Here is a 143,260-nt window from a genome sequence, read left to right as displayed (position 1 = left end):
CCCCTCATGTTGCCTTTCCACAGCCACTTCCATCATTCCTTCCCTTACTCCTGACCACTATTAATCCATTTGCATTTCTATAATTTTGTCATTTCAAGAACATTATGTGAATCGAATCCTACAGTGCCGTTACCTTTTAGTATTGGCTCAGCTCGAGATTCGTCCAGTTACTGTGTCTATCAATCCGTCACTCCTCTTTCTGGCTGAGTAGTATTACATGGTACGGCTGTACAACATCAAGGCTCCTTAGGGAATTCCTGGTGGTCCAGTGGTTAGGCCTCTGTGCTTTCACTGCTGAGGGCGCAGGTTCAATCCCTGGTCAGGGAACTAAGATTTTGCAAGCCACACAATGTGCCTCCCACCCCCACCCCTGCGAAGAAAGGGTCTTTAAAAGCATCATCTGCCAAACTTACTTGCCTCTTCCCGTCCTCCTCCCTCTCCTCTCTTCACAGCAATGCCAAGTGACCACAGCCGCGTGAAGCTGAGAAGCGATTGCTCACGGCCCTCCCTGCAATGGTACACCAGAGCTCAGAACAAGATGCGAAGACCCAACTTGTTGCTAAAGGACATCCTCAAGTAAGCCTGGGCCCTTGGGCCACAAGATGCCTCTGATTTGGGCAGAACTGTAAGAAAAATTCAGTGAGAGCCCCTTGGTCACACTTGGTCACAGTTGTTTAAAGGCACGTCTGAGTCAGAGTTCAGAGCACCTGTGCCCCAGGTGCCTGCATCAGCTTGTGCTTGGTGGCAGTGCAGTGTCGGCCTAGGGGGCCTCTAGGCCCTGCAACTTCCAGGTCACAACCCTTCCCACTGCTGTACAACGAAAGAGGGTTTCCCCTTCGCTATTTCCAGTGAGTCTAAAAATGCAGTTAATTAAAATTCCCTACAGGCATTTGAATAACATTTAACATCAAACACTAAAAAGCATGAGAAGTATTCCAGCCAGATCACCCTTCCATCCTAATAAGAGGTGTGAGTGTGAGCACATGCGTTCAGTCGTGTGTCTGACTCTCTGCAAACCCATGGACTGTAGCCCTCCAGGCTCCTCTGTCCTTGGGATTTTCTTGGCAAGAGCACTGGTGTGGGTTGCCATTCCCTTTTCCAGGGGATCTTCCCAACCCAGGAATTGAACCCGGGGCTCCTGCCTGCAGGCAGATTCTTTACCACTGAGCCACCTGGGAAGTCATTAACAAGAGAAAGAATTGTTAAAGGGGAGATCTTGTTGGTTTTATTTGGTACCAGCGAAACCAGGTGGTAAATTACCCGTTTTTTTCATGTCTCTGGGTAGAAATCCAACCCTGAAATCTAGTCTCTCACCTCATTTTACTAATTTGGGAAGGAGATGGGTAGAAAAGAAAGTGTATATTAATAAACATCTCCTTTTATCATCAACCAGTAATCATCAAGGCTTCCACATGCCTGTGCTGGGTGCTGGCCAAGTGGGAGATAGACCTAGGACCTGAACTCCATACAATGTGGATGGGACAGACTCACAGCCAGGAATTACAGTGTAGCAAAATCAGTGCTGTAGACACTGAACCTGCTATTAACCTTTTCTTCCTTCCTTTTTTTTTTTTGTCCATGCTGCACGACTTATGGGATCTTAGTTCCCCTGACCCCCTGCATTGGAAGCTTGAAGTCCTAACCACTGGACTGCCAGGAAATTCCCCCCTTTTTTTCTTTTCTAATCAAAATAAGGGAATTATTAATGCACTGAATATACTACCTTTACTGAGGGCTGAAGAAAAGAATAGGTAATAACTGCCTTCACAAGATTCAAAACAGATTAAAGGTACTTATCATCTCTGTTCCCCACACTTCTTCTTTCCACTTAAAAATGACCAGTATTACCAGTCTTGCGTATGTAACAAATACTCTGTGTGTGTATTTCCCTCCCCACACTTTCAGTTTTTTACACAAATGGTTGCATCGCACTCACTTACCCATTTTTACACAAATGAGTGCATCCCACTCACTTACCCATTTTTACACAAATGAGTGCATCCCACTCACTTACCCATTTTTACACAAATGAGTGCATCCCACTCACTTACCCATTTTTACACAAATGAGTGCATCCCACTCACTTTTACACAAATGGTTGCATCCCACTCACTTCCGTATTTGATTCCCACAGAAGAATTAAGTTACTTGTTCAGGTTTCATGGTGGACTCTATTGAAATGAGAATCAAGAAGTCTTTTTTTTAATTTGTTTTTAAATTGGAGGAAAATTGCTTTACAATGTCATGTTGGTTTCTGCCATACAATAGTGCAAATCAGCCATAATTATACATATATCACCTTCCACTTCCTAGTGATACTTTCTTGCGTCATAATCCTCAGATACCAGGAAATATTTAGCATCTATTATGTACAGTATACTATGCTAGATGCTATATTTTTTAAACTGTCCCTTTCTTTAAAAAATAGATTATTTTCCCCTTAAGGTTATTCCTTCACTTTGTTTTTTCAATAACACAAGTTATTTAAAGGAGTGCTTCTTAAACTTGATTTAAATTTTTTTAACCTTTACTTTGTCAGTAACCCTTGGGGAGCTTAGTAAAACAAGATTTCTTAGGAATTCCCTGGCAGTCCAGCAGTTAGGACTCGGCATTTCACTGCCTGGCCCCAAGTTCAGTCCCTGGCTGGGGAACTAAGATCTCAAAAGCCTCTGGCCTGGCCAAAAAGAATGAGATTTCCAGAACGGGGGCTAAACTCAGTTCTTTTCTCCCTGTGTGTGTGTATTTTACACTGTAGAATAGTTTGAATTTATCAGGCTTTTTAAAAAAATTTATCAGAGTTTTAAAAATTGTTTTCACAGGTGGTCTTCAAGGTGACTAGTGGTACTGTCTTAGTTCATTCTGTCTCGTTTCTGGGTATAATTTTTTAGAAGAATAATAAGCAGATTGTTTATTTTGTTTTCTTTTTTTATGGAAGAGCTCACAGTATTTTCTCCCAGTTTGTTTTATTATGGTAAAATATCTTAAATTTACTGTCCTAACCATTTCTAAGTGTACAGTTTCATTGGCATTAAGTACATTCACACTGTTATACAACATCACACCATCCACCTCCAGAACTCTTTTCATCTTGAAAAGCTTGATCCTTTGTACCCATTAAACACTACCACCTCCTCTGCTTCCTCTAGCCTCTGGCAACCAACATTTTAGGATCTGTCTCTGTAATTTTGACTAGGCGCATCTCATGTAAGTGGAATCTTAACAGAATTTGAAGGGCTATTTTAAAGTAGCAAACAATTAAAGCTAAGATTCTGTAGCTCAAAATTAGTTTGTTTTTTTTTAAGTCCAGTAATCTTTATTGTGATTCAGATTTTACTGTGGTGCCTTTGCAGAAGAAAATTTTTTCTTTACTTGTTTATAACAAAGACAGTCATAAGTGACTCATTTATCTTGTTAGGGAAGTAAGAAATGCCGCCCTACGAGGTCATCTTAAAGGCTGTCCTTTCTTGCCACGCATCAGACAAACTCAATTTGGATTAGTTATTTAGATCAGTTATTTCACATGTTCTCTCTTGATTATTCCATGACAGTGTCATTGTGCCTCATTAATTTTTTTTTTCTAGGTGTACACTGCTTGTATTTGGAGTGTGGATCCTTTTTTATATCCTCAAGTTAAATCATACTACTGAAGAATGTGACATGAAAAGAATGCCTTACATGGATCCTGATCGCATAAAGGTTAGCTATTCCATCAGTGTGGTTTAAATTAGAATATTTCCAAGTGTATACTTACATAGTAATATCATCTCTAAAGTGTTATAAGTAAATGTTCATGAAAGTTATAAGCAGAAGGGAAATCATTTAACCTTTGCACTTCAGAGCACCCACCTCATCCTCATTGTTCTTCCTTCATTCACTGAAGTCATGGGGTGAGGTTTTGAGCACCAGGGATGGGTTTTGTGGAAGACAGTTTTTCCATGGACTGGAGTGGGAATGGGGATAGTTTTGGGATGATTCAAGCATATTACATTTATAATATCACTGCTGATCTGATAGAGGCGGAGCTCAAGCAGTAAGGCTAGCAGTGGGAAGCGTCTTTAAATAAAAATGAAGCTTTGTTTGCTTGCCAGCTGCTCACCTCTGTCTGTGTGGCTCAGTTCTAACAGATCATGGACTGGTATTGGCCAATGGCCTGGAGGTTCATGAAGTTAATATGCTGTGATGCTATCAATGTACACGTTCTTAAAGTGAATCAGAAAGAAATTCTTTTCCTATTGTTTGTCATTTCTGTGTTTAATTTTTTTGTTTTAATGATTTCACACTGTATTTCAGGATTTTTCCTTCAATGTGTATTTATTTTTTTAAATCAATTGTCATATTAAATGCTAATTCTGCTGATTGAGTTGCAAATTATCTGATAATGTTCAGCCCTGGACAAAAAATGAGATGATTTTAAGTAAAGTAGGAGAAGGCAATGGCACCCCACTCCAGTATTCTTGCCTGGAAAATCCCATGGACGGAGGAGCCTGGTAGGCTGCAGTCCATGGGGTCTCTAAGAGTTGGACACGACTGAGCGACTTCACTTTCACTTTTCACTTTCATGCATTGGAGAAGGAAATGGCAACCCACTCCAGTGTTCTTGCCTCGAGAATCCCAGGGACGGCGGAGCCTGGTGGGCTGCTGTCTTTGGGGTCGCACAGAGTCGGATACGACTGAAGTGACTTAGCAGCATCAGCAACATGGTATTAATGATGACTGACACATATGGGTGCTTTACACATATTATCTTTATAAATTAAATTATATTTAATTGTCATGCAGTGTTCTCTGCATCTCACATGAAGCCCTGAGAGGTTAAGCTGCTGGCCCAAGTTCACACTTAGTTTCAGTTCAGTTGCTTAGCTGTGTCCATCTCTTTGAGACCCCAAGGTCTGCAGCACGCCAGGCTTCCCTGTCCATCACCAACTCCCAGAGCTTGCTCAAACTCATGTCCATCAAGTCAGTGATGCCATCGAACCATCTCATCCTCTGTCATCCCCTTCTCCTCTTGCCTTCAATCTTTCCCACCATCAGGGTCTTTTCCATTGAGTCAGTTCTTCTCATCAGGTGGCCAAAGTATTGGAGCATCAGCTTCAGCATCAGTCCTTTCAATGAATATTCAGGACTGATTTCCTTTAGGATTGACTGGTTGTATCTCCTTGCTGTCCAAGGAACTCTTCAAGAGTCTTCTCCAACACCACAGTTCAAAAGCATCAATTCTTTGGCACTCAGCTTTCTTTATGGCCCACCTTTCACATCCATACATGACTACTGGAAAGACCATAACTGACTCTGCCAACCTTTATTGGCAAAGTAACGTCTCTGGTTTTTTAATATGCTGTCTAGGTTGGTCATAGCTTTTCTTCCAAGGACAAGTGTCTTTTAATTTCTGCAGTCACCATCTGCAGTGATTTTAGGGCCCAAGAAAATAAAGTCTGTCACTGTTTCCATTGTTTCCTATCTATTTGCCGTGAAATGATGGGACTGCATCCATGATCTTCGTTTTTGTGAATGTTGAGTTTTAAGCCAACATTTTCACTCTCTTTTCACTTTCATCAAGAGGCCCTTTAGTTCCTCTTCACTTTCTGCCAAAAGGGTGCTGTCATCTGCATACCTGAGGTTACTGATATTTCTCCTGGCAATCTTGATTTCAGCTTGTGCTTCATCCAGCCCAGCATTTCGCATGATGTTTAGTTATCTAGTTTAGTTAATCTAGTATATTGTGTGTGTGTCTGTGTGTGTGTGTGCACGCTAAGTCATGTCTGTGACTCTTTGTGACCCGATGGATTGTAGCTCACCAGGCTCCTCTGTCCATGGAATTTTCCAAGTGAGAATGCTGGAGTGGGTTGCCATTTCCTTTTCCAGGGGATCCTCCTAACCCAGAGATTGAACTCACGTCTCTTGTGTATCCTGCTTTGGCAGGTGGATTCTTTACCACTGCATCACCTGGGAAGTGCATATACTGTGAAGCTGTTCTAAAAATGATTTCACAATAGAAGTTCGTTTGACCCTCATTATAGTCCTAGAGATAAAGCTATTATTATTACCCTTACCTGATAGCTGAGGATATGTAGGAACAGCAAGGTTAAGTAACCTGTCTAAGGTCACCTGAGTGCTCAAGTCAGGGCTTGGACCCAGCAGTGTGGTTTCAGAGTACAGGCTCCTGATGACTCTGCTCCTTGCCTGGGTAGAGAGTGTCCACAGGAAGAAGCCAGCAGTTATAGGTAGTGTGATGGCAGAGAGCAGAGAGCTTCAACTTTGTCCTGGTTTCAAATCTAAATGCCACTCATAGTGAGACCTTGGGCAAGTGACTTAACTGTTTGATGTGCGTGCCTGCTAAGTTGCTTCAGTCGTGTCCGACTCTTTGTGACCCTTTGGACCATTGCAGGCCACCAGGCTCCTCTGTCCATGGGATTCTCCAGGCAAGAATACTGGAATGGGTTGTCATGCCCTCCTCCAGGGTATCTTCCCGACCCAGAGATTAAACCCCAGAGTCCCCATTTTCTCAGCTGTAGGGTGCAGATAACATCATCTATGCAATGGAGTGGTCATCAGAGTCCAGTAAGATAACAGGCATAGAGCCCCTTTTCTAGTTCTTGTTTTTACTCATGTGTTTCTAATCTGTATATGCTTAGAACTGCCTCAGATTTTTTTGTGGGGTAAACAGGTATAAACACGTACATGAAAAGAGCATAGTTAATAAATGCACACAGGGCTTGTGCAGAACCCTTGTGTCTCAGGAGTCTTGGTGATCACGGGGCCTTTCTTTCCTGCTGTTTCTGTCCTCAGATGTTTGCCTGCTCAGTTCATCCCAGCAGCATGACTTGGTTGCTGCCAGTCTCTTCAGCCCCTGTGTCACCCCACCATCTCAGCCCTGCCTGTATCAGGCACAAGAAAAACTCTTAATCTAAAATTAAGTTGTAGATCTTCTAAGGAGAAATGTCTATTCAAATTCTCCACCCAATTTTTAACTGGATTATTTGTCTTTTTATTACTGAGCTGTATCAAACTCCAGAGGAAGGAGAGAGATTACATGAACCACAGCGCGATGTCTCCTCTTTGGACTCCAGGTTGTACAGAAAATCCATGGTTAAGCTTTAACAGGCAATTCTTTGAGGACTTAACAGTAATATGTGTGTGTGCGTGCCAAGTCTCTTCAGTAGTGTCCGACTCTATGACCCCATGGACTGTAGCCTGCCAGGTTCCTCTGTCCATGGGACTACCCAGGCAAGGGTACTGGAGTGGATTGCCGTATTCTCTTCCAGGGGATCTTCCCAACCCAGGAATTGAACCCGCATCTTTAACGTCTCATGCATTGGCAGGCGGGTCCTTTACCACTACCTGGGAAGCCTCTACAGTCATATACATTATATTTAATATTCCTTTGAGGAATAAGACAGATACCTCCTCTTTGACTCTTCCTAATTCCCAGTAGACAGAAAAAAAGCTCTCCCTCTTCTTCCCACTAAGCCATGCAGCATGAATTCCCCCTTTAGGCTGGTGGGGCCAGTTTTAAAGTTAAGTTCACTGTTGAACCGGTAACAGCCTCTCATGGTTGCTAGTGCCCTGTCCCAGTTGGCTTGAGTAAGGATTCCTGACTAGTCCTTGAGCAGGGGTGGAGGGGGCGGGGTACCTAATGGGCAGAGTCAGCCTCCCAAGCCCCACTGCCTGCTGGAGAAGGGATGATGACACCGGGGTTCCCGAAGAGGAAGGGACAGGAAATGGAGATCCAGGAGGCAGCCCAAGGGGCCAGCCACATCAACCCAGTTCTGAAAGACTTCTAAAAGATCATTATCTTTTCCAATTAGAAAGTGCCCCATAATTGTGTGGAAAGGAAGAAGAATGGGGGTGTGGTTGTGTAAGTCAAACGGGTTTGTTCAAGTCTCCATTTAATAAAGTAGAAAGTGAAAACCTGCTCTAATCATGGTGAGATGAGGGGCATCTTTTATTCTATTACTTGAGACTTTTGTAAATGTTAGCGCTGTTGACTCTATTAAAATGCCCTACTTCTCACAGTGGTCATGACTGTGCCAAAAAGCACGTGTCTCAGCGAGCATGGCCAAGGAGAGAAACAGTAAGAGTTAGATGCTGCCAAGGATGTCAGGTGGGGAATAGAAGAATATGAGACTGAAAGGAGACAGGACCAGAGCATGAAAAACCTTGAATTCCACTCTGTTGTTGTTCAGTCACTCAGTCCTGTCCGACTCTTTGCGACCCCATGGACTTCAGTGTGCCAGGCTCCCTTGACCTTCACTATTTCCCGATGTTTGCTCAAACTCATGTCCGTTGCGTTGATGATGCCATCCAATTATCTCACCCTCTGTTGCCCCCTTCTTCTCCTGCCTTCAATCTTTCCCAACATCAGGGTCTTTTCCAGTGAGCTGGCTCTTCACCTCAGGTGGCCAAAGTATTAGAGCTTCAGCTTCAGCCATCAGTCTTTCCAATGAATATTCAGGGTTGATTTCCTTTAGGATTGACTGGTTTGATCTCCTTGCTGTCTGAGGAACTCTCAAAAGTCTTTTCCAGCACCACAGTTCAAAAACATCCATTCTTTAACCCTCAACCTTCTTTATGGTCCAACTCTCGCATCCATACATGACTATAGGAAAAACCATAGCTTTGACTAGACTCTGAGCAGCTCCTAAATTTGATATCTGGTTGCACATCACTAAACAGGAAGAGAAACCCTCTAAGTCCCCATTATGGAGGAAGTGGACAGGAAACTGGCTGGTGTGAATGGCTGGGAGGTGGTGTTCAGTATGAGCTCCCTACAGAGAAATCTCTGTGTCCAGGCTTTGGTGGAGACTGACCCGTCCTACCAAGAGCGCTTGGATGAATCTGATGATTATGGTTGTATATCAGCAGAAGATCTCAAGAGTCATGTGGGTGGGGCCCTGTTAGCTTTGTTGACTACATTCAGCAGCTTGCAAGGCCAACAACCCCGTTGGACTCTGAACATCTGGTTACATTCTGCCAGTAAGAGTACAACGGAAGTGTGAGTGTGGCCAAGTGTTTGCTGTGGGTTTTGTATTTTCTATTTAAACATGTCTTTTAATATGCAACTTGCAAAAAGACTGACGGTGGTCTGCATGGTTGCTAGGACAGTTTGAGTGTGGTGCAGGTACCAAGTTGCACTTAAGAGATATTTGAAGAGAGACAAGGTCATAGTCACATCAGTTTAGGTTGGGGCCGCATGGTAGCACCATTTTGAACTTGGCCTTCTCTTGGGAACTAAAGACCACACATCATCACCCTGGGGACTGCATTCTGGGCTGTTCATCAAGGCCAAGTTTATGTCTTTGCTCTGACTCCATAGACCCACACTCACATATCTAAAGTAAGCAGAGTATTCCCTGGTGGTCCAGTAGTTAGGACTCCCATGATTCCACTGCAGAGGGCCTGGGTTCGATCCCTGGTCAGGAAACGAAGATCCTAAATGCCACACAATGCAGCCAAAAAATAATAAATAAAAAATGAAGTAAGCAGAGTAACCCTGGGCTGAGTTTTAAATCAGTCCAGGCATTCACACTTCCAAACTGATCCTTCTCTCCCTGGTGTCCTTACTTTTCCCCTGACCATCCTTCAGCGGTCTCATAGAGGTGAGGAAACTGAAGCCTAGACCTTAGGTTCTTGCTTTAACCAAGTTTACACTATGATAGCAGGGAGATCCAACCAGTCAATCCTAAAGGAAATCAGTCCTGAATATTCACTGGAAGGACTGATGCTGAAGCTGATGCTCCAATTCTTTGGCCACCTGATGGGAAGAGCTAACTCACTGGAAAAGACCCTGATGCTGGGGAAGATTGAGATCAAGAGGAGAAGGGGGCAATAGAGGATGAGATGGTTGGATGGCATCACTGACATGAGTTTGAGCAAATTCAAGGAGATGGTGAAGGACAGGGGAGCCTGGCATGCTGCAAAGAGTCGGACACAACTCAGTGACTGAACACCAACACTATGATAAAGAGATCTGGAACTGGGTCTAGATCCAGATCGTCTGGTTGTTTTCTTCTTCACAGTGTCTTTCGATAAAATATACATGCCATAAGACTTACTCCTTCTCCTTTTAAGCACCCAGTTGGAGGAGTGTTATTGATGTTGGATATTTCTCCTGGCAATCTTGATTCCAGCTTGTGCTTCATCCAGCCCAGCATTTCTCATGATGTACTCTGCATATAAGTTATATAAGCAGGGTGACAATATACAGCCTTCACGTACTCCTTTCACAATTTGGAACCAATCCATTGTTCCATGTCTGGTTCTAATTGTTGCTTCTTGACCTGCGTACAGATTTCTCAGGAGACAGGTAAGGTTGTCTGGTATTCTCATCTCTTGAATTTTCCACAGTTTGTTGTGATCCACACAAAGGCTTTGGCATAGTCAATAAAGCAGAAGTAGATGTTTTTCTGGAATTCTCTTGCTTTTTTTGATGATCCAGTGGATGTTGGCAATTTGATCTCTGGTTCCTCTGCCTTTTCTAAATCCAGCTTGAACATCTGGAAGTTCACGATTCATGTGCTGTCTAAGCCTGGCTTGGAGAATTTTGAGCATTACTTTGCTAGCGTGTGAAATGAGTGCACTTGTGTGGTAGTTTGAATGTTCTTTGGCATTGGAATGAAAACTGACCTTTTCCAGTCCTGTGGCCACTGCTGAGTTTTCCATATTTGCTGGCATATTGAGTGCAGCACTTTCACAGCATCATCTCTTAGGATTTGAAATAGCTCAAATGGAATTCCACCACCTCCACTAGCTTTGTTCGTAGTGATGCTTCCTAAGGCCCACTAGACTTGACATTCCGGGATATCTGGCTCTAGGTAAGTGATCACACCATCGTGGTTATCTGGGTCATTAAGGTCTTTTTTGTATAGTTCTTCTATGTATTCTTGCCACCTCTTCTTAATATCTTCTGCTTCTGTTAGGTCCGTACCATTTCTGTCCTTTATTGTGCCCATCTTTGCATGAAATGTTCCCTTGGTGTCACTGATTTTCTTGAAGAGATCTCTAGTCTTTCCCATTCTGTTGTTTTCCTCTATTTCTTTGCATTGATCACTGAGGAATGCTTTCTTATCTCTCCTTGTTATTCTTTGGAACTCTGCATTCAAATGGGTCTGTCTTTTCTTTTCTCTTTTGCCTTTCACTTCTTTTCTTTTCTCAGCTATTTGTAAGGCCTTCTCAGACAACCATTTTGCCTTTTTGCATTTCTTTTTCTTGGGAATGGTCCTGTACAATGTCACAAACCTCTGTCCATAGTTCTTCAGGCACTCTGTCTATCAGATCTAATCCCTTCTGTCTATTTGTCACTGTTACTGTATGATCATAAGGGATTTGATTAGGTCATACCTGAATGGTCTAGTGGTTTTCCCTATTTTCTTCAATTTAAGTCTGAATTTTGCAATAAGGAATTCATGATCTGAGCCACAGTCAGCTCCCAGTCTTGTTTTTGCTGACTGTGTAGAGCTTCTCCATCTTTGGCTACAAAGAATGTAATCTGATTTCAGTATTGACTGTCTGGTGATGTCCATGTGTAGAGTCTTCTCTTGTTTTGTTGGAAGAGGGTGTTTGCTGTGACCAGTGCGTTCTCTTGGCAAAACTCTGTTAGCCTTTGCCCTGCTTCATTTTGTACTCTAATGCCAAATTTGCCTGTTACTCCAGGTATCTCTTGACTTCCTACTTTTGCATTCCAGTCCCCTATGATGAAAAGGGCATCTTTTCTGAGTGTTAGTTTTAGAAGGAGCATCTAGTAAGTTTATAGTTACACCTCCATCACCACAATCCCATTGAGAACATTTCATCACACGTTGATTAACTCTCACCCCTTATATGGCCAGTCTCTACCCTCAACTACCAGCCCCAGGCAACCACCGGCTGGTTGAGATTTTATCATGCTATTCTCTCTGTGACTTGGTTATTCAGATTTTTCTGCCTTTAACCAAGTAAAAGCTATAGACAGCTAACCCATGGGAGTTAAGCCAGAGTCTACAAACATGGAAGTGAAAGTTTCATAACGTAACCCATACCTTTGGTTCATGTGGTCTGTGGCTGAGTTGGGTTCCTACACGTGTCTGGTCAGCTCCAGACCTCAGACCTCCCTCCACCCCAAATGCTGTGCCCTGTTCTGGGTTTAAATCGATAAATAAAACATTGCCTTTTACTCAGAATTATGCCACTTACCTATATTTCTGAGAAGGACTGTCCTAAAATTCATGGGGTAGAACTGAACATGGAGATTCTACTGAAGAAAATTCATTTTTTAATACCCCTCTGTGGATTCTCACTTTGCGATTTTCCATGGCAAATGGCTATGTCATTGACAACTGAAGCTGCCTGATGTCTATTTATTCTCAGTCACGGGCAGTCCGCAAACTCAGCCTGGAAGTCTTTCAGAAACTGAATCTCCTGTGTCCCTGTGTCGATTTGGGAGCAAAGGGGCTTCCTGTGTCTTTGAGAGTCCACAGTCCTCTGCCTGGCGGAGGTCCTCACTCAGGATGGATGTCAGCCAGACTCACTGTGTCCTTCCTCACCAGCCTGCTCCGACCCCCAGCTTTGGCGCTGTCTGCAGCAGAGAAGAGGAAGGTTGTGATGCTTCCGGTCTTGACTACAGCTCTGCAAGGCGAGCTGTCCCTCCCCGGGGCATTTTTCTTCTGAGCTTTGAAGTGGGGGAGAGGAAGGAGGGAGGCTGAGACTTTTGTGGGGCGTGTTACAACATGTTTCAACAAATTGAAACAAAAGAGGAAAAGGAATTGCTGGGGTTTTGGCCATTTCCAGTGGCACTGAGAACATTGTCACTGGGATGGATTTATTGCACCTGCTATGAATGAGGGACAGGAGGGGTCACCATCAGAAGATGTTCTGCTCATGGTCTAGAAAATTCACTTTGAAGCCTGAGATGGGACTCTGCCAGAATGGAAATTTCACTCCTTTCAAATTAAAGAGAAAATTTGGCGGCCAGAAGAGTCATGCTCAGGTCTCCGACTCCATCACTTAACCTCTCTTTCTAGTCCTGAGTCAGTCATGAGGCTTCTGTCTCCTGGTACTTTTCCGATGTTCTTTTTTATCCCAGGAGATCTGTAAGACAAGATGCTTGGGATATGCTTCCGTAGTGCAGAATTAGACCTTTTGTTCTCTAAAAACTGTTGTTAATAACCCTCAGGCCTGGGGTCTAGAGACAGGTGTGTACAGTACATGTTGTCCTTCTGCTTGCCCTGCCCGCACAGTCTGGTGTTAAGTGCCAGTGGTTGCAGAGTGTCACTGAACTTGGAGGCCTGGTCATGGTGAGGCCTCCATTCAGGGTCTTCTTGGGTCACAGCTGGCTTCTTGCTTGGCTTTCTCCCTGATTCCTTGCAAAGATGCCAGTTCAAACTCTTGCTGTCAGTGGTGATTGTCAGCTGCTCTCTGTGGGCAGAAGCTAAGATCATAGGAGCCTGGGAGGCAATCAGACTAGGTGACCTGCCAGCTCAGCTGTGTCCTTCTGAGTGAACCACCCTGAGCCCACAAAGTGAAGACAGGACCCTCTTGCGAGGTGTCCTAGGTGTCATGCTGGTGACCTGAGACAGTGACCATGTCTGCAGCATTGTCTGAGGCTCCAAGAGCATCACTTCCCTTCTCCGGGCACGGGGCCAGATCCTCAAGATATAAAAGATCTAAACAGTGTGCTCTTTCCAGTACTAATAACTTTTTGAAGCTGTGATTTTAAAAATAGGGAGGAGGTTCTGCTATATTCAGAGAATTATTGTTTCTACAAAAGTTTTATCATGCAAAAATCAGGCAGGACCTTGAGAAAAAAACATAGTTGAGGCAAACATTTAGACCTGTATACAGCAATAATAATCCTCATAATAGTACTGACACGGTTCAAAAGACATGTTCAATACTAAAAATAAATATCCCAGCAAACAGAGGACGGCACACCCCCCCACACACATACACGCACACATGCGCACGCGCATGCAGTTTGATGGAAGGAAGGATAAAGCAAGGCCAAGGCTGCGGCATGTGGTGATGAGGACATAGAGCGCAGCGATGAAGGAGAACTTCCTGCCAGACGGTCCCAAGGCAGCATTTGGCCAGACTGAGCCAAAGGGCAGACTGTCGGGTGAGTGGCCATTTATTCCATGTTTGTCCGTGTCCAGCTGCCTTCAGCCAGGCTAGTGTACTTGGCCTTCAGCAGTCATTTCTTGTTGATGCAAAACGTTAACGTTGCAGGGAAAATAGTATACAAAACCAAGGCAACATTTTTGTTGACAGGACAAAGTTGCAGGTTACACCTAGTTTCCATTCCAGGCTGTGAAGCTTGTTACCCTAACTGATAAATAATCCTGTTTTTCATCCCACTAGATAGGAACCTGAAACAGGAAATCTTTTTTTTTTCTCTTTTGGCTACGCTATGTGGCATGTGGGATCTTAGTTCCCCAACCAGGGATTAAACCTGGGCCCCCTGCCCTGGGAGTGTGGAGTCTTAACCACTGGACCACTAGAGAAGTCCCTGGGAATCTTTTTTCTTTTAAACTATGGTTTAAAAAAACACCATAAAATTTAAATTTAATTTAAAATTTACCATATTTATTAAGTGTAGTTTAGTCTTGTTAAATATATTCACACTGGAACATTTCCTTCTTGCTAAACTGAAACTATCCCCTCCCCCCAACCCCGGTGATTACTATCACCGGTCTATTCTAGAATAGAAACCACCATTCTTTTTATTTCTGTTACATTGCTGCTGCTGCTGCTGCTGCTGCTGCTGCTGCTGCTGCTGCTGCTGCTGCTAAGTCACTTCAGTCGTGCCCGACTCTGTGTGACCCCATAGACGGCAGCCCACCAGGCTCCCCCGTCCCTGGGATTCTCCAGGCAAGAACACTGAAGTGGGTTGCCATTTCTTTCTCCAATGCATGAAAGTGAAAAGTGAAAGTGAAGTCGCCCAGTCGTGTCCGACTCTTAGTGACCCGATGGACTGTAGCCTATCAGGCTCCTCTGTCTATGGGATTTTCCAGGCAAGAGTACTGGAGTGGGTTGACTACATTAGATACTCTCTATAAATGGAGTTCTACAGTACTTGTCTTTTTGTGATTGGCTTATTTCGATGAGCATATCTTTGAGGTTCATCTGTGTTATAGCACGTGGTGGGATTTTATGAACCATGAAATCTTCTGAGAAGATTTTTAAAAAATGAAATCTTAAACACCTTTTTGAACCCCAGATTTATTTGAATGAGCTAGGCTGGAAGGGTGGGAGGTGGGGGCCTTCCTATTTCACTCATGCAATGAAACATCTTAATTGAGTTTATCTCCTTTTCATGTGGTTCTCCTAGGTTTTCCTCTCAAATGTCTAACATAAATTGACTCTTTTTAAAGTATTTCTAAAAATTTATTTATTTTTGGCTGTACTGGATCTTTGTTGCTGTACATGGGCTTTCTCTAGCCGCAGAGAGTGGGGACTTCTCTCTAGTTGCCATGCGAGAGTTTCTCCTTCTGGTGGTTTCTCTTGTTACAGAGCACAGGCTCCAGGCACACGGGCTTCAGTAGGTATAGCGTTTCAGTTCCGTAGTTGTGGCTCCTGGGCTCTAGAGCATGGGCTCAGTAGTCGTGGCTCACGTGCTTCATTGCCCCTTGACAAGTGAAATCTTCCTGGACCAGGGATCGAACCCTCATCCCCTGCATTGGTGGGAGGATTCTTAACCACTGGGCCACCAGGAAAGTCCCATAAATTAACTCTTAAATGCAGTCGTTTTGTGTTACAAGTCAGTCATCATCAGGTCTGTGTGCTTCATTCCAGAGAGCCCAGCAGTACGCCCAGCAAGTCCTGCAGAAGGAGTGCCGGCCCCATTTTGCCAAGAGGTCGATGGCACAGCTCTTTGGGAGCAGGTACAGCTTGGACCTGCCACCGTTCGTGACGAAGATCCCGGTGGAGAGCGAGCCTGAGTACAAGTACGACCCTCCTTTTGGATTCCGCAAGTTCTCTGGGAAAGTCCAGACCCTCTTGGAACTCTTGCCAGAGCATGACTTTCCTGAACACTTGAGAGCCAAGAGCTGCAAGCGTTGTGTGGTCATCGGAAGCGGCGGGATCCTCCACGGACTGGAGCTGGGCCATGCCCTGAACCAGTTTGATGTCGTGATACGGTACGGTGGGTTGAAGACCAGCCTCTGTCCTCTAGGCTGTAGCTTACTGCCGTGGATCAGGGAAGCACCCAGAACAACCCCACATGTCCTTGCCTTCCGGGGACTCACGTACTGAGAAGTTGAAACAAAGACATGAAATGATTGGATGCTCCACACTGTGCAGTACTGACCCTCATTTTGGTAAAAACCTTTTCAGTGGAGTTGAGGGTTGGAATGATGGGTAGATTTAGATAAGCCAGTGAAGAAGGAAGGCTGTGCTAGGCAGGGCCTGGAGGAGGATGTGGGGAAGGGGGGCATACTTGAGTCAGTGGGACACCTGGCTTCTAGGAGTGGGACTTTGGGTGGGTGAGCCTGGAAGGTGGCCCTGGCTAGGACCAGAAAACACACAGAAGCATTTAAACACCAGATCCCCTGGAGGAGGGCATGGCAACCCAGTCCGTTATTCTTACCTGGAGAATCCCATGGACAGAGGAGCCTAGTGGACAACAGTCCATAGAGTTGCAAAGAGTCAGACATGGCAGAAGCAACTAATTCACGCTAACTGCAGGCAAAAGGCAGTCATCCTGAATTACAGGATTTGCTGATAGTTTGACAGTCATGTTAGGAAACACCGTGATTTCCAGTCTGAGGTCTAAGATGTTAGTGGAACCACTGGGATAGTTGAGGAAAATCTCTGGCTAGTGATGAAGGATGACAAGATCCATCTCAGACATTTTGAGCCTGAAAGTGGTGATACGTCCCCATAATGCCTTTGTCACCAGTTGCTGTGATCTTGGGCAAGTTTCCTCACTGTCCTGTGCCTTGATTTTCTCATCTGTAAATGGAGGCCATGATGGCACAGAGGTCATTGGGTTACTGTGAAGACAAAATGAGTTAACAGGTGTAAAGCATGTGGAACAGTGTCAGACTTATGGTAGATGCTCAGTGAACAGTGAAAGTGTTAGTTACACAGTCGTGTCCAACTCTTTGTGACCGCATGGACGGTAGCCTACCAGGCTACTCTGTCCATGGAATTCTCCAAGCAAGAACACTAGCGTGGCTGTTAGGAGCTATGTTTGGAAGATGTATAGGAAGGAAGAGGAGCTATGGAAGAAAGGGGAGGGGGTGTAAGAGGTTTGTAGGAAAGAACCAGACTTTTTTGTAAGGGCCAAGAGAGAGAAGAAACAAGGAACAAGTTTTAAGGCAAAATGTGTGAAGTATGGGAGTGGGGTCAGGGCTTCAGGGGTGTGGAAGTTGTTGAGGTGCAGGAGGATGTAACTGCTTCCTTCCTGTGGGGGCTTCCTGTGTGCCAGATGCTGTCACGGGCTCTGGTGGGTCTCATGCCTTGGTGAAGCCATCCTGTTAGCCAGTGTCAGAGATGAGGACATGGAGGCACCACAGGGCGTGGAGTTCCGACCAGACCCTGACACTCCACACGCAGAGTGTTGAGGCTTCCAGAACCTCAGCCCCAGCTCTGTGTGAGCAGCTGAGCGAGGTTGTGCACAGGCAGCTCTGGAAGAGGTAGACGGGGCCCTGTGTCCATGTTAACGGTACGCAAGTGAGTTAGGAGAGGAGACAAAATGAGAACCTGGGGTGCACACTCTGGCCAGAGGAGAGATACAGTGGAAGAGAAGGGCGGCCTCGAGCTGACTTTGAGGAAAGGTGGGATGTGGCTAATGAGATGACTTCAGCAAAGAATGGGACTCTTCAGGGACTTCCCTGGTGGTCCAGTGGCTGAGACTCTGCACTTCCAATCCAGGTGTCCCAGGGAACTAGATCCTGCATGCCACAGCTAAGACCTGGCACAGCCCAATAAATAAGTAAAAATGAATTAATTAAAAATTTTAAAAAAAGAAACAAAAAATGAGAATACTCAGAGCATGTGACAGTGTCTGGCTCACAGGAAGCACGCAGAAACAGGAAGTGGTTTCATCTTCTCTCACCCCAATATTGTTCACAACCCCTAAAAGAAAAGTGAGACTTGACCTTGAAGAAAGGGGCAGGGAAATCTGGGTGAGGAGCCCTGCCTGGCAGGAGGAGAGTGAGAGAGGGAACAGGGGCTGGCTCGATGCCCAGTGATGGTGGGGCCAGACTGAGAGGCATGAATGTCGTGCATAGACACTGAGAACCATGGAGCACTGGGGACTGAGGAGGGAGGCTTAGCCGGATTGCAGTTGAAAAACTTTTGGTGGGTAACTTTTAGGTTTAAAGCAATCCTACAATTAACAGAAAAGTTGCCAGAGTCAAAGAGCTCCCCTTTTCCCAGATTCCCCAGCTGATAACACTTGATGACACTGGTTTTATAATTTTCTCTCTTTATATTTTATTATTCTTTTCTGAACCCTTTGAGAGTTAGTTGCAGATTTCAAGCTCCTTGTTTATGCCTAAATACTTCAGTGTGCATTTCCTAAGAACAAGGACATTCTGTTATAGAACTACAAGATGATATTCAGAATAAGGAAATTAACACTGATGCAGTAGAGACGTATTTACAATCCTTATTCAGATTTCACCAGTTATTCCAGTAGTGTCCATTATTTAAAAAGAAAGGCGGGGCTTCCCTGGCAGTCCAGTGGTTAAGACTCTACACTTCCACTGCAGGGAACATGGGTTCCATCCCAGGTTGGGGAACTAGGATCCCACATGCCTCACAGTACAGCCAAAAAAGTTTAAAAAATAAATAAAGGAAAAGAAAGAGAATATAACTGGTCCAGGATCATACTCTGCATTTAGTTGTCATGTCTAATAATATCTTTTAATAATCCAGGACTTAGGTATCTGAGATCTAGAAGAGGAAGTGGCAGTAGAATGGAAGAGAAAGGTTTATACAGATGTGATAATACAGGGAAAAGACCAAACAGACTTTTCTTGAGATTTCAAAACTGTGTACCTGGGTGAGTGATACTGCTTTAGGAAGAATTCTTAGTTTATCCCCCAGACCATCCACACTGGCAAAGCCTCCATCGATATAACAGTGGTCAGTGCTCCAAATTCTTGCTTTAATTTAAGACCAGGTTGCACCCTGGTAGCTTAGCCGGTAAAGCATCTGCCTGTCATGTAGGAGACCCTAGTTCAATCCCTCAGTCAGGAAGATCCCCTAGAGAAGGGAATGGTGACCCACTCCAGTATTCTTGCCTGGAGAATACCCTGGACAGAGGAGTCTGGTGGGCTACAGTCCATGGGGTTGCAAAGAGTTGGACACGACTGAACGACCTTCACTTCGCACGTGGGCCCAGTGCCCTCCTCGGGCCCAACCCTGTAACTATGGTTTGTGTCTGCTTTGCTGCGGTTTCTAGGTTTTCTTTTCTGATTATCTTTTTGAAATTCTGGCAAGAACCACTAATATCTGAGCACAGTGGAAAGCTTTCAAGGAAACAGTACTAGTGCCCAGAGAACACACACGGTGTAATGTGTTTAGGTTGGCTTAACATGGCAGGACTAGATGGAATTGCTTGTCATTCATAGGTTGGACCCGGGCAGACGTTGCTAGTTTGCAGACTGAAGACTTTGCTCATCAGCACCTGGAAAGGGCAGAGCTGAGGGATGATGGGGCTGCTGGAGGGGAGGCACCCTGTCCCCAGCCATACCCTCATTCCCAGTCCTTAAAAAATGTGGAAAACACGCTGTAGGAATTTTGCACATGATTAAGTGGTTAATGTCAGTTTATCTTTGTCCTTTTAATAGGTTAAACAACGCACCAGTTGAAGGATATTCAGAGCATGTTGGCAATAAAACTACCATAAGGATGACTTATCCAGAAGGTGCACCTCTGTCTGACCTTGAATATTATTCCAGTGACTTGTTTGTTGCTGTTTTATTTAAGAGTGTTGACTTCAACTGGCTTCAGGCAATGGTCAAAAATGAAACCCTGGTAAGTACTAGAAATTCACCCATCGGATGTGCCTTTGTAAAAAGCGAAGGACTCTCTGATTGGAACTTAGGGTGTTTTTTTTTTTTCATTTTTAAGTTAACATTCATGCTTTTGTGTTGTCTTTCAAATAGCCACTCCTTTTGTCGAAGCCCCTCAGAACTCCCCTTGGGAAATTGCTTTCAGAACCCAAGTCACACATGGAAACCGGTATCATTACTTAGTGGAAATAAAAAGCATAGGACCAAAATTGCTATGATTGTGGTTGACCACCCAGCTGATTTACCAGACTTGAATTTACATGGCTTCTGGCTGTTTTCAGAAATTAGACTTATGTGCATGAGTATAAATTATTATCAAGGCTGCTCAGAAGAATATCCATAAATTCTCTGAGGGGTCCTTTCAAAGAGAGTCTCCAAAAATGCTTTGATTGGTGGTGCCCTTGTTGGAGTCAGTTCACAGCATTACAGAAGGGCAGATATGGATGAGATGGCCCTGACTCGGTATTCCTTCTGTTTGTCTTTACAGTAACTGATCACCCTACTTTATGAGGCCCCCTCCCTTATGTTGAAATAAATTTTAGAAGTCAACTTTTAAGGAGTGTGTGTGCATTTATACACACTTGCACAAACTGGCTGACTGTAAAATTAATAGGGCATATCAGACTCTTTAGAGAAGCTTCACATGATGGAGAATTTGTGTCTCCAGAACTTATTGGGGTCCTCTGGATTTCCTCTGGGTAGTTTTTCTAGTTGAAAGATGAAGCACATACGAAATGATTTACAGTCAGACAAGAGACAGGAAGTGGAGTAAGTTGGGGGCAGGGGTGTGGTGGGGCCTGAGCAGAAGTGGACCTCAAACTGAATCTATTTCTTGATCTTCCCTGGACAAAATGATGGTTTTGGATCCTGAAAAGACCTACCATCTGAGGCCATTACCATAAGAATTTCTTTCCCCAAACCGACACGAGTTGCTTCTGCAGTTCCTTTCCTTGTCCAGTGCCACCTTCCTGAATCAGATCCTTACAGTTGCATGGCTCTGTGACTTCGCCCCAAAATGCAGAACACAAACCCATGTGGGGCCACACCCACAGCTTTGCCCTCATTAGCAGGGGCCACATTCTCCCCCTCCTCCGATAACTTGATTAACTCCCCCTAATGATTGCTTGCTCTCTTTCCTTAGCCATTTTGGGTGCGGCTCTTCTTTTGGAAGCAGGTGGCGGAAAAAATCCCACTACAGCCGAAACAGTTCAGAATTTTGAATCCAGTTATTATCAAAGAGACTGCCTTTGATATCCTTCAATACTCAGAGCCTCAGTCAAGGTTCTGGGGCCGAGATAAGGTATTTTTGTCACTGCTGATACGTAACTGTTCCTCTCTGTGTTGGAAAGGAGCCATCTATATGCCTTTCGGTTAGGCTCAGCTGTAGACCCAGGAGCATCTTCCAGAGATGACACCTCATCATTGATTAGATGTTCTGTGTGTGTTTACCTCTCGACATCTTGACCTTAGGGGCTCCCCATTGTTTAATCCTTTCACCCCCAGTGGCTCGTCTCTTTAGTATAGTTAGCACTTCGATCACTGAGATATTATTTAAGGTATTCTTACTCCAGGAATCCATAAAAAGTTACTCCAAGACTCCAGAAAAGTTGTCTACATTTTAGCACTACAGGCCACTTAAGAGAAAATTGACATTTATCATCACTCCCAAGGACCCTCATGGGCTGCAGTCTGTAGAGTCGTAAAGAGTTGGACACGACTGAGCAGGCACACGCTTGCATACATAGGTGATGGTAGATAGGCAATTTCTGTAGATCAGAGGTCCAAAACCTCCAGGATCTAATGCCTGATGATCTGAGGTAGAGCTAATGTAATAATAATAGAAATAAAGTGCACAGTAAATGTAACGTGCTTGAATCATCCCGAAACCATCCCCAGCCCCCAGGTTCATAGAAAAATTGTCTTCCACAAAACCGGTCCCTGGTGCCAAAAAGCTTGGGGAACCCTGCTCTCAAGCAGTGCTTTTCAGTTGATGCCTGAGTCCCACACCCCAAACATTTCCGATTTCATCTGTCTGTGCTGTGGTCTGTACACTGGGATTTTCAAAGTTCCCTGGGGAGTTTTATTTTGCAGCCTACTCTGAGAACCTTTGTGCTATAGATGGTTCACTGCAGTAGATTCTTTACCTGCAGTCAGCTTGTGTGGCTCTGGTCAGAGATGCCTTTATCACCCATTTCTTCATGATCTAAAGAACTGTCTGTCCTAAGTCGCCTCAGTCATGTCCCACTCTTTGCGACCCCAGGGACCGTAGCCCACCAGGCTCCTCTGTCCTTGGAATTCTCTAGGCAAGAATACTGGAGTGGGTAGCCATTTCCTTGTCCAGGGGATCTTCCCAACCCAGGAATCTAACCTGCATCTCTTAGGTTTCCTATACTGGCAGGTGGGTTCTTTACCACTAGGGCCACCTCCTGTGTCTCTACATAAAACTTTTGTAAAAGCAATGGAAATCATTTTTAAACAGAATTTTAAGCAAAGCATTTATATATAAGGGAAAGCAAGGAATTTTTAAATGTGAGGTTCTGCTACCCACATGAGGGGCCTGAGATACCTCCTAGGAGGTGGGACTGATCCAGGAGGGAATTTGCAACACTGAACTGGACTCAGGGGTCCTCATCCAATAGACAGATGAGCAGCTTCTTCTGTTTGCCCTTTGAACCAAATTCTAAATAAAAAGATGATTTAACACAACTGTGTAAATTTTAAATTAAGAATTCTGTGGTTGTTAAGGAAAGTAAGTATCTGAATGTTCTGTTGTGTTTGACTATTTGTGACCTCATGGACTGTAGCCCGCCAGCCTCCCTCTGTCCATGGGATTTCCCGGGAGAGAATACTGGAGTGGGGAGCCATTTCCTTCTCTGGGGTATCTTCAGGAAGAGCCGACTCTAACTCTGGCTCCAGCCTCGGGCTTGGGTACCCAGCTCAGGTGAAACAGTTCACGTGGTAGAAGTGGCTCCTTTCACAGGCCATCATTTTCCTCGGAGGCTCTGCCCTCTGCATCCATGGGGAGCCCAGGAGGGCCATGTGATTCCTGCCATTGCAGGAACATGTTCAGGATCTGTGGTGCCTTTTCCCTCTCAGAGGAAAGCAGCCCTATCCCCTGCCAGTGACTGTCAGGTCTCTGACTGACTCTAGCTGGCCTCCCCTACACGGAGCACGTACGGTCCCCCAGAATGTGGGCTTACAGTTTTTAACCTGTTGGCATCACTTTTAACAAAACAGTTTTTCTAAAAAAAGATAACATTGCAGCAAGACTCTTAAACTAAGTTATAAAGAGATTTCACTATAAATATACCTAGATTTCTATATCTTTTAAATGGCCTGGTTTCTTTATTAGATAGTATTAATAGAGTATTTTTACTTTATTTTACTCCATAGTATTTTTTTAAGCACAGGCAAATGCTCATTTGTTGGTTTGCAGGTCGATTTTATTTTAAAAATAACCTTTAAAAATTGAATTACATAAAATATGAAATTGCTAAATAGAAAAGGATATCAGAAACAAAGTTGGGGGGGGAAATTTATCATAGAAACAACGGAATAAATACTCTCAAAACATTAAGTGAAAGTGAAGTCGCTCAGTCATGTCTGACTCTTTTCGACCCCATGGGCTGTAGCCTACCAGGCTCCTCCGTCCATGGAATTTTCCAGGCAAGAGTACTGGAGTGGGTTGCCATTTCCTTCTCCAGGGGATCTACCTGACCCAGCGATCGAACCCGGGTCTCTCACATTACAGGCAGACGCTTTACCGTCTTAGCCACAAGGGGAGGTCTTATTAAATCAAAAAGAAAACAATGAGCCAAAAAAAGAAATGGGAAAAGAATTTGAACAGACATTCACAAAAGAAATTAATTCAACCAAGGAATAGATGATAAAATGTTCAACTTCACCAGTAATCAAATAAAAGGGAATTAAAGCTACAATGACATTTTTTGCATGTTTTCTTAGCAGAGATTTAAAAGCTTGATAATGTCCTTGTTTGGCAGGAATGTAGGTAGAATTTAAGTTGGCACTTTTTTTGGAGGGTAGTTTGACAATATATGTATCAGTTTAAAATATGAATAGGGAAACTGGGAAGGACTCTAAAATTTTTATTATAAGGAAATTAGAGATAATCTGCAAGGCTATTCTAGGTGGTTCATCATAGCCAAGGTCAGATAGCCAAGTATTAAAATAGCCTATTGAAATGGATGCTTTTGAATTGTGGTGCTAGAGAGGACTCTTGAGAGTCCCTTGGACTGCAAGGAGATCAAACCAGTCAATCCTAAAGGAAATCAACACTGAATATTCTTTGGAAGGACTAATGCTGCAGTTCCAATACTTTGGCCACCTGATGGCAAAGAGCTGACTCATTGGAAAAGACACTGATGCTGGGAAAGACTGAAGGCAGGAGGAGAAGGGGACAGCAGAGAATGAGATAGTTAGATAGCATCACTGACTCAATGGACATGAATTTGACAAACTCCAGGAGATAGTGGAGAACAGAGGAGCCTGGTGTGCTGCAGTCCATGGGGTCGCAAAGAGTTGGACACAACTTTAGCGACTGTGACTGAACAACAACAAATTCTTGACCTGCTGGGTGCCGAGCTGGCTGCAGTTGGAGAAGACAGGACACCACCTGAGAGTCCTAAGCCCAAGCCAGAGGCAGGCTTTCTATGGATCAATTTCCCTTGGTTTCTATTTGCAGACCTGCAAAATGACTGTTGAGTTCCTTCATAGTAAGGGAGGCTGACTTGAGAGGTAGACACGGCACACTGGGGATCAGGAAGCAGTTTTTACCGAATCGTGGGCTCCCTGGATGTTTCCGAATCCCACCTTCATCTATGAACTCTGAAGGGTTCCCTGTTGTCCTAGTTGACAGAAAAGGACAGTTGCTTGTTGAAGCCACAGACTCAGCTCAGATGAAAATGTTAGTAGATGCAAAAGAGTATCTAGTAGTAGATGGGGAGTAGCCTCCAGGAGGGCGCTCTGTATTCCTGTCTGCCACCCTGGGTGTTATCTTTATCTATAAACTGCATTGGAAATTCAGAGAGCACACTTCCAGGTGTACTAGTGGCAAGATGTCTGACATGAAGAGGGAACTGCGATACTGGCAGAATTCAGAATTGGACATTTGGCATTCTAGCCCAAAGTCAGTAAGGGTACATTTGAGGGGAAAAAAACCCAAATGTGAAAGCCCATAATTTGAGGTTAAAAATGTACTTGCTTGATCAGAGAGGAAGCAGAAATTGACTGAGCAACAGGACATGTGAAAATGACCTAGGGACGTTATTTGCCAGGAAAACAGATGGGGCCTTAACCTGCAGGTAAGGGGTGAACACAATCTTCACAGGGCAGGTTCTGAGTCCCCTCTGTTCTCAGGCAGAGGCTATATGGAGCCAGGAGCCAGTCAGGACAGGGTGGGCTCCAAAATCCATGTCCCATGAAGGGCTATGGCCACTTATCCCAGAGCAGCCCTTGTGGACTTTTGTCATTGAGAGAGGACATGAGTTTGATTCGCCATTATGGTCATCCTTTGTAGGGCTGGTGGGTGAAGGTTTTAGAAAGAATACCTTTTAGCTTGGTGCTTAAAGGACCCGCCAGGCTGCCTTTCACTGATATGTTCAAAGAATTCACATTGGGACTCCCTTGGGGGTCCAGTGGTTAAGACTCCACGCTCCTAATGCAAGGGACCCAGGTTCAATCCCTGGTCAGGGAACTAGATCCTACGTGCAGCAACTAAGACCTCCTGCAGCCAAATAAATAAACAAATACTTTAGAAAAGAAAAAAGAATTCACATCACAGACCATGTTTTAGAGTCCAGATTCCTGACTTGGATGGCAGGTCAGACTTTAGAATTGGGTGATATGTAAAATGGTGTGATATATAAAGTTGCAGTCCCGAGTACATATTTGCATTACTTTGCATAGCATGTAGCTAACCTGGAAAGCAGTGACTTGTGCTAAGACCTTTTTCTTTGTCTCTTCTCCTTTGCAGAATGTCCCCACGATTGGTGTCATTGCCATCATCTTAGCCACGCATCTGTGTGATGAAGTCAGTTTGGCGGGCTTTAGCTACGCCCTCAACCAACCCAGAACCCCTTTGCACTACTTCGACAATCTCTGCATGGCTGCCATGAACTTTCAGACCATGCACAATGTGACGACAGAGACCAGTTTCCTCCTGAAGCTGGTCCGAGAGGGCGTGGTGAGGGATCTCAGCGGAGGCATCCATAGTGAATTTTGAACCCAGAAAACCTCACTAGAAAATGCAGCTCTGGGGGACTTCCCTGGCCATCCAGTGGTTAAGACTCTGTGCTTCCAATGCTGGGGGCCCAGGTTCAATCCCCATTCTGGGAACTAAGATCCTGCATACTGTGAGGCACAGCCAAACAAGAAAAAAATGCAGCTCTGACCCAGAGGGCTGTTTTTCACAGCCTTCTTGATGAATCTCATCCTGCAAGTACTTTGAAGTGCAGCCAGTGTTTTTTAACTTTTAATTTAAAAAACAAAAGCAACCACAAATGTTCTGCTTTTCCCACTTTCTCCCCCTATTTATTTGAGGCCAGTGTTTTTGCACAAAATTTTGTAAGTTAATTTTGAGAATGGGGAAGACTTTCCAAAGAGAATTGTATGTCATGATGTTTTATTGTATGGTAAGGAAGTTATTTAATTTGTAAAAGCTCTGTTCCTGTCTACTGCACACAGAATCCCAGGTCATTAAGTGGAAGAAGGGAGGTGACTCCTTTGATGACAGTCCCGAATGCCTGATTCTGGTTCTGTTCGTCTGTTTGGTGGGACGAATGTCGGACGCACTTTCACGTTGACTTGCTCGGTAGTTAAACCACTGGTTGGGCCAAGCTAGTGCGTGAGGCCTGGGCCACTTGGAGAATTCACAGTCCCTCTCTCTTGATCTGCCTTCCACCAGAAGTCTTAGAGGAAGCAAGCGGGAGAAATATCCTGGAGGCCCCTGGTCAGGGAGGGACACTGAGACACTTTCTGTGTCCTCTGAGTACTGCAAAGCTGCCCTGGGTGGCAGAAGCCACGATCTTTCCCGCGATTAGGACAACTCTTAGATTTCTGGGAGTTTTTAACTTGCCCTTCCAAACACTTAAGTGTTCATCCAAATTATTCCACTGTCTTCTCTGAGATGGCTTATAAAAATTAGGACAAAACCTCTGTTCTCTGGAGTCATAGGGGAGTAAACTCTTTCTAGGAATGTTTTCGGAAACACTGAAATGAAGTCTTCCCAGTGTTATAAATTGCCTATTTAAAAAAAAAATTTTTTTTTTTGAATGCCTACTTGGCAGTGTGTACCAGGCAGTGTGCCGGTCAAAAAAAAGAATAAAAGCTTTTGAGGAGCTCTTACGAGCTAGTTAATTTGAGTGTTTTTTTTTTTTAAGAAAAGTTTATAAGTGTAGTAAAATGTCCTTCTCGGATTCTGCTGCCAGGCAGGACCTTACTGTAGGGACAGTACAGAGGGGATGAAGGGGCCTCCCCCTACCCCTGTGTCTCTCACTTCTCCAGCTCCCTAGGTACTGCTGCCCCCTCCCCCTGCAATTCTTATGTCACCCACAGCCCTGGTGCAGCTCTAACCCCCAGCCAAGGCCAGTGGCTCCTACATCTGCCAGCTCCTCGGCCTGGGCAGGGCAAAGAGCTGGATCTTAGCTCGGAACAAATCCCTTGGCTATCCAGAGTCCTGGGCCCAAGCTCAGAAGGGCCCAAGTAGCAAAATAGTATTTCTCTGATTTTATGTCTTTTCTTAAAATTTTTCTGTAGATTTTGCTTTCTACTCTTTAAGACACGTCTCACCCGTTAAATGGTGAGACTTAGGGCTTCCCTGGTGGCTCCGTGGTTAAGAATGCACCTGCCAGTGAAGGAGACATAGGTTTGATCCCGGGTCTGTGAAGATCCCACATGCCTTGGAGCAACTAAGCCCGGGTGCCACAACTGTTGAGTCTGCACTCTAGAGCCCAGAGCACTGCAGCTACTGAAACCCACACGCCTAGAGCCCATAAGCGAAGCTACCGCAATGAGAAGCCTGAGCACTGCAACTATGGAGTAGCCCCCGCTCGTCTCAGCTAGAGAGAAGCCTGCGATATTGCAAAGACCCAGCAACAGCCAAAAATATATATATATATATATTTATTTAATGGTGGGACTTAGCTTTGAATATTGAGACTCAGGAAGATGGTCAACATCTGTCCTGTGATTCAGGTCAGTCCAGGCCTGCACCACGCATCTCCACCCCCTCATCCTTCAGGCGCTACTTAGAGAAGACCCCATGGACTGTAGCCACCAGGACCCTCTATCCATGGAATTCTCCAGGCAAGAATACTGGAGTGGGTTGCCATTTCTCCAGGGAATCTTCCCAAACCAGGGATTGAACCCACATCTCCTGTGTCTCCTGCAATGGCAAGTGGATTCTTTACCTCTGAGCCACCTGGGAAACTAGAGAAACCCAGATGTTTATTCAAGAAGACAAGAAGCAGCTAGGGTCTAACACTTGGACAGTTTTCCCAGTGTTGAGTGCACCACCTCCTGGGTGTGTGTGGTCTCCTGTGCCCTTGCCTTGCACAAGCGTTGAGAAGCAGTCAGTCCAGCACTTTCCAGCTTTCATTTCAGTGAATGTCAGCCCTGGGCCGATGCCTCTCAACTTTTCATTTCTAACAGACAGTACATGCTCTAAATCAGTGGTCCCCAACCTTTTAGGCACCAGGGGCTGATTTCGTGGAAGGCAATTTTTCTACGGATCAGCGGGATGCAAGTGATGGGGAGCAGCCATAAATATAGATGAAGCTTTGCTCAATCGCCCACCACTCACCTCCTGTGTGCAGCCCAGTTCCTGACAAGCCACGGACTTCTTAAGAGTCCCTTGGACTGCTAGGAGATCAAACCAGTCAATCCTAAAGGAAATCAACCCCAAATATTCATTGGAAGGACTAATGCTGAAGCTGAAGCTCCAATACTTTGACCATCTGATGAAAAGAGCCGACTCATTGGAAAAGACCCTGGTGCTGGGAAAGATTGAAGACAGGAGGAGAAGGGGGCGACAGAGAAAGATTTTTGGATGGCATCACCGACTTAATGGACATGAGTTTGAGCAAAGTCCGGGTGATGGTAAAGGACAGAGAAGCCTGGCAAGCTGCAGTATGTGGGATCGCAAAGAGTCAGACACGACTGAGTGACCAAACAACAACAAATGAAGGTCCCTGGGTAGCTGCCTGTGGGACCGACACCCGCTTCTCAGATGCTGACCACATGCTCAGCTCTTGAACTAAAGTACAGACCACCAGGGGAAGGGACTGAGGACACAGTGCACTACCTGCCCTTTCCTGGAGGGCCAGACACCCTGGCCCAAATTTCTCAGTCTATTTCTCTTCTTTCCTACATCCCAAGGCCATGCTAGCCTGTTTTTGTGTTCACAGAACAGGGAATTTATCTGTATTTACCTACAACCAATACACACACACACATACATATATATAATTTATAGGTATATATCATTAGCAAAGAAAATCAGTTTCAAGAAAATCAGTTTTAAAGAAAAAGAGGAAATCCCTGGCAGTCCAGTGGTTAGGACTCTGAACTTTCACTGCCAAGGGTGATGGTTCAATCCTTGGTCGGAAACTAAGATCCTGCAAGCCTTAAGTCATGGCCAAAACAAACAAGAGAATGAGTTCATTTAAAATATTGGTTTGTTGTTGTTGTTTAGTCTGCTAAGTCCTGTCTGACTCTTTTTGCGACCCCATGGACTGTAGCCTGCCAGGTTCCTCTGTCCATGGAATTTCCCAGGCAAGAATACTGGAATGGGTTGCCATTTCCTTCTCCAGGGGATCTTCCCAACCCAGGGATGGAACCCGAGTCTCCTTCATTGGCAGGCAGATTCTTTTTACCACTGAGCCATCTGGGAAGCCCATAAAATATTGGTTAGTTCCTTGATGTGAAATACCTCTCTAAATTACCAGATGTTAATAAATTAGCAGAGACAGAATGTGCAGATAAGAGAAATTAATGACTAAAGTCAAACTCAAAAGTAGTTTCATTTTGTTACATATAACAATCCAGCTATCCTCTCAGGATGACTCATTTGGGGTGGGAAGAAATTGACCATCAGTCCTAACGCAATGAGAATTTGAGAGTACATCTGGAACTAAGTTATAAACTCTCTAGTGACAGAATTTTATACTTTATTCCATCTATAGCACCCACATAGCTCAATGGGCTTCCCTCATAGCTCAGTCAGTAAAGAATCTGCCTGCAATGCAAGAGACCTGGGTTCAGTTCCTGGGTTGGGAAGATTCCCTGGAGAAGGAAATGGCAACCACTTCAGTATTCTTGCCTGGAGAATCCCATGGGCAGAAGAGCCTGGCAGGTTACAGTCCACAGGGGTCGAAAGAGTTGGACATGACTTAGCGACTAAACCATAGCACCCACAAGAAGACCTTGCCTATTGTAGGCATTAAATAAGTATGTTTGATGTTTTAAGATTTTTCTTTCTTATGGCTGCACTGGATCTTCACTGCTGCACACGGGCTTTCTCAAGCTACAGCTAGTGAGGGCTTCTCTTTGTTGTGATACTCAGGCTTTTCATTGCTGTGGCTTCTCTTGTGGAGTTCTAGGCAAATGGGCTTCAGCAGTTGCAACATGAGGGCTCTCGAGCACAGGCCCAGTAGTTGTTGGGCACGGGCTTAGTTGTTCTGAGGCATGTGGAATCTTCCCAGATCAGGAATTGAAGCCGTGCCCCCTGCATTGGTAAGCGGATTCTTATCCACTGGACCACCAGGGAAATCCTCATATACTGATTTTTGAGCCTCGAACAGCTGGATATGAGTTCTGTAATAGCACTTTTTCTTTATACAATTATCCTAACAATGTAAATGATATTTTAAAGAACGTGTAAAAGCTTATTAGGTCTGTTTAATGGCTGTATCATGTCCATTTGTTTTTGAAAACCAATTTATTGCAGAAGTTTCTAAAATAGAAGTTTAATCTGTGTACCTTATCTTTTCAAAGACCTGCTGAGAGGTATGTATCGCAGTGTGGGTTGGGGTTTCTGACTCTTAACAGGAATTCCTGAATCAAAGGTTCTATGTTTTGCATTCAAGGCAGTCTTAGTGAGTTTATTATATGGAAATTGGAAACCAAGATAACACATCTCTATTTTACCTATACATTTCTCTTTAAAAAAAAAACTATACATGATTTACTCGATAAAAATTATTATTAAAAATTATTATTAAAAGATGATAGGGACTTCCGGTGGTCCAGTGGTTAAGAATCTGCCCTGGAAGGCAGGGGACTTGGGTTCGATTCCTGGTTGAGGAACTAAGATGCCACATGCCACGGGGCAACTAAACCAGCAAGCAATAATTACTGAGCCCACACACCACAACTAGAGAGTCCCTGCACTGCAGTGAAAGATTCTTCCTGACATCATGATGATCCAGCATGTCACAAGTAAGAGTGGAGGCAGACAAATGAATAAATGTATACAAAAAAGAAAATTGCGAAAGATACGACGCATTTTGAACTGGGCAGTCTTTAAAATAATGGTGGACACAGGAATTCCCTGTTTGTCCAGTGGTTAGGACTCAGTGCTTTTACTGCTGGGGCCTAGGCTCAATCCCTGATCAGGGAACTAAAATCCCATAAGTCACGAGGGGTGGCCAAAGAAAAAAAACCCTGCCTTCTGACTCAGGTCTTGTTCTGGAGCTGCTTCCTCTTCCAGTATAAAAAGTGAGTGAGATTCAGATTATACATGCATACACATACTCCAAACAAGCAAAACTGTAGATTCCAGTGTAAACCAAAAGTCTTGTCCTGAAACACAAGATTCAGAGGAATGTCCCAGCAGTGGTCTTGTCCTCCCTGTCTTGCCTATGGCTCATTTATGTCACTTTTCTTAGCAAATTTGACCCAAATTTAGGGACACAGCATGCACTGTGGTCCTGAGGGGTGAGCTGAGGAGAAGTCAGAAGGACAGACCCTCTGTCCTCTTACTAATCTCTCCTGCTCTCTCAACACCACCACCATGCATGATCTGGAAGCCTAATCAGGAACAGGAAACCATCTGGTCGACCTTTTGCTCTACAGCTGAGCATTTCCAGTTCATGCATGCCAGCCTGGAGCCCCTCATCTGAAGGGGTGGTCAGTCTCAGTTACAATTACACTGTCCAATTAGCAGGTCAAATATTCTGATTTTGACTTTGAACAGTATAATCACCACACTCATTGTTTTATATACTTATTCCTAGTGACCTATTTTTGTTTTTTTAAAAGTATTTATGGGGCTTCCCAGGTGGTGCAGTGGTTAAGAATCTGCCTGCCAGTGTAGGAGATGCAAGAGATTTGGGTTCGATCCCTGGGTTGGGAAGATCCCCTGGAACAGGAAACGGCAACTGGCTCCAGTAGCTTACCTGGAAAATTCCATGGACAGAGGAGAGGGCAAGAGTCCATGGGGTCGCAAAGAGTTGGATACAACTGAGTGACCAAGCATACACACACACACACAAAGTATTGATGCCAAGACATTTGGAATAACTTTCAGAAAGGGTTCTCCTGACCCTTGCATCTCAGCCTGCAGCTGCTTCAAAGTCTTTCCAGAATTTTCCCCAAACCTCTCTCTATAAAGAGCTAGTCCTGATTTTCTTCCTGTCTGCCCTTTCCTCTGCCCACCCTACCCCCTGTTCACATCCTGTACTGAACATTGATTTAGTGTCTCTCCAACTAGAAAGAATCCTTCCTCTTCAGGAAGTTGGCAGAATTGAGCTGACAACTGAGGAGTTTCTGGCCTGGAGCGGGGAGCCAGATTTAAAAACCACAGACTTGTTTGTTTGTCAAATGTCAAAACTTCCTGTAGAAACAAAGGACTATCTGATTTCTGTTGTCTAATTTTGGATACTTCTGGAAAATTAAAAAACAATGTTAAATATCATTTAGCATTGAGATATGAAATAGAAGAAAAGCTAATTTAGATCATTTTTCATTTCCTTAGCCTTTTTGAAGTCTGTATGACCTCCTTTGCATAACAAACTTGTGTTGCAGTAACCCTGCAGCTGTCTTATGCACTTAGGAAATCTAAAACCTCTATTAACACCCATTGATACAGCTCTTTTATTTTTTTGGTGGCAGGGGGAGGGGCGATGCTGCTCCCAGCCTTGTTGTATGAGAGAAAGGAGAGGGAAATATTTTGAAGTGTTGATCCTATGGGCCAACAGACCAAAGTCGGTATGTCCACAAACAATGGCATGCTTTCACATTATTGTCATTGTCTGGCTTAAGGGTCTGTTGTCTCCATCTCTGGGAGAGGGTCTGACCAAGTCAGAACAAAGGCCATGTTGACTCCTACCTGCTCCAGATGCAGCCCTACATTTTCCAAAACTTGGAATTGAAACCAAGTTTCAGTTTTTTGTGTTTTGTGTTTTTTTTTTTTTTACACACACACTGAAATATACCAGCTCCTAGAACACAAAAGTGAGACCAACAGTGAGGGGTCCATCTGCCGACTTGATTCTGTGGCTCTGGCTAACCATTCTGGCAGACTGTTCTGTACTGAACACCATTTGTTCAAATGCTGAAAACAGCTGATGCTCTGCTCATGGTTCCAAACAGATGCTCTTGGCTGTATCTTAGTACTCAGTGGGCTGGCCCCCAACGATCCTGTCCTGTGACACCTGGTGCCGGCCATCTCTGCTCTGCCGGCACAGTCACCCTTAGTGCCACAGCCTTCCTAGAACCATGACTGGACCCTGATGGACAGGCTGCGGACAGAATGGACCCTGGCCTCCCGCCCCACTGTTGAGTCTAGAGGGGAAGGAAACGCTGAAGACCTGAACACCACGACACAGGCAGCAGAGCAGAGGGGAGGGCGTTGTGGAGAATGTAGGGGATGCCCAGGGAGTCAGCCTGAGACCAAAGGGGTCGGTGGGGGAGAGGGGAAGAGCTGGGAAACAGAGCAAACAGACTGATGGAGGTGGCACCGCACGACCAGCTTTATCGGAGCAAATGCAAAAGGCAAGCATAGATAGACCCAGGGTCAAGCTTCCAGATGCAAGAAGCCGTGTAGGCCAGGGTAAGATGAATATCAGGGTAAGATGGAACCACCAGAGGGTGTTCATGCTGTGTTCAACCTGATTCAGTTTATACTGAAACATATCTTAAAGGCTGGCTGAAGGTGGAAGGATAATAGAAGTGGGGTGGGTGGGGAACTCTGAAACAGAAAGGATGGGAAAAACCAAGAAAGGTGATTTCACTGCTGGCAAGACTGAAAAGTGGGTGGTGCTGGAGAGCTGGGCCTGATGAGTAACTCGGCCCTACTTCGGCCATGACACCCCTGTATGCTTTGGGACAAACTACATCCCTTTCTGGGTTTCTCATCTGTTAAAGATGTTCAGGCTGGATTTAGAAAGGGCAGAGGAGCCAGAGATCAAATTGCCAACATCCATTGGATCATAGAAAAAGCAAGAGAACTCCAGAAAAACATCTACTTCTCCTTCATTGACTATGCTAAAGACTTTGGGTGGATCACAACACACTGTGGAAAATTCTTAAACAGATGGGAATACCAGACCACTTTACTTGCCTCCTGAGAAACCTGTATGCAGGTCAAGAACCAACAGTTAGAACCAGACATGGAACAATGGAGTGGTTCCAAATTGGGAAAGGAGTACGTCAAGGCTGCATATTGTCACCCTGCTTATTCAACTTATATGCAGAGTACATCATGAGAAACGCTGGGCTGGAAGAAACACAAGCTGGAATCAAGATTGACAGGAGAAATATCAATAACCTCAGATATGCAGATGACGCCACCTTTAGGCAGAAAGCAAAGAGGAACTGAAGAGCCTCTTGATGAGAGTGAAAGAGGAGAATCAAAAATCTGCCTTAAAACTCAACATTCAAAAAACTAAAATCATAGCATCTGGTCCCATCATTTCATAGCAAATAGATGGGGAAACAACGGAAACAGTGACAGACTATTTTCTTGGGCTCCAAAATCACTGCAGGTGGTGACTGCAGCCATGAAATTAAAAGACACTTGCTCCTTGGAAGAAAAGCTATGACCAACCTAGACAGCATATTAAAAAGCAGAAACATTGCTGACAAAGGTCTGTCTAGTCAAACCTATGGTTTTTCCAGTCATCATGTATGGATGTGAAAGTTGGACCATAAAGAAGGCTGAGCTCCGAAGAATTGATCGTTTTTGAACTGTGGTGTTGGAGAAGACTCTTGAGAGTTCCTTGTACTGCAAGGAGATCAAACCAGTCAATCCTAAAGGAAATCGGTCCTGAATATTCATTGGAAGGACTGATGCTGAATCTGAAGCTCCAATACTTTGGCCACCTGATGCGAAGAACTGACTCACTGGAAAAGACCCTGATGCTGGGAAAGATTGAAGGCAGGAGAAGGGGACAGCAGAGAATGAAATGGTTGGATGGCATCACCAACTCAATGGACATGAGTTTGAGCAAGCTCGGGGAACTGGTGATGGACAGGAAAGCCTGGCGTGCTGCAGTCGGACATGACTGAGCAACTGAACAACAAAAAAGAGGGCGTGGGGAGGGAGGGTTGTGGGGAGGGCAACACACATTAATTTCTCCTTGAAAGTGTTAGTCTCTCAGTCATGTCCAAAGCTTTGCGACTCCACGGACTGTAGCCTGGAAGAAATTGTGCGTGCTTGCTCAGTTGCATCCGACTCTTTGTGACACCATGGACAGTAGCCTCCCAGGCTCCTCTGTCCATGGAATTTTTCAGGTAAGAATACTGGAGTGGGTTTCCATTTTCCTTCTCCAGGTGGTCCTCTCAACCCAGGGCTTGAACCCGTGTCTCCTGCCTTGGCAGGCGAATTCTTTACCACTGCACCACCTGGGAAGCCCAATAGGGAGAAAACCCCAACACTAAAAGGAGTGGCTATTAGAATGGGCCACAGCGCCACCTCGTGTCTATATGGTGTATGGCAGCTCTCAGAGCACCAGGCTTCCAGAACAGGGAGTCGGCCCCTTTCCTGTCCAGGTCAGGCCTCCTCTTCAGCTGAGGTTACTTCCCTCCTTCCTGCACTATCTCTGACCACTTCTCCTTGGGTTCCCCTTCCCCCTTCCAAGTCTCTGCTCTTGATCTTCTCTTCTTTCTCCTTCCATTGTAATCTCTTCCTGAGATATCTCCACTCTCACAGGTCACACTGGCTCTCTTTTCTCCCACTCCCAGGTCTGCAGTGGGGCCTCCCCATCAAGTCTTCAGACAGCCTAGCGTGTCCGTCTCCTGCAGGACATTGCCTCCTCCCCAGCTAGCCTGGATCTCAGACTCCAAATGCCGAAAATTCCAGGGCTCTTCCACTAAACGACTCAGTTTAGGCAACTGATAGGCAACATCTCACAGGTAACAAATTCCTGGTGGCTCCGATGGTAAAGAATCTGCCTCCACTGCAGGAAACCTGGGTTCAATCCCTGGATCGGGAAGATCCCCTGGAGAAGGGAATGGCAACCCACTCCAGTATTCTTGCCTGGGAAATTCCATGGACAGAGGAGCCTGGTGGGCTATAGTCAATGGGGTCACAAAAGAGTCAGACAAGGCTTAGCAACTAAACAGCAACATCTGTAGCATTATCTAATATTTTGAGAGAGGTGTGCTACTCAAGATCATGATCTTATAATGCTTAGTCAAAAGTAGTAAAGACTTTTGATCTATGATAAATCAATTTCAATCCTGAGTATATAATTTAACTGCAGATAAATTCTCACACAGGTCTAAAAAGGAAACATGTATAAAAATATGTATCATAGCATGTTGGTGGGTGCAATCTAGGTGTCCCCCCTGGAGGAGGAGATGGGTCCAGTGTGGTCCATGTACACCCCACGAAGTACCACGCAGCAGTTAGAGGCAACCAGACCTGATGTAGATGCTACAAGATGGATCTAACTTCAAATCGAAGAGTTGAGCACAAAAAGCAAACAACAGAATGAGACCTTTGTCAGTCCAATGGGAAAAATGGAAAGCACTGTAAATATTTTAAACAGAGGGGCTTGAACACAGAGCATTAGTGATAAAGGGGTTGGATTGCTATAGGAACAAAGTGGAGGTTAAACTTACTTACAGATTCATGCCAGCAGGAAGCAAAGAGCAACAGTGTTACAAGAACCACCACCACTGCTCCCTGGAGAGCTGCTCCCAGTAGCCCTCACCCCTAAAAAGGCTTTTCCCGTCTCCCCCTTCCAGTATCCCTCCATTGCCTCCTGTCATCACCAGAACCTCACAGGTAGAAAGGAGGGTCAGAGACTACGGTTTTCAGATTTCCAGACCCTGCAGTGGAGATGATGATCTAGACAAGCAATCAGGAGACAATGCACGTGACCCAGCATAGCCCACCTCTTTGCTCCTCAGCATCCATGATTGACTGATTTAGCTGCTAAGTCACGTCTGACTCTTGCGACTTCATGGGTTGTAGCCCGCCAGGCTCCTCTATCCATGGGATTTCCCAGGCAAGAATACTGGGGTCAGTTGCCATTTCCTTCTCCCGAGGATCTTTCCGACCCAGAAATCAAACTTGGATCTCCTGCATTACAGGCAGATTCTTTACCAACTGAGCTATGATGGAAGCCCAATACAACCCATATTTAAACTTCTGAGTCACAGTGATCATGACACCCTGACAGCAGGAGGCAACCATCATCATACTTTTGTGGACACACTCACTCTGTTCACAAAATATTAGATACCAGGTTCCCCTAGTCACTGCCTCAATCTCTGGAAAATGTTAATTTCTCTTCTAGTTCAATCACCAACCCCACCAGAATTTTCTGTTACCTAGAAACAATCCTGGAGGGACTTTCCTGGTGCTCTAGTGGCTAACTCCCGATGCAGGGGGCCTGGGTTCAAGCCCTGGTTGGGAAACTAGATTCCACATGCCACAACTAAGAGTTTGCAGGTGCAACTAAAGATCCAGCATGCCACAAGGAAGATAGAATATCTGGCTTGCCCCAGCTAAGACCTAGCACAGTCAAATACATTAATTAATTAAAAAAAATTAAAGTACATGGATGCTTATTGCATTATAAAGAAAAAAAGAAACTACTGTTATGTTAATATCACCATTTCTTATTTTAGGCAAATTTTTAAAATTAATTAATGTGTTTATTTAAAAAAAATTTTTTTTTGGTTGCCCTGGGTCTTCATTGCTGTGTGCGGGCTCCTCTCCAGTTGTGGTGTACAGGCTTCTCGCTGCAGAGCACAGGCTCTAGGTGCATGGGTTCAGTGCCCTAGTTGTTGCTGTTCAGTCACTCAGTCCGGTCCAACTGTTTGCGATCCTATGGACTGCAGCACACCAGGTTTCCCTTCACTTTCCCAGGTTTTCCTTCACTATCTCCTGGAGTTTGCTCAAACTCTTGTCCACTGAATCAGTGATGCCATCCAACCATCTCATCCTCTGTCTTCCTCTTCTCCTCCTGCCTTCAATCTTTCCCAACATCAAGGTCTTTTCCAACGAGTCCCTCTTTGCATCAGGTAGCCAAAGTATTGGAACTTCAGCTTCAGCATCAATCTTTCGAATTAATATTCAGGGTTGATTTCCTTTAGGATGGACTGGTTAAATCTCCTTGCTGTTCAAGGGACTCTCCAGAGTCTTCTCCGGCACCACAGTACAAAAGCATCAGTTCTTCAGTGCTCAGCCCTCTTTATGGTCCAACTCTCACATCTGTACATGACTACTGGAAACACCATAGCTTTGACCATACAGACTTTTGTCGGCCAAGTGATGTCTCTGTTTTTTAATACGCTGTCAAGTTTTGTCATAGCTTTTTTCCAAGGAAAAAATTAATTTCATGTTAATTTCATGGCTGCAGTCATGCTGTTAATTTCATGGCTGCAGTCACCGTCCACAGTGAATGTGGAGCCCAAGAAAATAAAGTCTGTCACTATTTCCACTGTTTCCCCATCTATTTGTGGTGAAGCGATGGGACTGGATGCCATGATCTTAGTTTTTTGAACGTTGAGTTTTAAGCCAGCTTTTTCACTCTCCTCTTTCACCTTCATCAAGAGGCTCTTCAGTTCCTCTTTGCTTTCTGCCTAAGGGTGGTGTCATCTGCATATCTGAGGTTGTTGATATTTCTCCCAGGATTCTAGCTGAGTTTCATCCAGCCTGGCATTTCCCATGACATACTCTGCATATAGTCCAAATAAGCAGGGTGACAATATACAGCCCTGATGTACTACTTTCCCAATTTTGAACCAGTCCATTGTTCCATGTCTGGTTCTAACTGTTGCTTCTTGTCCTGGTTTCTCAGAAGGCAGGTGAAGTGGTCTGGTATTCCCATCTATTTAAGAATTTACCACAGTGTGTTGTGATCTACACAGTCAAAGTCTTTAGCATAGTCAATGAAGCAGAAGTAGATGTTTTTCTGGAGTTCTCTTGCTTTTTCTGTGATCCAATGGATGTTGGCAGTTTGATCTCTGGTTCCTCTGCCTTTTCTAAAATCAGCCTGAACATCTGAAAGTTCTCAGTTCACATACTGTTGAAGCCTAGCCTGAAGGATTTTGAGCATTAACCTTCTAGCATGTGAAATGAGTGCAATTGTGCAGTAGTCTGAACATTCTTTGGCATTACTCTTCTTTCGGATTGGAATGAAAACTGGCTTTTTCCAGTCCTGTGGCCACTACTGAGTTTTCCAAATTTGTTGGCATATTGAGTGCAGCACTTTCACAGAATTATCTTTTAGGATTTGAAATAGCTCAACTAGAATTCCATCACCTCCACTAGCTTTGTTCGTGGTAATGCTTCCTAAGGCCCACTTGACTTGACACTCTAGGATGTCTGTCTTTAGGTGAGTGATCACACCACCATGGTTATCTGAGTCATTAAGACCTTTTTTATATAGTTCTTCTGTGTATTCTTGCCACCTCTTCTTAATATCTTCTGCTTCTATTAGGTCCATACCATTTCTGTCCTTTATTGTGCCCCTCTTTGCATGAAATATTCCCTTGGTGTCTCTAATTTTCTTGAAGTGATCTCTAGTCTTTCCCATTCTGTTGTTTTCCTCTATTTCTTTGCATTGATCACTTAAGGCTTTCTTACCTCTCTTTGCTATTCTTTGGAACTCTGCGTTCAGATGGGTCTATCTTTCCTTTTCTCCTTTGCCTTTCACTTCTCTTCTTTTCTCAGCTATTTGAAAGGGCTCCTCAGACAATCATTTTGCCTTTCTTTTTCTTGGGGATGGTTTTGATCACAGCCTCCTATACAATGTTACAAACCTCCATCCCTAGTTCTTTTATCAGATCTCATCCCTTGAATTTATTTGTCACTTCCACTGTATTATCATAAGGAATTTGATTTAGGTCATACCTGAATGACCGAGCAGTTTTCCCTACTTTCTTCAATTTAAGTCTGAATTTTGCAATAAGGAATTCAAAATCTGAGCCACAGTCAGCTCCCTGTCTTGTTTTTGCTGACTGTATAGAGCTTCTCCATCTTTGGCTGCAAAGAATATAATCAATCTGATTTCAGTATTAACCATCTGGTGATGTCCATGTGTAGAATCTTCTCTTGTGTTGTTGGAGGAGGGTGTTTGCTATGACCAGTTTGTTCTCTTCCCAAAACCCTGTTAGACTTTGCCCTGCTTACTTTGTACTTGAAGGCCAAATTTGCCTGTTATTCCAGTTATCTCTTGACTTGCTACTTTTGCATTCCAGTCTCCTATGATGAAAAACATATCTTTTTTTCTTCGGTGTTTGTTCTAGAAGGCCTTGTAGGTCTTCGTAGAACCGTTCAACTTCAGTTTCTTCAGCGTTAGTGGTTGGGGCATAGACTTAGATTACTCTGATGTTGAATGTTTTGCCTTGGAAATGAACTGAGATCATTCTGTCACATTTAAGGCTGTACCCAAGTACTGCATTTTGGACTCTTATGTTGACTATTTTGGCTACTTCATTTCTTCTAAGGGATTCTTGCCCACAGTAGTAGATACAATGATCACCTGAATTAAATTCACCCATTCCCATCCATTTTAGTTCACTAATTCCGAAAATGTTGATGTTCACTCTTGCCATCTCCTGTTTGACCATTTCCAACTTACCTTGATTCATGGACCTAATATTCCAGGTTCCTATGCAATATTGTTCTTTACAACATTGGACTTTACTTTCACCACCAGACACATCTACAACTGGGTATCATTTAGGCTTTGTCTCAGCCTCTTCATTCCTTCTGGAGCTATTTCTCTGCTCTTCTCCAGTAGCATATTGGACACCTACTAACCTGGGGGATTCATCTTTCAGTGTCATATCTTTTGCCTTATCATACTGTTACTGGGGTTCTCAAGGCAAGAATGCTGTTCATCAACTATATCTCAATATCTTTAAAAAAGAATCCTGAAGACATACATTTGAAGGGAAAATTGGACTTGAAGTAAATGTATAAAAAAATTAATAGATGTTAAAAAAAAAAAGGAAACCCCGTCCCTATTTGTGCTGAGCACCAAGGCAGTGGGGCAGGTGGGGGTGCAGACAAGCTCTCATTCGCTGGTAGAAAAGTTAGTGAAGTGTGAGCCATTCTCCAGGAACCTCAGTGCAGACCCTGGAAACTCAGGCCCCAGAGATTATCCAGCACTGTGATTAACAATGTAGCCTCTGGAAGAAACAACTCAAGTCCAACCTGTACAACCTCCTAGATGTGTGGCTTTGAGCAAGTTCCTGACCTCCCACGGTCTCATGCTTTTGAACTGTGATGCCGGAAAAGACTCTAGAGAGTCCCTTGGACGGCAAGGAGATCACACCAGTCAATCCTAAAGGAAATCAACCCTGAATATTCATTGGAAGGACTGATGCTATAACTGAAGCTCCAATACTTTGGCCACCTGATGTGAAGAGCCAACCCAGTGGAAAAGACCCTGATGCTAGGAAAGATTGAGGGCAGGAGGAGAAGAAGATGACAGATAGCATCACCGACTCAATGGACATGAGTTTGAGTAAACTCCTGGAGATGGTGAAGGACAGGGAAGCCTGGAGTGTTGCAGTCCATAGAATCATGAAGAGTTGGACAGGACTGAGTGACTGAACAACAACAATATCTGGACTAGAAGATGGAATGAGATCATCTGTGTAAAGTGCTCCATAAACATTAGCTGTTAGTATCAATAGCCATCTCTGTGAATTATTTTTTTAAGGCTGAGAGTAGACCACAAAGGACTACTTAGATTTTAAATTAATATTCCCTTCATAACACAGAAATTACCTAGTTATCCTCAAGCTGTTATGTTCAGTTTACAAATCTTGTTATTCTGTTTATAAATATGGCAACATGAGTCTAGTGTTTTTCAATTCTATTTGATTAATGATCTATTAACTTGAGGATACTAAGCTCTTTCGAAAATTCATTTACAAACTTAATTAAATTCCCCTAAACACTTTGAACTGCATTCATAAATTTAATATAATGTATTTTCTTTGTAAACACTTTGGCGGCCTAACAAAGCAAAATATCTCCAAGTAATAAATTCTCATGGTGCTTCCCTAGTGGCTCAGATGACAAAGAATCTGCCTGAAGTGTGGGATACCCAGGTTTGATCCCTGGGTTTGGAAGATCCCATGGAGAAGAGAATGGCTACTTGCTCCGGTATTCTTGCCTAGAGAAATCAGTTCTGCTTTGGTTCTCTAACAAAGCAAAATATCTCCAAGTAACAAATTCTTATAAGTCTAAGAAATAAGATGTATTAATATAGTGAAGCACCAGCTTTCTTTAAAATCTCATAAAAATATTCACAAAAATGGAGTAAATTTTCCTTCCCTTTCCAACTGAAACTCAAAAGTCTAAATACTATTACATATTCAAAATGCATCAGGCTAATCTATCAGTCTTCAAAGTGCTAGAATCTCTTAACTATTATAAAACTTTAAAGAAACCACGATACAAGGGTTGGGCTTCCCTGGTGGCTCAGTAGTTAGGAATCTGTCTATAATGCAGGAGACACGGATTTCATCCCTATGTTGGGAAGATCCCCTGGAGAAGGAAACAGCAACCTACTCCAGTATTCTTGCCTGGGAAATCCCATGGACAGAGGAGTCTCATGGGCTACAATAAATACAAGGGTTACTCCTAAACGTAATAGTTTGATCCTTTAGGGCTTAATTTATCTTATCATCTTCATGTTTAAACCTGAACTTTCCCAGGTTGGAAAAGGGCCCTTGAAGAATTGAATGCACTGTTTCCAGCAGGCCAAGGGCACCACCCTCAGGGAACTGGTAACATGGCTGATAGTGTATGGCTAAGTGGTAGATGTTTTTTGGTCAGAACTTCAAGACAGAATTGTGGATCTGGAAGCTACAGAGTCCAAAGGGCTGCAGTTTGGATCCACCAGGCCCTTTGTATATTCTGAGATGACAAGCGTTAGTCACATGGTCGTGACCAACTCTTTGCAACCGACCCCATGCACTATAGCCTGCCAGGCTCCTCTATGGAATTCTCAAGGCAAGAATACTGGAGTGGGTTGCCGTTTCCTTCTCCAGGGGATCTTCCTGACCCAGGGATCGAACCCACATTGCAGGTGGCTTCTTTACCTCCTGAGCCACAAGGGAAGCCCTGAGATGACAAGGAGAGGCCCCCAAGATCATCCCTTTCAGATAGAAATGGCTTTGCAACCTCGGCTCCCTAGGCATTTAACCCTTTACCCAGTTTTCCCTAACCTTTTTTCACTTTTGTCGGCTTAATTGGAACATGAGTTGACATGTTCCATTCCTCATGACCCCTCCCTCGGGCTTCTTATTCTTTTTTAGTATTTATTTGGTTCTGCCAGGTCTTAGTTGTAGCACATGGGCTCTTTAGTTGCAGCATGTGAGATCTAGTTCCCTGACCAGGGATGGAACGCAGGCCCCCTGCACTGGGAGCACGGAGTCTTACCCACTGATCCACCAGGGAAGTCCCTCCCTCCCCCAGGCTTCTTCAGTTGGATTGAATCAACCTGCTCACCCACTTCCCTGGTGGCTCAAATGCAGAAGTTCTGCAATGCAGAAGTTCAGTTCAGTCCCTCAGTCATGTCTGACTCTTTGTGACCCCATGGACTGCAGCATGCCAGGCTTCCCTGTAGTTCACCAACTCCTGGAGCTTGCTCAAACTCATGTCTATCGTGTTGGTGATGCCATCCAACCATCCTCCCGCCTTCAATTTTCCCCAGCATCAGAGTCTTTTCCAGTGAATCAGTTCTTCGCATCAGGTGGTCCAAGTATTGGAGCTTCAGCTTCAGCATCAGTCCTCCCAATGAATATTCAGGACTGATTTCCTTTAGGACTGACTGGTTTGATCTCCTTGCAGTCTAAGGGACTCTCAAAAGTCTTCTTCTGCAGTGCAGAAGACCCGGGTTCAATCCTGGGTCAGGAAGATCCCCTGGAGAAGGAAATGGCAACCCACTCCAGTATTCTTGCCTGGAGAATTCCATGGACCTAGGAGCCTGGCAGGCTCCTGGCAGTCCATGGGGTTGCAAAGAGTCTGACACAAGTGAGGGACTAACAACACAACACAACCTGCTCACTGATGGAGCCACACCTTGTTGGCTTCAGCTGCAGCAAAAAGGTCACTTCAAGTACATAGCATTTTCCCACAGGCACAAGTTGCTGCCCAGCAGAGTTTAGAGGGTGAGGAGGTTTTCCCGAAATAATCATTTACCCTTTGTTCTTAATCTGTTTTCCTCCCCGTATTCAATCTACCTTTCCTGCTTTTATTTTCAGGATCTTGAACAATTTAAGCGAAGTGGTCTGGAGGTTTGGGGAGAGGAGAAAGAGGTGGTTTGGGGAGAGTGGTGGTCCAGAGTAGCAGTGCCCACAGAAGGGACAGAGCCTCAGGTGGCAAAGGTAAGCTGTGTGGGATGTCCTGGGAGCACGTGGGTGGGGGTCCAGGCCCTGGGGCTGCTAATCTTGGTGAGGAAGCAACAGAAACTCCTGAAGGCTTAAATGTGAAGCTCTCACAATGGCCCCGACACACTGAATGTTTCCCTTGCCCCCTCCTCCCCTTTTTTCTTGCATCCCATTAGGCTCCTGGTTGCTTGCACGGGCCTAGGGAGGAGGAACCCCACCTCCAAACACAAGTAATAGCGAATGGTTCTTCAGCCCTGGCAAAGTGAAGTCAAGTCTAACTTGATTTTTTTAAAATTGAAGTATAGCTGATTTACAATCTGGTGTCTCTGATGGTAAAGAATCTGCCTGCAGTGGAGGAGACCCGGGTTCAATCCCTAGGTTTGGGAAGATCCCCTGGAGGAGGAAATGGCCACCGACTCCAGTACTCTTGCTTGGAGAATCCCATGGACAGAGGAGCCTGAGGGGCTACAGTCCATGGGGTCACAAAATATATATGGATATTCTTATGTATATATTCTTTCTCCGAGTCCTTTTGCTTATGTGTGCATGTGTGTCCAGTCACTAAGTCGTGTCCGACTCTTTGCGACCAGATAGATTGTAGCCCACCAGGCTCCTCTGTCCATGGAATTCACCAAACAAGAATACTGGGGCAGGTTGCCATTCCCTTCTCCGAGGGATCTTCCCCACCAAAGGATCAAACCTGGCCTCCTGCACTGCAGCCAGATCTTTACCACTGAGCCACCTGGGGAGTCCTTCTTTTTGCTTATAGGTAATTACAAAATATTGAGTATAGTTCCCTGTGCTATATAGTAGCTCCTTGTTGGCTATCTATTTTATATATAGTAATGTGCATATGCTAATCGCAACCTCCTAATTTATCCTTCCCCCACCCCAGGTCTAATTTGATTTTAACAAAATAAGGAAGGGCACTATTTCCAGCGTTTAAGTCCTGTGATATTTACATAAAATGATTCTTCCTGGAGAAGGAGGAAGAGCACTGCAGGGTGGGAGGTCAGAATTCTATTACTGAACCAACAATAGAACAAGACCACTGCAGGGCAGGTCTGGCTCAGCCATTTGACAGCAATTTACCTCACTTCTCCGACCTCAGTTTTCTCATTTGTAAAGTGGAAATGGGTTTCACACCTACCAGGGTCCCTTCCAATCCAGGGTCTGGTCCGCCTGCCCAGACCAGGGATGTGGAGGCCCTGCAGGTGGCAAGTGTTAAGAGTCACTCTCTGTACCGAGGAGCAGCCGGTGCCAGCCCAGCCTGGCCAGCAGAGGGCACTGCCATGCCATGCAGACTGTTCCTGCCTCAGCCTGTAGGACCGGCAGCTCATCTCAAGGAGGCCCCCAGCCCTCACAGCTGTATGGAGCAGATGTGCTATCCAGCATCCATCCCCCTTTCAGAGGAGCTGTCTCATCCCCGGGACCGGATCACTGGGTCTCCTCTCAAGCCAGCTTCCAGCCTCTCTGGAGGGTCCAGGTCACCACAACCGTGTGACTCCTCTTAACCCCACCATCAATTCCACTCCCATAGTATGCCAGGCCTGCTCAGACCCCTCATGTCACTTAATCTCAAAGAAATGAGATAGAGATCATCACCCTGTGGGGAAACTGACACAGGAGGGGCAAAGTGACTTGCCAAGACCTCACGGAACTGCACTGAATCCCAGACCTCTTTGGATTCCAAAGGCCACATGATTTCCCCAACAGAGTTGAGTCTCTTGAATGTGGGCCCAGGGGTTTGGGCCATTTGGGGGAAGCAGGATGGCGGGGGTTCTAGTTGCCTAGCAGAAGTCTAGAAGGTGCACTGTGCAGGTAGAGGCTGGCATAGCTCAAGCTGAGGTTGGCGTCATGTGGAGCACAGACAGGCCTGGAGATCAGATGCCCATTGTAGGCAGCTTGTTTAGGGCAGCCCTGTCACAAGGAGCTCAGACCCTGTGAAGTATCCTTCCCTGAGACTGAGCAGGGCTCCTGGGAGGCCCCGATGACAGGACAATTAGGGAAATTAAAGGCAGGGGTGGGCAGGGGAGCCCAGGCCACACTCTCACTGTCCCGTTTCCTGGGTTGGCGGCCGATGACAACAACAGGCAGTTGGTGCCCACCTTATCCCCCATCTCCTCCGAGCAAGCCGACTCGAGGCCCTTTTCTGTTTCCCTCTCGGAGGTCACCAATGTGACGTCACCCAGCAGCCCAGATTTACCATCAGTGAAAATTCAATTCCCCCAAATGAGGAAGCCTGTCTGCACGAGAGACTGGGTCAAACCTGCAGGGGTTTTGATGAGGGACCAGAATGAGGGAGATGAACACATCCACAGCTCAAGGTGGCCCAAGGCCAAGGGGATGGGAGACGTGAAGGTGAGGGGAGGAGAGTGTTGGGGTACCCTGTCTGGTGGGGGTGGCCTGGGAGGACCTAACGCACTGATTGATGGTCAGCAGACAGAGCCTTGCGCTAGGAGAGGGGCTGAGCCCAGGCTGAGAGGTGGGAGGAGGGGCCCGGGGTCAGAATCAGAAGAATGTGTGGCGGTGGGGAATGTTCGAAGGTTGTTTGTCAGGGATGAAATAGGGAAGGCAGGCAGGGGGCAAGTGTGGGGAGCTACGTGTCAGGCTGAAGATGCCACGGGCACTTACAGCTGACCAGCACTTCAGGAGGGCAGCAAAGGACCTAAGACTCTGAACCAGACCGCCTGGGTTCAAGTTCCAACCCAGCCAATCACTAGCTGTGTGACCTTGGGTGAGTCATCGGGTTCCTTGGTGTTCTAGTTTCTCACCTAAAATGTAGTTCAAGTATGACGGCTACTGTGTGCATGAAATAAATTCAACCGTGTACAGCACTTAGCAAGTGCCTGACTATTACAGCATATAAATAATAGCAACAGCTGTTTGGGCAGCACATAGGATGCTCCAGACTCTGAGCTGTTTCCCTATCTTCTACATCATCGCTTTAACCGTCACAGGAAACCTCAGGGGTACTATCACCTTACAATTACTGCACCCATTTTACAGATGGGGAAAGATGGTCACAGTCACAGAGCAGCAAAGTAATAAGCCTGGCTCACACCCCTGCCTTGAACACTGGGCCCATTTCTCCTCCTCCCTCCCCCACCTGCCTTGCCTGGTTCTACGGACCTGTAAGCCACCATCTCTTTCCACTGCCAGAGAAGGGTCGTGGGCCATGGTCTCTGTGGCTCATAGATCCTGGGAGTCTGAGCCCAGCTTTGTGGGCCTGAATCTAAGAGTGGGAGAAAAAGTTCAGTTCCCCACTCCCTTCCGCCTCTCTCCGCCCCCGCCCCACCCCCACCTCCACCCTGCAGACCCCTCCCCAGGTCCATGCCTAGCAGTCTAGGTTTTAGGCTACACATCAGCAGCTCCCTGTTCAAAGCAGGGCAGGGAGAAAGGCGTGGAACCCTTAAAAGAGTGCAAATGTGTCCCGCGCCTGATTCTCCCGGAGCCCGGCGCGCACAGACAGAAGTTGTGTACACAGGATTTTAGTATTTCCTCTCCGGCTCCAGCCCCAATTTGAGGGCCTGTAAAAGCTTGAATGGCGTCCAGTGCGGCGTGGTTTGCCTAAGCCCGGCTCCCGGCGCAGAGTCAAAGCAGCCCACACAGGGCTGGGGCGCCCGCGGGGGTCTCTGGGGGGCAGAGGGTGCCCATGCTTGGGCCGCCGAGCCTCCCCCCGGCTCCCCCCGCCCCCTCCCGCGCCCTGGTGTGGGGCGCTGATGGCGGGAGGCGAGGGCCGGACTGCCTGCGTGACCCACTGCTTCACCCCCCCCCCCCACCCCCGCCAACCCTTCCCCAGGCCGCCTAGAGGAAGAAATCATGAGCTGGAAACCTCTCTCATTTCATGGAGGTGGGGAGGGCTCCCCTTGACTGAGGGGCTGGTCCGGGCTGTACCTGGGGGGTGGGGGGGTGAGGGGGTGGGAGTAGGGGGGGATGAGGGGGGTGGGAGTAGGGGAGAGTGGGGGGTGGGGCGTGGGGGGAGGCTTGTCCAATCCCTGCTTTTAAACCTGCCCCCAGCACCTCCACCTTTGTCTGAAATCATTCAGTCTACTTCCCTAACTGGCTGTGTGAGTCTATACAACTCACTCATCTCTCTGGGCCTCAGTTCCCTCACCTGTGAAAAGAGCTGGTGTGGCTCCATCTCAGGCTCCTGCCAGCCCCAGCCCCAGCATCTTGGGGTCCCAGGAGATTGTGAGCTACCTGGGCTGCAGGCTGGGTGCCCGTTTGAGGAAGAGAAGCCTGATCCCCAAACCCAGGGGCTGTGACACTGGGGGGTGGGGGTAGTGTATCTCAGAGCCAGAAAGAGACCCCCCGAGGACCCCTCATAGTCAGGGGCCTTCCAGGGGTCAGTCGCACCCCGAGCACAGTGATCTGTGGTGGACACAGCCTGGGTCACATGGGTATCTGCGCATGGAGGATTTCAGCCTGTCCTCCACAGTCTCTGCTCTGCAGTTCCCTCTCTCACATGTGTGATGTTCAGGGCTGCATTTGAGCTGAACAGAACTCATTTGGTTAATTGAACTGACACTTAACAATCTTAGTCTGTGAAGACACAGGTTCAGTCCCTGGGTGGGGAGGATGCCCTGGACAAGGAAATGGCAATACACTCCACTATTCTTGCCAGGAAAATTTCATGGACAGGGGAGCTTGGCAGACTACAGTCCATGGGGTCACAAAGAGTTGGACATGACTGAGCGACTGAGCACACACACAGTTTCTGCCTTAGGAGCTCCATTTTTAGATGAAGTAAAGAAAGCTTTGAGAAATTAGACGACTTTCCCCAAATTACTATGTTGATCATGAGGTTGTTCACTGGCCCTTTCCACTCTCTCTTCCAGGCATGTGGTAGGATCACACCTCATGGGCCTCTCTGTAGTTGGGTGGGGCCATCACTGCAGATGGTGACTGCAACCATGAAATTAAAAGACGCTCCTTAGAAGAAAAACTATGACCAACCTAGAGAGCATATTATAAAGCAGAGACATTAATTTGCCGACAAAGGTCCATCTAGTCAAAGCCATGGTTTTTCCAGTAGTCATGTATGGATGTGAGAGTTGGACCATAAAGAAAGCTGAATGCCAAAGAATTGATGCTTTTGAACTGTGGTGTTGGAGAAGACCCTTGAGAGTCCCTTGGACTGTGAGGAGATCCAACCAGTCCATCCTAAAGGAGATCAGTCCTGAATATTCTTTGAAAGGACTGATGCTGAAGCTGAAGTTCCAATACTTTGGCCACCTGATGTGAAGAGCTGACTCACTGGAAAAGACCCTGATGGTGGGAAAGATTGAAGGCAGGAGAAGGGGATGACAGAGGATGAGATGGTTGGGATGGCATCACTGACTCAATGGACATGAGTTTGAGCAAGCTCCTGGAGTTGGTGAAGGACAGGGAAGCCTGGTGTGCTGCAGTCCACGGGGTCGCAAAGAGTTGAACACGACTGAGCGACTGAACTGACTTATGTGACTGGTCCCAGCCAGTGAGTTGTGAGTAAAAATTATATGAGTCTCTCCCAAGTCAAAGCATTTAAATGCCAGTTCAGGCCCCTCAAGATCTTTCCTCTCCCTATGTCCCAGCAACCAGCAAGTTCAAAATGGTGGCCATTCGTTAGCCTGCATCGCAGTTCAGTCACTCAGTCGAGTCCGACTCTTTGTGACCCCATGGACTGCAGCATGCCAGGCCTCCCTGTCCATCACCAACTCCTGGAGTTTACCCAAACTCATGTCCATTGAGTCGGTGATGCCATCCAACCATCTCATCCTCTGTCGTCCCCTTCTCCTCCTGCCTTCAATCTTTCCCACCATCAGGGTCTTTTCAAATGAATCAGCTCTTTGCATCAGGTGGCCAAAGTATTGGAACTTCAGCTTCAGCATCAGTCCTTCCAATGAACACTCAGGACTGATCTCCTTTAGGATGGACTGGTTGAATTTCCTTGCATCTCAGAGTGGGGAGAAATAGAACAGAGCTCTGAGTGGATTCATGATGGACATTTAGAATGAACAAGATAAATCTTTGTGTTTAAGCCATTATAAGCCATTACAATTTTTTTTAATGCATCTTTTTTTTTTCAACTGTTTTTGGCTGAGCCTTGTAGCATGTGAGATCTTAGTTCCCAACCAAGGATAGAACCCATGCCTCCTGCATTGGCAGTGCAGAGTTTTAACCCTCTGAACTCCAGGCGAGCCCCTAAGCCATTACACTTTTAAGGGCATTTGTTACCAGAACCTAACTCATCCTCTCCTGACTGATACAGCCACCAAGTTGGACTTTGGAGGGCCCCTCACTCCAGCATAGGAGCACAATGGACTTGTCAGGAAAGGAGACAAGCCATAGAGCTATATGGACAATACAGCCCCTAGAACATATTGCTACTAGAACTCTCTGCTACTATGAAACTGAACTCTGAGTGGCAGCAGTCCCCAGGCCCTTTGCACCAGCTCAGCTTGGAAAAGGCCCACAGGGTATTCAGCACCTGTGTCAGGTGACCCAGGGAGCCCTCCCCGCACTGCTTAGCACCAATCACACAGCAGCTGGATCTACTTCTGTAACCAGGCTTCCTGCTCCTTGCAGCCAAATACCTTCCTAACTGGTACAGTCCCTAGCAGGAGAGTTGGAAGAAAGGACTTTTTCTGGTTATCAACACCTGCGTTCCTCCCCTTTCCTCACCTGAGGTTATATGACCCCAGATCAATCCAGTCCCCAAAAGTTGTCCCCAATCATTTCCGACTGCAATAGGAAGTAAGATTTAAGCACCCCACATGCAGGGGTTCACCTTCATATCTACTCCAGAGTTATCGCCCCCAAAACACAAATCTGAACATGGCACTACTCTGCCCCAGAGCCTACCACCTTCTCTCGAACCCTAAGAATGGCACTCAGATGCTCTTCCAGAGCCCTCAAGGTCCTTCCCACCCTGGATTCAGTTTACCTTTGCAGCTTTAAATCCCTTCCCTCCTTACCAGGCATCATCCCCTTCCTAAGCCGCCTCTGCCACCACCACCACCCCCATCCACCTTGGTCTAATGTGCTTTTACTCTCTTTTGCATTCTTTGTCCACACTCTTGTTATAGCAAGTGCTTTTCCCCTTATAATTACTTGTTTGCAAATCTTTCCTTCCAGAGATTGTGAGCTCTGAGAACAAGGGCCAATCCTTACTCTATTTGTATGTACTTTAGCTTCCAGAATGGCTAGTACTCAAAACACAGTCTGTTGAATAAATAAAACCCCAGTGCTTTGGTGATACTTTGGATATTAATTGTGAGCTTTCTCTTTGGGTCTTATACGGAGCCACTCTTCAGGTAAACTGTGAAGTTCCCCATTATAAGGAAAGGGCTTGCTTGGTTTCCTACTAAGCATATTTAATGAGCACCTACCATGTGCTTGTATCAGTTAGCTGTTACTGCAATCATGCTGTGTAACAAACACTCACAAAATCCCGGTGGCATATAACTGTAAGTACTTATTCATCTATGACAAACCTACACAACATATTAAAAATCAGAGGCATTACTCTGCTGACAAAGGTCTGTGTAGTCAAAGCTATGGTTTTCCCAGTAGTCATGTACTGATGTGAGAGTTGGACAATAAAAAAAAAAATGCTGTGCACCGAAGAACTGATGCCTTTGAACTATGGTGCTGGAGAAGACTTTTGAGAGTCCCTTGGACAGCAAGGAAATCAAACCAGTCAATCCTAAAGGAAATCAACCCTGAATATTCATTAGAAGGACTGATGCTGAAGTTGAAGCTCCATACTTTGTCCACCTGAAGGGAAGAGCTGAAAAGACCCTGATACTGGGAAAAATTGAAGGCAGGAGGAGGAGGGGAAGACAGAGGATGAGATTGTTGGATGGCATTACCAACTCAATGGACGTGAGTTTGAGCAAACTCCAGGAAATAGTGAAGGATAGGGAAGCCTGGTATGCTGCAGTCCATGGGGTCACAAAGAGTCAGACATGACTGAGCAACTGAATAACAACTTATTCATCACTTGTCTTTGAGTTGGCTAGGGGTATCACAAGTTGTTATTACAATCTTCACTTTTCAGACCAAAGGTGAAGAGAGGTAAAGTAACAGTCTAAGTTTGCACAGCTGATAAGCAGCAAAGCCAGAATGAAAACCTAGGAGCCTGGCTCATAGCTGGATTTTTAACCATTATGTTGCGCTGCCTTGCCCCTCTGCTACAGACTGAATGTTTGTGCCCCTCCTCTCTGTGAATGTAATTGTTGACACTTAATCCCCAGTGCCAAGGTATTTCAAGGTGAGGCCTTTGGGAGGTGATTAGGTCATGAGCGTGAAGCCCTCATGAATGGGATTAGTGCCCTTATGAAAGGGGCCCAGAGAGCTCTCTAGTCCCTTCTGCCTTGTGAGAACACAGGGGGAAAACAGGCTCCTATCAAACAGTAAGCAGGCTCTCACCAGACAGTGAAGCTGCCTGCTTCTTGATCTTGAACTTTTCAGCCTCTAGAACTGTGAGAAATAAATTTCTGTTGTTTACAGTCTACCTAGTTTGTGGTATCTTGTTGTAGTAGCCCCAACAGACTAAAACACTCTCCCTCTTGGGGAGCAACTCCCGCTTATGCATAAAGAGTTTGCTCATTTTTTTTTTTTTTTAACGAGTAGAGTCCACTTTGATGCATTTTACACTTTTTTTTTTTTTTTGTCTATGCTGGATCTTCATTGCTCCAAGGGCTTTTCCCTAGTTGCAGTGCACGGGCTTCTCATTGCAGTGGTTTCTCTTGTTGCAGAGCACGGGCTCTAGGGGTGCAGGCTTCAGTAGGTGCAGCACATGGACTCAGTAGCTGAGGCTCCCAGGCTCCAGAACACAGGTTCAGTAGTTGTTGTGCACAGGCTTAGCTGCTCTGCGGCTTGTGGGATCTTCCCATACCAGGAATGGAACCCCTGTTGCCTGCATTGGCAGGCGAATTCTTTACCACTGAGCCACCAGCAGAGCTGAATTTGCTCACTTTTAAAATGACAACCTAGTATTTCACTCAATGGATGGCAATATATCATAATTATTTAGCCAGTCCCTACTGATGTGCGTTTAAGCTGTTTCCAAACTTCCACTGTTACAAACAATGCTATACGAACAATTTGTGCCCAAGACATTCAGCCTTGGTGAAGTGTATATGCAGGGAAAATTCCTAGAAGTGGAATTGCTGGGCCAAAGATATGAGCCTTTATAATTTTGAATGATATTACTAAATTGCCTGCCAAGAATCTATGGGCTGGCAATTTCCCCACACCCTTTCCCACATGGTATGTTAGCAAGCTTTTTGATCTTTAATAGCATGATGAATGAAAAACACTATCTCATTGTTTTTTAGTTTGCATGGTTTCCATTATGTGTAGGGTTGAAAAAATAATAACTTTACCTCATGGGGTTATTGTGAGGATTAACTAAATTAAGACAATTAATAGGTATCAAGTTCTTAGGACAGTACTCAGTTCATGGTAACCACTTAATAAATGTTTATTATGATTACTCTGAAATATTGTGGGAGTGTGGAGAAGGGCAAGCCACAGAGCAATATGTATAATATGCTATCATTTGTGAAACAAAACAAGAAGCAAAGATATATATACATATACACATATATGCATGCAAACATATGTGAATATATGTATTTGCATGTATATATAAAACATTTCTCAGAAAAGATATACAAAAGTAGAAAATATTAATGCCTTTAAAAAGGAACTGGGCACTGGTGACAGCAGTGAGAAAAGATTTTTCCTTGCATTCTCTTTGTATCCCATCATGTTTGAGCCATGAGCATGAAACGTTTATTCTGAAAAAAGGTTGCAGTTACTAGCACTTCCTGAAGGAAAGCAAGCTACACAGGTAAGGAGAAGGAGTCCAGACCTATGGTTTTATTCTTTTGCAATTCTATTTAATCCAAGATATCCAAAATATCATTACTTCAACATGTAATCAATATAAAATGAGTTAATGATCCTCCAATTAAAATTTTTTTTAAAAAATGTGTATAAAAGTGCCAAAACTAAATCATAGAAGATGCTATAGGAAAATATCTCTATTTTCTAGATAGGGTAGGATTCCTTAAACAATATGCCAAAAACAAAGTCATAAAGAAAAAGATTCTAATTTGACTATATTAAATTACGCATGTTTTCACTGAAAGATAATAAGAGTATTTACATATAAAAATGCATTAATGATATTTTACTTTAAAGATACAAAAATCAAGTCACGATTCAAGACTTTTAAATCTTCTCTGTCTATGGTGATTTTCCAGGCAAGAATACGGAGTGGGTGGCCATTCCTTCTTCCAGGGCATCTTGCCAACCCAGGGATTGAACCCACATCTTCTGGGCAGGTTCTTTACCACTAGCGCCACCCAGGAAACCCCTTCATTTGGATGGCCACGTTTAAGTTGCTTGTTAGGCACATCTGGCTACTGGATATGTACTTGAGCAGGACCCAACGGGGCCTTGCCTGAACAGGCCTTCCCCCATATCCTCGCTTTAACTCCTCTCTGAAGTACCTAGATAGTAAAATTGGATGCAGGTTTCCCGAGCCCCATGGCTTTAGGCTTAAGTTCCCAGAAGGCCACGCAGCCCATTTTCCCACCCTGGCCTCTTGAGGGCGCCAGACTCACCCTAATGGTAGCTCAAAAGAAGGTTGGAGTTGCCACAAGCTGAGGAATGAGAAGAGCTGTTCATTCTTCCCCATTTGTCCATGCTCTCTAAACCTAATCTCTCCATCCAATCCCCTTACGGCAGGAGGAGGCAGGACGATGCAACAAGGGATCCTGAAACCTTTGATACCTTCAAGACGCCTGATGAGGTCATAGAATTCCTGGATTTGGTGCCTTCATCCAATCTCAGTGACGCCACTGACCTCCTGGGCAGGCAAGACTCATCACCTCCCTGGGCCTGAGCTTCCTCGGAGTGAGAAGGGGTTACTGACACCCAGCCTACATCATAGGGTTTGAGTTAAATCAAATAAGCAAAGTGAAGCCATATTGAAAAAACTCCAAAGCATGATGTTAGACAGGCTTACAGAATGTGAGAGTGGAGGGTAACAGTGAGCGTTCCTGACTCGTCACCAAAGAGAGTCTTCTCATAGTATTACTCCATGAGACATCTCTTCCCAGTACAGACTCCAGCCTGGGAGCCCCCCTTCTCATCCAGGAGAACAGAATGAAGGACCTTGCCCAGTCAGTACTTGATGACAGACAACACAAAGGACACAGAGAACAAGGATATAGGAAAGAGAAAAGCTGAGCCTGAAGAGAAGTCAGGTTGGGGTGTGGAGACTGCTCAGGGGGGAGAGAGGAGGAGTCAGAGTCACCTGAGGGCGGTTCTCTGAGGCAGGGAAGGGAGGTCATTCCTGTTTGCCGAGCTGGCCCCCTGCACAGGTGTAGGGCCAGCTCTCTCCTGCCAAGGTCTGACAGACCCCGTCAGGGCATGACCACTCAGGGAGGGGAGGCTTATCAAAAAGAAAGTGAAAGTTGCTCGGTTGTGTCCGACTCTTTGCGACTGCATGGACTTTAGCCTGCCAGGCTCCTCTGTCCATGGAATTTTCCAGTCAAGAATACTGGAGTGGGTTCTCTTCTCCAGGGGATCTTCCCAACCAAGGGATTGAACCCAAATCTCCTACATTGCAGGTGGATATTTTACCATCTGAGCCACCATGAAGCCCAGGAATACTGGAGTGGGTAGCCTATCCCTTCTCCAGGGGATCTTCCCAACCCAGGAATCAAAGTGGAGTCTCCTGCATTGCAGGTGGATTCTTTACCAGCTGAGCTACCCAGAAAGCCCATCAAAGAGAGAAGCACATGTCAAACTCAGTATCAGCTCACTTTGCAGAGTCTTCGTTAGGATCAAATTCAGCTGTTGTGATCGAGATCCAAAGCTTCCTCAATCGTATTCCCATCCTGGCACTCGGGAAATGACAACAGTTATTGGGTTGGTGAAAAAGTCTGTTTGGATTTTTCCATAAGCTGTGTGGAAAAATCTGAATGAACTTTTTGGCCAGCCCAATATATAGCTCCACTGGACCAAGGATGGAGACCATCAGTAGCTTCACACACCTGGTACCCACACACCAGGGAGACCCAATTTTGATGGGGAAGCTTTGGCTTTATTAAGGTAGACGTGCACTTCCCTGTCAGATGGAAGAGTGAGATGTTATGCTGACTGTGCTCTATGAAGCCATCAAAGGCCTGGACCCCATCTGTATCATTGCTCCTCCATCCTTAGCACACTGCCCTCATCTGAAAGATCCAGGATGGCAAACCTGACACCCACCTTCCATCCAGAGAGAGGGTGAAGGGGAAGCAGAGGCCTGCCCATCCTCTTAAGGGTGTGTGTTAGTTGCTGCATAGCAAATTACCCCAGAACTTAATTAATTAAAGCAACAAGCATGTATTATCTCAGTTTCAGCAAGTCAGGAGATCAGAGAATGCAGTCGAGACACCGGCCAAGACCGAGGTTCTCCGAATGCCAGCTAGACCGAGGCTTGAGGATTCACTTCCAAAACGGTTCCAGCATGTGACTGTTGGCAGGAAGCCTCAGGTGCTTGCCACATGGGCCACTCCATAGGGCTTCTTTTTTTTTAAATTGTTTTTTGGCTATGCTGAGTCTTCGTCATTCTGTACAGGCTTTCTCTGGTTGCAGCAAGTGGGGGCTACCCTCTAGTTGTGGTGCGCAGGGTTCTCATTGTGGCGGTTTCTCTTGTTACAGAGCATGGTCTGTAGGGTGCACAGGCTCAGTAGTTGTTGCAATGCGAGCGTTCTAGAGTGCAGGCTTCGCTGCCCTGAGCATGTGGGGACCAGGGATCGAACTCATGTCCCTTGCATTGGCAGGCAGATTCTTAACTACTGGGCCACCAGGGAAGTCCCATAGGGCTTTTTGATTGTCCTCATGACTTGGCAGTTGGCTTCCCCATTGCACTTATTACAAGAGAGAGCAAGGAGAAAGGCCTCTGCCTCCTCACCTCACATGTCACACACAACAACTTCTGCCATATTCTACCCTTTAGAAGCAAGTCATTAATCCAAAAAGATATCACCCCCCATTAATCATAGAAGCAATATTTACAACTGCCAAGGTGTGGAAGCAATCCAAGTGTCCATCAACAGATGAATGGATAAAGAAGATGTGGTACATGTATACAATAGATTGTTGAAAGTGAAAGTATTAGTTGCTCAGCCGTGTCCTACTCTTTGCCACCCAGGCTCTGTAGCCCACCAGGCTCCTCGGTCTATGGGATTCTCCAGGCAAGAATATTGGGGTGGGTTGCCATTCCATTCTCCAGGGAATTCTCCCAACCCAGGGATTGGACACAGGTTTCCTGCATTGCAGGTGGGGTCTTTACCATCTGAGCCACCAGGGAACTCAGCCATAAAAAAGGAGCAAAGTAATGTCATTTGCAGCAATGTGAATGGACCCAGAGATTACCATACTCAGTGAATTAAGTCAGAAAGAGAAAGACAAATACTATATCATATCACATATATGTGGAATCTAAACTATGACACAAGTGAACCTATCTACAAAACAGAAACAAACTCACAAACACAGAGATCAGATTTGTGGTTGCCATGGGGGAGAGGGGGAGGGAGGAGGGACTGGGAGTTTGGGATTGGTAGATGTTTACTATTACATTTAGAATGGATAAACAACAAGGTCCTACAGTATAGCACAGGGAGCTATATCAAAATCTCTTGAGATAAACCACATGGAAAAGAATATTAAAAAAAGAACATCTATAAGTGTATAACTGAGTCAATTCGCAGTACAGCAGAGACTGGGACATTATAAATCAATAAAGAAATTTCTTTATTGTACTTCAATAACAAAAAATAAAATAAATCTAAAATGTGGTGTATATATATGTATATATATAAATATATTATATATATATATATATGCACACACACATAGGACTACTACTCAACCATAAAAAAGAATGAAATTTTGCCATTTGCAGCAACACAGATGGATTTGGAGGGCATTTTGCTAAGTGGAACAAGTCAGACACAGAAAAACATAAATACTGTATGATATTGCTTATGTGTAGAAACTAAAAAATACAACAAACTAATGAATATAACAAAAAAAGAAGCAGACTCACAGATGTAGAGAACAAATCAGTGGTTACCAGTGGGGAAAAGAAGAGGGGAAGGGCAGTATAGGGATAGGGGGAAAAAGGGTTATTATGGGATTTTATGAAATCATGTGTGTGAAACTTTTGAAAATTGTAAAGCACTATAGAATTTAAACAATCTTCCATTAAATTAAAATTTTCTCAGGAAAAAAAAGACACAAGTCCCTAAGTATAGCATATAAGGGAGGAGTGGGAATTAGGCTTCACCTTCAGTTCAGTTCAGTTCAGTTCAGTCGCTCAGGCATGTCCGACTCTTTGCGACCCCATGAACTGCAGCACGTCAGGCCTCCCTGTCCATCACCAACTCCTGGAGTCCACCCAAACTCATGTCCATTGAGTCGGTGATGCCATCCAGCCATCTCATCCTCTGTCGTCCCCTTCTCATCCTGCCCTCAATCTTTCCCAGCATCAGGGTCTTTTCCAATGAGTCAACTCTTCGCATGAAGTAGCCAAAGTATTAGAGCTTCAGCTTCAACATCAGTTCTTCCAATGAACACCAGGACTGATCTTCTTTAGGATGGACTGGTTGGATCTCCTTGCATTTCAAGGGACTCTCAAGAGTCTTCTCCAACACCACAGCTCAAAAGCATCAATTCTTCGGCGCTCAGCTTTCTTTATAGTCCAACTCTCACATCCACACATGACTACTGGAAAAACCATAGCCTTGACTAGACAGACCTTTGTTGGCAAAGTAATGTCTCTGCTTTTTAATATGCTGTCCAGGTTGGTCATAACTTTCCTTCCAAGGAGTAAGCGTCTTTTAATTTCATTGCTTCAATCAATGAAATGAATGTGAAAGAATTTATGAACACATGTAAAACCACTACAGGACACATCCAAAAAGTTGCACATATTCCTCTTCTGCTCACCCCTGTTGGCGAGAACTCAGTCACATGACCACACACAGTCAAGGGGAGCTGGGATGTATCATTTTTGTTTTAGTGGCTGGACACCCAACCAAAAATGGGTGGTCTGTTACTATGGGAGGGAAATGGTACATGAGTAAAATTTCTGCCTCCGAAGAAGCAAATGCACAGATATGCTGGTGGGGAAAAAAAAAGAACGCGGTGGAATATGATTTACATTCTTGGAAAAGAGAAAACATGTTTCTCATCATTGGCTTTCTTGAAAATGCTCGTGACAGATGGATGAGTGAAAAACACAGGTCAAATAACAGTGTGAATTCATTCAAGACAGTTGATAGACACAGATCTTAATGGGTGTGGAAGCTGAGAGGTGATTGAAAGGATATTTGCCAGCCCAGTCATTGTGGTTCTCTCCAGGTGATTGAATTACCGACAGTCATTTCATACATTTCTGTCATTTTTCTATATCATTTACTGTTTTTCCCCAAACAGAAAAAAAGTTACACAGTATTTCTTCCTATCCTTTCTAAACAACTCACCTCCCAAAGCTGGTCTAGAAAGATGTTGGTGAGAAATTCCTGGGTGTCCTGCAATGAGACTTTCTGGGTAATCTATCAGATCAGAGGCAAGCCAAGCACAGGGCAGCAGGACCAGGGGTCTGGTTAGACAATGAGGATGGGCAAGTGGTTATAGTACCAGGGCTTGAAATTACAGCTGAGTAGGGGTTAGGGGGCATGCCATTATAACAGAAGTCAGAACAGAGACTCAGTCCAAAAGTGGGAGCAGCCAAGGTATGGTACCCAAGGGGATGTACCAGGGTGTGGGCAAAGCATCTAAGTGTCCATGCTAAGGATAGTGTTTGCAGTTCCAACGAGTCCAAGGGAACAGGAGGAAAAGAGATTTCAGAAAGTGATGCTTGGTATCAGTGATGGGTTGAAAACCACTGCAAGTTGTAAAGACCCTAGGAACCTCATTCAGGGAACTTTTGAAGAGGTACAGCCAACAAGACTGCAGCCATGATGGAACCAGGAGGACATGGGGGAGAATGTTACTGCCCCAGCAAGAGTGGCCTTTGCAGGGCTGTTGCTGACAGCACTGGACAAGGATGGGCGAGTGGGTTTAATCTGCCTGCAAACTCTGATCTATGACTAGTCCCTCCCTGGACTCTTGAGTTGAGAAAGGTTCTAAGGCTGAGTCTGGGCTTGGGAGGAACCACTGAAGCAATAATTAGTGATGTCTCCCAAGGCCCAGGGGGAGAGTTCTGTAAACCAAGTGCCATGATTTCAACGGCTTATTCTTCTCCACTAGGGACTCACTACCACCCCCTTTCCCCTCACTTGCCTGTCTCCCATAGTAGGGAAAAATTATTCATAATCCCACCCTTTTCACTTTGGCTGATTCACTGCTAGAGTTTCTATATACAGAGAGTCTTTTTATGTAGCTGTCATCAAAAGTACATCCTAATTGTAAATGTTTTTTCCACTTGGCATTACAACACAAGGATTTTCCTATGATCCTTTTTTAATATCTTTTTTTAAACTAACACAAGTACATTGTAGAAGAGACAAAAAATCAACAAGAAAAAAAAACAACTTTAAAACGTCTTTAATTCCAAAATGCACAGGGGGACTGCGCTGTGTCAGGGAGTGACAAACCAGGAGGATGGTCACTCTAGAACAATTGCTCCAACACTTCCATCAGTATCAGAATTGTATGGGATTTTCTTTTAAAAAATGAGGGTTCCCTCTGCAAACTCATTAGAAAAGGTAAATCTGCGCTCCCCCGCAACAAAAACAAAAAAAACAAGAGCAAAGTTTATAAACAAGAAAATTCACAAGTAAATAAGAAGTATGTTCTTCTCTAATCAGTCAGGAAAGTGAAAATCAAAACAATGAGGTGATTTTCCCCTCTCCTAGCATACTGGCATGAAGTCAAGTGTAAGAACATCCAGCACAGGCAGGGCAATGGGCTTAAACGGCTATAGCCTCTTGGGAAACTAATCTAGAGTTGTTTATGAAAATTAAAAATACTCTGTGTGTACATTTGTCGGAACAACCCTACCTCCAGGATCTCCTCTATAAAAGTTTAAAAAAAACCCAAAACACATAACATGAAGACATACGTACAAAGACATCTAATGAAATACCCACTCATTTATTCAGTGAATATTTGTTGATTAACTACTATGTGCCAGGCACTAGGAATACAGTGACTAAAACAAAAAAGTCCCTGATTCCATGGAGTTTATCTTTCAGAGGGAGGAAATAATCAATAAAATACAAAGGAAACCAAAAACGCCCCCAGGTACACTTAAAAGACATAGCATGGAGAAAAACAGAACAGGAAAGAAAGATGGAGAAAATGCCAGGGGAAGTAGAGTGTGTGTGTGGGGGGGGAAGGGGTTCACTTTGAAATAGAACAATCAGGGAAGGCCTCACTGAGAAGGTGGCATTTGATCAAAGAACTGAAGAAGGGGAGGAAACAAGTCATGGGGATGTTTAAGAGTGGAGCATTAGGTAAGGAAACAGCTGATGCCAAGGCCAAGGGGCACGGAGGGTCCGTTGTGTCAGAGAACCAGAGTGAAGTCAGGGAGGTAACGGGGCAGGTGGGCCCGCTGGCGGTCACCGCAAGGACCTGGCTTCACTCTGAGTGGGATCTCGCCATCTCGGGGATGCAGACAAGAATTAGGAAGTCAACAACCTACAAAGGTCATGCAGTCTTGAGGGCGGGAGGGAGGGAGATAGCAGGAACTGAGGACCAGATCCCAGGGCATCCCAACCAGCAAAGGAGGCTAAGGAGGAGTAGCCAGAGAGGCAGGGGGCAACCCAGGGAGATTGGGCTGTGTTTCACGGGGGGATGGATGGCCTGCGTCCAGTGTGCTGGCTGACAGATCAAGTCTAATGAGAACTAAGGACCAACATCCTGAAGGAGATGGGCTGGCCCAACCCTGGCGGAGGACTTCTGTCCCACAGAGTGGGCACTTGTACAAGCCCCTCGGGCAGGGAAGTGGAAAGGACTGCGAGAGCAAGGAGGACCAGGAGAACAGCAGCTGATGAGCCCGACAAGCCGTTGCATGGGGCAGCTGGCCATCCCTGGAGAACAATGGAGGGCCCTGTGTCCTTGAGCTCCAAGGAGGCCGCCTCTCACCCAGGGCTGGGCTGCCGGGAGGAAAGCGGATCCCTACGTTAATTAAGTCCCATCAACAGCAAGTCAGTGCTTGCCAAGCTGCCGGGTGGGGCCTGATCTCAGTCCTGCCTCTGAGGAAGCTTCCAGGACGCTGGGACTGGTGCTGGCTCCTCGGAAAAGTGCTAAGGCCGGGGGAGGAAATGAGTCCCCGACGAAGGCCGGGCCAGAGGAAGGCCACAGCCCTGTGAGGAGCCGGGCGGGGGGTGGGGCGGGGGGGAGTGACGGGGGTTGCTGGGGAGAGGCCAACGGAGGTCTGTCCTGAGTGAGAAAAGCAGATGCTATGAAATGCCTCTTCCTTCCTGCTGTGGGTGATGCCTGGAGGGACAGGGCAGGCTAACAATGGTGAATTTCGAATAGAAATGAAACAGATTTTCAGCTCACCCTGGTGCTGAGCGACATTTTCTGGACAGAGAATTTTCTAGCTGGAAGAGGCCTATAGTCATCATGTCCATGAATCACGTATTTTACAAATGGAGGAACTGAGGCTCAGAGAGGGGGAGGTGTTTGCCATGGGTCAAGCAGCCAGTGAGCAGCAGGGCTGAGAACCGGCATCAGGACCCCTGGCACCTGTACATGCCGAGGGGCTGCCTGGGAAACAGTGCTGCCTCCCGAATCCATGGACTGAGGAAACCAGGCTGGGGAGGGGAAGTCAGGAGACAGCGGAAGCCACTGGCTCAGACAGAGGAGAGAGAGGCCTTGCTCCTAGCAGAGTGGATGCCATGAGCGCCTCATCATGGAGAGGGGCCTTGAGTCTGAGAGGGTGGGTCTCAGTGGGCCCAGGACCTGGAGGAAGTGGCGCACAGGCCCTGGGAGGAACGAAAAGCCCGCACCTTGGCCTGTGGGTGTGACCACTTCACTTCAACCCTCTGAACTGAACTCAGAGCCTCAGTTACTCAGTTACTTCCCTGTGGGTCCCATCATTATTCATTGCCTGCTAAGGACTCTCACCACGTTAAGACTTTCTCCCTGGCCTGCATCTCTGTGGGGCTCTGCCAGACATCCTAGGCTGGAGTGGAATGGGCAGGGCCCTCGGGGCTCACCCGGTAGCTCCTCACCAAGGCAAAGAGACCCCAAGAGACCTCCCGGCCCAGGCTGTACATTGAGGCCTCAGGGCCTAGGACTGTCCTGCAATGTGGTGACAGACAGACCTATTCTCTGCCCTCCAGGAGCCCACAGCCGAGCCAGCAAGATGGTTGGAGAGACAAGCCACAGAGCCACGAGGGGCCAAGGAGGTGTCCCAACAGGCCCAAGGCAAGACATGTGGAATCTGGATAAAGGTGAAAGGACTTTTCCCTGAGGGGCAGGTCAAGAGTCAGGGGAGGTGACCTCTACCGGGATGAGAAAGACAGCCACTCATTTATTTGTATTCTCTAAAGATGCTCTGTTGGTGTTTGTGTTGTTTTGTTTAATGACTCTGGAAGCTATCGGCTCCTTCCAGTTATTCCCTGGTTCAAAAGAATCCCTCAGGAGGAGAAATAAAGCTGTTCTAGCAAGAAGGAGGCAAGACCTCTGATTCTGTGTGGTGGGAAAGCCCGTGTGGGCTGTAATCTGAGCCTTGAACTCAGGCATGCAGGCAGTTTGGGGCCCAGGTTGGAAATGGGCTACGAGCAACCTTGAAGGTCACAGAGCCACTGTCTACTTGTACTCAAGATGGGTCACTCGGGGAGCTGAGGGTATGGCCAAGCTGGACCCCAGGCCTCTGGGTTCCCAGAGGGCCACGTTCACCCTCAGTCACAGGGCACTTGATTCTGGGCAGTCTCTCACTTGCTTTTCCCACATCCCTGTGCTTGGGAGAGGAGAGCACAGGAGAAGGCCCACTGGAAAGGGGGGTTGAGCCCAGCAGGTCTGCCTGTGGGAAGTGCTGACGGGAGGGGCAGTGGTTCGGAACAGTCCGTCCAAGCTCCCTGAGGAGCAGGACAGGGTGCACCCATGAGGCTGCCAAAAGGGGGCTGGGGCCTCTCAGGCAACTGCTCCCCTCAAGCTTGGCTCCGATCCAGTCCTGTCATCAAAGCCAAGGGAGGCCGCCCTGACAGATGTCACCAGCACAGAGCTGTCAGTCATCCCAGCAGGTCCCCACAGCACCCCCTCCACTGTCCTGTGAGGGCTGGAGAACAAGGCTGTCCAGTGCGTACCCCCCTGAGTGCTGATGGCTGAGCCCCCTGTCCTAAGTCCTCTCATGGCTGTAACCTCTGCCCTCACTTTGGAGACTCAGCTGGTCAGAGACCCTCTGGCAGTGCCTGGGGCAACCACAAGTGTAAGCAAATCCTAGCTTATCCAAAAGCCCAACGTTCTAGTGGCCCTGATACCAGCAGTCCCCAAATTGTGTTCCATGGACCTCACCCTGCCAGTGGTGTCCAGTGAGATGCACACGTGAGTGCTCAGTTGTGTCCGATGCTTTGTGAACCTGTGGACAGTAGCCTGCCAGGCTCCTCTGTCCATGGGATTTCCCAGGCAAGAATACTGGATTGGGTTGCCATTTCCTTTTTCAGGGAATCTTTCCGATCCAGGGATCGAAACTGCATCTCCTGTGTCTCCTGCATTGCAGGCAGATTCTTTACCACTGAGCCACAGGAGGCAGAGCGGGGGAAGCTCGTCCTGTGAGAGGGGTATGAAATAAAGAATAAATGCACTCTATCAGCAGATGAACAGAGAAACGAGATGTAGCATACATGCACAGTGGAACATTATACAGCCATAAATAGGAACATGCTCAACATGGATAGATCTGTTTTTTAATTTTTATTTTTATTTATTTGACTGCATCAGGTCTTAATTGTAGCATGTAGGATCTTTGATCTTCATTGTGGCATGCGGGATCTAATTTCTTAATCAGGGATCAAACCCGCGTCCCCTGCATTGGAAGCACAGAGTCTCAGCCATTGGACTACTAGGGAAGTCCCAATATGGACAGACTTTGAAAAATAATGTTTATTGAAATAAGCCCAACCGGAAAGGATAAATATTGTATTCCAATTAAATGAGGTACCTGGAATAGGCAAATTTATAGAGATAGAAAGTAGGATAGAGGTTACGAGGGATAGGGGTTGGAGGAGGTGGGAAGAAGGAAGTTATTATTTAATGGGTACAGAGTTTTTCTTAGGGATGATGAAAAAAACTGCAATACAGTTAGTGGTTATGGTTTCACAACATCATATCTTATTTAGGGCACTTCAAATGATTTAAATGATAAATACTATGTTATGCACATTTTATGGCAATAAAATTTTTTTTAAAAATGTAGTGCTCAAACAAGTCTGGGAGACATTGAGTTCTCAAATTTAAATGCAGGGGCCAAAAAAGAAACAAACAAACAAATAAATGGAAGGGCAATATAGGGGTTGGGGATTAAATTTTTAAATTAAAAACCTTTTAAATTTAAATTTTTATTTATTTTAAAATAAAAATTTAATTAAATTATTTTTTAAAGGGTTCTTATGGGATTATATGAAATTATGTATGTAAAACTTCTGAAAATTGTAATGTGCTATAGAATTTAAAGAATGTTTCATTCAATAAAAATAAATTTAGGACTCCCTGGTGGCTCAGTGGTAAAGAATCCACCTGCCAACAGAGACACACGTTTGATCCCTGGTCCAGGAAGATCCCACATGTCACAGAGCAACTAAGCCCATGGGCCACAACTACTGAGCCTAGGAGCTACAACTACTGAGCCCACAAGCCGAAACTACTGAAGCCTGCATGCCCTAGAACCCGTGCTCCCAGCAAGAGAAGCCACCACAATGAGAAGCCCATGCACAACTAAAGAGTAGCCCCTACTCACTGCAAAAGCCTGCACAGCACCAAAGACCCAGCAGAGCCAAAAAAAAAAAAATTTTTTTTTAAATGGGATTTCACAGGACTTTTCAGAGCCTTTATGATGGGGAAATATTAGCTACAGTTCCCAGTGGAGAGGATCACTGAACTCTTTGTTCTTAAAAATCCTAGTCCTGTTCATCTTGGGGCTGACCCCAAATTACAGCATTTGACTTCCTTGGCTGCCTCTCACATCCGGAAGAGGCACTAAAATTTTTGTTAAACCCCTTACCCTGATTTTTATTTAGAAAATAAAGGTCAGCATAGCTATCTCAATGTGTACCAAACGCTTGCTTTTTTCTTCTATTTTCTTCTCCAAAAATGGTAATTTATTTCCTGGGACTTGGAAGGATTTTGAGTTCTTTATTTAAAGTTAAAAAAAAAAAGGGGTGTGTGTGTGTGAGTTGCATGCATATGTGTGCATGCAGAAGGAAAATTCTAGAAACTTCTGGTTGTGGAAATGAAATCCCAGAGGAGAAACGCATGTTGTCTGTGGACCAGATGCCTTTGAAGGTGGTTTGGGGTATAGCCTTGGCACTTAGCTAAATTCAGGGCTCCACTTGCCTCTTGGGGCAGTGGCAGGCTCTGTCCTGTCCCCTCCTCCCCACAGTGTTGCCAGTCAGCTGCCTCTGGATAAGCCTCGGTTATAGGAGAGCCTAGGGAGAGGAATGTGGCTGGTCTAGGCCCTGCATCTCTTCTCCCAGAGGCAAGACCTGGATGCCTGCTCAGCTGAGTGTGGGTGAGAGGCCCGGCCAGCTGTCGTACTTGCTTATGACCTTTCCACTGGGCATCGTATTTTATAGTCTCCTGTTTTCAGGCTGGGATTTGGTGGTGACCTGGGGTCGGGTAGGGAGATGTTAAATTGAAGAAAAAAGACTGAATTGAAGCCCCAGCTGTGGGACAACTTCAGTGAGTCACAGAGCAGAAATGTGGTGTCAGAGAGAGAAGCCAGAGGGGAAAATATTTATAACTGCTGGAAACATGATGAACCTGTCAAAAATACATGCAATCAGCTAAAGAAATTGGGGAGAAATAGGCAAGGTCTTGTTTGGTTTTCTGGGAGTGTAAACATTTTAAAAAAAATCATCAGGAGAGAGAAAAATATTAATAATTCCTCTATACACAACTGCCTTGTGTGAGTGATGTTTTGGGGAGATCAAGGGAAAGTGGCTGTGTTCCCTTGAACTGAAGCAGAGTAGAGAGAAGGGATCAGCCATAGGAAGTGATTGAGAGAGAGATAATTAGATCGGAGAGACAGAACCATGGGTTTCCCTAGTGGCTCAGTTGGTGAAGAATCTGCCTGCAATGCAAGAGACCTGGGTTCGATCCCTGGGAAGATCCCCTGGAGAAGGACATGGCTACCCACTCCAGTATTCTTGCCTGGAGAATTCCACAGACAGAGGAGCCTGGCAAGCTACAATCCATGGAGGTCACAAAGAGTCGGACACAACTGGCCAACTAACAAAGATAACTCTCAACTCTCGAGAGATAACCATGGGGATGTAAGCCCTTTAAGAATCCTCAGAGAACTGGAGCAATAATGGGCTTCCCAATATAGATGGAGCAAAGCAGTGTTCTGATTTACATATGAACAGGAAAGATGAGCCTTAGGATGGGAGGACATGAACCCAGGCTATTGCTGTTGGGTTAAGCAGGGCCTCTCTGTCTGCCCAGGTTCTGAAGTTGAGAGAATTAGATTTCTGTCTGGGGAGTCAGGGGTCTTGATGGATTCGATACAGAAGAATGTTAGATTAAAAAGGAACTATCTCTGGGACTTCCTCAGCTGTTCAGTGGTTAAAACTCTGCATTTCCACTTCAGGAAGCATGAGTTCAATCCGTGGTTGGGGACCTAAGGTCCTGCATGCTTCAAGGTATGGCTAAAACAAACAAACAAAAAGGAACAGTTTCCACAGCAGTAAACACCAGCATCCAGAAAGAATCATGTTTTGGGGGCAGCCAGAAGAAAGGGTACTGAGACACGGCTAAGAAAGAGGGGCTGTTAACACCTGGGGACGGGATTCAGCCACATCCCTAGATGACCAAAGTAGGTGTCACTGAGTCTAGGGAGACACTGGAGTCACTGGAGGAGGGGATGGGACCATTTGTGACAAGTCCTGTGGGCAACTAAGGAGACTGGACTTGGCCTAGAGGCAATGGCCCCAGGGGAGGAACTTTAGCAACACATCTCCAGTTAGCAGTAGTGGAGGAAGGGTCAACAAAGAACAGATCAGAGAGAGGAGGCCAGTCATGGAGTGGCCGCATAGCCCCGTGGACATGAGCAAGGCGACCTCATAACATATCCTCCATCATGTCATCCCAATGGTGCCCTAGGAGGCTGCCCTAAGGGATTCCCACCCATGGTTTTCTCCAGAATGGCCCTAAGACTGGGATGACCAAGAAAGCACATCTCTTCAATTGATTAATAGTGACTGCCTGGAGCACTGTCTTGAACTCAGGCAGCTTCAGACCCCCGCACCAGACAAAGAGCCACAGTTGATTAGCGATATCTGAGGACGGGTGTGGGGGTGGGGCTGCATTCATTCATTCATCCACACACCTTGATAAACATTTATTCAGCACCTCCTGCAGGCCAGGCACATGTGCTATGAAGCTCTCCTCTTTGCAGGAGTGTGCAAAGGCTCAGCCACAGAAAGAGTAAAAAGCCTTAAACCTGGGCTCCCCTCTGCTCTGGAGCTTCTCCCTTTGAACCTCTTTAAAAGTGAAAGTGTTAGTCGCTCAGTCCAGTCCTGCTCTTTGCTACTCCATGGACTGTAGCCCTACAGGCTCCTCTGTCCATGGAATTTCCCAGGCAAGAATAGTGGAGTGTGTTGCCATTTCCTTCTCCAGGGCCAATCTAGGGATTGAACCAGGGTCTCCTGCACTGCAGCGGATTCTTTACCATCTGAGCCACCAGGGAAGCTTCTTGAGCTTCTTTGAGTCCTTGGTAAAGGCCTGTGCCCTTTTCTCTCAGGTCTTAACAAATTAGCTGCTTGGTAGTTATTTGTGGAAGGAAGAAAATAAATGTGTGAATTACCATATTTTTCATATTTTATCCATTCATTCAACAAAGAAACCTATATATACATTGTACAAAGCCTTTTCAAGGATTTGGAGACGTAATTGACCTAATCTCTGCCCTCTAGGAATTCACAGTGCCATCTGGAGATTTGACACGTTCCCAAATAGTTGCAAAACAAAGTCATTATTTATTAAGCCAGGTTCATTGGGGTCCCTGGCTTCAGGGAAGCAGACACAGCTTGTCTGGGGTCCAGGAGACCAGAGGAGACTGTGAGAAGGTAGGATCCTTGGGGCAAAGGGTGAAGCCAGCCGCTCCCTCCCCTCCCCACCTTGCTTGGGTGGGGCCCCCTCCAGCCTCCCTGTCCTCCTGGAGCCTGAAAACAGCAAGCATCTGTGCAGGTGGCAGAGAGTCAGAAGGAGAGTGGCTACATGAATCTGCTGAAAGAGACACTTGGAGATGTCAGAGTCTTGCTTTGAGAGGGCTAGGTTATTTGTCACTTGGGCTGCTGGCAATAGCCACTTTGTAGCTCAGGAAGCCAAGTGGAAGGTGGGAGGCAAATGTAACCCCTACTCTAGCTGCCCAGTGGGCCCCCTGACTGACCCCCCCGCCTGCAGTACAGCCCTTGTGTTGTTGTGTGTTAGCCACTCAGTTGTGTCTGACTGAGTGGACACAAAGTCACTCTTTGTGACCCCATGGAGTGTATCCTGCCAGGCTCCTCTCTCCATGGGATTCTCTAGGCAAAAATATCAGAGTGGGCTGCCATTCCATTCTCCAGGGGATCTTTCTGACCCAGGGATCAAATCCAGGTCTCTCGCATTGGAGGCAGATTCTTTACTGTCTGAGCCACCAGGGAAGCCCCAGTATAGCCCCAGCTGAACCCAATTAGCGGTACCCAGCTCTCTGCCCCATATCTTGGACACAAAGGAGCCCTGTCTGCACCTTTGCTCCCTACGCAGTCCCTGCTCATAGCTCTGCTACCCAGTTTCCTGCCCCTGGGACCTACCAGCTCTTGCAACTCACTGACTTGTGAGGAAGGGGAGAGGGGTGGGTGGGTTAATCAGGAAAAGAAATGGGACATGATGAAGTGGTGGGGATTTGGGAAGGTCCAGGACCGCGTGGTGGGCCATGGGGATGGGAGGAAGGACGGTGTGGGGAGCTGGAATCCACAGAGGCCCTGGCCATGCTATGACCCCAGAAGGTGGCCCGGGGACTTGTGGAACCCCTTCCCCAGAATTTACACCTCTCTTCTGGGACCGTCTGAGGTCAGAACCAAGAAGGAGCACACAGCCTGTGTGCATGTTGTTTTAGAAGAGCCTGATGACGCTCAGCCTTGAGCATGGGGGATTCTCTGACTTCCAGAGCTCTTCTTTGTGGTTTTGCCCTTTGGAGAGCAAGAAGCACGCATGCTGTAGGAACCAAGCATGAACCAGAGGTACACACGTGTACACACATGGCCTGCCACATGGGTACAAGCCCTCTGTGACTGAGCTACCCCTGGTGTGTGGGGTCAGGACCCAGAGCAAACAACGGGCACGGAGGGTCTGTGTATAAACGAATCTGCAGGGGCCCTGTGACCACACTCTCAGCTGAAACAGGACAAGTGGTCTCAAGGCTCCAGGAAGGCGGCTCTTTATCACTTTTATTTTGGTGAGGGTCTTCTTGCACGGTTATTTACACAAACTGTTGAGAAGGCTGCCAATGAAATGTGAATCCATGGGAAATGGATTTTTCTTCCCTGGGGATGTACACGGTGGATAGCTTGGCATGCATGTGAGTTCAAGGAGTGTGTGTGTGTGTGTGTGCGCGTGTCAGTGCATGCAAAAGAATCGAAGCTGCTGTATTGGGAGAGAAGCTAGAAAAGAAAAGAAAAACGTGGAACTTCTTGTCACTCATATGTGTGTATACATTCATACAGTCATCTGATGGTATCACAATTATTTGCTTGTCTATTTGTACACACACACACACACACACACACACGTCCACATTTTTAGCACAGGCTGTATTCCACATCAGTGATTCTAAATCACTTTTTTTGTCAGTGATCTAATCACACTTAATCCAGTAATTCTCAACCTTTCCTGCACATTGGAATCACTTAGGGAGCTTTTAAAAGTCCCAAGTGCCCAGACCAATATAAGCAGAATTTCTGAAGATGGAACTTTGGCATTAACACTCTATGTCAATATTTAATAACCTCCTTAGGTGATTCTAACCTCTTTTGAGGGCTGAAGACTTCTCTGCATAGAAAGTTCTTCTTCCATTCCTCTGTTCAGAAAACTCCTATTCATCCTTCAAGACCTCTGCCCCTCCTACAGCCCTCTACCCTGACATTCCTTTCAGAGTTCTTTTCTTATTACCCCTCCCCCATCCCCAGGAGGGCTTCCCTGGTGACTCAGTTGGTAAAGAATCCAATGCACCTGCAATGTAGGAGACCGCCTGCAGCACAAGAGACCAGGGTTCGATCCCCGGGTCAAGAAGTTCCCCAGGGGAAGGAAATGGCAACCCACTCCAGTATGCTTGCCTGGGAAATCCCATGGAGAGAGGAGCCTGGTGAGCTAGAGCCCATGGGGTCACAAGAATTGAACACGTCTGAGCGACTAAACCACAACCCAACCACCCCTGCTGGGCTGTTACTGTCCCATCCAAGGCCCACTACAGCACAGGGATGGGACAAAGCCAAGTGGAGACCTTGGGCCGGAACTGGCTTATGGGGCTGGATAGGTGTTAGGAGCATGGGCTTTGGAGTGAGGCCACCCTTGTGTGAGACCTGGCTTTGTCACTGACCTGCCCTGTCTCCTTCTGTACTCAGGTTCCTCATCTGTACAATAGGATAAAAAATTCAGTCCCCACCTTATAAACTCACGGTATGGAGTAAATGAGGTACAAGCAGAGAAAGCTCCTCACATGTTCCTGACCTGGCCTCCTGGTCACTAGTTTAGGCCAAGGCCATGGCGAGGGCCCCACCCCACCCTGTTATACACACACACACTCATTCACACACTGCTCATTTCTGAAGGACTCTCAACCTCTCTCCTCCTCCTGACTGACCGGCCAAAGTGCTGGTCACCCACAGAGTCCATCAACACAAGCAAGTGTTTTCTTTACACGTTGGGGCTTTTACTTCAATTTGAAGCAGATGTTTGAGCACAGATGTGAACAGCTTTGGCCTTGTGAGCACAAGGAAAGAACAGGCCTTGGCTTTGAACATGCCTTCCTCCCCGCATTACTGGCCCATTCCCCTGGTCCCTTCCTCCCCTCTGCCCCCTTGCACAACCGTCACAGACCATTGGCCTCCAGGCAGGGCACCATCTTGTGTGTCCTATATGGAGGGTGGGCCCCTGGCAAGGAGTGGCTGGCCAGGCCAGCTGGGGGCAGGTCACCACGAGGCAAGTCCCAGGGGTGGGGTGTGGGTGCTGCTCCCCCTACACACTCACTTCTCATGATGCTGAGGGCCCAAGAAGGAGGCCCAGGGAACATGGAAAATCAAGATCAGAGGCCTGGGCAGCCAGTGGGAGGGAGAGAGGGGCCAGGATCTCAGATCCCACTCCCCACAGGCACCCCCCAAGCCTCCCTCTCACAGCCTCTAGAAGGTTTATCTTGTGTCCAGCCAGCTCAGGGCCCAGTGGAGAAAGACAGTTCCGGGTCAGGTCTGAAGTCACCAAACATCCATCTCTTCCATGAGTTCCGAGTAGAAATGTTGATTCGTCTTTGGCCTGAGATGGGACCCGGGTAATATGAGGAGCAAACGTCACAGAGCCACAGTGTGGCTTTTCACTGTGGGGTCCTCTCACCCCCAGCTTGTTCAGTGTCCCTGTTGAATCTTTGGCAATGAATTTCTGCAGCCAGACGGACAGTGGGCCTCAGGCCTGGGCAAGGCGAAGGCTTTGCTCTCCCCACCCCACCAGGCAGAGAGCAAAGTGCAAAGTCACCTAGAGTGGCTGGGGGTGGGGGTGTGGAGAGAGGGTGAGAGGGAGGCAGGCTAGCTCTTGTCCTGAGAGGCGGTGGTCTGAGCATCCGGTGGCATCTTAGAGAGGAAGACGAGGCTGGACTTGGCAAGCTCACCTTCTCCTCAAGCTTGACTTGGAAAGAGGACCCACAGCAGCATCCTCGGGCGAGCCCACAGCTGGTCACTCCTGAAAGAAACAGCCAGTGGGAGGAAAGGGATAAATTAGGAGGATAGGATTAACATATACGTGACCATATATAAAATAGATAATCAACAAGGACCTTCTGTATAGCACAGGGAACTCTACTCAATACTCTGTAATAACCTATATGGAAAAAGAATCTGAAAAAGAATAGGTATATGTATATGTATAACTAATCACTTTGCTGCACACCTGAAACTAAACCAAGAGGCAGTCTCCTGCACTGCAGGCAGATTCTTTACCAACTGAGCCACCAGGGGAGCCCCCAAATCAAACACACTCCAATACAAAAAAATAATAATAATAAAGCTAAGAAACAAACAAAAAATAAAGTAAAATAGCTAAGCTAAAAGGATATATTGTATGGCGCAGGAAATATAGCCAATATTTTATAATAACTTTAAAAGGAATATAATCTATAAAAATTTTGATTCACTATATTATACAACTGAAAATAATATAACATTTTAAATCAAATATACCTCAACAAACAAACAAAAAGAAACAACCAGCGGGGACGTCCTGGGGATCCAGTGGCTGAGACTCCTTGCTCCCAATGCAAGGGGCCCAGGTTCCATCCCTGATCAGGGAACTGGATCCCACATGCCACAACTAAAGGTCCCATGTGCTGCAACTGAGACCTGGCACAGCCAAATAAATAAATTTCTAAAAAAAGAAAAGAAACAACCAATGGTCAGAAGCATCCCCCCCCACACACACTGGTCCTAACTCCAGAAGGCCAGCCTGTACCAGGTGCCCACACCCGTAGCGCCTGCTCTTATTCACCCTCATGGCTGCCCCAGGAAGGACCCGTATGGCTCAGGCAGGGACAGCATCTTGAAAGGTTCAGTAAGGGATGGAGCCACCATTTGGACCCAGGACTGACTGCCACCAGAGCCCACAGTGTCTCCTTACTCCACAGCCCCCACCCCCCACTGCATTTCAGAGCCACTGCTGATTGAGTTGGGCTTCCCAGGTGGCACTAGTGGTAAAGAACCCGCCTGGCAATGCAGGAGACACAGGAGACATAGGTTTGATCACTGGGTCAGGAAGATCCCCTGGAGGAGGGCATGGCAACCCACTCCAGTATTCTTGCCTAGAGAATCCCATGGACAGAGGAGCTTGGTGGGCTACATACAGTCCATGGGGTCACAAAGCATAGGACAAGATTGAATCGACTTAGCACACATGCTGATTTAGTTGGTTTGGGGGATGGGAGGGGGTATAGCGGGTAGAAGCAGCTCAGGGACCCCTGGTCCTGATACCCAGGTGTAACCTACAATCCCCAGGTCACACTTCCAAGGAATGTTACAGTCAGCCCTGCCCCTGCCCACGGGAATGGCATCCTCACCTCCTTCTTCCCACATCCTTCAGACAAGATACTTCACCAGCAGCCAAGAGGCCGACTCTAGGTGCAGCCCATCCCCCTGCCAGCTAGGCCTCAGTGTTCTTACCTATAAAATGACAGTGTCTTCATCTAGTGGAAATAAAATAGTGATGAAGTCTGACCTTGAAATTCTAATGCAGAAAACAGATGAGCATGGTTCCAGTCTATTTGAATCAGGAGAGGATGAGGACACAGAGAGAAGGGGACCCAGAGTCTATAGTATTCCTTCCAACATGGAGCCTGGTGAAGTCTCTGGGAACTCAGGTGCTTTGGGGCAAATTGGAAAACCCTTAGGTTAGACCATCTTTCAGTCCCTTGCAGTCCTGACCTTCAGAAATTTCACTCTGGCCACTGAACTTGGGGTTGCTTGTAAGAAAACTGACCCAAGGGTAGGATTTGCTATAGGAAGGGATAGGAGATGGGGAGAGGTGATGGGGGCTGCCAGGGCTTTAGCTTTGGAGGAAGAGGAGAGCTGGTGGGGAGGCTCTTCGGGGGCTCCAAGTCCACCCAAGAACACTCAGGAGAACAACCATCCCTTAACTGGGCACGCAAACCCCTAGCAAAGTAGTGCCAAATACCTCTCTCTTGCTTCTTGCAACAACCCTGAACAAACAGCTAAGCACTTATTTTTGGAACAGAACAGCTGTCAGGCACCTCCGACATGCCAGGGAACCTTCTCACATCCCCCATCTCAGAGGTAAGTGCTACCTCCGAGTTGGCAGCACCAGCATTTGAACCCTGATCGGTGCTGTTTATCCTAACACGCGAAGGCAACTCCTGCTGAAAGGGAGGCTTGGGGAGCCGGGCTGGAGCCAAGCCACGAGGCTGGAGGGGCTGCTAACCACAGGCCCCGGTGAGCCTCAGGCCCGGGCGGCCGATGGGCAGGCAGCCAAGTTAGAGGCTGGGGCAAGGCTGGAAACCGGGTGCAGGGAGGGCGAGGGAGCCCCGCCAGGAGGTGGGAGTGTCCTCCGGCTAATAGAGGCTAAGACGGGGTAAAAGGAAAAGTGAGAGGAGGGAGCATCTTGATGTGGTGAATTCGGGCTCACATTCTCCAAGCCCATGGTGTATGCTGGCCCCAGCAGGAATCTGCTTTTTGTTACGGAGTCTGAAGAGGAGGATTAAGAAGCGGAAAGGAAACCCGTGGGGATGGCACTGGGTCTGTGGTCCACAGGGTGATTTACAGCCGCGTCATCCCGGCGCTGGCTGCCTGGGCGGGCCGGCCAAGGACTGGCCCCGAGTTCCTCCCTTGTTCAGTCCGCCTGCGGTCAGAGAAGGCGCGCGAGGCTGAGGCAGCTGGAGCCGGCCCACTGGCTGCTCTGTCAAGGCGCGGCCGCCGCCCAGCCGGGCTCTGCCCCAAGCCATCGGTAGGGCTCCCAGACTCCACGGAAGCCATGGCTACCACCCGCTCAAGGCCTGACCTTCAGTTCTCAACCCCACCCTTTCCCTCATGTCTATACTGGACCTGCCTTCCATCACCCACCTTGGACCAGGAATCCTGCATATAACATTATCTGTCCAAGGAAGCCTTATGTCAACTGGGGCATGGCAGAAGGAACACCGGGAGGTCTTAGGTGCCAGGACCTTTTCTGCAATTAACCAGCTGTGTGACCTTGGGAAGCTGACACTCCCTCTGTATGATTTAATTCCTTCACCTGTATGGCAAGTACAAGTCGATGCACGTGGATTAGCACTCCCCAAAGTGTTGCTCTGCATAGTATGAGCCAGGTGAGGCATATCCCATGAGTTTTGGAAACATCACAGACCTTGGCCCCACCTTGGAAAGTCACTGTATGTATGGGCTTCCCTGGTGGCTCAGCTGATAAAGAGTCTGCCTGCAATGCAGGAGACCCAGGTGCGATCCCTGGGTCAGGAAGATCCACTGGAGAAAGTCACAATATATATGAACATATTAAAAGCTCTGAAAAATCCTGCAGTCAAGAAATTTGTATGGATTTATTTACCCGGCATTTTCTTTTGGTTGTGTGATTGTGACTGCATTGCGCGGAGTAGAAACTCATTCCAATCTTTCCATTATTCAAGGCTACCCAAGGGGCTTTTTCCCTGTGGTTCAATGGTAAACAATCTGCCCACCAATGCAGGAGACATGAGTTTGATCCTTGGGTTGGGAATATCCCCTGGAGGAGGAAATGGCAACCCACTACAGTATTCTTGCCTGGGAAATCCCATGGACAGAGAAGTCTGGTGGGCTAAAGTCCATGGGGTCCCAAAGAGTCTGACATGACTTAGCAGCTAAACAACAATGAAAAGGCATTTCAGGGAGGCTGGAGGAAAGTCTCAAGAAAGCTTGCAAATCTCAAGGGGCCATCTATGGCCCTTTCCTCCAGGTGCCTGCCAACCACATCACTCAGCCACATCCAGGCCCTGCTTCTTTACTGCCTGTCTCCCCATTGACCCAGTCTCTCAACATCCCCACCCTAAATGCCCAGTGAAGGCAGGCAATTGGTCCAGCCTCAGTCAGATTTTTTACCATGGACCCATCAGCTGTGGCTGAAAAATAGGCGACAAATCTACCTATGCCATCCATTCAGAAGAGGCAAGGTGTGTGTATAGGTGTGTTTGCACATATGCAAGCATAATTGCAAATACAGAGGAGAGGGCTGGACTTACTCTCCACTGTGACAACCACACCACAGACTCCTTCTCACGTAACCACTGGCCACATCCTGCTCCAGGTGAGAAACACAGCTTGCATCGCATCCAGCTCTGGACTTTCTGTGGGTGGGTGTTTCCACTGCAACCAAGGCTCTGGGTATGGCTAAGTAAGGGTTTCATTGTCCTGAGGAGCCCCCTACATGGTCCCTCAACAAAGAAGATGCCCTCACTAACATTGTTGTTTTCCAGTTGCTCATCATGTCCAACTCTTTGCAACTCTATGGTCTGCAACATGCCAGGCCTCCCTGTCCTTCACTGTCTCCTGGAGTTTGTTCAAACCCATGTCCATTGAGTCGATGATGCCATCCAACTATCTCATCCTCTGTCGCTCCTTCTCTTGCCCTCAATCTTGCCCAGCATCATGGTCTTTTCCAATGAGTTGGCTCTTTGCATCAGGTGGCCAAAGTATTGGAGCTTCAGCATTAGTCCTTTCAATGAATATTCAGGGTTTATGTCCTTTAGGATTGACTGGTTTGACCTCCTGGCTGTCCAAGGGACTCTCAAGAGTCTTCTCCAGCACTACAGTTCAAAAGCATCAAAAAGTCTCACTATCGTAAACTTTAAAAATGACTAGACAAGATCTCTCCCACGTCCCTTTCAGCAGGTCTGATGTGTGGAGTCCGACTGAGGTGATTTGGTCAGTGTGACAAAGTGGCTGCGTTTATCACATTCAGGAATCATCTTTTTTTTTTTTTCCAGCCACACCGCACAGCCTGTGGGATCTTAGTTCCCCAAGCAAGGATGGAACTCGCAACCTCAGCAGTGAAAGTGCAGAGTCCTAACCACTGGACCATCAGGGAAGTTCTAGAAATTATCTTTTTGATTGTTCACTCATTTGTGGTCGGAACATCAGCTCCACAAGGCCAGGGATGTAGTCTGTTTTGTTGGCTGTTGTAGCCTCAGGGCCTAAAACAGTCTGGACACACAGTAGCATCTCAATAAATATCTGCTATTTGTTGGCCACATGAATAAATATTTCCAGTCACTGCCATTTTATTTAATGTAGCGATTAATGTGCCACAGATAGGTTTCCTATTTCAAATGTGTCACTGGACATTTTGGCTAACCGTGCCTGTAACTGTTGTGAATTCAGGAACCGTATTGCATCTTTCTGCTTTTGTTCACTTCCAGTTTTTAAATTTCTAATTATATCTCCTCTGCTTACTAAGTTTGTCTCTGGCTTTAAGTGGATTAGTTTCCTCTCTTGATCACTTTTGTGTGCTACAGAGTAATTTTATCACTGTAGGGGCATTTTAAAAAGTTATTATTTCTGCCTGTAAGTTATTTTACCTTTCAAGTTTATTTTCAGTCACTTTACTTACTTAAGCATGCTTCACTGTTTTCAAATTATACATTTTTTCTATAGATAAGCAATTTGGATACAGCCTTTTATGCACAGAAAAAGGCATCAAATGGTAATGAAATCCTGAGTGTTTTTTTTTTTTAATGGTTTGTCCTTAAAGGAGCAGTCAGATTGCAAATGTTATTTTAACACTAAAATATGAAAGACAGGGACTTCCCTGACAGTCCAGTAGTAAACACTCCATGCTTCTAATGCAGGGGGAGTGGATTCAATCCCTGGTTGGGGGACTAAGATCCCACAGGCTGCATGGCGCAGCCAAAACATGAAAAAAAAAGAAGAATGAGGCTTCCCTGGTGACTCAGTGGTAAAGAATCCACCTCCCAATGTCCCAGTGTAGAAGACATGGGTTCTATCCCTGCTCTGGGAAGATCACACATGCTGTGGAGCAACTAAGCCCATGAACCACAACTATCAAGCCTGTGCTCTAGAGCTGTGCTCTGCAACAGCAGAAGACACTGCAATGAGAAGCCTGAGATGGCAACTAGAGAGTAGCCCCCACTCGCCACAACTAGAACAAGCCCAGACACAGCCACAAAGACCCAGGGCAGGCAAAAACTTTCCAAATTTATTAATTTTTTAAAGATACTAAAAAAAAAAAAAAGACAAGCAGGGAGGGCATCAGAGATGTATTTTGCAAGACCCACACTATCAGGCATTATTTTACTTTCATCTTTTTTTTGAGCTACACGGCTTGTGAGATCTTAGTTCCCTGACCAGGGATTGAACCTAGCCCTTGGCAGTGAAAGTGCCAAGTCCTAACCACTGGACTGCCAGAAAATTCCCTCTCTTTCACTTTTATGTAAACCAATATGTAGGCTAAAAGGGGATTTTGTGCTTGGTTCTAAATGCTGAATGTTAGGTTTCATCTTGGCCTTAAAGTCAGTGGGGCTCTGGGGCCCTGGGCAGGTTGGTTGATCTCTCAAAGTCTCAGTTTACTCATCTTTAAAATGAGCACAGTAACAGTACCCACCTTTAGGTCAGTTGCAAAGAATCAATGGGACAAGGGAGCCACTTGGGCCCATCAGGGTCTGACCCACAGTTGAAGCACCAGTTCCCATTCCTGCAAAGAGCTGGGTCCTTGGGGTGACTCACTGGTGTTTGAAAACATAAAATGGTGTCATAGGCTGAAAAGTCTCAAAACAAGTAACCAGAAATAGTCACATGGAACCAACTGCCATCTTGGCCAGAAACGTCCAGAACAAGAAGCAATAAATCTGTGCGTGCATGCTCAGATGCTTCAGTCATGTCCAACTCTGTAACCCTATGAACTATACAGCCCGCCAGGCTCCTCTGTCCATGGGATTCTTCAGGCAAGAATTCTGGAGTGGGTTGCCATTCCGTTCTTCAGGGTATCTTCCTGACTCAGGAATCAAACCCACGTCTCTTATGTCTCCTGCATTGGTAGGCAGGTTCTTACTAGCACCACCCAGGAATCCCAAGATGGTGTGTGTGCTAAGTTGCTTCAATAAGCACAATTTTTAAGTTACTGAAATCACATTCATAATGAATAAACAAGTGAAATGTGGTATATTCATACAAAAGAATATTACTCAGCCATAAAAAGGCATGAAGTACTGACACATGACAGAACTTGGATAAACCTTGAAAACAGTATGCTAGGTAAAAGGATCCAGGCACAAATGTTCAAGTATTATATGATTCCATTCACACGAAATGTCCATAACAGGTAAATCTATAGATTTGTGGTTGCCCAGAACTGGGAAGGAGACAGGGACTGCTAAAGCATACAGGGTCTCTTTTGGGGGTTTAAAATGGTCTAAATTGGGGGTTTCCATGGTGGTCCGTTGGTTAAGACTCCACATTGCCAATGCAGGGGGCTCTGGGTGTTCTACTCCTGGTCAGGGAACTAGATCCCACATGCCACAACTAAAGATGCTGAGGCCACACTAAAAAGAAAAAGGATCCCACATGCTGCAAAGCACACGGCAATAAATATCCAGCATGCTGCAACTAAGAGCCAGTGCAACCAAATATAAAAAAAGGGGGGAAAGGAAGAAAATGCTCTAAATTGGTTGTGATGATGGCCACATTTTAGTGAAAATCCTAGAATCTATTGGATTGTATGCTTTAAATGGGTAAACTATAATCTCAATAAAACCATTAAAATTTCCGTACATGCATAGGTAGTACAGGTTAATTGTAGAAAACTTAAAAAGCACAGACAACTAAACAGAAGAAAACCATTTAAGTCACCTCCCTCTCCCCACCCAGAGAAACCAATGATAGCTATAGGTGATTGCTCTTCCACACGCTTTTCTTTTTCTAGTTTTTAAATTTTTTTGTTTTTTATTTCCTTAATATTTCCATTTAAATTTTATTTATTGATTTTATTTTTGGCCACACTGGATCTTCGTTGCTGCATGGGCTACTCTCTGGTTGTGTTGCATGGGCTTCCCTTTATGGTCGCTTCTCTTGTTGTGGAGCACGAGCTTTAGGGTTGTGACACCCAGGCTTAGTCACCCTGAGACATATGGAATCTTCCCAGACCAGGGATGGGACCTATATCCCCTGCATCACAAGGTGGATTCTTAACCACGGGACAACCAGGGAAGTCTTAAGGTGGCTCAGTGGTAAAGAATCCACCTGCCAAGCAGGAGACACAGGAGACACAAGTTCGATCTGTGGATCAGGAAATCCCCTGGAGGAGGAAATGGCAACCCACTCCAGTATTCCTGCCTGGGAAATCCTATGGACAGAGGCGACTGGCCGGCTACAGTCCGCGGGGTCGCAAAACGTCAGTCACGACTTAGTGACTAAACCACCACCACCACCGTTGATTTACAATGTTGTATTAATTTCAGGTAGACAGCAAAGTGATTCACACACACACACACACACACACACACACACACACACACACACTTAGTCACTAAGTCGTCCAGTTAGAACTGGACATGGAACAACAGACTGGTTCCAAATAGGAAAAGGAGTACGTCAAGGCTGTATATTGTCATCCTGCTTATTTAACTTATATGCAGAGTACATCATGAGAAACGCTGGGCTGGAAGAAACACAAGCTGGAATCAAGATTGCCAGGAAAAATATCAATAACCTCAGATATGCAGATGACACCACCCTTATGACAGAAAGTGAAGAAGAACTAAAGAGCCTCTTGATGAAAGTGAAAGAGGAGAGTGAAAAAGTTGGCTTCAAGCTCAACGTTCAGAAAACTAAGATCATGGCATCTGGTCCCATCACTTCATGGCAAATAGATGGGGAAACAGTGGAAACAGTGTCAGACTTTATTTTGGGGGGCTCCAAAATCACTGCTGATGGTGATTGCAGCCATGAAATTAAAAGACGCTTACTCCTTGGAAGGAAGGTTATGGCCAACCTAGATAGCATATTGTCAAGCAGAGACATTACTCTGCCAACAAAGGTCCATCTAGTCAAGGCTATGGGTTTTCCAGTAGTCATGTATGGATATGAGAGTTGGACTATAAAGAAAGCTGAGCGCCGAAGAATTGATGCTTTTGAACTGTGGTGCTGAAGAAGACTCTTGAGAGTCCCTTGGACTGCAAGAAGGTCCAACCAGTCCATCCTAAAGGAGATCAGTCCTGGGTATTCATTGGAAGGACTGATGTTGAAGCTGAAAATCCAATACTTTGGCCACCTCATGCGAAGAGTTGACTCATTGGAAAAGACCCTAATGCTGGGAAGGATTGGGGGCAGGAGGAGAAGGGGACGACAGAGGATGAGATGGCTGGATGGCATCACCGACTCGATGGACATGGGTTTGGGTAGACTCCGGGAGTTGGTGATGGACAGGGAGGCCTGCGTGCTGTGATTCATGGGGTCACAAAGAGTTGGACATGACTGAGCAACTGAACTGAACTGATGTGTGTATATATATATATATATATATATATTCTTTTTCAGATTCTTTTCCATTGTAGATTATTACAAGATATTGAATATAGTTCCCTGTGCTATATGTCCTTACTATTTATCTATTGCATACAGTAGTGTGTATATGTTAATTCCAAACTCCTAATTTATCCCTTCCCATTGTTTTCCCTGTTAGTAGCCATAAGCTTGCTTTCTATGTCTGTGAGTCTGTTTCTGTTTTGTAAATAACTTCGCTTGTATCACTTTTGGATTCCACCTATAAGTGATATCATATGATATTTGTCTTTCTCTGTCTAACTTACTTCACTCAGTATGATACTCTCTAGGTCCATACATCCACACACTTTTCCTGTGCTTAGGCAGACCTGTATCAGATTTCTTGGGAGTGAAATCAGCTTGCACAAACCGGATCGCAAGCGGGTGTTTGTGTTTTCTTGAACATTCCAGCCCATTCATCTTTGCATTTGGCAGACCTGCTTCCACATCTCCAAGGGGCCTGGCTCTGCTGAGGTTATTCTGGGCACATGCAGAGGCCTGGGCTTCTGGCCTCCAAACTTCCCAGGGAACTGGAAGCAGGTATGGCTCAGCCCACCCCCAGCGCCTCCTGCCTTGCCTGGCCTGGGCGCCACGGGTGACAGGCAGGAAATTTATGAGCAGTTGGAGCTGGCTGCTGTTTGCTGAGGGCGGGAACATGGTGTGAATCAAGGATCACACTGTGTCCTGGCTAGGAGGACTCTCAAGGTCTTAGAGCTGCAAAGTGATGGCCAGAGCCCCTTGTGAGCCGGAAGACTCCACCTAGGGACCATGAACTGGGGGGAAAAATTCATTTACTCAACAAAGATTTATTGAGTTCATCCTGAGTGTCAGCTCTGTGACAGGCACTGGAGTTAGAGGCCCTGCCCTGGGGCAGCTTACAATTTAACCCCAGGGCAAAGCTGAAACCACCTGTTGTTTAGTCGCTAAGTCGTGTTCGACTCTTGGAGACCCGATGGACTGTATGTAGCCTGCCAGGCTTCTCTGTCTGTGGAATTTTCCAGGCAAGAATACTGGAGTGGGATGCCATGTCCTTCTCCAGGGGAATCTTCCCCACACAGGGATCGAACATAGGTTTCCTGCGTTGCAGGTGGATTCTTTACCAACTGAGCTATCAGGGAAGCCTACTGAAACCACTGTTGCTGGTAAATGTTGTCTAGTCACCTTTCCCCTGTCCCACCAGGCTGCTCACCAGAGGAGTGAATTCAATTATCAGGGGCCCTGGGCTGCAGGATGCTGTGGCTGCCTGTGATACAAGGAGGCCAGGTCAGGAGCATGGCTTGGTCCAGCAGCCCAAACTCCTTGCTGCTGGGACTTTTCCTGGTGGTCCAGTGGCTAAGACACAGTGCTCCCATGCAGAAGCCCTGGGTTCAATCCCTGGTCAGGGAATTGGATCCCATATGCCGCAACTTAGAGTTCACACGCCACAACTAAAGGTCCCGCATGCCGCGATGAAGATCAAAGATCCTGGTGCCTCAACTAAGTCCCGGCACAGCCAAATAAATAGATACATATTTAAATAAATAAATAAGCCCCTTTGGATTGAGACCAATGGATGTGTTCAGACCTCAGGGTCAGTCAAGGACATACGGAAGAACTTTCCTAGTAGTAAGAAACAACAAGGGTTACTGTGCTAAGTACAGGGGATCCTTCCTGGGCTAAGATGCTAGAGGTGGAGCTGGGACGCAGGTGGAGCTGGGACGCAGGTACCAGGACCAGCACGGAGACGTCCTCAGGCAGTCTCCTGTGTCCCCTCTGTTCTGGTTACAGCCTAGCTTCCAGTTATTCCTGCCCATAGAAACAGAGACTCCAGGAGAGTGGTCTGGACACAGCTGGTCGCTGTGTCCCCAGTTCAGACAATGAGAGCTCCAGATCCATCTCACTGCAGGCTGGGGACATGTGTTTCCCTTTGAAGCCTCCAAGAGCTTCACACCGACTTCTCTCTCCTCTGTGCTCGAGTTATGGTTGGTGCCACTGCCATAGCCTGCCCGCTCACCCCACACAGTGCCACCATGAGCTCCTGAGAGAGGGGGCCAGGTCATCCTCGGCTCCCTGTCCCCCCAGACGTGGGGACAGAAGTCAGTGAATCCACTGACAGAGGCCTCGTCTGGAGCTCACCACACTCCTTTGCTGTTGTACAGCCCTTGGGAGGTGGCTGTTGTTGTTCCCATTTTGCAGATGGGAAAATAGAGGCCCTAGGTCACATGCTAGGATGCAGCAGAGCAAGGCAGAGCCCTAAGTCCCTATAAAGTTCAGCTTCTTCACCAGCAAAAAGGACTAGAAAGTCCCCAAGACATTCACTCAGCTGCTACCTCCCTGGTTCTAAGGAAATGTTAGCCTTCATCTACTGGGGCTGAAGTGAAGGTGGTTGACCGTGGGAGGCCTGGCACTCCCAGAGTCAGGCCAGTGCTAGGAGGGAGCCCATGGGCCTGCAGGGACCGGCAGGGAGACCCCAGGCCCCACCGTGCCGACACCTTCTTGGGCTGCAGGCCACTCTCTCTGGCGGCCAGGCTCTGCTTCTGTCTCCATGCTAGGCCTGTGTGTCTCTGTGCCAACTCTCTCTTGACCGCCCCTCTGTCTCTCCCTCCAAGTCCCTCAGCCTGCCTGTCTTTCTTGGCTCCCATCCCACCCCACCCCACAGTACAGGGCGAGGGTCAAGCTGGCCTGGGTGAGGCCTGAGCCCCAGCTGCTGCAGCCTCCCATCTGCTTCCCATCCTGGGAGAGTGTCCAGCCCACTCCACTTGGCTGTACACTGCTCTTCCAGACCCCAGAAGCACAAGGAGCCTCTGACCTTGCCCCACAGACAGGCTGGAGGGGAGCAGACAGCTGGGCAGACAGGTGGCCCAGCCAGGTGAGGAAGGTCCTGCTCCCTGGAAGCTTCCCATGGGCCCTGACTCATGACTCTCACACGATCCGCCACCAATACTACACACACACACAAACACACACACACACACATCCCCAACCACAGTGTCAGGGATCCCCGGGGCTTAAGATCGCTCCCCACCACCCTTCTGCACATCTCCGGTCTCCCCTTCCCAATCTTTATAGCAAATTGACAGCAGGAGTGATGGGGGCACCAGCCAGACAACCCAATCCATGCCAAAGTGCCAGCCTGCAAACCTTTGCAAAGCCCACAGCCTGTAAGCCTTTGCAAAGCCCACAGCATATCTTTAGGAGACCCTCGGTAAGAGTCTAGCTGTTGATATTTCAGGATACATGGAGGCAATAATGGGGTGGCTGGGAGAAGCCATGAGGCCCTGGACAACCCAAATAACCGAATGATTTCTGTAAAAACAGTGTCCAAACCCCTCCTCTGGCCCTTCTCATTGTCCCTAAGCCCCTCATATCTAGACTCTGAAGCTACCATGGGATCCAGGGAGGGTTGGGGCATCTCTGATCAGGGCTCTTTACTTACCACCACCTTGACTATCAGTGACACCACAGAGGTTCCAGGAAGAGAAATGAATCTTTCGCCCACACATGTACACACACACACTTAAATAAATGCACACAGAGACACTCCCGAATGCACACCCACACCCATTGAGAGGCAAGGCCGCACAGTGGTTAAATGCTCTGGTTATGGCATCAGATGGACTCTGTGTGAAGCCTTACTTCCCCATTCTACCAGCTGTGTGAATCTGAGCAGTTACTTAACCTCTCTGTGCCTCTGTTTCTCCACCTGTAAAAGGGTAATAATAGTAGTCTGCAGTCTGAGGTTGAAGAGAGGATTAAAGAACACAATGGCTGGACTTCCTTGGTGATCCAGTGGTTAAGAATCTGCCTCCCAATGCAGGTTTAATCCCTGGTCCAGGAAGATCCCACGTGCCTTGGGGCAACTAAGCCCATGCGGCACAATTACTGAAGCCTGTGTGCCTAGAGCCTGTGCCCCGAAACAAGAGAAGCCACTGCAGTGAGAAGCCCATGGACCACGGCAAAGAGTAGCCCCACTTGCTGCAGCTAGAGAAAGCCAGTGTGCAGCAATGAAGACTCACCCAGCACAGCCAAAAATTAATTACTTTAAAAAAAAGACACAATGGCTGGGAAGCCAAGCCCTTAGCGCTAGGCAGCCACGTGTCAGGGCACATATGTGTGTATGCGTGTGTCTCCCCCATTTGCATGTCAGCTGACCATGACAGGAACTGTGTCTCCCCATCAGGTGACCAGGGCTCCACTGGGAACTGGGCACCAAGAAGATGCCCATGGGATATCGTGGAGGACTGCTGGAAACAGCTCACTTGCTTGGACTTCCACGCTTCCATTCATTTGGGGAACACTTATTGAGTGTTCAGACCATGCCAGGCTCCATTCAGAGCATGTGAGTGTCCTGCAGTGAGCAAAACAGACAAGGAACACCCCCCACACCCGCCCAAGAGAAGCAGCCCCCGAGCCGAAGTGAGTTTCCCTAGAGAAAGGAAGCCGCGTGTTTTCTGTGCCCGAACGGCTTGGACGGGTCCCAGTTCTTGATAACTGATGCACTTCCCTGCATTCTCCGTCAGATGCTACTGGATGTACTTTGGCTTCCTCTTGACAACTCAAGGTCAAGCCCGGGGAACATCAGCCTACAGAAGACCCTCCAGGTCCCGGAGGCTTCTGGACCCTTTACCCTGACACCAAATGGCTCCATGCCTCCTGGCTCTTCTCAGCCTCTGGCATTGCTCTTTCTGTTCTTCTGTTTCTTCCCACACCATCAGGCCACTGGCTGTGGTTCTGGGGGCTCTCACTGCACCTGCTCCAGGAGCTGGCCTCCCAGCAGTTTCTGCTCAGCTGCTCTGACCTGGGACACCAGGGAGTCATGCTCGTAAAAGCTGTGCGCAGACTCAGCACAGTGGGCTCAGAAGCAGGGCTCCCCCGTGAGCTTTCCTGTCTGGCCTCTGTGTCATTTACCCCGACTTCCAAAGGGTGGAGTCTTTGTCGGTTTTGTTCCCCAAAGTGACCCAGTACCTAGGACAATTCCTAGCACATAGTAGGAATTTCTTTATTCTTGAAGGAGAAGGTGGGATGATTTGAAAGAATAGCATTGAAACATATAAGTACCATATGCAAAATAGATGACCAGTGTGAGTTCGATGTATGAAGCAGGGCACCCAAAGCCAGTGCTCTGGGACAACCTAGAGGGATGGCGTGGGGAGGGAGGTGGGAGGGGTGTTCAGGATGGGGGGGGACACATGCATATCTATAGTCAATTCAACTTGATGTATGGCAAAATCCATCACAATATTGTAAAGTAATTATCTTCCAATTAAAATAAATAAATAAATTTTTTAAAACTGTTTCTTTTTAAATAAGTGTAAAGGGTCCTTCAAGCTTGCTTCATCTTTTTGTCCCCGTACAGCTAGAGATACAATAAATGACGAACCACAAATGGATACATGTATGTGTATAGCTGAGTCCCTTCTCTGTTCACCGTAACCTATCACAATGTTGTTAATGGGCTATACCCCAATACAAAATGAAAAGGTTAAAGTTTGAAGAAAAATAAAAGAACTATTGCATGTAGTGGATTGGCCAAAAAGTCTGTTCAGGTTTTTCTCCACGATCTTACAGAAAAACTGCTGAACTTTTTGGCCAACCCAATGTATGCAGAGGAGGAGGGTTTTGCCCTTGGGTGCACAGGGCTAAACCTGTGCAAATAACCACATTGGCTGCCACCCACACCCTCTGTGTGTGTGTGGTGGTGATGCTGGTGGGGACAGATGTCAGTAATGCCTCACTGTCCTGAGGGCGTAGGCAGAGTAGTTCTCAGCAACACCTTGTCACTGTTCTCCGGGCTGTGGGTGGGGTCACTGGGCTGCCCCTGTGTGCCCAGCTGCCTGGCTCTATCCTGCCTGCTACAATGGAACCACCTCTAAGGGCTCCTGATCCCTCGGGAAAAGGGGGGAGATTTGAAACGTATAAGTTCTGGGTACCTCCCCAGTGCCGGGAACTCAGCCCACCACATGTGAGGCCCTCCATCTGATCCTGGCAGATAGTGACTACTTATGCCCGGCAAACCTGTGCATGCACACACACACACGCACGCACAGAGCAGAGGGACAGACCTGGTGCCCACCGCCTAGCAACCCAGTGTGAGTCACTGGATGGGGCGGGGACACGTGGGCTCCCTCTGCCCACCTTTGTAACGGACAGCAGTGACCTCTAGGAACACCAGTGATTAACGAGCGCATCCAGCTGACGATGTCCTCTCATGGCCATCATTACCTTGAGCCCTCCGCACCCATGGACATCTCAAGCCATGTCTTACGAAGAAAGCGAAGCTTGGAGAAAGCCCGAGGTGACAGAGCTCACAAGTGGCTGGGCTGAGACTCAGACCCCAGTTCCCCAGCTTGGGGCCCTGCACTGCCAGACCTCTCACCTTGGGAGAACAGGGGCCAGTGATGGTCTAGACTCAGGAGTGCCTGTTTCACAGAAGCGGATGAGCCTTCCTAAGTCTTGCCCAGCCACCCAGCTGAATGGTCCTTGGTGACTTCACCCCCCTAGTCCCAGCCTCCTCATCTAGCTCAGTTAGAAATGTGGATTTCAGGAGGTCACTGCAGGACTAAAGAGGATAAGGGCCCAGCCTCGGGGCCAGACTCACAGGAGAGAGACTGCGTCTGCTGGGCTCCGGGGAGTGCCGTTCTCCCCCCAGGGGCCAGTGAGGCCGTGGCCCGGTCCTCCCGCTCCGGCTGCAGCTGCTGCGTTCGTCTGCCCCCAGACCGGGAGGGGTGGGGACACCTGCCTCCCTGGGTTGTTGTGAGGGAAGGACAGTCAGCTCAGTGTCGTGGTCCAGAGCCGGGAGGTGGGGCGGGGAGGGAGAGAGCTGGAGCCGCGCGGGGGCTTGGGGTTCGTTCCTGTGAGTCAATAAAGTTGTCTTTGATGGTGAAAAATAAAATAAAATAAAATAAAGAGGATAAGGAGTGTGAGAGGCTCTGCAAACTGAAAAGCACTGTGCAGACTGATGAGGCCACCAGTGGCCTGGCCACTGGCCACCTCGTTTCTCTGGACCTCAGTGCTGTCCAGTGAAATTGGGACTGTGTCCATGCTCAGTCGCTTCAGTCGTGTCCAACTCTTTGTGACCCCATGGAGTGTAGCCAGCCAGGCTCCTCTGTCCACAGTATTCTCCAGACAAGAATAATGGAATGGGTTGCCATTTCCTTCTTCAAGGGATCCTCCTGCATCTCCTGCATTGGCAGGCGGGTTCTTTACCACTAGCACCACCTGGGCTACTGCCCCTCAATTTTGGGGGCTGCAGTGAAGATCGGCAAACTCACAGAGATGAGGTTCTGGTACTGTGGTTAAGGTTATGACACTGTTTAGCCTCACTGGGAAGAAAATCACTCTGTCACAACTCAGGATCAACTTTTGAGAGATTAGCCACATGGCTGTTGACCTGACTGCCCTCCCAGCTGAGAGGACCTGATGTCTTCCTCTGTTTCAGGGAGAGCATCCCCTCTTTCAGCCTGGGTAAAGGATGTCTGGGAAGGATTGACTGAACTGGTGAGGAGACAAAAGCTCTTACTGACAAGGCAATGCCCTGTCTTCGATGTAGTGTGTGGATGAAGTACTCAGTGCTGTGGCAGCCATTGTGTAGCCATGAGGTAAAGACCAAAGATGAAGCCTGAAGTCTTAGCATCACCAGAGCCTTGGAGCCAGGGAATAGTTACCTCCCTTCACCTTTCCTAACTGTGAGAAACAGGAGCCCTGTTATTTTAAACTGCTGCTTGAGGAGTTACTGTGATCTAAAATGCAAAGCTTTTCTCACTGATTCAAGCCAACAACAACTGGAATTCCCCAAACAGGAGCCTGGGAGGAGCCCAGGGGCACTTCCATGTCTGTGTCTTGAAACCCCTAGTTCATCCTTCCTAGAATCTTAGCCTTCAGCCCAGGAACATTCAGCCCCAGATGTGTGGATTTTCATGGAAGGAATGTTGTGCATTATTTAGTGGCTTCCTATGGGGCTTTCCTGGTGGCTTAGATGGTAAAGAACCTGCCTTCAATATGAGAGACCTGGGTTTGATTCCTGAGTTGGGAAGATCCCCTGGAGAAGGGAATGGCAACCCACTCCATATTCTTGCATGGAGAATTCCATGAACAGAGGAGCTTAGCAGGCTACAGTCCATGGGGTTGCAAAGAATCAGACATGACTGAGCGACTAACACACACACATATGTGCCAGGAGCTGGGACACAAAGATGAAAGGGCTCACAGTCTAGCTAGAGAGGTACATTAAACATACACTGTGTAATGTAATGTAGTACAGAGTCTTTTTTTTTTAATTGGGATATAATTGCTTTACAAAGTTGTGTTAGTTTCTGCTGTACAATAGTGAACCAGCTATATGTATACATATATCCTCTCCCTCTTGAATTTCGCTTCCACACCACCCCTATTCCACCCCTCTAGGTCATCACAGAGTACCGAGCTGAACTCCTTGTTATATAGCAGCTTCCTACTAGCTATCTACTTTACACATGGCAGTGTATATATGTCAATCCATAGTATAGAGCTTTAATATCACATAATTTATCAGGTAACAAATTATGTAAAAATATAATGACAAAAAAAGAGCTCTAAAATATTACATAATAGAGGATCACGTAATATAATATGTTCTATCATAACTTCATAGTGTATCACAGGATGCTTGCCTGAATTAGACTCTACTCACCCCTTACTCACCCCTGTGTAAGGGCATGGAGGTGGCCGTGCTTTGGGGCCCTGAGGAGGCTGCGGTGGGGGTCAGAGAGGGATTCCAGGAGGAGCTGAGCCTTCCAGCATGAGCAGGAGGTAGCCAGACAGACAGCGGAGAAAGGCATTCCAGGCAGAAGGGACAGTATGAGCACAGAGGCCAAAAATAGCCCCTCTGGGTGAGGAGTTCCGTGTGGCTGGAGTGTAAATTGGGATACCCAGAGTGACCGGCTGGAGCCAGGTCACTTGTGGGGAGGGGCAGGTGCCTGTAGGAAGCCCCTGAGGGGTCCCAAGCAGGACAGGAAGGCTGTCACACCTGGCTCTCGGCAGAGCTGCAGGGAGGGGCTCAGGTGGAGATGAACCGAGCCAGGGAGGAGCTGGGCAGTGGGGCCCCAGGTGGCCATGAAGTCTGGGCAGAGAATGAACACCTTGAAGGTATGAGAGGCTCCCTACTTCACCCTCTAGAAACATTTACACCAGGAGGTCAAGGAAGGCAATGATCTATACTTTCCCCTAGAAAGGATCTGCCTCTGGTCTGTGGGGGCAGGTAGAAAAAGGATGACCAGCTTGAGGACAGGTGGGGAACTAGGGCCTGCTGGCACCCCCTGTGCCCGGCTGTCCATTGTACCAGGGGCAGGGGCTCAAGGCTGGGCAGTGGGCAGGACAGGCCTGGTCACTCCAGTGGGAGGGCAGTCTTGCCCCCCTGTCCCCTGCCTCTCCCTGGCCCTCTCAAAGCCCCTGGGCTAGAAAGCAAGCTCTGGTCACTGGACAGACCCCACATCATCACCAGAGGCCTGGGGCCAATGGCCACCCATCCTTCCCTAGGCCCTCCTCAATTTCGGCCCCACAAAGACCAGGAGACACAGGAGGAAAGGCAGAGTTCACAAAAGAATTTCACATCCTTTGTGCCACTGATCCCTGGAAAGATAGGGAGGCAGGCTGGCATCTCCCGGATAAGACAATGGAGCTAAGCCACCAGTCGCACAGCCCCCAGGGCAAAGCTGAGACCAGCCTCAGCGTCCAGACCACACACCTGCCTGCCCAGGCCTTAGCAGAAATGGGGGAAATCAGCCCACGCCCAGCCCTTCGGATCAGGCGATCAACTGCCCTGAAACTGTGATAGATCTCAATATTTTGTCCTGTGGAGCTGCCATCTCTCCAACTGAAAATGGGCAGAGAGGAGAAAGGCGTGAAGTACCAGACCTGAGTAAAGTGTAGATGACAGAAAAGTGAAAGTGTAGTTGCTCAGTCGTGTCCAACTCTTTGCGACCCCATAGACTGTAGCCTGCCAGGCTCCCCTGTCCATGGGATTCTCCACCAAGAATACAGGAGTGAGTAACCATTCCCTTCTCCAGATCTTCCCGACCCAGGGTCTGAACTCATGTCTCCTGCATTGGCAGGTGGGTTCTTTTACTGTCTTAGCCAAAGTGCAGATGAAACGCCCTCCAGAGCCAGAGCCTCAGCTGGTAAAGGAAGAGCTGACAACCCATAGCAGTATGGAAGACAGGATTTTTCCACTGCTGGGGTGAGGGGTGGCTGAGTTTCTGGGTCTCATGGAATAGTTGGGGGGGGCAGGCAAGGAAAAACGTGTGTAGGAATTGAGAGAGGAAAGAGGAAGCCCCCAGTTCCCTGCCCCTGACCTGTGACACCCCCATGATGTCACCAGCATCTGACACCTGGGGAGGCGCCCTTGTCCCCATCTCCACCTGGTACCCTGGGCCTGACTCTCAGCTCCTCCTCAGGGGTCCAGGGGGGTCTGAGGGAGGCAGACAGGCCTTGCCCTCTCCTTTCCTCCCCAGTGTGGGCCTCCCAGCAGCCAGTACTCCCCCAGCACCCCAAGGGCCCCCGATGACCCTCCCAGGAGGCGCCCAAATTCCAGGCAGACATCTCCCAGAAGTTTTTGGCAGTAGCAGCAGTTCTTAAAAAAGGCTTCCTGTCATACTGCAATCAGCCAAGGAGCCCGGCACTGGGTGTTTCATTAATGCCACTCTTCTCCCTAAGCGTCTCCTTCTGATGAGATGGTGGGGGTATCTGCACCCTCTCTGCCCTCCACCCTTCCTCCAGTTTACGATTTTCTGCTGCCCTGCCCTCCCTATGCCCTCCCTGGCACCTTCTTCCTGCCCTGTCTCCTCCAGCCAAGGTTTTACAAAAACAGTCACTTCTAACCATCCCTAATTTTAACAGCTTAGAGAACAGGAAAGCAAAAAAAAAAAAAAACAGCCGGGCATCGTCCAGGAGACCTAATGAGGTGGCCTTCAGGCACCTCGGAGGAGCAAGAAAAGTCACAACTGGTGCAAGAAGAGGAAGAAACAACATTAAAAGCAAACAAGGGGAAACGAAATAAAAAGCAGAGATAAAGAGTCGGGAGAAAACAGCGGCGCCTGAGAAACAGGGATTCCAGCCGCCACTTTTACGGCGTCCAGCCCTGTTATTCATAAGCGAGTTTCCTCTCTCACAAAGGACCTTTTGCACGGTTTTCCCTGCTGCCTCCAAACCAGCTGCTCGCGCTGTTGTATCGTGAGTGATGATGAGGCTCTGAAAGGGTTTTTTGGGAACAGATGGCCAGGGGAGAGCTGGGGAATGTGCCAGCAGAGGGCTGGGCGGGCTGCCAAGCCCTGCGGTGACTGAGTGCTTGGGCTTCCAGCTCGCGTGCTTTCCCTGCCCTCTGCCCTCCGTGGCGCCAGCAGGCCTTCCCAGCGAGCGCTCGGAACATCTGGAGTCTGGGGCTGCCAGGAGGGGGGGCCGCGGCGGCCGGGCGGGGGACCCTGTGTTCCAGCGGAGCTCCCAGGGCCTCGCCACCAGGCCTGCCTCGCGGAACAGCTAATCAAAACCACAGCGCCCGAATGGGAACCAGGCGCGCTCCCAGCTGCAGCCAGAGGCCGCCGGGCGACTTAACCCGGTGTCAGGCCTCGCTGGCGGCGGCGCTGGGGGGCGCGGGGAGGGTGCGGGTGGATCGGGGCGGCTGACACCCCCACCCCCAGACCAGCCCACCCCTCTTCACCCCCAGCGGCGGAGGGCTATTGGCTCCCCGCGGCTAAATGGAGTTTCCACGAGCTGCAGCCGCAGCGGGGCTGCTTACATAAGAACTGTTGTTCCCCTCACCCACACCACAAGGTCCTGTACCCCCATTTGCTGGGGGTCTCCCGGGGCACAGGTCACCCTGCTGGGCGGTACGTGAACTTTAGGGCCCTGCTGTCCGCAGGAGCTGAAGCCCTTGGAGATTGGAGCCAAAGAAACAAAGCAGCTCCACTGCTTCTAGAGCAAGACCTTGGGCAAGTTACTGCACTTGTCGGGGCCTCAGTTTCCCCTCCGTGCAATGGGGGAAGTGGTGTCAAAGTGCAGGGTTAGCAAAAGGGGTAGAGATAAAGTATGGGAGGGGCTTGGCACCCAATGGGAACTCCCCACCCAGTCAGTGTGGTCTTTGGTGTTGGTGGTGTTCAGTCACTCAGTCATGTCCGACTCTTTTGTGACCCCCATGTTCTGTAGCCCGCCAGGCTCCTCTGTCCATGGGAATTCCCAGACAAGAACACTGGAGTGGGTTGCCATTTCCTTCTCCAGGGGATCTTCCCAACTCAGGGATCGAACCTACATCTCCTGCTTGGCAGGTGGATTCTTTTACTGCTGAGCCACCGGGGTGAGAGTCTGTTTAATAGCATTATGATCACATAAAACCACAGGTTATTGCTTGTTCTTTGGTATGAATCCATGAACTTTGAAAGCCCATGAGTTTCTGGGCTGGTGAGATGCTCACCCGTTTTAAGGATGCAGGGCCAGAGCTCTGTCCTGAGCGCTGGACAAACAGGAGTCCCCCATTCAAAACAATTTGCCCTCATCTACCTTGGGCTGGTCATTCATCCATTCTCGGCACTGCCTGTTCCTGAAGTGATCCTGGGGTTCCATATGAAGCTGTTACCTTGTAGCTGTAAATTCATGAGATTTCCTTCCTGGCACTGAGAAAAGACCAGCCCTTTCTCCTATGGGATGTTGTTGAAGCCTTCCAGCAAGGCGGCAAGGAAGGTATGTAAGCTCTCCCTTTACACATGCGAGAACAGGGGCTCAGAGAAGTTAGGTAACACACCCAAGGTCAAACAGGCAGAAAGTACCAGCGCCAGGACTCGAACCCAGGTGTCCAGAGCCAAAGCCTACTCTTTGCCTACTTCGTGGTCTTGCCAAGGATCTCCCTGTTGTATGTGCCTTAAAGTCACATGACAGCAGCACAGAAACTTAAAAGAACTGTGGGATTCCCTCAACTGAACCCCACCTATAGCATCCTGGACGGGGGACCACCAAGTCTTTCAAGGGGTTTCCAGGGTGTACCCTGGATCAAACTGGTGCTCCAGGGGATTCTCTGAGAGGTAGTGGCTTAAGCATCAGAGGAGACTTTCCACGGTCTCTGTGATTTTCTGAGTGTGAGACTTTGCTTCTTTCTCACCGTCAGAGACCCTGAGTTTTCATTCACACACAGTCTGGTGGGGAGGAGGGTGAGGGTCTGTGAGTGAGGGGAGAGGAGGGGGAGGAAGTGAAGGGAGTGTGAAAGAAGAGGGGAAAGCAGCGCCCCAGCCTCTCCCCCACCTCGGGACCACCCGGGGAACATCAGACGGCCACGTTCTGCGTTCCAGGGCAGCCAGCTCCAGCCTAACCTGGGAGGCTCCCTGGCCAAACGAGCCCTCCAGCCCAGTGCCTGCCAGCCCTGTGGACTCACGGTGTCAAATGTGAGAGGGGAAACAGCAGCTGAGAGAATGCTCCACGTTAGAACAAACAGCTGGCGACAAACGTCTATGTAATTGGAATGCCAGAAAAAATAAATTGCATCCATTTTTATGACGAGAAGGGAATTTGACGGTGGTTTCCCACCCACCCCCCTTCTTTCCCAGCAGAGATGGGCTCCATGGACTTTTAAAGCACATGGTATTTAACTCAGTAACATGGCCCAGAGGATGTAAAAATAGAACCTCCTCTCATCACCCCATTTCCATGCAGGGGGCAGGTCGGGGAAGCAGCAGGGGGCCCCCCTGGCACCTCTTACTGGCCAGTTCCTCATGCCTCTGAGCCTTGGATTCATTGTTCCTGGGGCAACACCAGGCTTCCCAGGTGGTGCTAATGGTAAAGAACCCGACTGCCAATGCAGGAGACATAAGAGATGTGGGTTCGATCCCTGGGCTGGGAAGATGCCCTGGAGGAGGGCATGGCAACCCATTCCAATATTCTTGCCTGGAGAATCAATCTCATAGACTGAGGAGCCTGGTGGGCTACAGTCCAGAGGGTCACAAAGAGTCGGACAAGACTGAAGTGACAGCACTCACACACAGGGGTCAACACCAGTCTCTACCTTGAAGGGATGGGGGGAGGGAGGAGTCAATGGGGTGATCCGTCAGAAGTACTAAACACCCAGCACCACGCCTAGCGTATGAACCAGGCTCTAAGAACATCAGGTATTGTCAGTACTCTTGTGGTGCACTGGGGTCCCAACAGTCTCTGTGAGTGATTTTCAAATCTGTGTGAAATGCCTGTGATGGGCAGAGGGGAAGGGAGGGAAACACATTTAGTCATTTAGATAGTTAAGAGGCTGAAGTGACCTCAGCTCAGCAAGTCTGACCAGAAAGGGCCATAGCAATCACTTCCAGGGTCAACTCACCTTGGAGAAGTAGAAGCCAAAGCCCCAGTGGGGGTGACCATACATATGCGATGGGGGGACAGAGCTAGGACAACGCCGCTCAGTGGGCACTCTGGGGACACAGGAGGCACGGGAACTGTGGAGGTACTGTCTCCCACACTCCAGGGCCCAGGAACAGTCCACAGAAACAGCAGGTCCCTCCAGGTCCGAGACCTGGGCTCAGACACCAGACAGAGAACACTCTCAGCTCCCACTGACCCCCTAACCCCAAAACCAATGTGCCACCTCAGCTTGCCCCCAGCACCAAAACACAGAAGTCTGCGCCTAAGATGTCCTTCCAAAGAGGAGTGTGACTACCCTCCAACCTGCCATCACCACCAAAAGCCCACCCTGCCCAGAAAGTAGCAGGAGAAGGGGGACGACACAGATCTGATGGAGCCACACCAGCCTTGGCACCTCCTCTGGCTGAAGACCACCCACAGGTAAGGAGCAGCCTCTAGACATGCAGAGCCCACCTTCCCGGCCCGGCTGGCACTGATGGCTACAGTCACAGACTGGGGTCACCAATCATTGCCCAGGTGACTGGTACAGCCCCGAGCTCAGTGCACCATGACTGACTTTTCTCTGTGTGTGTGTCCATGGGGATTCTCCAGGCAAGAATACTGGAGTGGGTTGCCATTTCCTTCTCCGAGTGATCTTCCCAATTCAGGGATCAAACCTGAGTCTCCTGCATTAGTAGGCGGATTCTTTACCACTGAGTTACCGGGGAACAGGTCTGTGAGCAACTTGGTGGGGGACAAGAACTTACTGGCCATTTATCACCAGGGCTTAAACTATACCATCAACTTTAGTAGCTGCTGCTGCTGCTGTTGCTTTTGTTGTTGCTATTATTGTTGTTATTGTTGCTATTATTTTATTTAATAGCTTCAAATCACTGGAAGGCAGTGTCCTAGATCATGGGAAACTGGTCCTCTCCTATTCTGAGGTCCAGCAATGCCGATCTGGCCCAGGTGCGGAACAGCCCTGCTGCTCTTTCTTCTCCTCCTCCTCAGAAGCTCCCAGGAGTCGCTGTTTTAAAAACAGGAGCTGCGGAAACATGGCTCAGAGCCAGGTGCTTAAGGCACGTTATCTCTGGCTGCGGCCGGAGTAGGAGCTGAGCTCTGCGGAGCCCTTCCACTCCTCCCACCTGTCTCTCAGCTGGGCAGCCTCCGATGGGCCTCTCTGCATGACTGGGGCTTCCAGATGGACCCTGGATCCTCGGTCACATCCTGTGAGGCCCAGAGATGGAGGACTCACCAGTCAAGGGGTGTGGGTGTCCACCCCTAGCAAGTCAAGGCTGGGATGGGCAAAAGGAGGTGCTTGGGGCCCAGGGGGTAAGTCAAGTTCACTTTAAATCCCATTCTTAACACAGGCCTGGAGGGACAAGGCAGCTTATCAGTGGACACAGAGCACAATCTCTCAAGGAGGCATCCTGGAAAAGGGTCACCCAGCCCCTGGGGCACATGAACTGTGAGGGAGCCACCCTTGAGTGGGACAGCTCAGGGTGCCATCGATGGGATTGCTAGTGATCATTTATGGAGGACTTCCTTTCAGCTGGTCACTTACATCAGAATGTTTTTTAGTTTCTTCCTTTTTTTTATCCTTCATTAGAATGTAAGCCTGATTCACTTGCATCCCCAAACCCTCAGGTCACCCTGAGTGGCTGCAGGGGACACGTAACAGGGGCTTCATCTGAACCCCCCACCCTCTGCCACCCCGCTGCATCCAGATGCTCTATCCACAGAGACTCTGTGTGTGTGTGTGTGTGTGTGTGTGTGTGTGTGTGTGTGTGTGTGTGTGTGTGTGTGTGTGTGTGTGTGTGTGCTCAGTCACTTCAGTCATGTCTGACTCTTTGCGAGCCTATGGACTGTAACTCCTCTGTCCATGGGGATTCTCCAGGCAAGAATACTGGAGTAAGTCACCATGCCCTCCTCCAGGGGATCTTCCCAACCCAGGGATAGAACTAGCATCTCCTGCATTTTCTGCATTGCAAGCAGATTCTTTACTGCTGGGCCATGGAGGAAGCCCATCTACAGAGACTTGGGAGGCTCAAACCTCATTGCTAACACCCATCATGGCACCCATGTGTTCAGGTTGGGATTTCCAAACATACAACTCACCACGAGTGCTTGATAAACACTGAATGAATCAATAAATGAATGAACAAATAAAGGGATGTATTTCCAGGGGTTCTGATTAACAAAACAGTAGCCTATTCAAGCCACTCAGGGTCACTGGGCGGTTACTAAAGATCATCCTGAGGACACCTTGAAACTTACCTACCTGCATGATGACAGAGATGCAGGAAGGCACACACAGCAGGAATGGGGTGATGCTGTGATCAGCCAATCTACCAGCACAGTGGCAGGGCCTGAAGATGTCCTAACAGCTCCAGGACCCTGTCCCACCCCTCCCTCTAAGTCCTCTTGGTAATGGTGGTTGTCCAGGCACGGTCCTCAGAAGATGGCAGCCTCAGGACATCCCACTTGGCAGGAGGGGCTACAGGATGCCAGGGGCCCCTTGCCCTTCAGAGGTGAGGCAGGATCTCTACTTGGAAATCAGACTGTAAACAGCCTTGGAAATCACTGATGCTTCCACATCCCCATTGATTGAGGAGAAAACTGAGGCAAGAAGCGGTTAAAATATGGGTCCAAAATGACACAGCTAGTAGGTGGTGAATCAGGCCTTGAACTCAGGGCTGTTTTATGCTCTTAAAAGTGAAAGTGTTAGTCACTCAGTTGTGTCTGACTCTTTGTGACCCCATGGATGGTAACCTGCCAGGCTTCTCTGTCCATAGGATTCTGCAGGCAAGAATACTGGAGTGGGTTGCCATTTCCTTCTCTGGGGGATCTTCCCAACCCAGGGATTGAATCTGGGTCTCCTGCATTGCAGGCAGATTCTTTTACTGTCTAAGCCACTAGAGAAGCCTGTTTGATGCTCTTATCCACCATCTAACACCTGTTTCCCAATCTGGACAATGGGGAGGCTGGACCAGATGGGCTCTAAAGTGTCTTAGATTTGGGCTGATTTCAGGGAAAGCCAAAAACTCATCTCTGCTGGCCATTGTCACCCCACTCCCCTTTTTTCTCCTCTCACCTTCCAAGCATCTCTCCTCTTCCCCAGCCCGGGACACTCTGCTCCACAGAACAGGGAAGAGGGGGCCGCACTTTGGCCTTTGGTGGGTGAGGGGAGGACTTGGGGTGGGGGGGGACGAGGGGCATAAACAGGGGAAATGGCGCCTGCCCACCCTGCCCATCCATACCTCCAACCGCCCGAATGCCAGGGGAAGTTCACCCAGAGTTTACAACCCTCCTTTGTCATAGAGCACTGCATGGAGCCATCAATCACGCCCTTAATTTATCCGTGTCACTTTCCAGAGGAAAGCCGCCCTGGGAGCAGCCAGTGGTGCTTCCTTTCTCACCCGCTAGATGATGATTTCACCTAATTGGTCCACGTTAAGTCACTCCCAGGATTGCAACGTGCCGTCAACACAGCAGTGGCTGGTGGTGGGGATGTGCTGGGCCCCTCCCTGCTGTGGGCAGGAAAGTCCACAAGGGTCTCTCTGCCTGGAAGCCTCTTGAAGAGGCCTCTGGAAGGCCTGGAGAACCCAGAGAAGGGCCTTCTTGAAATGGGGGCTGGGGCTCAGGGATGGGGAGAGGGCAGGCCAGGAAGGAAGGAGGAGGTGGAAGGAAGGAACAGATGGAGGATGCTAGAGTCACCCTGCCCCCCGCCCCACCACTCTCCCCATCCCTGGATGCCCAGGGGAGTCAGGGATCTCTAACTACCTCCACCCTTCTTATGGGTATGGACTGGGTCCCAGCCCGTCTCTCTTCCTGTAGCTTCGTGTGCACAGAGATCCAGAGAGCTGCATCACAAGCCCTGCTCTGCATTGCCTGGCAATGACCCTCAACTGGAAATGCTGGAAGTCATGCCACCTGGGAAGCATAGCTGTGCCCAACACCTTTCCTCCTGTCCATATTTCTCCAAACACATTAGGCTTTGTACACACTATTCCCTCTGTCTCCAATGCTGTTCCTGCTTCATCTGCTCAGCGACCTCCTGGTTGTCCTGCTCATCCCAGCTCAAACACCACTTACACAAAGGTGATCTTTCTAACTCCCTTGGGCAGGAAAGGCAGCCTGTCCCTCTTCTGCCTGGCCTCCCTGTACCCCAGCAAAGGCCTCCGGGGCCTCTTGTCTATACTCTCCTGCCCTAATCCAGATGCAAGAGGGTCTCTGAGTATCCTGTGAGCTGCGGAGGTACTGGGACCACGTTTATCATTTTTATACCCCTGCCCAGCAGGCTCAGCAAAGGGCTGGGGCTCTATGAATCCCTTCAGAATGAATGAATGAATAAACATGATTTGCCTTAATGCATGGCCTCAGGTAACCCACAGGCCAAAACATAGTCCCAAAACATACCGAAGGGCTCTCTTGGGCAGTTACCAGCCCATGAGATCTCCCCCTAGTATGACGTTAATCAGGGGCTGAGTGGGGAACTCAGCACCAGAACATGTAAGACCAGAAACAGCTTCAGAGATAAGCTGTCCTCATTTAAGTGATGAGCAAACACAGGCCCAAGGGGACTGTCCCTGGTACCCAGGAGCCCCATTACCAGTGTGCTGTGTGCTAAGTTGCTCAGTTATGCCTGACTCTTTGCCACCCCATGGACTGTAGCCCACCAGCCTCTTCTGTTCTTGGGATTCTCCAGGCAAGAATACTGGAGTGGGTTGCCATGCCCTCCTCCAGGGGATCTTCCCGACCCAGGGATCGAACCCATGTCTCTCACGTCTCCTGCATTGGTAGGAGGGTTCTTTACCACCAGCACCACCTGGGAAGCCCCAGGAATAGAGTCACACACAATCCCAGGGCCCTGAGGAGCCCTGAAACTGACGTGAATCCCAGCAAGCCTCCAAGAGCCTGGTCTTTCTTGTCCCTTTGGAAGCCTCTGGACACGAGTAAGAGGCGCCCTGGATTTCAGTCCCTACCTCCCCATCCTCCCCAGAGGCTGCTGCCCGCATAGCTGGCACATACCTTACGCTTCTTGGCACGGCCCTCGGCCTGCAGGGTGCGGGTGCAACGCTGCACGCACTCGGAGAAGCTGAGGTTGCTGTGATCGGCGCTGTAGTCGAGGTCGGCCAGCCGTGCCAGGGACAGGATGTAGTTACAGGCGATCCTCAGGATGGCCAGCTTGGACAGCTTCTGCCCATACGAGTAACACGGCACCTAGTGGGTGAGAAGACATCAGCAGGGGCTGCCTGGTCTCTGCTGAAAACCGGCCCAAGGGGCACCTTGACCAGGAAGGTGTGGGGCTATTCATGCCGCTGCTGGGGAGGGAATGGTCGGGTGGCAGAGGCGGTTTGTCGAATCTCTCCACCCGGATTTTATTCCCTGTTCTAATTACTTGCTGTTTACACCCACACACAACCCCTGGGGGGGCATCCACATTCCCAGGCTGTAGAGGAGGAAAGCCAGGCTCAGCTCTTGCCCGAATGTCAGTAATCACGAAGCAGAGTGTGCTTCCCCCTGGGACAGAGTTCCATCCCTCGCGTTCCCTGAGAAGGAATCTTGGACAGAACAGATGTTTTTTGCTCTGAGAGTCTGTTCTCTCATTCAGTGACACCTGTCTTGCTGGACACTTGGGGTCTGACAACAAACAATAACTGGATTCTACCATCAGAGGACTTACACTCAAGACTGAGGTTATGGACCTCGTTGGTGGTACAGTGGGTAAGAATCCACCTGTCAATGCAGGGAACATGGGTTCGATCTTTGGTCAGGGAAGATCCCACATGACATGGAGCAAATAAGCCCGTGTACCACAACTACTGAGCCTCAGCTCTAGGGCCAGTGAGCTGCAACCACTGAAGCTTGAGTGCCGAGAGTCTGTGCTCTGCAACAAGAGAAGCCACTGCAATGAGAAGCCCGTGTACTGCAACTAGAGAGTAGCCCCTGCTCACTGCAACTAGAGAAAGCCAGCGCACAGCAACAAAGACCTAGGACAGCCAAAAATTAACTAATTAATTTTTAAAAAGAGTGATACTTTAACATCAAAGCAGAGCTAAGCACCCAGACTCTCAGAACAGATCAGAGGAAAGTGCCAATGCTCAGCTGGGAGGCCCACATGTGATTGGATTATGCTTTTCTCTTTTTCTTTCTGACCTCTGGACCTGGGAAGCTGCTGGGCATACAACAGGTGCCTAATAAGTACAGCTCCAACCAGACTTGACATCCTTGACGTTTATCACTGATTTGTTGTTCAGTCACTCAGTTCAGTTGTGTCTGACTCTTTCCAACCTCATGGACTGCAGCATGCTAGGCTTTCCTGTCCTTCACTATCTCTGGGAGTTTGCTCGAACTCATGTCCTTTGAGTCGGTGATGCCATCCAACCATCTCATCCTCTATCTCCCCCTTCTCCTGCCCTCAATCTTTCCCAGCATGAAGGTCCTTTCCAATGAGTTGGCTCTTAGCATCAGGTGGCGAGTGGATAGTCCCAAATGGCACAGTGATTTGTATCAGGTGAAGAGATGGAGTCTCTAACATTGTCCACAATGTTTCCACTGCTTGAGCAAAAAGCTACATGGACTGCAGCACAGTTCTGTGTCAAAACATGGAGCGTGCATGCTAAGTTGTTTCAGTCGTGTCCAACTCTTTTCGACCCCATGTACCGTACGTAGCCCACCAGGCTCCTCCATCCATACGATTCTCCAGGCAAGAATATTGGAGTGTGTTGCCATGCCCTCCTCCAGGGGATCTTCCCAACCTAGGGATCGAAACTGAGTCCTTTCGTCTCCTGCATTGGCAGGCAGGTTCTTTACCACTAGTGCCACATGAGAAGCCCCAGTAACGTGGAGACGTCACCACAAAGTCCACCTATTGGTTAGACAGGTGCTAACCGATAGAGCTGCTCTGATGGGTCGTTCACCTAAATGGCTAATCATGCGTACCCAGCAACCAAGGCTGTGGCGTCCTCCTCCCTACGGCTCTCCAGGAGCTATATGCAGCGTCCATCCCTAACACTGATACCTGGTACTGACTAGCCCTCATTGCACAGTGAGTGGGGCCCCCATGGCAGGATCACTCAACTCGCACATAAGGCACTGTTCTGGACCAGTGGTTCTCAATCAGGGATAATATCGTCCCTCAGCAGCAGTTGGCAATGTCTGCAGGTGTTTTTTAGTTTTATTTATCTGTTTTTGGCTGCGCTGGGTCTTCATTGCTTCCTGGGCTTTTTCTCTAGATGCAGTGAGCAGGGGCTACTCTCTAGTTGCTGTGCACGGGCTTCTCATTGTGGTGGCTTCGCTTGTTGAGGAGCATGGGCTCTAGCGCACACAGGGTTCATTAGTTGCGGCATGTGGGCTCAGTAATTACAGCTCCCGGGCTTCAGGTTCAGAAGTTGTGGCACTCGGGCTTAGTGGCTCCAACGGCATGTGGAATCTTCCTGGACCAGGGATCAAACCTGTGTGTCCTGCATCAGCAGGTGGATTCTTTACTACTGAGCCACCAGGGAAGCCCTGCAGACATTCTTGGTCATCACTAGTGGGTAGACACCAGGGATGCTACTAAATGTCCCACAGTGCTCAGGATCCTACAATGCGCCCACAGCAAAGAATGACCTGGCCCCCAATGTCAACAGTGCTGTGATCAAGACAGCATAAACAAGAGAGCTGCTTCAGGGACTTCCCTGGTGATCCAGTGGTTAAGAATCCACCTTGTGATGCAGGGGACATGGGTTCAATCCCTGGTTGGGGAATGAAGATCCCTCTTGCCTTGGAGTGACTGAGCCCTTGTGCTGCAGCTAGAGAGTCCATATACCACAACAAAAGATCCTGCAGGACGAAACTAAGACCCGACACAACCTAATTAATTAATTTTTTAAAAGAGAGAGAGAATTGCTTCAGATGAGAACTTCAAATGCATCCACAAATGGAGCCCATGTTAAAGCTCACTGTGTCCAAGAGCTTTCCCTGACCTGGCCCCCAGCCCTACACCAGGGGCTACGGATACCTGAACTTGATGGTACTCTAATTGCCCCCATCTGTTCTTAACTCCTGATGACTGTGACTCATTTAATGGTCAGTCTCCTTGTGAGCTGTCGGGGGTAAGTCTCTGTATGCAGAGCCTAACACAGATCCTGCCCATCACTGGCCTCCAAAGGATTTGTTGAACAAGGGACTGAATGAACAAATGAATGCTCTCTTCTCTGTTTTTTTGTGAGGAGGGCACACCGTGTGGCTTAAGGGAACTTAGCCCCCCTGACCAGAGATCAAACCCATGCTCTTGGCAGTACAAGCTCAGAGTCCTAACCACTGGACCACCAGGGAATTCTCCAAAACTGTTCTCTCTCTGAGGATGAAGATTTAGCTGTTTGGTGTGGAGGTGAAGCTTGTACATCCTTTGGTCACCTGGGCTAACTCCTGGCTCTAGTCACAACCCTGGCCAAGAGACATGATCATTCTGGGCCTGGGTGTCCTCGTTATATCACTAATAGGCCTGGCTGCACAGTGTGGGAAGGACTAAAGGAGATGGCACATGGGCTACACTGCCCGTCAGGGGCATTATGTCCATGGGTATGGCAGAAAGTCTCCTAAGAAGGGCTCCAGAGAGGGTGAGAGGCAGGAGATCTGGAGCCAGGAAGTAGCGCCTGCTCATCCCTTACCCGCCTCCCCCAACCAGGGGTCCTGAGACCACAGCCCAGGGCCCAGGCGAGGTTTGCAGTCACCTTTCAACATCCTCCAGCAGCCAAGGACTCGCCTCTCACCAGGTTAGGAAACCCAGGGAGGGGCAGGGACAGAGGGACTGCCAACTCCCCCAATTCCCGTACATTGCCGCCCACCCCCAGGCTCTGACCACGCCACCAAATCCATCTGAAAAAAAGCCTGCAGAACAATGCACTTTGCCTGTTCTCAACCAGAGTCCAGCGAATCCTGCTTATCAGCCTGAACAAATAAACAAGGTCCGTGGGACATAAAGTTTCCTGGGGGTCCTGGGACAGCGGCAGGGGTCTCAGGAGCAGCCCAGCCCCCCTCTCTCCTCTGCACCCAGGGAGGGCCTGCCTGTGGAGGCTCTGGACAGCAGGCACAGCTGTGTGACACAGGCCCCAGTGCGCTGTCACCCAGGGGCCACTCTAGGAGTTGCCTGGCGGGCTACAGTCCCTAGGGTTGCCAAGAGTTGGACATGACTAAAGCAACTTAGCATGCATGCACGCACATCTGCCAGTCGGGAGCAGGGCTCTCAGGAGGGATCTGCTCCTGGGGATCCAGGGTCATTGTGGGACCACAGAGTGACAGATAAGGTCAAGGCCAACCTAGAAGCTCCTGTGCCAAGTTCTGAGCCAATTTTTTCCCAGATTTGTCACTCTGCCCCACTGCTTCTGTCAAAGTCCAGGTCTAACAAGAAAACCATTTATTGAGCTCTGGTTGTTTATCTGGCCCTGCGGTCACTATTCACAGGTAGTTTTAGCCCATTGAAACATTCCCCCAAATAAAGACTGTTATCCTATCTGCACACAAGGAACCAGAGAGGAGACATGTTGGGCCCCAAGTCACTCAGCTAAGACCTAATTGGAGCTACAAGCTTGTATGTCTATCACGCAAGGAAGGCACATGGCCACCAGGCTCTCTGAGCTCCTGCTGCCTGAGGTGGCCGTATATGGGACACCAAGGATCCCTTTTGGCAGCTCACTCTGACTCCTCCTGCTCTCCAGGGCAGGTGTTCCTCAGCTCACCTGGTTAATTCCAGGTCCTTCTCGTGCCCACACCCCAGGATGCAGCCACCAGGCCCCCCAAAAAACCCAGCTCAGAGCACCCTAGCCTAATGCAGATCTGATTCTGGGAGGTCAAGGTAAGGCAGAAAGAGCTGATCTGAATCCCAAACAGTAGGATGTGACTTTGGACAGGTACCTTCACCTCTCCAAGCCTCAGTTTTCTTATCTGGAAGGAGAATAACATCTGTGTACCTCCATGGCTGTTGGAACCAGATGACCCCCTGCTGTTTCTTGCAATCTACAAAGGCCAGGAAAAGGATGGCTGTTGTGAGAGGTATTTGATGCCCAGGGAGTTTAAGCACTTCCAGTATCTCACAGCTGATGAAAGACGAGCTGGGTTTTGAACTCACACCTTGGCTGAGCTCTTTCCAATCAGCCAGAGGCAACTGCTTGGGGATGTGGATGTATCTGCGCGTGTGTATGCTAAGTCGCTTTAGTTGTGTGCAACTCTCTGTGACCCTGTGGACTGTAGCCTGCCAGGCTCCTCTGTCCATAGGATTCTCAAGGCAAGAATACTGTAGTGGGTTCCCATGCCCTTCTCCAGTGGATGTATCTTGTTGTTGTTGTTCAGTCACTAAATCATGTCTGACTCTTTGGAACCCCAAAGACAGCAGCATGCCAGGCTTCCCTGTTCTTCATTATTTTCCAGAGTTTGCTCAAACTCATGTCCACTGAGTCAGTGATGTCATCCAACCATCTCAACCTCTTTTGCCCCATTCTCCTCTTGCCTTCAATCTTTCTCAGCATCAAGGTCTATTCCAATGAGTCAGCTCTGCACCATTACATGGCCAAAATATTGGAGCTTCAGCATCAGTCTTTCCAATGAATATTCATGGTTGATTTCCTTTAGGATTGACTGATTTTATCTCCTTGCTGTCCAAGGGACTCTCAAAAGTCTTCTCCAGCAGCACAGTTGGAAAGCATAAATTCTTTGGCGCTCAGCCTTCTTTATGGTCCAACTCTCACATCCATACATGACTACTGGAAAAACCATAGCTTTGACAAGACGGACCTTTGTCGGCAAAGTGGTGTCTGTGCTTTTTAAAGTGGATGTATCTGTATGGTGTGGAGGTGGGCAGCCCACCCCTCTGAGCAGGGGCTGGAAAGTTCTGGACTTCATGGGACCCCGACCTTAGTGCATTACCTCTTTGAGCATCCACATAAGGCCCGGAGCCCAGCCACCATACCACCTGTAGGAAAGCCCACAGTAGTCATCCGTTCAGCTTGCTCAGAGGACAGAGGCCAAAGGAGGCAGCAGGGTCAGTTGGCTCCAACTCCTGAGGCAGCAAAACATCCAAGAAAGTAAAAGGACCTGCATGATGCTCAACCCACAAGAACTGTTAAGCTTCAGGACTTCCCTGGTGGTCCAGTGATTAAGAATCCACCCGCCAATGCAGGGAACAAGGGTTCAATCCCTGGTCGGGGAAGATCCCACATGCCTCGGGGCAACCAAGCCCATGGGCCGCAATTATTGAGCCTGTGTTTTAGAGCCTGTGCTCTGCAACAAGAGAAGCCACAGCAATGAGAAGCCAGAGCACCACAACTAGAGAGCAGCTCCCATTCACCACAACTAGAGAAAGCCCGCACACAGCAACGAAGACCCAGCACAGACAAAAATTAAAAATAAAAAGATTGTTAAGCTTCAGAGGAGCACGTGTGGGTATTTTCTCAAGGTCCCGTACGCCTCTAAGAGATTCCATCCCACTTACTTACCAGACCCTCTTCTGGCTCCAACAAGCGGGAGAAAGCAGAAAGGAGCCTGGCCTGAGATGCTGAGGACCTAGCTCTACTCCGGGCCATCCACATGACCTTAGGCAGGGCCACAAGCTTAGGGGACTCAGTTTCCTCACCGATAAATGGACATGAGAACACCTGCTGCCTCAGAATGGAATCACCATGGGCAGATATAGGAGGGGCTGGGGCTGTAAGTGAGTGTTAGTCTCTTAGTCATGCAACCCCATGGACTGCAGCCCACCAGGCTCCTGTGATCATGGGATTTCCCAGGCAAGCATACTGGAGCGGGTTGCCGTTTCCTTCAGAGGGGCAGCAGAGAAGCTCAGCCAGGAACCAACCAGCCAATGCAGGGGAGGCCTGGAAGCCATCTTGCCTCTGTGCCAACTCCTACCCACTCCTCAGACCCATCCTCAGATGCCCACCAAGGCTTCTGGACCCACAGAACTCCAGCATCACTGTGTCCTCGACACACAGCCAAGCACCTGATTCATTTGAAATTATTCTCTGATCGTCTCATATCAGGGAGTGCTGGCTTCCTGGGGTGAAGTCTCCCCATACAGAGCCATTCGAGGTCCTTGTCAAGTTCTGTCTAAACAAAATCCCAACCTGACTCCCAGCAATGAGGCAGAACCCTGAAAACCTGGGCTTAAGGCTTTATGAGCCCTGGCCCAGAGCCAGACGGAACAAATCCTAGTCACTCGTTCCACCTCTGTAAGTGTCCTCACCTGTGAAGCGGGAAGGTGGGACTACATATGCGTGATGACAGGGCCAGGTAAGGTACTTCACCCCCTGCAAAGAGGTTCAAAAGGCAGCTGCCCTGGTGACTGGATGAGAGGGGGCCGGAGAGAGGCTTCTGTCACTCCTCTCTCCTCTGGACACAAGCAGGCCTGTCCCTCACTCCCTGAGGACTGGGGCACAGGCTGCCATGGCCCCCTGGCATCCTATGGGGTCTGACATTGAGGGAGGTGTGGGGCTTGGGGCGCCATTCTCATGCCCCATTCTGGGCCACCCTGAGTTTACTTGTGGAGGATTCCCCAGGAGACCGTGGCATCTTCCCTGGTGGGTCAGATGGTAAAGACTCCACCTGCAATGTAGGAGACCTGGGTTTGATCCCTGGGTCAGGAAGGTTCCCCTGGCAAAGGGAATGGCAACCCAATCCAGGACTCTTGCCTGAAGAATGCCATGGACAGAGGAGCCTGGTGGGTTACAGTCCATGAGGTCGAAGAGAGTCGGACACGACTGAGGGACGAACCCTTTCACTTATGAACAGGCACCTCAGCAGGTCCTGAGGGCTCTTCCCTACTGATCCAGGCCTCTGCCTGGCCATACTGCCATTCCTCCAGCGCTGAGGGGCTTTACACTTCTCTGGGAGAGAGGAAATCTTGCAAGCACACCAGATGCCCTGTGGGCAAGCACAGCCTGTGAGCCAGAAGGTTCTGTCAGGGAAGGCCAAGGCCCACAGGCTCAGGCCCCTCCCCTCCCCCACCCAGCAACGCCTGGCTTTCCCTTGAACCCCCTCCCACCTGGCCCGGAGCAGCCCCGCACATGGGCCGGGCCCAGCTGTATACACATGGCCTTCACATGAGGCGGTGGGGAGGGCCCCACGCAGCTGGGCTGGTGGCATGTGGCCTGACCATCTGCCCTGCATACCCACCCCCCACCCTCCTGCCAGGGGGCCTCTCTCTCCCCCACCTGCACTTCTATGGCCAGGCAGCCTCCTAGCCCGTTCCTTCCGTGGTTGAGAATATGGTAGGTTGGACAAAATAGGAGACTGTCGAGCTTCCCTGTGCTGGGGGTGGACAGCTCCAGGGCGATCACCAGGGTGTTAGGAGTCTGAGCCTTGGAGCGACTCACTGACTGATTTGAATCCAGATTCTGCAACAAGAGCGGCACATGCACCCTGGAGCCTAGTGAATGGCAAGTCAGGGAGACGTGCAGTGCAAAACCCATGAGGCCTGGTGTGGCAGCCAAAGGCTGGGAGACTGCCAGCAATTTACAGAGGCTCTCTGAACCTCAGTCTCACCATCTGTGAAATGGGGGTGGAACAGGGGTGGGGGTGGGACAACACCTATTTAGTTAAATGAACTAATACACATAACATGCTTAACCCAGGACCCAGTACAAAGGATAGCAAGGAGATCAAACCAGTCAATCCTAAAGGAAATCAACCTTAAGTATTCATTGGAAGGACTGATGCTGAAGCTGAAGCTCTAATATTTTGGCCACCTGATGGCAAAGAGCCAACTCATTGGAAAAGACCCCGATACTGGGAAAGATTGAGGGCAGGAGGAAAAAGGAGTGACAGAGGATGAGATGGTTGGATAGCGTCACTGACTCAACAGACATGAGTTTGAGCAAACTCCCAGAGATAGTAAAGGACAGGGAAGCCTGGCATGCTACAGTTCATAGAGTCACAAAGAGTCGGACATGACTGACTGACTGAACCCAGTTGCTTTGATTGCTGCCACAGATTGATGGCAGTTTCTATGATTGTTAAGCAAATGATTATAGAATTCTTCTTTCTACATCCGTCAAGACCTTTGCCCAGCATTGAGGACATTGTGGATGTTCAAGAAAGGTTCATTCCTTCTACGGCCTCCCTTCCTTTCTTCACTCGATGTTTGCAAAGAAGCTATGTATGAGGTAAGCCTTATCACCATTTTCCAGTTTCATTAACTGAGGCTCAGAGAGAAAATGACTTGTACAAAGTCACACAAGAGGCATACAGCAGAGACAGGACTCAAATACTGGCCTCCAGACTCCCTGCTCATACTCTTTTCACTGTACCAGGAAGTTGCTCAGGGAAACAGAACTCCAGACCAGAGTCACAGTTCCACCACAGACCTCAGCGCTGCAATGGCCAAGGTGTCATTTCAGGCAGAACCAGACTCTTCTTACCTTTCGCTTCTTTCGCAGGGGCCCATTTCAGATAGTCAAGCCTGAGCCTAGATCCAAGGGCTTCCCTGGTAGCTCAGTTGGTAAAGAATCTGCATGGAGTGCAGGAGACCTGGGTTCGATTCCTGGGTCGGGAAGATTCCCTGGAGAAGGAAATGGCAACCCACTCCAGTATTCTTGCCTGGAAAAATCCTATGGACAGAGGAGCCTGGAGGGGTACAGCCCATGGGGTCGCAACAGTCAGACACGACTTAATGACTAAACCACCACCACCAAGCCTAAATCCAGAGCCACAGCCTGCCTGGACAGGGGCATGCACATGAGTGTGTGTGTGTGTGTGTGTGTGTGTGTGTGTGTGTGTGTGTGTACACATGCACACCTTCTACAGGAGGAAAACTGAGGTCCAGAGGAGGAAGGAGTGCCTCCAGGACACAGGACTTTCCCCATCGGACAGGGGCTGTGTGATGTGGACGTGGTGAGTGTTGCCTGGGCCCTGGGCTCTGGGGACCAGAAGTGCCCTAGCAATTTCTTATGCTCCCAGATAACAGACAGGTGCCCACCAGCAGCCTTTCTGGGGAAAGGATAGGTGCTTTGGGCCAGGAGGGCAACAAACAGGAGCGGATGTTTCTGTCGAAGCACTTGGTGTGCGCTTAAGAGCACAGGTACTGATTGTGTGTATACACACAGCTGTGTGTACCTGTGTGTGCGCACGCACTCTCTCCCTGAATTTGTCCCTTTTATAGAGAACTTTCCCACAAGAAGGGCAGAAGTGAAAGGAAACCAGGATTAACAATCCTGTCTCAGAAAGTCAGGCTGTGTCTGCCCACCTTCCAACTATAAATGACACTGCAAGTCCAGGTGGGGGGCCCATGACACTGATACAGCTAACACTGTGAAAAGCATTTGGCCAAGTGAGCATTCTAGAAACTTCTATCATCTTTCTTAACCCACTAGGTGATTTGGGAAGAGCCCCCTTCCTTCTTTCTCCAGGCCCCAGTTTTACATTCCATTAAGTGGAAAGCTAATTCCACTGACAGGGATGTTAAGATCAGGTAAGATGGAATTTATTACTAAAAGAAGTTAAAGCCATTGGACAAATGAGATGCAGTTGAGCACACAGAGACTATGAATATTTTCTCAGAATCAAAAGAGGCAGCTGGAGGAGTAAAAAGAACACGGAACTGGCAGTCAGAGGACCTGGGTGCCAGCCCTGTCCTGCTGCTCACCAGCTGTGATGCTCTGGGCACGTGACCTCCCCGATCTGAGGGGGTTTTCCTAGCTTCAAGGTGAGCAGGTGGACAGGCATCTCTTTGTCATCTCAGCCTTCCATCCCGAGGGGCAGGTAGCAGGCTGCTACGTTGAAGGTGAGACTGAATTCTCCACTTGGCCCACTGCCCAGTGTCCCAACTGTCTGTGACAGCTATCTGACCAACACTCCACTCCACCTCACTGACCAATCAGCTCACCCATTCCCAAGTGAGACACTTTGGTTCAAAAGTCATAGAGCCTCTTTTCCCCAGGAGTTCAATTTCTCTCCCAGGGATGAACACAGGCACTGCCCGACCCACTCACAGGAGGAAGCAGAGAGAGTATGATTCAAAAATATCATATTTTCTGAAATCTTTTGTTACTGGCTAAAGCCCAGAGAGGGTGAGTAACTTTCCTGAAGTCACACAGGAAGTCAGCTGCAGAGCAAGCAGAAATCCTGACCATTCAAACCAGTCACATCCATCCACCCCCCTCAACCTTCCCCATGCCCTGTGTGGGGTGGAAGCAGAGGGCACTTACCAGTCACTCCTTAGATCTCTCTTTGCTCTATGAAAATGAACAGCCTAGAACTCCTGGGCAGTCTCAATCTTGTCTAAGTGGAATTGTAAAACCGCCACTCCCCACTACAGGGAATTCTTGGACAAATATTCCTCCCCATCCTCCCAAGAAGACAGTGTCTGGTGAGGACAGCTGCCACCTGCCCTAAACTAAGAAGCCCCTAACCCACTCCAGAACTAATTTCTGAAGATCCTCTATCAACCAGTTCCCTGCTCAGCAGACCTGCCTCTTCCATGTGCGCTGAAGGTCAGCAGTAAAGGGGAATCTCCAGGAAAGACTCCCTCCAGCCAGTTCCTGGGGAAGGGTTATAGTCAGGGTCCTTAAGGACACCGGGGGTGTGTGTGGCGGGGGAGGGGTGCAAAATGTGTAAGCAACCTGAGGGCAGGGACAACCCTGCTGGGAGGCGGGGGCTGAGAAGGGGTCGACAGGCTCCCCCGGAATGCGCAACACTTATATTCTGGCAAAACCAGGATCACCCCTCAGCAGCATTCCGAGTCTGCCAGAAGGGTAAGGGTCTTCGCCCTTACCCAACGGAGACAGATTTCCACATTTCCCCTCTCCACTCCTCACCGCGCCCAAGGGACTCCGGGAAACAAATATTCGCTGCCATAAAAGTGAACTATGAGGGCTGAAGTCAGACTCGCAGACAGGGTTACCCCAAAGGGGATGGAAGAGGCAGTAAAGAGGGCCAGAGATCTCGAACCTTCATCCCCACTTAGCAAACTAAGACCCATACCAAAGCGTGGCACAGGTCGCTGCCCCAGGCGGTCCCATAACCTGTCTCGGCGCTGGGACAGACCGGGCGGGGATTACTTGCCCTTTTATCTACACCCTCATCCTCCTTAAAGTCCCCCCACACCGCCCGCCCCGCCACTTGCCCACCCACTCCCGCAGCCATCCCCAAGCGCAGCGAGGGTGTGTGGCTGGGAGCCGGTACCTGCTTCCTGAGCGCCTCGAAAGCTGCGCTGATGGTGTGCACCCGCGTCCGCTCCCTGGCGTTCGCCAGGAGCCTCCGGGTCTGCTGCAGGGCTTTGATCTCCGAGGAGGCGGCGGTAGCTTCGCCCGGCCGTTTCCTAGGCGACGCGGAGGAATCCGGGTGGTTATTGTAAATTACGTGTGAAATTGACGAGTAAGAACTTTCCCCAGGGCGCGTGGGGGGCGCGGGGCGCACCGGGGGCTCTGGGGGCGCCTGGGGCGCCGACGGCGTGGGGCGTGCTGGCGGTGCGCACAGCAAGATGCGGGGACGCAGGCCCGGCTCCCGGAAAGGCTGTGTCTCGGGACCCCCAGGTACCTGGCCCTGGGGCGCAGGAGGCGGCGGAGGCGGCGTGGGGAGTCCCGGCCCCACTGCGCCCAGGGCGAAGCCGCGTTTCCGCGCGTCCAAGACCTCCGGCGCCCGGGCGCCCCCGCGCTCCCCGGCCGTGTCCGCGCCCCCACCTGAGGGAACGGCCGACGCCACCCGGGCTGGCACCGGGGTCGGGACTGGCTGCAGCCGCTGGGTTCTGTCCCGCAGCCCGTTGGTGGCGGTGGCGCCGTGCTCGGGCGCTTCCAAGTCCAATCGGAAAGTTTTATAGCCGTTCGCGCGCCGCGCCGGCTCCTTGCCTTTCCTCTTGAGCTTCTTGAGGCCGTTCAGCTCCTTCACGCACACGGTCTTCCAGGGCCCGTCCTGGAGAACCGGGATGTGCTTCATGGCGAGGGTAGCGCGCGAGGCAGGGGCGTGGGGCTGCCCGGGAAGCGCGCCCGCCGCGCTCGCTCTGCCCGGGCGGCCGCCGCGCTCAGCGCCTCGGAGTCGCCAGCTCTCCCCCTGCTCGCTCGCTCCCTCCCTCCCTCCCTCCCTTTCTCCCCCTCGCCCCGGGGCAGCTGCGCCGCCGGGCTGTCCGTTCCCGGAGCGCTCAGAGTGTCATCTGAAGTCGCTGCCGCCGTGCCAGCGTTTCTGGAGAACGCCCGCTGCGCTCCATCTGTGTTTGTTTAGCCTCAGTTTACACAGAAGCCCGGTTCCCCAGATCAGTCAGCGCCGCCGCCTCCCCAGCCCCGGCCGCCCGAGCCGCGAGCGCCTTTAAAGAAACAGGAAGCATTTTTCAAAACAGCTGGGCTGCCGGCCGCCTCCTTTGTCCGCGTCCTCTCTGCCTCCCCCCACCCCCAGCCCTTCTGCCCAGAACCTGCCTCCTCCGACTCTTCCTCCCAGCCCCCTCCTCGAGTCCCGGGCGCTTCTCTTTTCCCGCAGGACAGTCTGCTCCCGAGCACGTGGCTTCTGGGCCCTTGGGCCGTTCCCCAAATCGGAGCTAGGCCTTCTTCTCTCGGTGACCTTCCGCACCCAGCACCTCCACGTCCAGCCCTCCCCCCGACCCTACCCCAGCTTGCCAGGAGAGAAAGAAACTGTACGGCGACTTCTCCTGGAAGAGGGTGAGGTCGTGGGGGGCTGAGGGGAGGAGGAAGGCTCTGGGGTTGCCCAACACCCTCAGGCCCCCCTGCACCGCAGTCCCATTCGCTGGGTCACTCGCTGGAGCAAAGGGGAACCAGGAGCAGAAAGCCTAAGCGACAGGGAAACTGAGGCTCCAAAAAGGAATAGGCTTTTCCCACGGTCACGCAACGAGTTTAAAGAGGCCGATTAGGGTGGAAGCTTCGGATTTCGACGCAGCATCTGTGAGAGTCTGAAGTCACCTCACCCCAGGCTGCCCGTTAAGCCCGGATTTACTCATCTATGAAATGAGAAATTCGGAGAACATCAACGCCTAAATCACAGCATGGCTGTGAGAAATTAAGCCCCAAGCACATGGGAGGGACCAGTCCAATGGAAGCTTTGGTTATTATTACTATTAATAACAGAGGCAGAATAGCTCCTAGAGGCAGATTTCCTGGCCGGCTCTGCCACTCACAAACTGAGTAACACTGGGCAAGTCACTGAACCTCCCTGTGCTTCCCTTTCCTCATCTGTAAAATGGAAGTAACAGTTGTATCTCCAGGACTGTTGTGAAGGTTAACTGACCCTGTATGTACAAAGCGTTCAGAGCAGCCTGGTGCAAGTGAGAGCTTTGCAGGTGCCTGCCATTGTTGGCAGGGGACAGAGATTGACTTCCCAGACCCTTGGTCCTCAGTGCCATCCTACTGGAGATTCTGGGGAGGGGGGTGGGAAGGTCAAACTAGTTGGCCCTCACTAAGCCCTCCCCACCCCTCAAACTCCCCCACCCCAGAGGCTGCCCCAAGGACCAGCACATACTCCTCAAAGGTCCTTTCTCTGTAGCAGTTTCTCCTTAAGGTGGTGATGGGTACTTTAAGTAGTTTGGGAGAAGATCGACCTTGGCCTGGGGCTCTGACCTCTGCAGCCACTGGAATCCTTTTCTTTCTGGTTTCAGTCCTTCACTCCCACCCCCTAGACCCACCAAACCCAGTGGGGGTTTTCTTCAGGGTTCTTCTGGAGTGCCTTCTCTCTCTCTCTCTCTCTCTCTCTCTCTCCTCTCCTCTCCTCTAGGGGAGAATGCCCTTAGGGTGTGAGGAGGTAGATGACTCAGTGGCCTGCACCATGCAGTGTCCTGGAAGGTAGGAGAGGGGTCCAGGCAGAAAGTTCAGGGGCAGGAGCATAGATTATGCTTGCCTTTTCAACTCTCAAGGCCTGTGACCCTGGACAAGACAGCTCATCCCACTGGAGTTCTGAATCTGTCCTTGAGGGTGACATTTCTGTGCAGCCAACCTCTCAAGGTGGTTGGGGAAATAAAAAGAGATCACAGACTTAGGAGGACTTTGACCTCAAACATACCCTCATATGTCTGCACACACATGGAAACATGCAATTTTCTGACTATGGCTGGCTGAAACACAGTACATATGTGCTTAGTCGTGTCCGACTCTTTGCCACCCCATGGACTGTAGCCTGCCAGGTTCCTTTGTCCATGGGATTCTCCAGGCAGGAATACCGGAGTGGGTTGCCATTTCCTCCTCAAGGACATCTTCCCAACTCGAGGGATCGAACCCCTTGTCTCTTGTGTCTCCTGCATTGGCAGATGAGTTCTTTACCACTAGCGCCACCTGGGAATAGTAAATGCAAAACCTCATTTTTTTCCCACTGGGAATCGGTCCCAGCATGATAAAGTGATTGCTTTCTGAGGCACCTGGTTCCCTGGACACCCAGCATCTTCCCATACCTTACCTCTCTCCTGAAGACCAAGGGTAAGCCCTGGAGAGGAACCCCCATTCTCCTGCTTTTTCCCCACCAGCCCCAGACCCTTTGCAGAGAACATTCTTCTCACTCTTGGATGACTGGCTTCAGTCTCCTCTCCTTGTAAGCCTTGGCTGGTCATCACAGCCCCCTGTCACTCTTGCTGGCCTCTGCTCACTCCCAAGAATTGCTGCAGCTTGTCCTCCACTGAGGTCCTGTCTGAACCCCTAGTTTTGTGAGGTCCTGAAACACCACTGTTTCTGGGACTTCTCTGATGGTCCAGTGGTTAGGACTCTGTGCTTTCACTGCAGGGGACCTGAGTTCCATCCCTGGTCAGGGAACTAAGATCCACAAGCTGCTCTTTCCTTCCTCCCTGTCTCCCAGGAAACCTTTGCTGAAGCCCTCACTCCAGCATTCTTGTCTGGAGAATCCTATGGACAGAGGATCTTGGAGGGTTACAGTCCATGGGGTCACAAAGAGTCGGACCCGACTGAGCGACTAACACTGTCTTTCACTTTCATGCCCTTTACATTTGCCAGCTCCCAAATAGAGTCTGAGACCCCAGCTAGCCCACTCCTCACACATCTAGCCAGTCAGTGGCAGAGATGAGGGGAAAGCCAAGTCCTCCTCCCCAGAACTGCTGAGTTCCGCTCTGAACCTCAGTTTCCTCCTCTGTAAAATGGGGATCATAATATTGTCTCCCAGAACTGGCGTGAGGTTCAAGTGAGACTGCATGTACAACACTGAGCTGGAGTGACAGTGGCCTCAGGCCTCTGGGTTGGCACAGCTGCCCAGACTCCTTACCTCGCAACATCTGCCTCCAGTCTCGCAGTGTACTTGCAGGCTGGAGGTGTCCACAGCTAGTTGGAGCATGTGGAAGTCTTGTAGCAGGACTGAAAACTGTCCCTAAAGAGGCCAGCATGGGCGCCAGGAAAATCACCTGTCTCTGTTGAGTATTGAAGGCTCCACTCATACTGATCCTGAGCCTGTCACCAACTCTCTCAAAACAGGGGAGAAGGTCATTGAGATCCCATGGGAACAGGGGAGAAGAAGGGAGTGGATAGGAGTGGTCAGCTGCGCTGGGCGGAGATGAAACAGGACTCAGACCCAGCATGTCTTCCAGGACATGCTCTTCCCCGCCCCCTCCCCCGCCATGCTGCCTCTTCCGTGGGCCCAGGGGTTGGCATCAGGCTAGCCTAGGAGGAATCTGCTTTGCCACTTACCAGCTGTGTGGCCTTGAGCAGCCCCTTCACCTTTCTGAGCTGTAATTTGTTACCTGGGCATTACTTCCTTAGTCATAAGATGGAATGCTGTGTACCAGAACTGGAGGGCCCAAGTGATGTGAAGTGTCCCTGTTATTGTGATTCTCAGCCCTCCAAGTGGCAGACCTTCAAAGTCCATGCTGACTGCCCAAAGTCCTCCAGCTTAAGGGCAAACCTGCCACCCAGGACTCCCTTTCCTTAGTCTCCTGGAAAAGTGGAGGGAGACCAGCCTGCCAGCGCCCTCTGGTGGTATGATACAGTCTGGACTACACACCGCATAGCTGACTCCCCACAAGCATTGAGAGCGCAGGACTAAAGTGAAGTCACTCAGTCGTATCCGATTCTTTGTGACCCCATGGTTCCTCCGTCCATGGGATTTTCCAGGCAAGAATACTGGAGTGGGTTGCCATTTCCTTCTTCAGGAGATCTTCCCGACCCAGGGATTGAACCCTCATCTCCTACATTGTGGCCAGACACTTTACTGTCTGAGCCACCAGGACTGGTAGGCCTGAAATGAGAGTAACATAGATTTTGTGAATTCATAGAAATGCCAGGGTAAAAAGGCTTTCAGGGCTCCAAGTGGTCTCCAAGTGGAATGGGACAAGACACACACCCCTAGAAAACCTATGTGCGCGGATGCTCAATCTCTCAGTGGTATCTGACTCTTTGTGAACCCATAGACTGTAGCCTGCCAAGCTCCTCTGTCCATGGAATTTTCCAGGCAAGAACACAGGAGTGGGTTGTCATTTCCTCCTCCAGGGGGTCTTCCCGACCGAGGGATCAAACCCGCGTGTCTTGCATCTCCTGCATTAGCACTCAGAGTGTTTACCTCTGAGCCACCTGGGAAGTCCTACATTAAAAACAGCCACTGGGAGGTTCCACATCCTCTGTATGGCTGATCCAGGGAATAGGAATGAAGCTAGAAAGGGAAGTGAAGGCAAGAGCTTAGGGCTTGGGTCACTGGGGACAAATGCTCAAAAGCGAGTCAGTAATACCACCACACTGGGAGTGAATATAGCCTCTATTTCTATATAGGCTCAGTTTCCTTATAACAACCCAGGGAAGTAAACCCGTTGTACAGATAAGGAAACTGAGGTTCCTAGACCAAAAAGAAAAAAAACTTGCCAATGGAAAAAATAACAGAAATGGGATTTGAACCCTGGCCAACTGACCCCAAAACTCAAGCTTTGAACCACTATGTTTTGTGGCCTCCTGAGACCTCAGTGACCAGCATCTGACCAGGCAAGTCACTGGGCCACCTACAGGCTGGTGTCTCTGGCTGGCCATGCTGGCCTCCCTGCATGTGCCACCAGGCTGGGTGAGCTTCTTGCTGTCCTCTTCTCAGGGAAGTCTCTGGCCTCTGTTGGACCAGCTCAGTGATCCTCCAGGTCAGGGTCAGATGTCAGGCGTACTTCCTCTGGGCATTTGATGATCTCAGGCATATGCATCCCAGATCTTATCCAGGCACTGGTACCTCCTGGCATTGCTGGGTGGAACCTACCCAGCAGTTCCTTAGTGCATACACATCACCCTTGGGTGAGGACAGGATAACTCTGCCAGGTGGCACCCCGTGATTGCCATCTCCTTGGCCAAATGAGATGGATCCTTGGATCCTTGCTACATGGAATGCTACATTCCTGAATCTGGAGTTCCCATTTCCGACTGTCCAGATTGTTCCAAAGAGGGTGTGTCTTCAATTCAAGCAAGGAAGAATGGAATTAGACTGCCAGAAGGCTACAGAACGCATGTGATCACTGCCTTCTGGAGTTGTGCTCATATCCACCCTGGATAGGCCCACCCAAGGGAGTGAGCAGAGAGTAGGATACAGCCAGCCTTGTGGCCCCCAAGTCCCCTCCCTACCTTTCAGTCACAGTGCCTGAACTGCCACCATTAACCAGCAAGACACTGGATCCAGAGGACAGAAAGGAGATATCCAGGCAGAAAGCTCTCAAACTCCCTCTCCAGCTTTCCTTCTAGCTCCCTCTATCCAAGCGACCATCTAAATTGTGGAAAATTGAGAGACTTTGGGGCTGGGACAGGAGCTGGATAAGGACATGACAGGAGGGAAGCAGGGAGGCTTTTAGCACCCCCTCTCTAGGACTCCCTCTCTGGGGTTCTGTCTCTGGGATAAGCTTGGGTATCCCTTCTCAGGCCCAAGCACATGCTCTGTGGTTAATGCAGCAGACTTCCCTGCACGAGGCAAAGTCCATAGGGCACACCTGGTCCTGACTCCTGTGGTCAGGAAGGAAATGGGAGGGTCGGGTCCAGAGAGAAGGGGTTCAACAAGCATGAGGGGGAGCCTGGTACAACAGGCAGGTGGGTACCAGGTTCTCACACAGTTGACCAGAAGTCCTTTGAAACCTAGGACACATCATGTCATTCCTTTGGGTGACTTCCTTTTTTTCTCACATGTGTTAGGGGCTGCCAGCAATCCTCTCCACCTGCAAACATGCAGACAGGGGTATGTTCCTCCATTCCAGGAACCTGGACTGCCTTGGCTAATGGAGGCCTGCTGGAGTAGATGTGATGCTGTGCTTTTAAGGGCACTGGCTGTTTCAGCTTCCTGTCAGTGGGAGCCCTGAGTCACCATGTGGGTGGTCCAGGTTACTGTGTTGCAGGGAGAGGCCTCATGGGAACCCCCATGGTGTCTGCCAGATCTGTGATGGAGGAAGGGACCCAAACACCTGCCTTCAGATGCTTCTGGCCTCAGGCTCTATCTCTCTGTAACCACATGGAGAACCTGAATGAGAACTGCCCAGTTGAGCCCAGTCAACCTCCAGAACCATGGAAATGTATCCTGAATTGTCGTCTTAAGCCACTGCATTTTGGGGTGATTTGTTATGCAAGCAATAGAGAACTGAAACATTCCAGTAGGAACCAAGGTTGGCATCTAGTCCCCCGTTTCTCCCATTTCCTCTCTGACCTCATCCCTCAGTTCTCCCACATAACCCACCCCATCCTTCTCCCACCACACTGGGTTTCTTGCTATACCTTGAACTTAGCCAGAAGGCTCCCTCCTGCCTCAGGGCCTTTGCACTGGCTATTCCCTCATTCTGGAATATTCTCCCCCAGGTAGCCTGTGACTCACTCCTTCATCCTCCTCTGGTGCCTCTATGTCACCTTCTCAGTGAGACTGTCCCTGGGCACCCCACAAAATTTGTACCCCACCCCTTCAGAATCTTCTGCCTCCTCTCTGTTTTAATTTTTCAAGCACTTGCCATCATCTGACATATTATATATGCATGTATATAACTGGGGTTTTTGTTTCTTTATATCCTGGACTAGAATGTCAGCTCCATGAGGGCAGGGATTTTTACCTGCCTTGTTCACTGCTATATCCCAGCATCTAGAACAATCCTGGTACACGTGTGTGCATGCATGCATGTGTACTCAGTTGCTTCAGTCGTGCCTGACTCTTTGTGACCCTGTAGACTGTAGCCCACAAGGCTCCTCTGTCCATGGGTTTCTCCAGGCAAGAATACTGGAGTGGGTTGCCCTTTCCTCTTTCAGGGGATCTTCCTGACCCAGGGATCAAATCTGTGTCTCCTGCCTTAGAGGCAGATTCTTTACCATCTGAGCCACCAGGGAGGTTCACTGCTCAGTTTGGACCAGGTCTTATTCAACTATTCAACCAGCTGCTTTGATAGAAGAAGCCAGTGGATCCAGAGTTGATCATGTCTTAGAAACAATTGCTGTGACCACCAAGAACTGGTGGTTTGTCGAATCCACTTTCTCTCTGGCTTCGTGTCTCTTGGCCTGATAAACAACATGGGGGACAATGGGTGCAAATCAACAGTCATTCAGTCACTTACAGACCTTGCACCTGGCCAGGCCCCATGATGGGACTGGGACAGAGACATGAGGTGTCTGTGGTCAGGAGCTCCAGTAAGTCCCACCTTCGACTTGGTCCACCTGTGGCAATTCAGTGCACATTTGGTAGACACCTACTGAGTCTAGGGAAACAGCAGCGAACAAAGCAAAAACCCCTGCTTCGGGGAGCTGACATTTGGTGAGAGGGCATGATGTGTCCACCCCAAGGAGCTCCGGGTCCATCAGAAAGATGATACAAATCTAAGAGCCGCTAGACACAGTTTGAAGTGACACACACTGCAGGGAAAACTCTGGGAATTCCAAGTGTGGCAGAACCATTCTGGGAGACTTCCTGGAAGAAGAGGCATTTGGGTTTTTGTTTGTTTGAATATTTATTTGGGAAGATCCCTGGCAGCTCAGACGGTAAAGAATCTGCCTTTAATGCAGGAGATCTGGGTTTGATCCCTGGGTTGGGAAGATCCCCTGGAGAAGGGAATGGCAACCCACTCCAGTCTTCTTGCCTGGAGAATTCCATGGACAAAGGAGAGCCTGGCAGGCTAAGTCCATGGGGTGGCAAAGAGTCAGACATGACTGAGCGACTAACACTTTCACTATATTTATTTATTTTCTTTTTTGGTTGGGTTGGGACTTTGTTGCTGCACGTGGGCTTCCTCTAGTTGTAGCAAGTGGTGGCTACTCCCTTGTCATGTGTGGTTTCTCATTACGGTGGCTTCTCATTGCAGAGCACAGACTCTAGGAGCTCAGCCTTCAGTAGTTGCAGTGCAGGGGCTTAGATGCCCCATGGCCTGTGGGATCCTTCCAGATCAAGAATTGAACTGGTGTCCCTTGCATTGCAAGGTGGATACTTAAACCGCTGGACCATGAGGGACGCCTGAAGAAGAGGCATTTGAACCAGGCTGGAAGGACAATGGGATTTTTGGCCAGGCAGACCTCCTCCCTGACAAATGTCCATAGCTTACTCCCTAGCTTTCTCCCAGCCTCCTGTTATGTCACCTTTTGCTACGGCCTCCCTTCACCACCCACTTACAACTGGAACCGAACCCCGTTTCTCCTTGACACACACTCTATGATCCACTTACACATCTATGGGATCCATCTGGTCTGCATTCCCACCTGGAGTAGACAGGAAGCCTCAGGGAGCAGTGGTAACCACTCCTTCATGGAGCCTAGTGAGGGTTCTTCCCAGTGGTGGGTAAGATGGCAGAGCAGAGAGGGGATGATAGCGGGGCCCCGCCTTGACATCGGGAATTCGCTAAGAAGTGAGGGGACAGCCAAGCCTCAAGAAGACTTGGGAGAGCACACCCCCAAGAGGACATGAGGGTGTTCAGGCGCTGTACTTTCCCTGACCGGCATCTGACTTGGCCCTGCCCTCTCTGGTCCTCTTCCCTCCCCCAGCATCACACTGTCCCCCAGCTTCCTTCATTCCAATCAGCTCTGATGGGGAAAGACCAGGGTCTTCAGTGGCTTCTATGCTCCTCCTCTGCCCTCTCTGTGCTCTGTGTCAGTAAAACAATGTTATCCACCATTAACTCCATGTAGTTCATGGGAATTGTATCACCTTTGTGCATGCGTGCGTGTGTGCTAAATTGCTTCAGTTGTGTCCAACTCTGTGCAACCCCATGGACAGAGGAGCATGGGATTCTCCAGGCAGAAATACTGGTGTGGGTTTCCATACCCTCCTCCAGGGGATCTTTCCGACCCAGGGATTGAACTGTGACTCCTGCATTGCAGGCGGATTCTTTACCACTGAGCCACTGGGGAAGCACATCACCTTTGTAGTTTTGTTTACTAATTTATTTCTTTTTATAGTTATACAAAAATTGAAAGTATAAAGCCTTACAAAAATTAAAAGTATAAAGCCTAAGAGTATAGTGATGTCCTAGGGCTCTGTGACAAGATGTCACCTTTCAAGACAAGAGCACACATTACTCAGGGTTTGAGAAATTCCAGGCTGGATGTTATCAGAGTTGTCCTGAAGTTCTGACTTGCTGATCTGGGTGTCGAAAAATGCATTCTCATCCCAGGACCAGCTATGTACCCTTCCCTTGGTATCTGCCTCCTCTGTCCCCCTGCCCTTGCAAACCTCAGTTTCTTCATCTGTAAAATGGAAAGAGTGAGAAGGTGATGGCTCCTACCTACCTGGAGATACTCCCACCCCTAACATCTCAGTGTCCGTCTTAAGCCTCTTCGAAATCCAGAGCACAACGGGGAGAAGTGAAAAGTTCACTGGCTAGAAAGAAAACTCTCTTGCAGGTCTAACCCCTATTGCAGGCAAGAAAAGCTCTGTCATGGAGCCATGAAGCCCACTGGAACCCAAAGCCTGATCAGCCAGGGGGCGGGCAGAGAGCGAACCAGGGGCCCATTAGTGCTTCCCTCATCAGGACCTAGTTGTCAACAGCCTAACAAGAACTGGCTTAAGCCAGTGATCTCCCGGGAGCTGTTACCAAGACTCACAGGCGTGCTCTGTGGCTAGATGAGAAACCAGTGTGTGATAACTTTTTTTTTTTTAGGAGAACAACTTTCAATTCCCCAAGGAGCACATTCCTTCATTGTGAAGTATTCCCTACCCATCTCCCCCATTCCCTCAGAAAAGAAAGGAAATTTAAAAAAAAAAAAAAAAGGCTTGGCTGCTTCTTCTGTACAGGCTCCTTGAAAAACTATTTTTACAACTCTCTGAAAAAGTCCTCTCTGATGGCAGCAGCCGGAGCCCATGGGGGGCAGAGCGGAGCTGACGCAATGCACGTTTATTAACAGTGAGGAAAATTTAAAAGGTACCGCTCTACCACAGCCGCCCCACGGACCTGAGAAGCCCCAGGGACAGCTGTCGATCTGGTGGTCTCTGGACTGAGTCCTCAGACACACTTAATCAGTTGCAATCCTAGATCGGCACAGCCGGAGGGAGGCTTGGAGATCATCTAGGGCACCGAGGACAAACGCTTTTTATCATGCATGCCAAATCTAATTGGTAGGGGCTGCCTGAAGCCCTGTGTTGAAAAGGATTCTGAGGCTGCATCCGGGTCCCATGGGAATGAACACCGTAATTGATTAGCAGTGTCTGCCATGGAGAGGGCAGATTCATGCCAGGTATTGGCCACTCCTGGTCTAGTCCAGCCTTCCCATTTTTTGATGGGAGAGATTGAGTCCCAAAGCCCATTGTCTGTAGGATCTTTCCCAGCCTTTTGGGGGGCTGGCTGTTGTCAGTGGTGTGCCTATGTGAGTGCATGCATGCTCAGTCCCTTCAGTCATGTTCAACTCTGTGCAACCCCATGGACTGTAGCCCGCCAGGCTCCTCTGTCCATGGAATTATCCAGGCAAGAATACTGGAGTGGGTTGCCATTTCGTTTTCCAGGGGATCTTCCCAACCCAGGGATCGAACCCTCATCTCCTGCATTGCAGGTGGATTCTTTACTCACTGAGCCACGTGGGAAGCCCTGTCAATAGGGTGTGTTGGGGGGTGGGGGACTTAAATATTTGTGAGGTCCAAAGATGTGTCCAAAGACTGTCTCTGAAAAACCAAAAGAATGACTGGGTTGGGTCAATTCAGTCAATGGCTTATTTCCTGGAAATTGGTAAGATCAGTTGTCTTGTAGGATTGACAAGTGAGTTCAACCCAAGTAGATGACCTGGCAGACCAAGGTGACCCCCACACAGTATTTACCTAACATTAATGGTTAGACGGTCAAAAAGAGTCCATGAGGCTTCCCTGGTGGCTCAGTGGTAAGGAGTCTGCCTGCCAATGCAGGAGACACGGGTTTGATCCCTGATCCAGGAAGACCTCACACGCCTCGGAGCAACTAAGCCTGTGTGCCACAACTATTTTGCCTGTGCTCTAGAGCCTGGGAGCCTCAACTACTGAGCCCATGTGCTGCAACTACGGAAGCCTGCATGCCCTAGAGCTCATGCTCCACAACAAGAGAAACCACTGCAATGAGAAGCCAGCTCACCACAACTAGAGAAAAGCCTGTGCAGCAACAAAGACCTAACACAACCCAAAATAAATAAATAACTAAAATAAAATTTTAAAAAATTGAGGCTAACCATTTGGCCTCAGGACAATAAAATCCTCAAATGACCAATGGAATCATTCTAATCAAATGGACAACTATCCTTCTGGTCTCTACCTGATGAGCTTGGATCTAACCATCCTGTCCATACTCCCTTCCCTCGCCCACATTGTTTCCTCCCTGCCAAGCCTGGCTTGTTTCCTTCTCCTCTCCCAAGCCTGAGAGAGACCCTGAAATAGACCTTGTTTTCTCTAACCAAGAATCCTTCTGTGGTGGGTCAGACACTCCCCCCACAACCAATACCTACATATCAGCTCTGTCATTTTAGATTCCCTCCTTCCATCTGTATGACAGCTCAGGGACCATCCAGACCATTCCTCAGGGTACAGACTCACTTGACATCACTGGGATATACTAGCCCCGCTGGGTCCCCCTACTACCTCTCAGGTCATGCTGGGTTCCCTGGATACATCCATTCTGTCTGGTCCAGCTGGGTTTACATGCACTTCTCACAGTGGCAGATAACTACTGAGGACCTCTGAAGGGGGCAGTCCCACAGTGAACATTTAGGGTGGGAAAGAACTTGGCACATAATGGGGTGTACTGAGGAGTACAGGAGGGGACCTGGGTCATTGATAAGGTGAGCCCGGCTGTCGGAGAGGCCTGGCTTGGTAGGAACCCTGGCAGGACTGCCCAGGGGCCCAGCTGCCACTTCCTGGGGATGATGAGATGAGGCAAATTTTGTTCGGATCTCCCAGCACTTGTCACACTGCCCTCCGGGAGGTCTACCTTGGCATCTTAGATCCCCAACTCAAACTTAACTGTTCTTTTTCAGGCGGAAAAAAGAGACAGGCCCTTACCCAGAGAACTTGGCTAAGTGGAAAAAGACCCTCAGTGGTCAGGAGAAGTCAGGCTTTATTATAGGACAACTCTGAGCTGAACCAGGCTGGCCACGTACCAGCTGGGAGCTTGGCCAAGTTCCCTAAAAGCTCTGGTCCTCGGTTTCCTCATTTGCAATGTAGGATAGAAAGACCACTGACCGTCAAGGGTTGCTGGGACGATAAGGGGTCATCAATGAAAGGGCTCAGCACAGTCTCAGCTTGGGGTAGCTAACAATCTCCTGAATACCTCTTTTCTTTTCAATACAACACATATGATCCCTGACTTGCAATGATTTGACTGAAGATTTTTTTATTTTTATGGTGGTGTGAAAGTGATACACGTTCAGTAGAAACTGTACCTGAAATTTTGTTCTTTTCCTGCACACGAGGTGCATCCCTGGTGGTTCAGTGGGTAAGGAATCCACTTGCAATGCAAGAGACCTGGATTCAATCCCTGGGTTGGGAAAATCTCCTGGAGGAAGAAATGGCAACCCACTCCAGTATTGTTGCCTGGGAAATCCCACGGACCAAACTCCGAGCTACAGTCCATGGGGTCCCTAGGGTCAGACACGACTGAGCGAATAAACCACCCCCACACGAAGTGATACTCTCTTGAGATGCTCCGCAGGGGCAGCCGCTGCTTGCAGACAACCACGTGATCACACCAACGCACAAACGTCGTCCCCAGACAACTTCTGTTTTTCGCTTTCCGTCCAGCGTGCCATAAATTACGTAAGAAAGTCCATGCCATGTGTGCGCTCTGTTGTGTCCGACTCTTTACGACCCCATGGACTGTTGCCTGCCAGGCTCCTCTGTCCATGGGATTTTCCAGGCAAGAATACTAGAGTGGGTTGCCATTCCCTTCTCCAGGGTATCTTCCTGACCCAAGGATCGAACCTGCATCTTTTGTGTCTCCTGCATTCTTTACCACTCTGCCACCTGGGAAGCCCAAGAAAGTCTGTTACAAAATAGGTTTTGTGTTTCTCAAAATGGGTTTGTGTAGGCTAATGGAATGTCCCAAGCACATTTAAGGTAGGGTAGGTTAAGTTGTGATCTTTAGTAGATTGCCTGTATTACATACATTTTTTAACTTAAAAGTGTTTTCAGCTACTGATGGATGTATTAGGATATAATCCGATGATAAGCAGAGAAAGACTTGTACTTCATATTCAGGGTTGGGACCCTACCACACCTCCTCTGGGAAGCCTTCCCTGAAAACCCTCAGCCACTCATGCAGTCTGCATGACAGCTTAGGGAGCATCCAGACCCCTCCTCAGGAGACAGACTCCCTTGACCTCACTGGCACTGCTGGTCTCCTGACTCCAGCCAGGGAACTTCCAAGCTAGCCTGACTGTTCTGTACTGAGACCCTTGTTTCTCAAAGAGCCTATGAGTCACTGGGAGCTGGGGCAGGGGACTGCATCTCTCCTTGCTCCAGAGCACCCCGACCCTGAGCTTTAGGCAGAGGACACAATGGGTGCTGGATAAAGTGGCCACACAGATTCTGGCACCATCTTCCCACCCCCACCCACCTAATCTCTCTGGTTCCCCTGATTTTTTCCAAACCCCTGTCTAGTTTCTTCCTAATGCTTCTGTCTCCACGTCTCCAGGGCTCTGTTTGCATGAGAGAAAAAGTCTACACACACACACACACACACACACACACACACACACACAGCTCAGAAAGCATTCAGTTGCTCCCGGGCGGGCTGCCAGCGATTGAGTGACCTGCAGCTTCCCCCCTAAATCGCATTCCACTGGCAAGGATCTTGCCCCGCCTGACGCCAGCCTCCGAACTCGCCCCCAGAGCAAACATTTCCAGTTGGCAGCCCGGTCTTGTTTTTCTGAGGCCCCGATTCAGGCTCCCTTGTAGAAAACAGAAAACAAAATGCATGGGACCAAAAAGGAATTCAAATTAAATGTGAAAGGAGTCAGGGGAAGGCGGGTGAGGTGGAGAGGCGTTGGCTCCTAGGCCCAGGGGAAAATAGGAGCCTCGGGATGTGCAAAGAGTTTCTAAAAAGCAAACACACATGCTCACAAGCCCTCCTTCCCTGCTGGCTGGGAGGCTGGGATCAATTCATTCAGGCCACTGCCTCCTGCTAAAGGACTTACTCTGTTCTCATTCACAGCTGTGCCGGGAGGACCAGGGATGGGGGGGCAGGTGGTGGGGAGGCTGTGGATCTGAAAGGAGAGGGTGGTCGGTGTTACAGGACTGGTGTTTGTTCTAAAGGGGAAATTAAAGGAAGAAAAATAAACACGGCCAGCCGGGTTTTCACGCCAGCGCGTGCGGCATCAGCGCGAGGAGCGGGGCGTGTTTTGCCTTCTCAAAATAAGAGCCGCTCAGTGGAAAGATGTCACAACCCAGGCTCGGGCGCTGGGGGACAGGCCAGTCAGAGCGGGCCCAGGCTGGCGCCCAAGCCTCCCCACGGGGTCAGGCAAAGGCCGGGTGTCAGGGCAGGGGTGCTCAGCCAGGACCAATTAGGCAGGGCCGAGCGTGTGGGGACCAGACTCAGAAGGTCAGCCCCAGGTGGGGCGGTTGTTCCCTGGGGAAGAGATGGGCTGAGGAGTGTTACTAGGGGAGGATGGACTCTGGCCTGGAACATGGGTGCTCATCTCATCAGGAAGGGAGAGATGGGAGAGGCCCACAGGATGGGAAGGGGCTAGGTGGGGTGGTGGGGTGGGAAAGGGGATGAAAACGATGCTTTGCAGACTCTAGAGTGAAGGTAGACCGGCCGCAAACCTGGCTCAACCACAGAACTGGTCAGCAGGGCTACAAAGAACCTCCTGCCCAGGGACAAGGGCCCCATGAGGGCACTGGCGGGGATAGAGAGATCCTGGCTGCTCAGATGGTAAAGAATCTGCCTGCAATGCAGGAGACCCAGATTTGATCCCTGGGTCAGGAAGATCCCCTGGAGAAGGGAATGGCAACCCACTCCAGTATCCTTGCCTGGAGTATTCCATGGACAGAGGAGCCTGGCAGGCAATAGTCTACGGAGTGGCAAAGAGTCAGACATGACTGAGCGACTAACACACACAGGCCTGAGGGCATGTCAAGGCCTGGGCTGGGACGTAGAATCCCGGCCCAGCAGAGCCTGAGAGGAGTTGTCAAGCATCAGGGGCCCCGAGGGAGTGGGCTGTCACATGAGGGGCTGGGCGGGACAGCTGGGGAGGCTGTGAGAGGGAGGATAAGGGAAGGCAGCTCAGACTCACACTGGGACCCATGTGGCTGTGTCCCTCCTCTGTGGTACCCACTTCCCGCATAGGAAAGGGCCTGGCATCTTAAAGGGAGCTAGCAGTAGTGACGAGGTCCCAGAGAGATGGAGACTGGTGAGGTTTGCAGAAGATGTGTGTGCTCAGCTGTGACAGTCCAAGCTGCTGGAGCAGGAAGTCACAGAGGCCAGGAGGAGAGATTCAGGGGCCCTGGTCCAGTGTCCCCCGAAGATGATAGCAGGACAACCTGTGTTTGAATCACCCAGACTGTGTAATGAATGTATGCCTCTGGCATGCTTTCAACCTGCTGGATCCAACTCATCTGATTGGGTTGGAGCTGTACTACAGAAGGCCAGCCCAGGGGGTTCTCCTGACCTCCAGGAGGGTACCATGATCTTTCCCCTCCAGCCCTTCTTCTCTGGCTGTACCCCTACCTGTCCAGACCACAGGAACAACAGAACTCTCCACTTTGCCTCTATCACAATCTGTGTGGGATGTAGTTAACAAATCTTTCCCAAGTGTACCTTGACTCAAATTAAGGACGCTTCTAACCTGAAAGAAATGAGTCTCTAATGGTGGAAATTCAGACCTGGAAAGAGTGAGAGGGAGAGTTTGGGGAGTACGTGAGAAACCTTCCAACTAAGCCTCAACTTTACTGTATCATTGAGAGGCCCCACAGGGAGCTTTTAAAAAACTTCTTTTCCCTTTATTTATCAGTTCTTAGAATAGTGAGTTATTTTTCTCTAAGCATCCTCCAAATATCTTTTATTATTATCATTTTGAATTTATGGATTTTAAAAATATTTGATGTGTTTCAATTCATTGCAAGGTTTTTATTTGGTTGGCTTTGTATTTGATGCTCCTTCAGGTTGGCATCTGAGCCCTTCTGACATGAGCCCAGTGAGGTTAGACAGCTTTCTTAAATTCTGATAAAAGATGTTCTGCGTTTATCTTGTATAATTGTTGCTCTGTACCTGGAAACAGCCAATTCTCCAAGAAGACTTGATTCTTTTCAGTGAGAAAAGATGCTTGCATATGTTCTCAGTCTCTTCAGTCTTGTCTGACTCTTTGCGACCCTATTGACTGTAGCCACCAGGCTCCTCTGTCCATGGGGATTCTCCAGGCAAGAATACTAGAATGGGTTGCCATGCCCTCCTCCAGGGGATCTTCCTGACCCAGGGATCAAACCTGGATCTCCTGCATTGCACGCAGATTCTTTACTGCTGAGCCACCAGGAAAGCAGCAAAAAGGTGATTGGAGACCACTATTTGGTCACTATAAATGCTCAGTCAAAGACAGCTTATTTCAATTTCTCTATCTTCTCCAAGTAGAACTTGAGTCTGGGCCCAAGGGCATCTGAAAGATACCAACCCCTACCCCATTAAGTATATCTCTCTTTCTTGGAGGTAAGCTCTCTACCCACCTGAGGCAGCTTCACCCCACATACACTCTATCCAGCCCACACATACACATACACATACCTACCCACACATACATCTATCCTCTCCTCAAGAATGAACCTCAGTCTCCCAGGCTGCCCATCAGCCCCAAAGCCCTCTTCATCATCTTTCTTGGATGCATACTATAGTATGAGGAACATAGATAAGAAAATCATACCTCAAGGGAGTTGCCATAGTTTTATGCCATAGTTTATTCACCTACAAAGTGAGGTCAAAAAGTATTTTAAATGAGACAGTTCAGGCAACGTTCCTAGCACAGTGCTTGGCAAATAGTAAGCACTAGAAAATTTCATAGATGTGGAGCATTCCTACCAGAAGATCCTACAGTCTTCATGTACAAATGGAGTTTCTCTGAACCCTTCCCTGACATTCCCAAAGCAGGAGGGCCTGTAGATCCTCACTATGCTACAAATCAGAGACACAAAGATGATTTGTGCTGGTTTTAGGTTTGTTTTGTTTGTTTTTGGCCACACCACATGTCTTGTGGGATTTTAGTTCCCTGACTGGGGATTGAACCTGGGCCCTCAGCAGTGAGAGCACGTGGAGTCCTAACCACTGGACTATTAGTGAGTTCCTGGCTTTAGACTTTTGAGAAAGGGAGTCCCCAGAGGAAAGGCACATGCAAAGGAAATAAGTCCCTAGAGTTCCTAGAGGGAGATTTTTTTTTTTAACATTTATTTATTTGGCTGCCCTGGGTCTTAGTTGTAGCGCTCAGGATCTTCGATCTTCACTGCAGCATGTGGGATCTTTAACTGTGGCCAGAGGAAACTTTAGTTGCAGTATATGGGGCTTCCCTGATGACTCAGCGGGTAAAGAATCTGCCTGCAATGCAGGAGACACAGATACGATCACTGGGTCGGGATGATACCCTGAAGGAGGAAATGGCAACCCACTCCAGTATTCTTGCCTGGAGAATCCCATGGACAGAGGAGCCTGGTGGGCTACAGTCCAAAGGGTCAGACACAACTGAGTGACTAAACACACATACGCATGTGGGATCTAGTTCTCTGACCAGGGAAGGAACCCAGGCCACTTGCATTGCAAGCGTGGAATCTTAGCCACCGGACCACCAGGGAAGTCACCAAGAGAGATCCTAAGTTGCAAGAAATAAGCAAATGTGTGTGTGGAGATGATGAGCATTGTAAGACAGGTGTGGGATAATAAGGGTGATGGGGATCTTGTGTGAGTACAAACCGTAGCATGGCAGGGCCTCATGAAATCTGGACCTGTGGGGTCTGAGGCTGCTCTGGAGACCAGCTTCCCTCTCTGTGGAATCAATAAGGCTGGTCACAAATATTCAAATTAGGCACAGCCATGAGGTTTGCTTTAGCCAATGAATTGTAAGCAGAAGGGGTATGTGTTGCCTCCGGACAGAAGTTTTAACAGCTGACACGCAACTGGCTGAATTTCCTTCCCCTACCTCTGCAATCATGGAAGCCTGGGTCAAAGGGGAGTCTCTGTTGCTCTGAGTTCTCATGTGGCCACAGCACAGAGTCTTTCCTGCACACAGGTGACAGGTAAGTCATGTGGGGTCAGGACTAAACTCTTGTTGGGTTAAACCACTGAGATCAGGGGGATGTTTGTTTCCACAGCAGAACCTAGCCTATCCTGACTAATTGTTCTCCACCTCTTTTTCAGGGGCTCACTTCCCTGTCTCTTCTGCATAACTTTTGCTTGCTCAACATTCTCCTGTGGCCCTGTCTCTGCCTGTAACCGCTTCTTCTTCAGGATGTCTCAGTTCAGAGAGACAAAGGAAGACTGATTTCCCCAGCTCATCTCTTCATGCCAGCCACACATGGGTTGTTTCCCAACTTCTAGACTGGCTCTGTGGGCTAGATACTGATTCCTGGCCCACATAACTGTAGGGGAAGGAGACAAGTGGGCTAGGTGGTATCACATGATACAAATCACAACACCTGCCTGAGGATTTGGGTAGGACATGACTACCTGGAAGGGACTAGGAGTGGGAAGGCACCACATGGGGGGCAGGGGAACAGGGGTGTTTGCTTTTAAGCATTAAACCAGCTTAACCTTGGATCTACAATGTAGTCAACATCTGGCTGAAACAACACTTCGATGGAACATCTGGATACTTACTCTGCACAGCGTGAAACAGCAGGACCTTTGGCAGCATCTGTGTGAGTAACCCATGTGGGGTCTCCTCTGTGTGTTTAACATCACGTTTGGGCTTTCCTCTGCCTGTAACAGAAAACCAGACTCAAACTGGGTTTAAAAGTTTTAAAGGGAAATTCTTAGCTCCCTGGGCTGAAAAGTCTAGAGAAGAGGCTGGCTTTAGGTAGGTGTTAATCTAGCAATGAACAATATTACCAAGGACCCAGTTTCTTTGTATCCTGCTAACAGCTTTATCCCCAAACTGACTCCCCTCAGAGGACTCCCAAAGGCTATCAGAAGTCCCCCTGGTTGCATTTACCTTGTTCAGTCACAAGCATGGAATTGTATCTGTCTCAGCATCCCTAGCAAAAGGCTTGACATCTACTCTGATTGGACAGAATGGGGTCATGTACTACAACCGATCCCTTCACTATGACCTAAGGGTACTGGAATGGACTGATGTACTTAGTCACATGCTCCACCTTTGAAGCTGGAGAAGGAGAAAGCTTCTTCAGAACCCCAAGGTCCTCCAAGTACAAGATGGAAAATGTTAGGTAGGTAAAAGGAGCATTAAACTACATCCTGCTAGATATAGTGACTCAGCTGTGAAAAATCTGCCTGCCAATGCAGGAGATGAGGGTTCAAACCCTGGGTTTGGAAGATTCTCTGGCAACCCACTCCAGTATTCTTGCCTGGGAAATCCCATGGACCAAGAAGCCTGGCAGGCTACAGTTCATGGGGTTGCCAAGAGTCAGGCATGACTTAGCGACTAAACACACACACAGAACTGGGACTAAGGAGAGGCAAATGAGGAAGCCATGGCACAGAGTTAAGGAGGCATTCATTTTCAGGGTTGGGTTCTTCACTTGCTTTACCCTAGTCCCAGTTCTGGCTGCACAACAAATTACTCCAAACTTGGTGGCTTCCCTTGTGGCTCAGATGGCAAAGAGTCTGCCTGCAATGCAGGAGAACAGTTCTGATCCTTGGGTTGGAAAGATCCCCTGGAGAAGGGCATGACTACTCACTCCAGTATTCTTGCCTGGAGTATTCTATGGACAGAGGAACCTGGCAGGCTACAGTCCTTGGAATGGCAAAGAGTCAGACATGACTGAGCGACTATCACTTTCATTTGGTGGTTTCAAACAAGAAACATTTATTATCTCATGGTTTTTTTTGAGAAAGTCAGTAATTTGAGAGTGGCTTAACTGGGGGTTTCTGGCTTGGGGATCTCTCATAAGGTTTCAGTCAAAATGTTGGCTGGGACTGCATTTATCTGAAGACTTGCCTGGGGCTAGAAAATCCACTTCCAGAATGGCTTCTTCACTCAGCTGATTGTAGAAGGTTGAGTTCTTCCCCCTTGCGGACTTCTTTGTAGGGCTGCTGGAGTGCCTTCATGGCCTGGTGGCTGGCCTCCCCAGAGAAAGTGATCCAAGAGAGAGCAAGGAGAAAGCTCCACTGTCTTTTATACCTAGTCTCACAATTCACACACCATCACTCCTGTCATTTTCTATTCATTAGAAATGAATCACTAAGTCCAACCCCCCACTCAAGGGGAGGGGAATAGGCTTCCACCTTTGAAGGAAAGATTGCCAAAGAATTTGTAGACATATTTAAAGATGTCATGTGAGGGCGAGTGGGAGGGAGGCTCAAGAGGAAGGGATATATGTATACATGTAGCTGATTCACTCTATTGTACAACAGAAACTAACACAACATTGTAAAGCAATTGTACCCCAATTAAAAATTTTAAAAAGATACCATGTGAGGCAATAAGATGACTGGGTCACTAAAGACACCCTGTATAATTGTTTCTTTATGTCACATTACCTAAGGCTGAGAGGCCACATGCTTTATCTCCTGTGCCAACTTTGACTGGTGATAATGGTCAGAAAAGGAGATCTGTAAGTGATTAGTAATGTTTGCCCTAAGCCTAACCAACAGCCATGGCTCCTTATAACATGGGGGCCTATTCCTTTGATAAAAGAAATTCATCTATTCAGAATACAGTTGCTCAGAGAAGGTGGGCCCCAGATAATGAATCAGGATTGGCCTAAACCAACCATCCCATGGGAATGGGTAATGCCATTCTCCCTTGCCAGAATTTCACTGGGGGACATAGATGCAACCCAGTCTAGCCAAATTCGAATTGTGGTGCTGGAGAAAACTCTTGAAAGTCCCTTGAGTGCAAGAACAAATCAGTCAATCCTAAAGGAAATCAACTCTGAATATTCACTGGAAGGACTGATGCTGAACCTGAAACTCCAATACTTTGGCCACCTGATGCAAAGAGCCAACTCACTGGAAAAGACTCTGTTGCTGGGAAAGATCAAAGGCAAAAGGAGGGGAGGGAGGCAGAGGATGAGATGCCTGGATGGCACCACTGACTCAATGGATGTGAATCTGAGCAAACTCCAGGAGATAGTGAAGGACAGGGAAGACTGGCGTGCTGTAGTCCAGGGGGTTGCAAAGGGTCAGACACACTGAGCAACTGAACAATAACAACAGTCTAGCCAAGAGAAGGGGAATTCTGAGGGAGAATTTCTGGGAAAGGTTATCCTCTCGGTTAAAATGACACTGATGAGGAAAATACTTCCTTTGAAAGCAATTTTAGGAAGATATAATAAGAAGACTCTACACATGGACATCACCAGATGGTCAACACTGAAATCAGATTGGTTATATTCTTTGCAGCCAAAGATGGAGAAGCTCTATACAGTCAGAAAAAACAAGACCGGGAGCTGATTGTGGCTCAGATCACGAACTCCTTGTTGCCAAATTCAGACTTAAATTGAAGAAACTAGGGAAATCCACTAGACCATTCAGGTATGATCTAAATCAAATCCCTTATGATTATATAGTGGAAGTGACAAATAGGTTTAAGGGACTAGATCTGATAGAGTGCCTGATGAACTATAGACGGAGGTTCGTGACATTGTACAGGAGACAGGAATTAAGACCACCCCCGTGGAAAAGAAATGCAAAAAAGCAAAATGGCTGTCTGAGGAGGCCTTACAAATAGCTGTGAAAAGAAGAGAAGAGAAAAGCAAAGGAGAAAAGGAAAGATATTCCCATCTGAATGCAGAGTTCCAAAGAATAGCAAGGAGAGATAAGAAAGCTTTCCTCGGTGATCAGTGCAAAGAAATAGAGGAAAACAACAGAATGGGAAAGACTAGAGATCTCTTCAAGAAAATTAGAGATACCAAGGGAACATTTTATGCAGAGATGGACTCGATAAAGGACAGAAATGGTATGGACCTAACAGAAGCAGAAGATATTAAGAAGAGGTGGCAAGAATACACAGAAGAACTGTGCAAAAAAGATCTTCATGACCCAGATAATCAAGATGATGTGATCACTCACTTAGAGCCAGACATCCTGGAATGTGAAGTCAAGTGGGCCTTAGGAAGCATCACTATGAACAAAGCTAGTGGAGGTGATGGAATTCCAGTTGAGCTATTTCAATTCTTGAAAGATGATGCTGTGAAAGTGCTGCACTCGATATGCCATCAAATTTGGAAAACTCAGCAATGGCTACAGGACTGGAAAAGGTCAGTTTCCATTCCAATCCCAAGGAAAGGAAATGCCAAAGAATGCTCAAACTACAGCACAATTGCACTCATCTCACATGCTAGTAAAGTAATGCTCAAAATTCTCCAAGCCAGGCTTCAGCAATATGTGAACCATGAACTTCCAGATGTTCCAGCTGGTTTTAGAAAAGGCAGAGGAACCAGAGATCAAACTGCCAACATCCACTGAGTCATCAAAAAAGCAAGAGAGTTCCAGAAAAACATCTATTTCTGCTTTATTGACTATGCCAAAGCCTCTGACTGTGTGGATCACAATAAACTGTGGAAAATTCTGAAAGAAATGGGAATACCAGACCACCTGACCTGCCTCTTGAGAAACCTGTATGCAGGTCAGGAAGCAACAGTTAGAACTGAACATGGAACAACAGACTGGTTCCAAACAGGAAAAGGAGTACATCAAGGCTGTATATTGTCACTCTGCTTATTTAACTTCTATGCAGAGTACATCATGAGAAACACTGGGCTGCAGGAAGCACAAGCTGGAATCAAGATTGCCGGGAGAAATATCAATAACCGCAGATATGCAGATGACACCACCCTTACGGCAGAAAGTGAAGAAGAACAAAAGAGCCTCTTGAAGAAAGTGAAAGAGGAGAGTGAAAAAGTTGGCTTAAAGCTCAACATGCAGAAAACTAAGATCATGGCACCTGGTCCCATCACTTCATGGCAAATAGATGGGGAAACAGTGGAAACAGTGGCTGACTTTATTTTGGGGGGCTCCAAAATTAGTGCAGATAGTGCTTGCAGCCATGAAATTAAAAGACGCTTACTCCTTGGAAGGAAAGTTATGACCAACCTAGATAGCATATTAAAAAGCAGAGACATTACTTTGCCACCAAAGTCCCTCTAGTCAAGGCTATGGTTTTTACAGTGGTCATGTATGGATGTGAGAGTTGGACTGTGAAGAAAGCTGAGCACCGAAGAATTGATGCTTTTGAACTGTGGTGTTGGAGAAGACTCTTGAGAGTCCCTTGGACTGCAAGAAGATCGAACCAGTCCATCCTAAATGAGATCAGTCCTGGGTGTTCATTGGAAGGACTGACATTGAAGCTGAAACTCCAATACTTTGGCCACCTCATGCGAAGAGTTGACTCATTGGAAAAGACCCTAACGCTGGGAAGCATTGGGGGCAGGGGGAGAAGGGGATGACAGAGGATGAGATGGCTGGATGGCATCACCGACTCGAGGAGCATGGGTTTGGGTAGACTGCAGGAGTTGGTGATGGACAGGGAGGCATGGCGTGCTGCGATTCATGGGGTCACAAAGAGTCGGACACAACTGAGCGACTGGACTGAACTGAACTGATAATGCTTAGAGGTCCAGCTGCCATCTTACAACCAAACAGAAAAGCTATGAGAATGTCTGAAAAATGGAATCAGAGCCCAGATATCATACAGCTATTGAGTTAACCAATCCTGGAACTGCCCTCCTCTGGACTTCTCATTTTGGAAGATAACAAATGCTCTTACTGAACATTCTGATTGGGTTTATTGTTACTGATGGCCCAAAGCAACCTAGCTGATGTGAGATGGTCCCATATTTTATGTACCTTCATGTACCTTGAGAGAAACCAGACAAGTTCCTTCCTTACATCCTGGCTCAGGATGACGTCACACCCATCTTCACAACCTCCAGGTATACTCCGGAGCCTCTTCTTGACTAAGTGGGAAAGTGTTGATAAAACCCTGCACTTGATTTACTTTCCTTTTTTTAGATGCAGGCCTTCTCCAGAGACCTCACCGAAGTATCTTTAGCCCACTTTCAGTCTGGGCCCCAGAAGCAGGTTAATCGGTCTTTGAGAAGAGAGAGGACTCCTGACCCTCAAAGAACTTGCCTAAGGCAAACCCTTAGACCCAGTCATCCTTGGGGGGGAGCCAGGTGTGCTGGGAAGTCAGGTCTGGCCATGAGTACAAGCTGCTCCAAAGGGTTTTAACCCTCCTTCCCTTCCTGTCCTGTCCGCTCCTCCTTCCAAGAGTTTCCCTTCCTCTTTATTTTCCTGTCCCAATACCCAGTCTCCTTCTTTCTCATTCTTTCTAATCTGGACACAGGGATGCTCAGAACAACTACAATTCCCAGCTTCCCTTGCAGCTAGATGTAACTGCAAGATATAGATGCAGGGAGCTGGCAGGAGAAGTCATGTGTGCAACGCCCTCTTGGGTCTCTCTTGGGCATGCCCTTCCCCTCCCCTTCCTCTGTGCTGCAGCTTGGAATTGTTAGGAATGGTGGAAAAAGAATGCGAACCTGGACTCCAACTTTAGCCCTGGACCCCCTAACTACAGCTGTATGTGGGAGAAACTGCCATCTTGTTTAAGCCTCTGCTATGTTGAGGTCTCTGTTACCTGTAGCCCTTTCTCTCACCTCTCTGCCCTCTCTCTCTCCTCTTCCCTCTACTGTCCTTCTCTTCCTTCTCTGTTTCCCTCCTGATCTTCAGACCCCCTCACCTTCCTTTCCTCTCTTCTCTCCAATCCAGTGTGTGTGCATGTGTGTGTGCATGCACAATCAATCATGTCCAACTCTTTGCGACTCCATAGGCTGTAGCCTGCCAGGCTCCTCTGTCCATGGGATTCTCTAGGCAAGAGTACTGGAGTGGGTTGCCATGCCCTTCTCCAGGGGATATTCCCGACCCAGGGATCGAACCTGTGTCTCTTGCATCAGCAGGCAGATTCTTTACTGCTGAGCCATCTGGGAAGCCCCTCAAACCCACTGGCCCCTTGCAAAGTGGCAGGTGGTGACAGCAGGGATCCAAGAGCCCAGATGGCTCTCTTGCTCCCCATTCCCTGTGAACACCATCCTGTCCTGAGGGTCATGACCAGCCAGGGGCTTGTTCCCACTCTGAGGTGTCTCCCATCATGTCTAGCTCTGTGGTCAGACCAGTCTGCTCCGGGGAGGTGCAGAGAGCCAGCCAGGGCACCAACCCCAGGCAGGCCATCCTGTGGCCCCATGCCCAGTGTCCAACTCTTGTCTCATGATTCCGCAGTGACCGCTGTGATGCCCAGCACTGGAGGCTTGCCTGGGCTAGAGCCCATCTGGCTATGCCCTCTGGCTTCCCCAGAAGGAAATGCTCTTGATGTCGGGGAAGCCTAAACCAGCCTGAGCCGGGGGTGGGGCTGACCACTTCTAAATCTTGCTCTTCAGCTCCAGGTCTGAACTCTGCACAAGTGAGTGAAGTGGCAGAAGAAGAGAGGGCAGCAAGGTTGCTGTCTCCCCAAGGGCAGCAAACCACCCGCAAACCACCGTGACCTCCCCGCTCCCAGCCCTGCCTTCTGAGCCCTGGTGCCAGCCTCCTGTCCCTGCTCGGCCCTCGCAGGCAACAGATGGTGCCTTGTAGACAAGCCCTGGGTCCTGGCCCGGGTGCAGATGTCAGCTGTGGCGGGACTCCCCTTTCACTCTCCGGCCCAGCGGCCAGGGCAGCCCCTGGTCATCACCTGGCTCGGCAGGCTTGGCGGGGCTAGCAGAGCTGAGCCCAAAGAAGCCACAGGCAGAGTGTTAGTGGCCTTTTAGGGGTGGTGGTCTGGCCTATGTGGGAGGGGAGGTGGCCGAGGCCCCAGTGCAGGTAGGAGAGCCCCAAGAGAGCAGCCAAACTGGGCCTCGCCCGTGAGTGTGGGGCCTCTGCTGGGCTCAGTTCATAGGAAGAAGATGGACATCCATTGGCCTCTGGGCTGCTGCTGGTGAGGTCCTAGACCCCCAGAAGGCCCCATCCTGTGCCACCATTCACGGCCCCCCCCAACCCAGCCAAGCTCCTTGACCCGAGCCACCCCTGGGCAAGGGGCAAAGCTGGCGAGGAGTCCACCTGGCCACTCCCGGATCAGTTACTGACCGTCAGCGCAATGTCCTGACAGCGTGATGTCACGTCAGAATTCTCGAAACACTTTCCATCTGGAGTCAACCATCCCTGCAGCTGCTGTGAGGGCCGCGCCCCACTGCCAGCCATGGGATGGGATCGAGTGTCCTGGTGGAAGCCAAGCTTAGGACAGGCTTAGGAAGAACAAAGTCGAGGCGGGGGCTGCTGGAGGAACAGGGAAGCCCTTGTGGGGCTCAAGCGCAGAAGCTCTGAGCCTGTGGGGAGTAGGCAGAGGCCCATAGAGGTCAGGGCTGTGCCGAGAGCCCCCAGGCAGGGGCTCAAGGGGGAAGTCAGAGGCCAAAGAATGTTAGGGAAACTTACATAGAGCCTCTTTCTCAGTCTCTGTCTCCTTCCCCCTTGTCTTGCTCACACACACATACCTTCGGCCCCATATCACCCTTCTGTGCTTTATACTCCCAAATCTTTGAATGTTGTTCACGTAGTTCTCCTGCCAAGAGAGCTCTCACTCCTCCTGGTGAATTTCTGTCCTCCTTCAAAGGGCAGCTCGAATGTCACCTCCTCAGTGACACAGCCCCCTACACTGACGCCCCTCTGCCCCTCCTCCACTAATAGGTTCTCAAGAGTCCATCTCTGAGCTCCTCAACCACCTGGTGGTGTTGGCAGACAGTTCACTGCCGACCTGCCCACCTCCACCGCTGACAAGGGGCATCCCAGGGGGACACCGAGGCAGCCTGCAGGAGCTCAGATGCGACTTGGTTCACCGTAGACATATGGTCCCAGGGCCTGCCCTTGTAGGGGTTTACACACAGGCATGAGGACACGTTGGTGGGTCACTCCATTGCCCCATGCTGAGCACATGGGGTTCAAACAAAGAGTTACTGATTGAATGCATTTTCAAAATGTATTTATTTTTAATTGGGGGCTTCCCCAGTGGCTCAATGGTTAAGAATCCGCCTACAGTGCAAGAGATGCAGGAAATGTGGGTTCTATCTCTTTGTCGGGAAAATACCCTGGAGAAGGGCATGGCAACCCACTCCAGTATTCTAGCCTGGAGAATCCCATGGACAGAGGATCCTGGCAGGCTACAGTCCAGTGGG

General features: G+C 48.5%; 2 protein-coding genes, 1 long non-coding RNA gene and 1 other non-coding gene across 10 annotated transcripts in view; 2 read left to right on the top strand and 2 right to left on the bottom strand.

The window, feature by feature from the left end:
* The window catches only part of ST3GAL5 (ST3 beta-galactoside alpha-2,3-sialyltransferase 5), a 55,077-nt gene extending 27,706 nt beyond the window's left edge, over nt 1-27,371 (top strand). For 2 of the 6 annotated variants that reach the window (XM_081596957.1, XM_081596958.1), the window contains exons 2-7: nt 453-576; nt 3,582-3,696; nt 15,766-16,109; nt 19,773-19,959; nt 21,139-21,297; nt 25,990-27,371. In XM_081596957.1, coding sequence (XP_081453083.1) covers nt 453-576; nt 3,582-3,696; nt 15,766-16,109; nt 19,773-19,959; nt 21,139-21,297; nt 25,990-26,238 — 1,178 coding nt within the window. In that variant the 3' untranslated portion in view covers nt 26,239-27,371. Of the gene's footprint in view, nt 1-394; nt 577-3,581; nt 4,430-13,991; nt 14,090-14,984; nt 16,110-19,772; nt 19,960-21,138; nt 21,298-25,989 lie in introns of those variants that run through there. The other 4 variants (XM_081596961.1, XM_081596956.1, XM_081596959.1 and 1 more) reach the window with 4 other exon arrangements.
* A 45,570-nt stretch (nt 27,372-72,941) lies between these two features.
* On the bottom strand, nt 72,942-115,656 carry ATOH8 (atonal bHLH transcription factor 8). Of its 2 annotated transcripts, none has more exons than XM_081596965.1 (3): nt 114,803-115,656; nt 102,677-102,868; nt 72,942-73,979 (listed from the first exon to the last, which is right to left on the bottom strand). In XM_081596965.1, the coding sequence occupies exons 1-3, from the start codon at nt 115,550-115,552 to the stop codon at nt 73,974-73,976; spliced, it is 948 nt and encodes a 315-aa protein (XP_081453091.1). In that variant the 5' UTR covers nt 115,553-115,656; the 3' UTR covers nt 72,942-73,973. The 2 variants fall into 2 exon arrangements, 1 of the variants encoding a protein (XP_081453091.1); XR_014083835.1 differs by lacking the exon at nt 72,942-73,979 and adding an exon at nt 99,219-99,551 and having other exon boundaries at nt 100,461-102,868.
* TRNAE-UUC (transfer RNA glutamic acid (anticodon UUC)) lies at nt 78,782-78,854 on the bottom strand. The gene has a single exon. It is a non-coding gene; the product is annotated as a tRNA-Glu (tRNA).
* Nucleotides 115,010-143,054, top strand: LOC145547452 (uncharacterized). The gene is made up of 4 exons (XR_014083838.1): nt 115,010-115,152; nt 134,301-134,594; nt 134,712-134,800; nt 141,497-143,054. It is a non-coding gene; the product is annotated as an uncharacterized LOC145547452 (long non-coding RNA).
* The last annotated feature ends 206 nt before the right edge of the window (nt 143,055-143,260 follow it).

Source organism: Giraffa tippelskirchi, chromosome 4 (assembly GCF_054371585.1).
Source record: "Giraffa tippelskirchi isolate mGirTip1 chromosome 4, T2T-mGirTip1v1.2.pri, whole genome shotgun sequence".
NCBI classification, from domain to species: domain Eukaryota; kingdom Metazoa; phylum Chordata; class Mammalia; order Artiodactyla; family Giraffidae; genus Giraffa; species Giraffa tippelskirchi.
This window is presented reverse-complemented; position numbering and strand designations above follow the sequence as displayed.

Coding starts and splice junctions, on each gene's coding strand:
- ATOH8 (XM_081596965.1), bottom strand. CDS start 115,552: ATGAAGCACATCCCGGTTCTCCAGGACGGGCCCTGGAAGACCGTGTGC. Junction 102,869..114,802: donor TCGAGGCGCTCAGGAAGCAG/GTACCGGCTCCC, acceptor CTCACCCACTAG/GTGCCGTGTTACTCGTATGG.